The 136925-nt window shown below is 53.2% G+C and overlaps 10 protein-coding genes and 2 long non-coding RNA genes across 27 annotated transcripts in view; 1 reads left to right on the forward strand and 11 right to left on the reverse strand.

Annotated features, from left to right (window-relative positions):
* The window catches only part of SPEN (spen family transcriptional repressor), a 66558-nt gene extending 54945 nt beyond the window's left edge, over window positions 1–11613 (reverse strand). For 4 of the 6 annotated variants that reach the window (XM_039385601.1, XM_039385604.1, XM_027711454.2 and 1 more), the window contains exon 1: window positions 11478–11612. In XM_039385601.1, the coding sequence (XP_039241535.1) occupies window positions 11478–11560 (83 nt within the window). In that variant the 5' untranslated portion in view covers window positions 11561–11612. Of the gene's footprint in view, window positions 1–10221; window positions 10828–11477 lie in introns of those variants that run through there. The other 2 variants (XM_039385605.1, XM_039385603.1) reach the window with 2 other exon arrangements.
* Window positions 11614–20992: 9379 nt separating this feature from the next.
* Window positions 20993–23018, forward strand: LOC120324096. 2 transcript variants are annotated; one of them, XR_005565107.1, is made up of 2 exons: window positions 20993–21105; window positions 22714–23018. It is a non-coding gene; the product is annotated as an uncharacterized LOC120324096 (long non-coding RNA). The 2 variants fall into 2 exon arrangements; XR_005565106.1 differs by lacking the exon at window positions 20993–21105 and adding an exon at window positions 22124–22588.
* Window positions 23019–26418: 3400 nt separating this feature from the next.
* FBLIM1 (filamin binding LIM protein 1) lies at window positions 26419–29817 on the reverse strand. Of its 2 annotated transcripts, none has more exons than XM_039385588.1 (8): window positions 29537–29817; window positions 28562–28767; window positions 28046–28179; window positions 27854–27917; window positions 27596–27765; window positions 27338–27516; window positions 27124–27241; window positions 26419–26821 (listed from the first exon to the last, which is right to left on the reverse strand). In XM_039385588.1, exons 1-8 carry the CDS (start codon window positions 29590–29592, stop codon window positions 26708–26710), a joined length of 1041 nt encoding a protein of 346 aa, XP_039241522.1. In that variant the 5' UTR covers window positions 29593–29817; the 3' UTR covers window positions 26419–26707. The 2 variants fall into 2 exon arrangements, with proteins under 2 accessions (XP_039241522.1, XP_027567235.1); XM_027711434.2 differs by having other exon boundaries at window positions 27854–27935.
* A 2080-nt stretch (window positions 29818–31897) lies between these two features.
* TMEM82 (transmembrane protein 82) lies at window positions 31898–35469 on the reverse strand. The gene is made up of 6 exons (XM_027711435.2): window positions 35146–35469; window positions 34991–35063; window positions 34625–34799; window positions 33443–33851; window positions 32404–32591; window positions 31898–32296 (listed from the first exon to the last, which is right to left on the reverse strand). Exons 1-6 carry the CDS (start codon window positions 35222–35224, stop codon window positions 32231–32233), a joined length of 990 nt encoding a protein of 329 aa, XP_027567236.2. The 5' UTR covers window positions 35225–35469; the 3' UTR covers window positions 31898–32230.
* A 95-nt stretch (window positions 35470–35564) lies between these two features.
* SLC25A34 (solute carrier family 25 member 34) lies at window positions 35565–38071 on the reverse strand. The gene is made up of 5 exons (XM_027711436.2): window positions 37209–38071; window positions 36616–36681; window positions 36094–36246; window positions 35886–36020; window positions 35565–35794 (listed from the first exon to the last, which is right to left on the reverse strand). The coding sequence occupies exons 1-5, from the start codon at window positions 37662–37664 to the stop codon at window positions 35630–35632; spliced, it is 975 nt and encodes a 324-aa protein (XP_027567237.1). The 5' UTR covers window positions 37665–38071; the 3' UTR covers window positions 35565–35629.
* Window positions 38072–38736: 665 nt separating this feature from the next.
* Window positions 38737–65245, reverse strand: PLEKHM2 (pleckstrin homology and RUN domain containing M2). 2 transcript variants are annotated; one of them, XM_027711428.2, is made up of 20 exons: window positions 64847–64906; window positions 53750–53856; window positions 53489–53598; window positions 52255–52354; window positions 51702–51789; window positions 50864–51050; window positions 48567–48626; window positions 45910–46144; window positions 44074–44823; window positions 43741–43810; window positions 43569–43659; window positions 43238–43302; window positions 42846–42934; window positions 41999–42131; window positions 41728–41918; window positions 41397–41462; window positions 40779–40938; window positions 40390–40569; window positions 40190–40306; window positions 38737–39867 (listed from the first exon to the last, which is right to left on the reverse strand). In XM_027711428.2, exons 1-20 carry the CDS (start codon window positions 64904–64906, stop codon window positions 39730–39732), a joined length of 2997 nt encoding a protein of 998 aa, XP_027567229.1. In that variant the 3' UTR covers window positions 38737–39729. The 2 variants fall into 2 exon arrangements, with proteins under 2 accessions (XP_027567229.1, XP_027567231.1); XM_027711430.2 differs by lacking the exon at window positions 48567–48626 and having other exon boundaries at window positions 64847–65245.
* An 8579-nt stretch (window positions 65246–73824) lies between these two features.
* DDI2 (DNA damage inducible 1 homolog 2) lies at window positions 73825–92172 on the reverse strand. 4 transcript variants are annotated; one of them, XM_027711427.2, is made up of 10 exons: window positions 91999–92172; window positions 87296–87425; window positions 86101–86331; window positions 84094–84220; window positions 82170–82297; window positions 81514–81642; window positions 80677–80780; window positions 80078–80267; window positions 76229–76291; window positions 76049–76135 (listed from the first exon to the last, which is right to left on the reverse strand). In XM_027711427.2, exons 1-9 carry the CDS (start codon window positions 92134–92136, stop codon window positions 76275–76277), a joined length of 1194 nt encoding a protein of 397 aa, XP_027567228.1. In that variant the 5' UTR covers window positions 92137–92172; the 3' UTR covers window positions 76049–76135; window positions 76229–76274. The 4 variants fall into 4 exon arrangements, with proteins under 4 accessions (XP_039241508.1, XP_027567228.1, XP_027567227.1 ...); XM_027711426.2 differs by lacking the exons at window positions 76049–76135; window positions 76229–76291 and adding an exon at window positions 78054–78258; XM_027711425.2 differs by lacking the exons at window positions 76049–76135; window positions 76229–76291 and adding an exon at window positions 78054–78268.
* A 919-nt stretch (window positions 92173–93091) lies between these two features.
* On the reverse strand, window positions 93092–98947 carry DDOST (dolichyl-diphosphooligosaccharide--protein glycosyltransferase non-catalytic subunit). The gene is made up of 11 exons (XM_027711450.2): window positions 98797–98947; window positions 97299–97409; window positions 96958–97044; window positions 96551–96654; window positions 95661–95755; window positions 95229–95322; window positions 94658–94806; window positions 94227–94374; window positions 93979–94099; window positions 93661–93767; window positions 93092–93578 (listed from the first exon to the last, which is right to left on the reverse strand). Exons 1-11 carry the CDS (start codon window positions 98933–98935, stop codon window positions 93429–93431), a joined length of 1305 nt encoding a protein of 434 aa, XP_027567251.1. The 5' UTR covers window positions 98936–98947; the 3' UTR covers window positions 93092–93428.
* Window positions 98948–108688: 9741 nt separating this feature from the next.
* LOC120324094 lies at window positions 108689–109853 on the reverse strand. Its single transcript, XR_005565103.1, has 2 exons — window positions 109667–109853; window positions 108689–108872 (listed from the first exon to the last, which is right to left on the reverse strand). It is a non-coding gene; the product is annotated as an uncharacterized LOC120324094 (long non-coding RNA).
* A 4-nt stretch (window positions 109854–109857) lies between these two features.
* On the reverse strand, window positions 109858–114812 carry KIF17 (kinesin family member 17). The gene is given in 6 exon segments (XM_039385576.1): window positions 109858–111235; window positions 111238–111289; window positions 111657–111688; window positions 111691–111793; window positions 113886–114019; window positions 114797–114812. Coding segments are annotated over 6 exon segments (438 nt in total). The 3' UTR covers window positions 109858–111134.
* Window positions 114813–115974: 1162 nt separating this feature from the next.
* SH2D5 (SH2 domain containing 5) lies at window positions 115975–123799 on the reverse strand. Of its 3 annotated transcripts, none has more exons than XM_027711456.2 (10): window positions 123151–123799; window positions 121688–121913; window positions 121441–121521; window positions 121251–121325; window positions 120548–120691; window positions 120249–120458; window positions 118197–118365; window positions 118000–118102; window positions 117646–117805; window positions 115975–116302 (listed from the first exon to the last, which is right to left on the reverse strand). In XM_027711456.2, exons 2-10 carry the CDS (start codon window positions 121769–121771, stop codon window positions 116099–116101), a joined length of 1230 nt encoding a protein of 409 aa, XP_027567257.2. In that variant the 5' UTR covers window positions 121772–121913; window positions 123151–123799; the 3' UTR covers window positions 115975–116098. The 3 variants fall into 3 exon arrangements, with proteins under 3 accessions (XP_027567257.2, XP_027567256.2, XP_039241511.1); XM_027711455.2 differs by having other exon boundaries at window positions 121688–122101; XM_039385577.1 differs by having other exon boundaries at window positions 121688–123799.
* A 1507-nt stretch (window positions 123800–125306) lies between these two features.
* HP1BP3 (heterochromatin protein 1 binding protein 3) overlaps window positions 125307–136925 on the reverse strand; it is a 20642-nt gene continuing 9023 nt past the window's right edge. For all 3 annotated transcript variants that reach the window (XM_027711422.2, XM_039385587.1, XM_039385586.1), the window contains 10 exons: window positions 136268–136418; window positions 135751–135910; window positions 134946–135089; window positions 134047–134127; window positions 132159–132313; window positions 131345–131435; window positions 130529–130688; window positions 128407–128518; window positions 127329–127466; window positions 125307–126486 (listed from right to left, as the gene is read on the reverse strand). In XM_027711422.2, coding sequence (XP_027567223.1) covers window positions 126201–126486; window positions 127329–127466; window positions 128407–128518; window positions 130529–130688; window positions 131345–131435; window positions 132159–132313; window positions 134047–134127; window positions 134946–135089; window positions 135751–135910; window positions 136268–136418 — 1478 coding nt within the window. In that variant the 3' untranslated portion in view covers window positions 125307–126200. The remainder of the gene's footprint in view (window positions 126487–127328; window positions 127467–128406; window positions 128519–130528; window positions 130689–131344; window positions 131436–132158; window positions 132314–134046; window positions 134128–134945; window positions 135090–135750; window positions 135911–136267; window positions 136419–136925) is intronic.

Here is a 136925-nt window from a genome sequence, read left to right on the forward strand (position 1 = left end):
ACTCTGTACTCCTACCATCTCTCCTTCCTTGCCAATTCCTTGTCAAGAGGTTACAGCACTCCAGTTGTGTCAGTCATCCCACCACGTTTCCATGATGGCAACTATATCATCATCTCCTGCTGTGCAATGGTTTCCAGCTCGTCCTGCTTGTCACCCGTGCTGGGGGCACTATTGTAGATAAATTGCTGTGTCTGTAAAGGTAACCCCTGGTGAGCAGCTGGGACAGACCTCTGGGCGACCACAGGTAGGAAAGCTCGCCAGTAAATGATAAATCCACGTGATGTGCAGCTTTGAAATCCTTTACCTTCCCCAGTCAGGCAGAATAAAAGCTCCTCATATCACAAGGAGCGCTGGCCAGCCGCCGCACCGAGAGCAGACCTTGTGACAACAATGAATCAGAAACATGCCCTAATTACCCAGCTCCCATCATTTTCTAGATTGCAATCTGAGATGCTTTAAAACCTGTTTAGAGTGATCTTTATTGGCTCTGCGACCTTTGGGGGGAGAAAAACGATGTTCTTCAGGGCATTCTCTGCAGCTCTTCTCCAAGTAATAAAGATCTTCAGGGAAACGTCAAAATTCAGGGGCAGAAACAACCAACCAGGTTACAGAGCTCAGCCCGACAACCCTGGGGTGAATCCTGAGCACGATGCTCATATTTCTACCCTCCTGCCCCAGCACCCAAACCACTCAATCCCAGATCCCTCTGGACTTTGCAGCTCCCTTTACCCCCAGCAGCACTGAACGGGAAATCTCCCAACTCCCGACTACAAACGGGGGTTTTGTTAATGAGATACAGCACGTGTTCCTGCCACGCACGGAAAACAGCCAGGGCTTTGTCTGCACTCGTAATCCCTCCCCGAGAGATGACAAAGTAGGAAATTAAAAAGCGAGCAGAGGCACATTCACCGATACTCCTGATCCCTCTGGTATTCAGGAGCAGATAGTCCGGAGATAACTCCATGTGGAACGAGCCCTCGCCTCTTGCTTTACAGCTCAGCTCCATTTTAAGACCCCAAGTAAGACTGATTCCTAATTAAGACATTTTGTTTATGTCTCTGTTGCAAAGTGACCTTTTGGATGCTGCTGAGGTATTAATATACAAATGGAATTATTATGTGCCACCAGAGAGGGAAGAAACAGTGTTTGGAACTGTTTACTCATAGTTCCCACTATCAGTAGCAACAATTTCATCCAACAGTCAACACACTGGGAAATTTTTCTGCAACCCCCAGGACAACCAGTTCTGCCACAGATCAGCTGTTCCAGCACACACACACCAGGTGATATGTGAATATAGGTGCATCCGTTCCTGAAATATCAGTTCCACTGGGACACCCCCACAACATGGAACAGCACTCAGGAGGAGTCCTAGTTCAAACCAGGATGAAGATGAGGGAGGGGGAGCTGAATCCATGCTTTGGACATGGGGATTACATGAAGCTGGATGAATAAGAAACCCTCTTGGCACTCCATGCAATATCTCGCTGGGCTACATTTAATATCATCCTCACCCAAGTCAGCAGTTCCGCTGCCGGCAGCGTCAGGAGAAGCCAGCATTGCATCAGCCCAGCCACAGCCAGACCTCGACCTGGAACGAAGGGCTCAGCCCAGCATTACCCACTGACAGCTGCCAGTGTCACTGCACGAGGCATGGCCACCTCAGCCACCCAGAAAAGAGGCGGTTCTGTTACTAAGGAACTCTTCCTAGTTGTCTCTTCGGAACAGTGAAGGAGAAGCATCCACAGCTCATTGGTATATATATTATTTGGGGGGGGGGGAAGAATCAAAGTGGCTTTGTGAGCAGAACTAATGAAGACTCATTTCTTACGGATGCGTGTCTTGAGGTCGAATTCTCCGGTGTCCAATAACTGCCAGTTCCCACTGCAGCTTTTCCCACGGTCAGGAACACCTCTCTCCCATGTGGATTCTTTAATGTCTAATAAGAGCTGCACTCTCGCTGCAGCTTTTCTCTCCATGGGGCCACTAATCAGGTCTCTCTCCTCTATTAAAACCGCTTGTTTTCACAAAACTCAAAGGAACGTCGTGTCTCTGAGACTGAAGATCCCATTCGCCCTCAGGTTTAGCTGGAACTGGCAAACAGGTTCAAAATTGATTAGGGAAGAAATGTATCCATGGCAGGAACACCTCAATCTTGCTCTCCAAGCAGATCAGAATAACTATCACTATTAGCAGAAGCATGAAAAGGTTACAGAAACATGTAGGAACTCTGCATGTTCAGCTGTGTTGTATCAAGCACGACGAGCTGTGATTCTTTATCCCCAACCCACACAGATGCGCTGTCACGTTCCTACACGCCAGACACGGAGCTGCCAAATTCCATCTCCAGGGCATTTTTTTTTTCCTTCCAGCTTAAAGCATAATCTGCAGATTTGCTTCAGAAGCACCGGTGGTGATAGGCTGCGTTCAACGCTTTCTGCAGGGGAATTGCTCAAGCCTGTTCTTTTGCGTGACTGATTTCAGGATTTGGTTGGATTTGATGTTACGAACACGCTGCATCGCAACCGTGTAGGGGAATCTCTTGATTAATCGAGTTTTTTCATTCTTACATGAAAGGGTAATTCCCCATCTCGATTTTGCTTCTCCAAGCTCTGCTCTGCATGTATTCAGCAGCAGATGGAGGAAAATGCAGAGTCACAACATTATGGTGTCCCTGCCATGCTGCAGAGCACTTGGAATGTGGATCATCTTAAAGCTTCCCAAGTCTTGGTGCTCGCTGGTTCAGACTCCTCCAGTAAAGGACAGATGTTACAATCTCTTCACCAAGGTTTTGTGCATTTTACAGAAAACGGTATTTCAGAAGAAAATAAAATTTATCTTGTCCGCAGTCTCTGAGACCACCCCAAGTGATGGAATTACTCTTCCCCCTTGAACCACAACTTGGTCTGAACAAGCGACCAGCTTCAGTAAGTTTGACAATTTGAAATTAACTTCTGACAGAAATCAGCCATTGCTCCAAGGAATCACAGCCCCAAACCCCAAAGTTCACCTACTGCTAAGAGGTGAAACTGGGGAGGACAAACAGCCAGTTCCCAGCCACTCCCGCTCTGCTGCACCAGCCAGTCACCAAACACAGAGGTGTAAATGTTATTTCGTTGCTCTGTGACTCACCGTCACCATCACCCTGGAGAAAGTGCTCGTCCCTGTGACTAAACCAGCTCCCACAGTCCTCGGCAGAAGCCAGGTGTCAGCCCGTGGAAACTAATATTCCCCACTGATGGCCAGAGCCCGGCACACACTCGGGTGTGTTCTGTCTGCAGTGACTACCTGCGCTCCAGGCGCTTTCTCCACAGGCAAGAGCTTGGGACTTTCCACAGCTGAGCTCCTGAACCAGCCAGACTTTAGTGGCTTTTCATTTGCTGCAACTCAAAGTCAAGGTTTTGCAAAGCCGAGCTGGAAATTTGAGTTTCATCACAACAATGGGCAAGGTTTCACACCTCGGCTTTATGAGCCAGCCTAAAGGAGGCCTCACCACACCAAAGCCTTGAGCAGAGCAGTATCTGGAGGTGTGCAGGGACTACCACACTGAGAGGGCTCTTCCTGTGGTTCAGGGATACATCCAGGTACACCAAACCACCTACCACACAACCAGGTACACCAACACAACCACGGGGAAAGCTGCTCCCTTGTTTCATGCCAGTTCAGGGATCAACTTCACCTTCGAGTGCTCATTTTGAAAGATCAGCCTGACATGAGCTAGGCAAGAGCATGAACTGCAGCACAACCCAGGGGCTGTAACCTCAGAAAGGATGTAGAGGAAGAGATGCTTCCTGAGCTCAACTGCTGCCAAAAAACGGTGAATCTCGCTGTGCCCACAATCAGATTATCATCTACAACATCGGTACTGAAGCCACTTTTATTTTTTAAACGTGGCAAAGCTTCTCTGCAACTAATTCTCCCAATGAGTTGTTTCAGAGTTAAGAAAAACACCAAAGGTTTATTGAGACTATTACAAGGCGGTGACTGTGCAGACCGTTGGCTGTCTGGGTGCGTATCCAGCTGCCTTCCCAAGAGCAGCATCTCACAGACCCCCTGAAATTAAATCAGATGTTGATTATGTATACAAGGGAGATACTCATCCACCCTGAGCTTTTATTCCCCTCACACTTAGGATGCTAATGAGGCCGGAAGACTTTTTTTCCCTCCAAAGACGACTTCTTTAAATGTACAACTTGGCAATTTATTTTTCTTATTTTGCCCTATTAACTATTACAGGTGCCCCATAGCTGCCACAAAGAGCCTAAAGAGGGAACTTTGAAACAAGCCTCTGTGTCCTTTGGCAGCCATCACTGTCAGTGAGGATGGGAGGTATTCACCCGGCTGTGACAGGGACACCAAGTTACTCTCAATGAACCCCACGGACAACAAACACAACCAGCTCAGCTTTGTACTTGGAGGAAAACTGGAAGTGATTCACCATTGCTAAAATAAAGTCATTTACAGTCTGGCAGTTTTTACTGAGCTAAAACATCATTTCGAACCCAGCTTTGAGTGGGTACCTGACCACCTTTGTGACAGGAACTTGGTTTGAACCCAGCTCTCATTTCCTACTGCACCTGAGGATAACAAAACACACGGAAGCTCTTCTGTTTGGATAAAGGGACATCCAGGAGGAACCCACACGCAGGTCAGCACTGTCTCCATGCACAGAGAGAGCGGGTGGTATCCAACAGACAGCCCTGCAAATCATCCATTCACACTCCCAGAGATGCTGGACTTCCCTGGCTTTTCAGTGGAGAGGTGAGAGCACGTTCAGGGCGCTCTGGTCAGATGCGGAAGCTCACACTTCAGATCTAAGTGTGCTTAAACCAAAAAATTGCTTTCGGTTTTACGTTGCTGAGCCTAATTAAAAAGGGGAAGAGAAAGAAAGCAAAAAAAGCTTCCTTTTATTCTTAAAAATACCCGAGCCTTTAAGCAGGACATTGTGACAGTGCTGCTCTCCTCCCACGATCAGTTTCTCTGAGTGGAAAATTGGTGTTCCTTTCACATCCAAATTCTGCTGCCTTCTCACCCAAGTCACCACGAATGTCTGGACCTCAGACGAGGCACGGACATCCCAACTCTAATCCAGAGCCAAACACATGCAACAGGACACGCTTCTGAAAAATCCATCCCATGAAGGATGTTGCTTCAACCAAATTCAGTTCAATCCATCCTGCTGCCAGACCAGACTGCAGCAGGCCCTGGAATATGGCCTGGTGTATTTATGAAAAGCCTGGAACCATGTTTATTCTTTTACTGAAGGTTGTTATCTTCACACTGCAGGATTTCCAGATTGCAGGGGACGATTACAGAGCGTCAGCAGGTTAAACAATAACTATGGAAATGCATGAAACCAAAGTAGTTGCCGTGTTTTATTCCTCATGCAGGAGTCTTCATCACGTCGGAATGCACTGCTGCAGAGCAGCTGTGGGGATGGGTTTCAGGAGATCTGAGCTGCCATCACTCCCCAGGCAGAAAGGTGAAACCTCCAAACGAGTGTGTGTAGAATCACCAGGTGGGAAACACTGACTTGTATCCTGGGCAACGACAGAAACAGCTTTTGTCTGATTTTCATTAACTGTCCAAGCAGCCTGCAGAACACCACAAAGACTCCAGCAAAGGTAAGCAGCAGGGCTGGTTGTACACTGTGAAATTCCATCTTCAGGGTCCTAACTCCTCCCACGAGATTCCTCGCAATGCCGAAGATGCAGCAACTCAGGATCTTATTATGGAGAGTCATCAATTCTTCTAGTTTATTCCTCAGTTCATTGTTTAGCAATGTTTGTGCAGTCTTCAGTTTCAGGGTGTTCTCAGACCTCAGCAAGTTCACTGAACTTAACGAAAAACACAAGTGAAATATCTCACTGGTGCTTATTTTTGGTATCTACCAAACCCAGAACAGATCCACCCCACTGGCAGCTCCACGACTCACACCCAGCAACTCTCCCGAAACCTTCGGCAGCCTAAAAGCAGCCAGGAGCAGAGACCCTCAGTTCCACCCCTTCCCAAACATCCTCAGCAGACTGTGTTGAGGTTTATTTCTCATGTGCAGAAGGCATCTCCTCCTCTTCCTCACAAGCCGACAACAGTGTGAAACCACCACGACGCTGAGAAGACCAAGGCTGTAGTTGTGACACAGCAGCTTACGAAAACAAAACTCCTGAGGAGCCCCAGGTCCATCCTGACTCACCTCCCCATCCAAGATCTGCAACCTGCCCTCTACTCATCTGGATATTTACTTCCTTTTTTATGGAAAGCCAGCGAGTGCCTCTTTGCCCTCAGCGAAGACAAGGACCTAATTGTGGACACACCTTAAGATGGCAACAAGGTCACTTGCTCAAAGAACTTGGTGTGACTTTCTGGCCTATAAAAAGCAAGAAGGAATAAAAAAACCAGTCAATGAGGCTTTTCTCATCCCCTGTTCTGACTTCCTGAACGGACTCAGTACCTCCGTACGTCTCGCAAGCACTGGTAGGTGATAGGAATCAAGACAGGAATATGTTTTGTTGTGCTCTGCAAGGATTATTTTATCCCTGTACCAAAGGAATTTACAGTAAGGGCAAGAAATACCAAAAGCCAACATCGTTCGGAGGGGCTCAGTGACAACAGAGGCTGTTACATCAAATCACAAATAATCACAACTAAACACAGCCCAGATCTTTGAAGAAACTTCAGAGGAGAAACAATGCCAGCCAGGCTCAGCAGTGACAGAATTTTGTGACCAAGTGACATCAACTTATCTTTCTACCACAGCTCAGCATGTAAAACCACTTAATAGAAGCTTAGTCCAAATCTACTCTCTTGGCAGCTTTTCATTAAGTTTCTTTGAAATAATTACCCAGGCATTTCCTCGGCCAGTGTGGCGTCAACCTGCACCTCAAGTGCAGGCAAAGAGCAGCATCCAGAGCAGCCAGAGGATTCCTGAATCTCCTGCTGTTGAGGAGCCATCCTTGGTGTGACTTGGCCTCGGGGGAAGGAGGAGGCGGCTGCAGACAAACAGTGCTGGGTGACACCCTGGGTACACCAGGAGGTGATGCCTGGGCTGCTCTGGGGCGTTTGTGGATTGATATTAGGAATAGAATTATTAAAGATCTAATGGAAAACCACCACTGGAACCAGCAGCACCATCACCTCAATCACCTGCCTGACTGACGACCCTACACCCAGAGCAAGGCTGCCTTCCCAAAGGAGCCGAGCAAGGCTCACGGGGGCAAAACTCACCTCGTGCCTTCCACACCCTCCCTCCCCTTCTCATTCTGGGCAATTAATTTAATCCCCCTGCCCCAGTCTCCCAACCAAACATCCTCCCACGGTGTCTGTATTCCACAAAACTACAATTACCTTACGGGAGGTGTTTGTAAAACCAGCACAGACAAGTCCTGATGCTGCCCAATATTCCAGCAAAGCACACTGTACCCTCTCCCTCCTCCAAAGCTCTGAGCTGGAAAGGGCAATACCTCATCTGTGAAAATACTGTCACCTAAAGTGACACAAAACAAGAGACAACACGGGAACAGTTCCTTCTGCAGCCTTACTTCTGTATTTTCCTACAGTAAAATCACACCTGGGCAGGGATCTCTACAGGCAGAGCTGAGTTTGGATAACCATCCCTGTGTTTGCATCCCAGGATCATTATTAATCAATGATCAACAATAAAAACCTAGGAACCAATTTAAGAGTTTTACTGGAAAACCAGGAGTGCTGTTCCTTCTGCCTCCAGCCTGTTCCCATGGAAAGCCACTGCCAGACCTCCCGGTGTCAGATGTGGGAATTAGGTTTTTCCTGAGTGCTCTACACTAGCAGTGACCAATGCTCTCCCCTCCCACAGCCTGTATCAGAGCTACCAAAATCCCTCTGCGCCCCCTCAGCCCACTGCATTTACACCCCCAGCCATCAAGACAGAACATGTTGTCTCAAACTGACCAAATATTCTCTAGAAATCACCAAAATCAAACAGGCACTTGCTGTCAGGGCAGCTTTTTTGCAGTTGTGTTTCATATGCCGAGCACTTCTCCAGGAGGTATCCAAAGCATCTCCTCAGAAACAGACACTGGCAAAACCAGACAAAGTCCATTTCCCCCCCCCAAAAAAAAACCCCTTAAAAGTTATTTGTCTTCTCCAAGATTGCTCCAATCCACAATTTATTTCTGTCAATTTTAAAGCAGAAACTTGTTTCCTGAAATCCAAGGTTTCTCCTGGGCTTGGTTACCACTGTGAATGTCCTAATTCTTCCCCCAGAAGAGGAGACAGCCCAGCACAATCACATGGTCCATAATTAAGAGGCTTTTACTCCTCTTTGCCCTCTAAAACACCGATAAAAGGGACAAAGTCACATTCTTTTGGATAACTGGAAGAAAACACAGGGAGGAAAAAAAAATATGGAAGGGCAGCACTTGTGCTGGGGACAACTGTTACTATATTTAGTTGCCTTGTTCTCCAAGCTGCCGAGCATCTGTTTCAGTTATGGTGAACGACGGGTTTTTTTCCAGCATTAATTAGGAGAACCCAAACCATGGCTCCCACTGCTTCCCTGAGCTCACATATCCCAGATCCCAACTCGGATTCACTGTTTATTCCACCTTAACAGTGGATCTCCAATCCTGGCACTGCCTGCTTTTCTATTTCAGGGTGCCTTAATAGCTCAGTTGAAAGAAAATATAGAGCATTAGTTTTTTAAAAGGGAGTATTTAGGTAAGAAACTGAAAAGCCAAAACAACTTCAACTCTTTAAAATGCAGAGAAAAATCTCTCCTTTGCAATCCCCTTTAATATCAAGGAAATAGATTTAAGAAAGGATGATTAAGGAAAAAAATAACACTGCTTTTAAGGAAAAAATAACACTGCTCACATAAGCCAGAGCTTCTTGAGACCAGCTTCAATATTCTCTAATTTGAGAAGAGGATTCATAAGCACAGTGTTATTTCCATTTGCACTAAACTAAACCAATCAGGAGTATTTGGGGGGAAAAAACCCCACATATAATTTCTTCAAAATGCCTCTTTTATCTTAATTCATCCCTTAAAAGAATTCCTTGTGAGGCTGCAAAGTCAATCAAGGTTCCCACAGCCAGCGATTTAGTGAAGGGGGAAGGAGAAGCAACAAACCCCTCACACTGAACACTCCTGCTGGGTTTGAAGTTCCAGGAGTTTTCCCTGAATTTTTACTTCTTCAGAAACAAGATGGTTGTTTCTCCAACTTGCCCCTGGCAGGGACTGAGCAACAGCCAGGGCTCCCATCCGGGCAGGGCAGTATTTCCCAAGCTCAGTGGAAAAACAAACACTCCGGGGGGTTGCACAGAGGCTCCGGGGTAACGCCGGGCCCAGCCCAGCGCACATTTCAGGCGGTATTTCCCCAAAATCTTCCCCGCACCGCTCCCATGGCTCAGCCTCTCCGCCCCATTCCCAGGCTGGGGGATGGGTGGGAACTGGGCTCTGCCAAGCCCCGCTCCATCCGAAAAGGCTTTCTCTCCAAACGAAAGGAGAGGGAAGCCTTCCCCATCCCACCTCCACGGCCTTCCTTCCCTGTGGATGAACCCACGAGCCGTGCGATCCCTGAGCAGCGCGTGTCCCTTCCCCCAGGCGAGCACGGGCATACAAAGGAAGCCTCGCTCCATTGTCCACCTCCAGCACCTACACAGCGAGAGCCTCGAACCCGGCCCCGCGCTCACCCCTCATCCCTTTGCCAGCCGCAAACACTCCCGTGGTTACACCCCAAAAAGGTCTGGAGGCAGCGTGTCATCCCCCTCCCCCCTTCAGTACCCGCAGCCAAAGGGCCGAAGTGTGTTTTAACTGTGTTTACTGGCCTGGGATCAGCCTCACCCAAACACACAAATCCCGGGTAAAAATCAGTTTGGAAAACCAGGGAGAAACTGGGAGAAACGCCTGGCTGCAAATCTCCTTCCCAAACCTCGGATCGCAACTCAACGAGGTAAAAACAACCAAAAAAAGGTAATTAATTCAGCGCCTGCCATTTTTCCCATCCATCTCCAAGCAACAGTACCATAGCAACTTTTTTCCTGCCTTAATACATCTTACAAAAGGAGGACTGGACAAAATAAAACCCAGGAATGTCAAATTTCCACTGTGGAGCGCCTATTCCCTCCGCTAGTTATGGCTGGAATTAACCCAACAATCCCGGAGCAGGGGTTTTTCCCCCAAAAAACCCTGCCTTTGTAAAGCACTTGGTCACGTAACCCGGACTGAGGGACACGACAAACCACCTTGGATACAGATCCACCATCCGGCACGGACCGAGCGGACAATCTGGGCTCGGGGGGGGAGGGGGGGGCGGATAATAAAGGTGGAAAAAGGTGAAGCTCGATTAAAACAGGGCAATCTCGGAGCGATGAGGGTGTGCAGATGGGGTTTGGCTGCTGCAGCAGCTCAGGCCAGGAGGATGGAGGGGGATGTGAGACCCTCGGTCCCTTCACAGCGCAGTCGATCGGGAGCCAGGCAAGAGGCGCTGGGACCTTCCTTTTCGCCCCTCGGTGTCACCGCATCTATTTTTCCCATGGTGACTCATTATTAAGGACGCTCCGTCATTTTTCCAGCGCAGGAAGATTAAAGGAAGCTTCAAAATCCATTTTTTTCCTGACGGTGGTTAAACCAACCCGTCTGGAGGGGCCGTGAGCTGAGCAGGGCTTCTTATTTCCTTTTTCCCCCAAAATAAAACCAGCTTCCAGCGGGGGGTGCATCAACTTGAGAGCATTTCCCGAGGAAAAAGGTGTTGCTGAGGCGGCGGGGGAGAAGCCTCTTCCTCCTCCTTCTCCTCGCAGGGAAAGACGGAGGGAGGAGGAAAAAAAAACACAACCATGCAAACAGCCACTACTACTTCCTTATGAGCGGGATTAACCTATGCAACAACAACAACAACAACAAAAAAAAAACCAACAAGGAAAAAAACAACCCAGCACGATATGAGTCCAAGGCGCTTCCCGCGTGGAGGATCCCGTGTTTTCTCCGTGGGTTTGTGTGATTTATTTATTTTAATTATTTTTGAGAGTCACGTTCTCGCAGCTGCAGGCGCTTTGGTTCCCACCGCCCGCTGCACCTCGGGGGGAAACGCAGCATCATCCAGGGGCTCCAGACGGGAGGGAAACGCAGTGAAATGAGCGAAAATAAACAGAGAAAACTCCAAGCGTTGAAGAATTAAAAAAAAAAAAAAAAAAAAGGACTGGCGAACAAGCTGGCTCGGCGCTGCCTCCGGGCACTGGGATCCTCTCCGAGCCGGCGGCCGAGCTCCCCTCTCTGCCGCTCCGCCGTTTCGGGTCCATTTTTGGCCGTTTTTGTATTTCCCCGCTGCGGCCGCGCCGCCGGTCCCGCCATGGCGCGGGTTATTTACAGCGCTGTTTTCCTCCTCCTCTCCACGGGAACCGCCGGCCCCGCGCACTCCTCCCCCCCTTTCCCACGTTCTTCCCCCCTCGTTCTCCCCACACCCCGCGGGCCGGCCGGACCCCCCGTCCCGGTGCCCACTCACCGCTTGAAGTGCTCGATGATCTTCTCCTCGCGCACGTTCTCCGGCAGGTTGCCCACCCAGAGGTGCCTGGTTTCCCGGACCATGCTGCGCGGCGCGGGCCGAGCCCTCCGCCCGTGCCCCGGCTCCCGGCCGCCGCTCGCCGCCCGCCGCCGCCTCCGCCGCGCCCTCCGCCCCTTCCGCCGCGGGGCCCGGCCGCCCTCAGCGCCGCCGGCCGCCGGACCGCACCATCCCCGCCGGGGGGGCCCCCTGCCCGCCGGGCCGGCTGCCGGGCGCCGGGCTCGCTCTCCGCCGCGGCCGCGCTCCCTCGCCGGCTCCCCCCGCCGCGCCGCCCGCCCGCTCGCTCCCGCTGCCTCCTCCTGCTCCTCCTCCGGCAGCGGCAGCGCGGCGCCCCCGCCGCCTCCTCCTCCTGCTGCTGCCCGCGCCCCCCCGCGCTCCCGCTGCTCCGCCGGCCCGGCCGCGCTCGCTCTCCCTCTCTCTCTCTCTCTCGCTCGCGCTCCCCCCCCCCCGCTCCTTCCCTTTTCCCTTCCCTTGCCCGCGCCTCGCGCAGCGCCACACGGGGGCCCCCGCGCAGGCGCACTGCGCCCCGGGGCGCGCGCCGCGGGGCCGCCGGAGGGGGCGGGGCGAGGGCGCGCGACGCCCCACGCGGGGGGGCGGGGACGGGAGTGCGCGTGCGCGGGGGGGAGCGGGGGGGTGAGAACTGTAATGGGGAGAAATGTGAGAAATAAATACAAGGGGGGAATGTAATGGGGGAATGTGAGAAACATAATGGGGGAGAAATAAATCTAATGGGGAAGATATAATGGAATGTGAGAAATAAATATAAAGGGGGGAAAGGTAATGGAGGGATGTGATAAATATAATGGGAGAGAAATATATAATGGGGACACGAAATAAAATGGGAGAATGTAGGAAATATGATGGGGGAATGTGAAAAATAAATATAATGGGGGAATGTGGGAAATATAATGATGGGTGAGCCACAAGGGGGGATATCAGAATCGGGGGGCTGTGAGAAGCATAACGGGGTCTGCAAGAATTATGAAGAGGGGCTCTGAGAACTGGGATGGGGGCTCTGAGAAGCATAACTGGGGCCTTTGGGACATGTAATGGGGGACTAGGAAATGTCACGAGGGGCTGTGAGATACAGAATGTGGGGCTGTGGTAGCTGGGGGTGTGAGAGTCATAATGGGGATTCTGATAAATGAAACTGGGGGCTGTGAGACTTGTGATGGGGGGGCTGTGAGAATAGGGATTGAGGGCTGTGAGACTCTTAATGAGGGGCTGTGAGGAACATAATGGGGCTGCCCTGCCAGCACCATCTGCAGCCTCAGGGCACAGTCCGAGGAGCTGCACCCAGCCACGGGGCCCTGCTGACCCCACACTGACAGCCCTAAATCCCATCAAGATCCCCAGATCTTGAGGCACAAACACCTTCACCCACAGGTGAGCACACAGCCAGCTCGTGGCCACTGGGAGAGCAAGTAAGGAATTAATTGAGGTGAGGGCCGTGAGGGCCCCCTGTGGCTCTGGGATCTGTGATGGCTCCAAAGGCCACAGCAACAGGAACCCCGAGTGGGGCTGGAGGGGGCTCACCGAGCCCCCCACGGCTGCCCCAAACACTCCCCTCCACCAAACTGGGGCAACCCTGTCACCTCGAGACACTTCCCACGGCCAAATTCCAGCTCAGAACATTGGTACTCTGTCAGTGCCCCTTATTAAATGAGGGAGACCACATTGCCCTGAGAACTGCACGGAAGAAACTCCCACCGTGGGGAGGATTCACCCCCTGCTCTCCCACAGGGGTTTGCAGAGCTCGTTAATTAAGATGGGGTGAAGAAATCACCCGCTGCCAGTATCACCCTGCCTGGTGTCACACCATCCCTGCTCAAAAGGCAGCTCTGCGACATAGAACTAGATGGTTTTTAACCCACAGGGTCCTGTTTTCCACCAAAACGTGCCTCCACAGGGATAAAAACACCTATTTCTAGCCCCAAAAGGAAAATGCCCAACAGATTCTCACTGTGAGACTCTGAGCAGTTTGAGGCAGGATAAAACACGCACCCACAAGTTTTTCAAGCCAGTTCACTGCTTTCACCACAGAGCAGACCCTACTTCAGTGTTTTCCATGGCCAAAGTCTCCTGACTGAGTTTTAATATTGATCAAACCCACATTTTATTTGTCAGAGCTGCCTTTTGCCACCTTGGACACTGCAACTTCCCAGCAACAAGTCCACCTCGCCAAGTGGTCAAAGTCACCGGGCTGCAGCAGCTTAACAAACATGCAAATCTCTTGATTTAATCACAGCTCTGACGCAGGGCCACTCCAGCCCAGCAGCCCCGAGCCTTATCCCGGCTCCGAGCCCACCCCTGGCTGGCCCCATGCCTCAGTTTCCCCAGCAATGACAGGCTCTGCCCAACTGGAATCTACTGATTAAGTAAAAACCCCAACAACTCCTTACACCCAAACCATCTATTATTTAAACATGTGATGGAGCCAACGTGCTCCACCGGTGCTTCCAGTGTGGGATTGGGCTCAGCTTTCCATTTTAACTGGTGGAAGCACGAGGAACAGTCCCTAGGTGTCTCTGCCTTTAACAGGCTACCCATTCGAGAGAGGAAAAACCCAAACCATGCACCAAACGGCTTTTCCATGAGAAATTCTCCCTCTCCAATGGAGGGTTCTTGCTGCGACACCATTTCCAGCTGTTCCCCCTCCCTGCTGGGGCAGCATCTCCTAGGGACACGAGGGAACCACGCCGGCTCCCAGGTCCTTCCAGGGAAGCTCCAGCAGGGTCACTGCTGTCACCCAGTGATCTCACAGGACATTGGGGCTGGAAGTTGTCACAAAGCCATTGACTCTGTTGACAGAAGAGAGGGTTGAGAGGAGCGCCAGGAGGGCTCCGTTTACACGACAACCAGCTGGAAGAGGAGCACAAAACCCGGCTGGTGACGCAAAACAAAGCGCTGGACCATCCCAGTGCTTTTCAAACGCTTTGTGGGGAAACTGTTCCCTGTTGCAACACACGAGCGGTGCCGCTGTAACCGGATCCCTCCAGCTCGCTCGAAGATTTCAAAGAACACAGACCCAGGCTGGAGACCAGAGTGAGCAAAACCTCTCTCTCAGCAAAGGGGCCGTGATGAAGGGCTGGTCTCCTGCAGTAGCAACCAACACCACCCTTGTGACACACATTTGTGCCACTATCCTGCCACGAGGGACAGCATGATGAGCATCCAGGGGGGAGACGTGGATGCACATCCTGGTGTGCTGCCCTTCCCAGGGGCCAAACAGCCAAGGACAAGGGGACTTGAGCTGCTCTGCGTCACCTGATGACCTTCAGCCTTTGGGACAATTTAAATGACTCCTGGCTGGGTGTAGCCGACGGCAATCTCGGGCCATCTCGGCCAACCCTGTAGTTAACACATTTGGATGTTTCTTATCAGCACTTGCAAAGGATTAAAGTTCCAGGCCATATATTAGTGAAGGAGCAGGTTATAAACCCATCTCAGCTTGAACACCGTGTTCACATGAGGAAAAGCAAAGCAAGAACAGAACAGATCAAAAGAGAGCCATTAAAGGCGTGAGAAAATGGGGCTGCCATATAAGGAGCTAATAAAGTTAGCAGTTCTCCAGTTTGGAGGAAAAAAAAAGCGGCAGGAGAAACAGAAAGCATCCTTGGGGTGTACACAGCAGCCTCACTTTGAGGAGAAAACACTAATAAACAGGAGTGAGCAGGAAAAACCCTTGAAAAGGCGGGTTTGCCCGTTTTTAACATGGTGTCTTCCCCGGGTGGCGGAGCTGCCACGTGTCGCCGGCACTGCTTGCCAAACACTTCCAAAAGCAAAGATTAGATACTGAGCAAGGACAGCAACCAGGGCTCTGTTTGCTCAGGCTTCCTCCCCTCGGGTCTGGCTCAGCAACAGCTCTGTGTGTTGTGCTCCCAGCGGACGTGAGGAAGGGATACCACGGCACCCCAGCGGGCACACGACGATCGTCCCCACCAGGGTCCAGGGCACAGCCAGTATCTCTGCTTTTTATAGGAAAACAGGAGCTTTCCCAGCCAAGAGCCCCCAGAAACACTCGGAATGTTTCTTTGTTGGAGCCAGCCAGCTCCAGCCACCCTCTTGTCAGGATAAAATGTATTTACGTGCCTTCCCTGCTCATTGACTGTATTTATTAAAAGAACACTATGGCAGCTGAATATCAAATTCCCAGCTAGGCTTTTATCTCCTTTTTAAGCCAGCCTAAATTATTGGCCTAATTTTATTGCTTACCCATTCTGTTCTATGCTCATTTTCTCCAAGAAGGCACTGGTGTGTTTGATATTTGGGCTCATTTGTTGCCAAGACAGAGGCTCTCGCTTGGAACACAGAGCTGGGTTCTGGAGACTTAAGCAACACAAAGCACAGGATTTAGATTAATAAAGCTCTTGATTTCGGTTCTTTTTAGGGTCAGTGATCCAAATCTTCACGACGAGATGACTTTGTGCAGAAAACTCCCTCCCTTTTTGAAACCTAGCATTTAGTAATTTATTTTCTTAAATTCTTCCCCGTGGTGTTCTTATCCACACAGTGCTAGGGATGGAAAATGCCACAAAATGCCACCAGTCACCTTCTGCAGCCTAGTAAACACAGCTCAGGAGCCCCTGGAATTCTGTTGACACTGAACCCATTTGGATCTCTGTATAAAAGCACATTTCTGTTTTCAAAATCTTTGCTACAGAAAACCAGAGGTTTCTTCAGCAACAGAGCTCAGTGAGCTGAGCCATGCAACCAAACCCCAAGTGCCATCACAGGACTGCAAAAAAGCTTCCTCTCACTTTCAGCACAGCAAATATATGGAATAAATACCTTTTTTCTTGCCTGTTGTTGGGAAAAATTAGAGATATCCCTGTGCCAGCTTCTGCTCTGCTTCCCCTTGCCCCCCAACTTCTGTACAACCATGTGCCAGAGAGCAGTGTCCACTCATCTGACAAGGATTCTTCCCAAATCCAGGGCTTTCATCAGCTAGACAGGACTATGGTCTTCCAGGCAGCAAAATATTACATTTCAGGGGAAAAACAAAGAAAACAAATGTAAAAAATAAGCCATGACATTTGATACCCAAACAGGAAAACTGCAAAGGATATAATCCGGTTAGATCACTGAACCCTGTACTTTCCCATTTATAACACCGAATTGTTGTATTAATTCACATCAAAATGTAATTTTTTCCTGTGTGCAACGCCCGGGGGGGGGGGAAATCACAGAAATTAGGCTGGAAATGTTGCAGGACAAGGCTTTAACACAAACCTCCAGTCCAAACCTGTGAGCCTTAGGCTGCTCTTCCCACATTCCCCATTGGACTGATCAGCACACCCAGCACAAAATAAACACTGAGCCACCACCATCAGAGCTTTTGTTTCATCAAACACCATTTTGATACCGCAGCAACACGAGGGTGTTTAAAGGAAGCAGAGTGAACCCGCGTCCTTGCAGTTATCGCTCCTTCACTCCAGAGAAAGCACAAAGGGAAATATTTGTGCATCAAGACCTCTCAGAAGCCTCTCCAGCAACACAGCACAGGAGAAGTTTCTCATCTGCCTTTGGAGTTCATTTCACCTCTGCAGATCTCACAGTGCAGCATTTTAACTCTCTGGGATAACAGGAAAGCTTGCAAGACCATGGTTTCCCCCAGTACAGAGGAGGAGAGGAGGTTTGTATCACTTTTTGGCACCAGAAATCCAGGTTTTGTTTAGTTTGGAAGTGCCATGGATGTGGCTCAGGTAAGTCTTCAGGGTGGTAAAAGTTCAGTACTCATAAGGTAATTCTCACTCGTTTATCCTTAACTGCCAAAGGAAAGTAATTCCAAGTCCCACAGGGTGTGCCAGGCTGAAAAATGTGGAATCATCCCAACAGCCAACTTCTTGCTTCTCTGAACCTCCCTGTGATGAGCACGAGGCGTATTTCCAAACCAACACAGCCCTAAATGAGGGAATAACAATAATATCCTTGTCCATGCTGACTTATTCCAAGTACAAATGAGTCTTTAGGCACAGGAGCTACTGATGGTGTTCACACACCAGCTCCACCACGGGGAGCAGGGGATGAAATCTGGCCTGGCCACCTCATCCTCCCCCTCTGCTTAATTTTGGCCAAAAAAGCATAAAGCCATGGCTGTGCTACAAAACACTACAGCAACCAGGCAGTGAAATAATTTCTCATAAGGGGCTGCTCCAGCATGGCAGGGCCTGGTCTGCCAGAGGCATCCATGCAATGCTGATGCCGATATCCTCATTAAGGGCTAACGACCCCCAGCACTCCCTGTGCACTAATGACCACGGGAGCTGCGCCTTGAAGTCATGTGTGACCTGGGAGAGACCAGCACCAGGTGCCTTTTATTACCTTTGCAACACAACAAAAGGAATTACACCCAGTAAGGAAGCGTTTTCCTTCTTCCCAGGGAGTGAGGAATGGAGTAATAAACCAGCAGCATATTGTGGGAGCGAGTTCACAGAGAAAAAAAATATAGTTCAAGGGGACCCTGATCTTCACCAACACAATTTAGGACATTCGACACTCCCTCCGACCTCCACTGCCTTCGCTTGAGCAAAATTAGGAGGAATAGACTATGGCACGTAGGTCTGTTGGCTTGGAGGGAAAGGGGCCCCACAGTTTTGCTCCCTGGAGGCACCCGCTCTCCCCACCCCTTTTGTGTGTATTTTTTTTAATGTGCCACACATCAGCACAATGCTGACAAGGGCTTTGTATGTTTTCTGCCTATGCAGCAGTTCAAGACACACAACTCTGGATTTTTTGAAAGGGGAAAGGGGGAGGGAGCTGCCCTTTGCTGTGCTGGTTAATTGCGCGGTTCGCTCTTCTACGTGACCACAGGGAAGGGAAAAAGCACCGACGTTTAAACACAGAACCATTTTTAGCAGCCAAAAGGGTCAAACTCAGTCTTCTCACAAGATGCAGCAGAGCTCAGAGTAAAATCTACCACAGTCAAGAAAAGAATTATAAATCACCAGAGTTTCTTCTCTGGAGTTGGATGGGACCCCAGAAAACAGCTCATCCATCCTCGCTCACTGCAGTTACAGCCTTCACGTTTCCACACCTGCCAACGCAGGGATTCCAGCCCTGAAAAAATGGAGGGAAAGGGTCTGGAAAGCTGGACTGTCAGTTTTTCCACCTGCCAGGAGCAGCTCAATGGAGCCTGGGTGGCTCAGCTCCAAGGAGCAGCGAGCAGAGCACGTTACCAGCCTTCTGGAGTTCCCATCTCACACGCACATGCGTGATATGGACAGCGCTGGCAAACAGCTTCCTTCAAAAATAAGGATGACTAATCCCCAGCAGTGCCACTTCATTTATTTATTTTTTTTAAAAGGCCACAAGGCAGAGCTTTTTCCAGAAGCATCAGCCTTTGTGAACCAGCAAGTGGTGGGAAGGGGAAGCCCTGGGACCCACTCATGGTCTCCAGACAGAACTAACCACAGGAATACTGTGGGGTTTTGCGGCCTGTGTACGACACACACAGACACGGATGGAGCCCCACACTCATGGAAAGGCTGGATCCCACTGCCCAGGAGACTTGCAGACCCCTTCATGGTTAGTAGGGATCTGATGGGGAGAGGGGTTACACAAACAACCCACTATTTCCCTAGAAAATTAAAAAAAAAAAAAAAAGAGAGAAAAAATAAGGCATGAAACAGCTTTACCCACTGTAACACTGTAACATCCCCCCGGTGAGGGAAGGGATGCATGGAGAAAAAGGGGTGCAGGGATCTGGGATGAAGAGGAGCATCTGCATTGCCTGGTGGGCCCAGCCCCCCCAGCAAGGTCACTCTGGCTCCCAGGGAGACACATCAGAGCTTCAATGCAAAGCTGTGGTCGAACTGCAGCGGAGGCAGCGCTGCAGGAGGTCACTCGGGGACTGCAAAGAGGGAATGGATTAAAAAAAGGGAATAAAAAAAATCCATAAGCAGATGTTTACTGATGTGCAGCAAATCCACAGCTTGGCTCTGGAGAGCTGCGTGGTGGGAGGGAGAACTGCCCAGTTCCCAGGACGCAGCAAACAATCTGCATCTACAGATTTAGGTTACAGCTTTTAACCAGCCTCCCTCACCACCCCCCTTAAAAAAACCCAAATTCGTCATCTTTTTAAGCTCTTAGAAATGTAGATTTGCCACGGAGGTGATTTTGGGTGGTGGCACCATTAAAATACTTACCCACCTCACAGCCAAGGGCTGCGCAATCTGAAATTTGTGAGTGTTTGCAAATGGTTTGGAAAGCTTTCCAAGGAAGGTGCTGTAGGATTGTAAATCCTTCCCGTTATTAATAAAAGGGAGCTATTGTTCCAGCTCTAATCAAGCCTTGTCTCCAGCTGGGCAATTTTAAAACGCAATTCAAAACACACACAGGGAAAAAAAGATTGTGAGGAAGCTTCAAAAAAAAAACCCAAAAAAACCCCACCAAAAAATCAGTGAGGGAGCAAGGGGAGGGGGGAAGGAAAATAAAAAATAATACTCCTGCTATTTAAAATGAATTCCAAGCAGAAGCATGCTGGGGTGGGAGGGGAATCCTCCCTCCCACCGCCTGGGAAAGGTCACTTGTGCCATCGGTGCCCTGGCCATGCTGCCAGCCCTGCCCTCATCCATCTCCATCAGCAATAGCTCTGCTTTCCATTTGTTTAGGAAAAAAAAATAATAAAAAAAAATCAAGTTGCAAACACCTCCCAGTGCTCTGTTTTCAAGGCTGGGGGAACGGAGTGAGAGGGAGAGGCTTGGAATGAGGCTCCCAGCCAGGGAGAGGTGGTGCATCCTCCGCATCCTCCTCCTCCTCCTCCTGCCCGGCGCTGCGGCAAAGGCGCCGCAGTGGGGGCTCCCCGCCCCCGTGGAAGCTTCTGGAATAAGCAGCCAAGCTGGAGACAGGAGAGAAACCTTTATACCCGCAGAGGGGAAAAAAACACGTAATAAAAGGGAGAGGATTGCACAAGGCCGGGGAAAAAAATAGAGATCTCTGTAAAAGTGAAGCCCCTGAGCAGCTCTGGCAGCCCCGGCTCGGGGGTGGTGCAGCCCCGCTCGGCTGGAAACAAAACGCCCCAACAACCCACATTAAACAAAAAAAAAAAAAAAAAAAAGAGAGAGAGAGAGAAAAATGGTGGTGTTTGGAGCGCGAGATGGTGGGATAAAGGCGCTGATCCCTCCTCCCGGATCTACAGCAAAGCCGGCCATTGCAGTTCCATTTATCCTCTTTTTCTTGTGCAATGAATTGTCTGATCCGGACTATTCGGTTGCATTTGCAGCTTCACTTACAAGTTTGGTTTTGTGGTTTTGTTGTGCTTTTTTTTTTCCTTTTTGTTTCTTTTTTTATTGGGTTGTTTTGGGTTTGTTTTTTCTTTCCTTTTTTTTTTGGTGTATTTTTTCCTTTTTTTTTCATTAAAAAGTAATCCTCCCCAAATCTCCCAAGGAAAATCTACCTCTTTGTGGAACAAATAAAATATTCAGGCACAAACTTCCGCCATGGACTGTAAAAAAAAAAGAGATGGGTTGTTTTTTGTTCTTTTTCTTTTTTAATTTTTACTTTTTTATGGCATTTTTTTCTCCTGCTTTTAGGATACATTGTAGTAGAAAGCCAATGGAGGAAAACAAAGGTAATATATATATATAAAATCAAAAATATATACGGGCCAAATGATAGTGATTATATATAATTAAATCATAGTTTTTAGGTGTGGGGGTTTATCTTATATTTTAAGCAGTCCCCGTAAAAAGGAGACATACATATAAATATGTAGTCAATATACAGAATATTTATATATGTATGTAGTAAATATATAGAAATATTTCTATATCTGTAGAAATAATAGAGCATCTACATGGGCCTAAATCTGAAATTCCATGGGGAAAAAAGCAGTATTTTAGGCATGTAGCTTTTAACAAGGAAGGGGCAACATTGTAGCCTGTGACAACACTGTGATGCAGACAAAAAGGTAAGGCAACATTAAAAAAATATTAAAAAAAAAAAAAAAAGAAAAAAAAAGCGTATGTGGTACCTTGGCTGCAGCCTCCAACAACGAGCGTGTGGATGTTACGGGATTTTGGTTTTTTATGGTATTACCACGTCTGATCACACCAATATATGATTTTAATTAAGCGAATGGCGGGCGAGCTGTCGTGGGGAGCAGGCAAGCGGCGATGGCTTCTTCCCACACCACTCCGGCTCCGAAGATAAATCAGTCCTCGGGTGTTAGGGGATTTCTCCTTGGTTTGTTTTTTTTCCCCCAAGCACGTTTGGGTATTTTCCATGCCGTGAGGAAAGCGGGAGATGGCGGCTCCGACCCCTGCGAAGGAGAAAAGCGGTGCAAGAGAACAGAATTAGGCATTAAACTACCCACCTTGGGGTGCTTGTGGTGGTGATGATGGGGGACGGGGGTGGGGAGGGGGCGCGTGTGAAAAGCGGAATTCTGGGCCAAAAATGAGGCAAAAGATACAATATTTTAGGGGTAACGGCAGAGCGGGCGGGGAGGGGGGGGAAGCAGCGATGGCGCCTGAGGCGGGGGGAACTGGAGGGGGGAGCTGAAGCGTGAGGGGGAGACGGAGGGCTCCGCCATGGACGAGTGAAAATGCGCATTTCTGGGCATTTTCACATCCTTTTGCAAAGGCGGTGAGGAGAAAAGGGGAGGAGGGAGGGGGGGAAAAAAGGTCAGGTTTCACCCGCAGCGCTTTCGCTGCCTGCCCGGAGGGAATTCGCGCAAGATCAGAGCCCCTCCGCCGTGCTCCTGGCACGGCCTCAGCCCGCGCCCACCACCCCGGCCCCGCAGCCGCCCCTCGCCCATCCTTCCCCTCGCTGCCCGCTCGCCGCCATTTTGTCGCCTCACACCGCGGGCCCGCCGGGCGGCCATTTTGTGAAGTGAGGCGGGGGGGGGGGCAGCGCCTGAGGCGGCCGTGAGGGGCAGCCCCGACCGCCGCTTCTTTTTGTCAGCCAAAAGCCTCCTTTTAGCATTTATTTCTCTTTTTCTTCACAAAACGTGTCGCCCTTAATACGCCATCAGGAGCCTGATCACTTCAGCAAGATCCGTCCTCGGACGAAGCAATCCAATAAATGAGATTAAAGCATATTCCCCAGGCTGGGCTGTAAGGGAAAGTTTAGCTGCCCAGAGAATTAGGAGATACATTATTATTATGTATTTATATATGATATATTGATTATATATTTTATGCGTAACTCTTTGCTTTTCCACCGCTTTTCTCCTTTGCAGGGTTGAAGCTGCCATTATTTATATACTCATCATCCTTCTCCTCCACCTTTTTTTCCCCAGTGATGAGTCCCCAAGGTCAATAAGCCGCCTTGACAAACAGGATAACCTCTGCGAGAAATATCTGGGATTTTTAATAAAACACCTCACAGGCTCTACTGGACAGTCCAGCAAAATAAAGATGTAACTTAAACTGCTCAAAGCCAAATCTGGGTGAAAATTGTTAATTTTCAGGAAATAAAGCTGCGGGATGCTGTAAATTGCTGATATGATGAAGGAAATCTGGGATACAAAATGACAAAACCCCATTTGCAGGCATGTGCTGTGTGTCTATTTTCAGAAATAGGGTGGGTTGGGCTTTTTATCTGTTGGTTTGTTGGTTTTGGTGGTTTTCTTTTATAAATAAGCAGCACTTGCTTATTTATAAATAGCGCTTGCAGCCTGGTAACGCGCTTGCGCATCAGTCTGCATCCCTTTCCCCTTGTGTTATCAAAACTGATGTGCTTTAAAACTACATCAGTGGGTGGTTCACTTTTGCAAGGAAAATGGGGGGGGGGGAAGGAGAATATTAGAATATTGCATTTTTCTTCTTTTTAATATATATCCCACCTGTGCTGTGTAATGAAGCCGGAGAAATCTAGGGCTTGGCTGCTCCCAACATAATCCCTGCTGGTTTTCCCTTGTCTCTCTTACCCAGCAGGATCAGACTGCTTTTCATTTAAGAAATGTTGGATTTTTAGGTTGTGTTGGTGACAGGAAAGTGCAGGAAATGGATCTGAACACTGTGGGGAAGAATGTTACTGCAGCGAGCCAGCTGGGATGTGGCTGCCATTAACCTGGGACATCCAAAGGAAAACCCCTGTTTTCCTGTAGCTCTTTCCATCCTATTTGAGAAAACCAGCACCCAACGCTGCTCCCAGCACCTTTTCCAGCCAGCAAAGCCCTGGGCACTGTTTCAGCTGCAGTTTCCCTTCCTGCAGTGTTTCCCTCTGCTCCAGCTCCTTCCCAGCACCCTGGAAGTCATGATGGCACAGCAAAGGCACACAAGGAATACAACTCATGCCTCCCTCTCCAGCTCATCCCTCCCTCTGCTTTTCCCATTTCTCCTAGCTGACCAAGGGGATGCTGGGGGGAAAGGCACTTTCCAGCCTTTTCCCTTTATCATCTCACATTCCTCGTGCCACACCAAAAATCTCCAATTTGCCAACAAAACCTGCAAAAAGGTCTTTTTTGCTACGAAGCCACACTTTAACCACTGATTTAAAACCACTACACCCATGCCTGGCAGCTCCTTATTTAATTTAAATCCTCTTTTTAAAAGTCCAAGTTGCAAGAAGGATAATCTTTGGAGGTTTCTTATGGGATGCACCGTTGTATTCCCGGGAGCAACTTGGCCTCGCAGCAGAGTAGGATATCGGATACCTTCGCTGGGAAAGCCCGAGGAAATTTTATCCGCAGCCGCACCCAGCCTGGAGTGAAGAAATATTTGCATTTGCTGCTCCTTGGAGGGCAGCCAGGTCCTTCCCGCTCTCCTCAGCCTGCCAAGAGGGATTGCAAGGACTGCCGGGCTTATTCCAGCAGCCGAGGGAAGGGCAGGGCCCAGCCAGTGGCGTTCAGAGGGGTGGGATCCTCTCTGCCCTTGTCCACTGCCACTGGGATGAGAGACCTCAAATGGTTTTTAAATCTGGGTGGTCTTGGGGGGCTCCACAAGGTTTTGGGGAATCCCAGCCCCCCAAAATCCTATTGCTCCACGTGGGATGTGTTCAGTTTCCTTTTGCCAGCAAACCTGGGCACTGGCAGAAGTGCTCGTGACAGGGTGAGCAGCTCAAGGGTGGGCTGAGCCATCGCAGCCGGCGAGGGTTTGCTTGGCAGCAGGACGGGATCCAGCTCCCGCAGCCTCACCCCTGCAGGATCTCTCTCCTGCACGCAGCTTGAAATTCCTCGAGATCCTCCCGAGGGAAAACACGAGGTTGTGCTTTCCATAGTGACGCTCCCTGTGCCTCGGCTAGTAACACTTCTCCTCTTATCTGGGAAGAAAAAGGCTTAAATCAGCCTTTTATCCTCTTACCTCCATGTCCATCCATCCCTGTCCTTTGTCATCCTCCGCTCTGGGAAAAACATGCCAAATCTGACCATTTCTGCATCCATTTGTTGCACTGCCAAACTCTCCAGTTGTGCCTTTCCTTTCTCCTCTCTTTCCAGGACCTTCTCCAAGGCTTCATGTCAATAAAAGCATTTCCCTGCCTCCCTCCAGCCAAAACTCACCGCAGTCCCACTGCCAACAGTGCATTCTGGGTTGCTTTGTGGGGGAAATATCCAACCTCTTCCCACCATTCCTCTGTGGAGGGATAGCACAGCTTGGAATAACACATCCAAAACACCTCTCAGCGTCAGCACTTCCATCCTCCCCAAAAACCTTGCTTGGAAAAATACCCTTATTGCACAAAACCAAGCAACTCCTAGGTCTTCCCTTTCCTGCTCCCTTTGGCCACCACCACATCTTTTTACTTTTTTTTAGCATCATTGTGATGCCTGGTTTTCTCCACAGAATGACAAACTTTGGAAAGAGAGAGAGCTGACTTTGAGCACGGGAATTCCCTGGCATGGGACACGAGGTTCCTGCCCAACGAGACCCAAAGCCACCAAAGCCACCAACTTACGTGACCGGGACAAACCGCAACTTTAACATCTTATTTATAAATTTGTTTATAGCGAGTTACGAGCTGATTGATGGGCTGGAGACGCTCGTTAATGAACGCTGAGTAATCAGCTTTGTAGACTGGGAAGAGTCGTCAGGAAATAGTTGTTGATGTGATTAATTAACCATCATTAACCCCTTCATTCATAAATACAGCACGCGCCAGAGAGATGTTGGAGGTTACCAGGAGCCCAGAGCTGCTGCTCTGGTGGTGGTTTTCTTTGTTTACAGCTCCCTCTTTCCATCAGGAAAGCATTAAACATCATCTCCCATGCTCTTGCTATTTTCTGTTCTCTATTTGTGGCTTTTTAAGCACTTTCGGTTAAAAAGAAAGTTGAGATGTTTCTCCGCCTGGTTTGCAACGCCCTCACGAACAAAACCACCGAGCACCGGCAACATCGGTTGTGCAGATGTTGGATGTGCAGAGAAATGGTCTAATTTCTGCTGGTTTGGGGCTTGGACTAAGAGAAGATCAAAAAGTTTCCAATGACAGAGTGGTATTATCTCGAAAAACGTGCAGAAACGGGGCTGTTGGATGCATTTAGCTGGAGTTTTGCTGCCTGATGGAGGAATTTGCGCTCCAGCTGCCCTCTGCCGGCTCCAGGACAGACAGCCAGCAAAAAAACCCCAAATCACCACCTAAAACCCTTTTATCAACAGCATGAAATCACCAAATCCCAAATACACTCCCAAAAAACAACCTTGGCTCTCCCCCGGGTGACAGTGGCATCTGCCAAATAGCCGTACCCCAAAATCAACTGTTACGGACCTGAATGACCTGACTTGCCACGCCTATAAAATCCAAAAAGTGACTTTTTTCCCTTATTTTTAAACTCAGATTTGATAGGTTTGGAATGCAGGGCGGATGAAAGGAATGAGAGTTTTTAGACTTGGGGTTTTATTTAACTGCGAGTAACTAAATCAGTGCCCACTCTCTACAGAGAGAAATATTTCAGTGAAACCCCAAAGAAGCTCAAGAAGGAAGAAAAAACACCCCAAGAAAACCAAACTGGCCTTGAAGAAGGAGTTTTAAAAAAGAAATAAAGAATAAAACTTCTGCTCTGCCATTGCTGCTCTGTGAGGGCATTTCATGTTCATGGTGAGCGCAGAGCTGTGTCGGGACACATCCACACTGCTCCCCTGGCCAGCCCTGGGTGTCGGGGTCCCAGGTACATTTTGGAGATGAAAACACCAGTTCTGCAGGAATTTTGAGGTGCAGCAGGCACCCAGGGTCACCCTCAAAACACCCCCTTTCTGGTGCCTGGCACTGGAAGACAGAGATGGATGAGGCGTGGGGTCTCAGCAGGACGACTCGTTCCGCCAGCGGACGTGGCAGGACTTGCAGAGGAGGTGGCTGTCCAGGGGGTAGCACCCGTCCTCCGTCAGCTCTGGAGACAGTGGCGTCCCACAGCTCTGGGGGTGAGAGGGGAAAGGGATAACATGTTTTAGGGGGTCCTCATGTTGCATCACATCCCGTTTTCCTGCAAAACCCACCAGCGCTTGGAAAAAGCACAAACTACATCAAAATCCTGCGAAGCCGAAGGTCTCCTCCAGATACATCATCACCACCACCACCTGATTGATTGATTTATTTCCCCCTCCCCATCGCTTACTGTGGGATAACAAATAACCCCGGGGGCTGTGCACCCTGTGCCAGCCAAGGCTCAGTGCCCTCCCCTCGGCTTTGGGGGCCCCCAGCCCCGCCGGGGCTGTACCTCGCAGCGGTAGCAGCTCTCGTGGAAGCTGCGTCCCAGGCACTCGATCTTGTAGGTGTCCTTGTCCTCAGAGGGGACGATGGGGCGCTGGCAGGCACTGCAAACCGCGGCATATTTCCTGGCAGGGGCAAACAGCAGTGGTGTGACAGGGACAGCCAGACCCCAGCTCCCAAACCCCAGCTCCCAAGCTGGGGGACGCTCCCCCGTTGCCAACCTGTAGAAGTCGGGCACGCAGTACACGTCACCCTGCTCGTCCACGGCAAAGCTCTCGGCGCCGATGGCGCGGCCGCAGCCGGCACAGGAGAAGCAGCCAGGGTGGAAACCCTTGCCCAGGGCACGGACGATGCGCTCCGTGATCAGCCCCTGGCACTTGGCACATTTCTCCAGCGTGGCCTGGGATTTAGGGAACACACGGCGTGAGATGCCAGCTCCCACCCCGAGGGTGCTGGCTGTCCCCAAGAGAGGATGGTACCTGGTAGCAGGTGTCACACATGGGCTGCCCATCCCTCTGGAAGTAGCGCTGCCCGGCCAGGAGCCGCTGGCACGTGCGGCAGGTGAAGCAGCCGGGGTGGTACTGCTTCCGCATCGCCTCCACCGTCGGCTCCCGCGGCCCCAGTGCTTTGTGGCAGAAGGCACAGATGTCTGTGGGAAGCAGGGACAGGGGTTCGGAGCTGCCTGACTCAGTCTCCCTAACTCGGGATGAGCCCATGCACGGCTTTGTCCCCCTTACCTCTGGAGCCGTCCCGCTCCGGGTACCCGTTCGCATCCTGCCGCTGCGGCTTGTCCACTTGCTCCTGGCAAAGTTTGGGCGGCTTTAATTCAGAAGGGGCCGGGAGAGCAGGGGAGGGTGAAGCCACATTATTTATGCTCCTGCAGGTGGGGAAACTGAGGCACTTGGGGGTCTGCACCTCATTATCCTCACCTGGAGGGTGGCGGGTGCCGCAAGGTCCAGTTGCTGCAGTGCCGGACACAGCGACTCCGCGGACAAGGGCTGGGGGGCTTCAGAGAGGATGAGGACCGGCGGGAATGAAGACACAGGCACAGTTGGGTGGGTTTCTGCAGCGAAAGACAGATGTGGGGGGTTTAGGGGAGCGATAATGTCCCACCATGGTAACGCCCTGTCACGGTAATGCCCTGTCACAGTAACGCCCCAACAGCTTTGCAGCAGCGCTCGCTGACCTGCCCCAAAAGCAAACGCCATCCCGGACGGAGGGGACAAACAGCACCGATAAGTGCCCGGCAATGGAGAGCAAACACAGCCCTTCCCTGCCAGCTGGATCCATCGCGGGATGGGTGCAGGGCTTTTGGGAATAACTCCCAAAAAACCCCCCACACCCCCTCCTGCCTGCGTGTCCTTTAGCAAAGCATCTCCACAGCATCCTCAGCACCATCATCATCCTCTCGGCACCGCTCGCAGCCCCCCGTGGACACCCCTCACCTCCGTTGGGCAGCGCGGGGGGTGACGGCAGGATCCGGGGGCAATGGGTGCTGGGGACCTCGGCGCACTCTGGCTGTGGCTCCTGGTGGGTTTTCTCCTTGGTGGCCACGTCCCTCCGTGGTGGCACCAGAGTGATGAAGATGGATGAAGCCATCCTCTTCTCTGCCTTCCCCGGCAGCATCCCTGGAGCCGCGGAAGGGCCAGACCTGGGGTTGATTTTAGGGAAAATAAGATAAAGCTCCCAGGCGCACCAGCAGCTCCTGCAGCCGTGCTGCCCTTCGGCATCAACCCGCCTCCCTCCTGCCGGAAAGGGAGAAGGAGCGACCGTCCCAGTCCCACGTCACGGCAGTAAAAGGTCTCGTGCCTGGGAGGACACAGGGCAAAGGGTCCTGGGGAAGCAGCAGCTGGAATCTCCCATTTTCACGCCTCTGTGGCCAAATCCCTCCCTTTTATAAGTGTTTTAACCCCCTTTATTTCCTCTTATTGCTCCCACCTGGGATTACACTCCCTGTGGGCAGCAGGAAAAACCCCACCTTTCCTCTTAAAAATGGGGTTACCATAGGACTTTGCCTTTGCAACCCCTTTTTTGGAGTGTCTCTACATCCTCGTTCCCTCCCTCCTTATCCCTAATTCCCAACTAATCACTTCCAGCTCAGTGGAACCGCTTTATTTTTCCAGAAAATTTTTCCCCTTTATTTTTGGGAAACTGAGGCACAGTGCCATGAATGACCACATCCCTGTCGCCGACACAGCCCCCGAGCACAGCCCCAGCAGGATGCGCCTGACCCCGATAAACCCCGCTCAGGAAGGAACAGGGCTGTTTCTTCAACTTCCCAAGGGGAAAAACAGCCGGGGCGAAGCTTCCCCTTCCCAAATGGAATGGTTTGGAGGGGGGGAACCCCGAGGCTTTAGCCAGGGCACTGCATTGGTGAAGCAGGATTTGCCCCTGAGGTGAATCAGCAGCTTGATAAATACCTGTGTGATGAGTTGCCTGCTCTCATGCGGCTCCGCTCCCCCAGAATCCCGCTCATGGGGGTCAGCACATCCTCTCAGGGGGCAGCCAGTTCCCCTCGAGGTGGGGGAACAGCTTCGGGATGTTCCCGCCGGTGACTTCAGCCTCTGACTCAAGCAGGGAAGGGATTAAAGAGGAAAAAGAACCCCGAGCGCTTCTCTTTCTCCTCCCCTCCCTCCCCACCGGCGAAACCCCGGCCGGGTGCCGGCGCTGCCGGCCCTCGCCCAAATCCTCACCCTCCAGAGCTGCCGCTTTTCCTCCTCCCCAGCCGAGCTGCGGAAAATTAGGGGGAAAAAAGAATAATCTTAAAAAAAAAAAAAACAAAACCCAAAAAAACCCCACCACACTAAAAAAGAAAGAAAGAAAAAAAAAAGATTTCTCCGGGGTTAATGGGAACCATGTGCTCGTCGCATTCCTCTTTGTGCCGGGGCTGACGGGATCCTGGCAGCCCCACGGCGGCACCCCCCGGGTCCCCCCAGACAGGGGCCGTCGGGCTGGTGGAGGCTCCAGGGGTGCAGTAATGGGGGTCCTGCCTCCGTTTTTATGGGGTTCCCACCCCTCCCCACGTAGCTCCATCCTGGTTTGGGGTGGCTGAGGCCACATTAGGAAAGGCCCCCCTGGCTTCCCCAAAATCTCCTGGGGTGGGGACTGAGGTGGGATCGATGAGGGGCCACTTTTGGAGCATCCTCACGCCCCCAAAATTGGGATGGGGCACAACTCTTTACAGCTGTCCCCCAACTCTGTTTCCTGTCCCAGGGACCTCTGGGAGGGTGCTGCGAGGATGCCCAAGGAAAAAGCGATGGGGTGGGGGGACAGAGTGCTTGGTCCCTTTGTCTCCCCTGTCCAGTGGTCCCACTGTCCCCTTGTCCCTGACCTGGGGGTGGCCTTGCAGTCCCCCTCACTTATCCCCGGTCTCCCGCCGTGCAGCCCCACAGCCCCCTTCCCCTACCTGGGCGTGCCCTGTCCCCTATGGGGCGGTGGCCCTCCGTGACCCCCTGCCAGGGAGCCCCCCGTCCCCTCCCTGGGAGCGTCCCCAGTCCCCTCCTTGGGGGTGGGTCTTGGTCCACTTGTCCCATCCCAGGATGGCTCTGTGGTCCTTATCCCATCACCTGGCGGGTCCCGTGTCCCATTTGGGGTGTTCCCTCTCCCCTCTTTGGTGGGTCCCCAATCCCGCACCTGGGGTGGTCCCTACCTGGGGGTGGCCCCAGTTCCCTACCTGGGAAGGTCGTACCTTGCGGGGGGAGGTTCCCTGCCCAGGGGGGTGTCGCTTGCCCGGAGGTGGCCCTGCAGCCCCTCAGGGGGTGGCCCTGTCCCCGTCCCTGTCCCGTACCTGGGGAGCCGGTGCGGGTCCCTCCGTGCGCTCCGCGGGCGCGGCGGGGGCAGCGGGGAGGCAGAGCCGCCCGGCATCACCGCCCCTTCCTCCCTCCTCCTCCTCCCTTCCTCCTCCCCCCGCCTGCCCCACAGCCCCGGGCGGGGGAGGCACACGTCCTTAGGGTGCCCGGTGCACCCCGGGGTGCCTCACAGGTCCTTAGGGTGCCACATGTACCCCCTGACTGCTGCATGCACCCCAAAGTGCTCCATGGGACCTCAGGGTGCCTCGTGGACCCAGGGGTGTCCCATATGTCCCCACGGTGCCATCCCGCTGCCCCGTGCCCCCTCGGGTGCCCCTCTGTGCTCTGGGATGACCCACCCCCCCAGTTTGTCCCACGGACTGCCCCTGATCGCCCCAGGCACCCTCAGGGTGCCCCATTACCCCCCATCCCCGGGGTGCCTGTGTGCCCCAATACAGCCCCATGTGCCCCCGGTGTCCCCACAGACCCCCAAGGTAACCCCTACATCCCTTTACATCCCCAGGCACCCCCAGTGGCCCCCATGCAACTCCATACACCCCCAAAATGCCCCATACTGCTTCTCTGTACCCCTGGGACACCAATGTGCCCCCATAGAGCCCCAGGGTGCCCCATAAACCCCTATACACCCCCGTGTGCCCCCTGTGCCCCCAGCCAGCCCCAGGATGCTCCCAACACCCCCACACCCCCTTCTGCTCCCCCCATCCTTTGGGATTCATGCCCAGGCAGCCAGAACTCCCCTCCTCAAACTGCACCCCACCTTCCCAGAGCCCATGGCCCCCTGGCATGGCACATCCATGGTGAGGAAACTAAGACACGAGGGCACCTCCCAGTCAGAGGGTGACCCCCCACTCTGTGCCTCAGTTTCCCTTTCCAGGAGGAACTGCACCACCCACCTCCTCCAAAAAGCTGCACCGTGGCCATCCCTGAGCCCCTCTCTGGCACAACAGGACCCCACCTCGCTCTGCCCACGGATTTTGCTGGAAAAAACTTTATTTTCCAAGATTTGGAGCCCCCCTGGAGCCCCTCCGCTGTGACAGTGTGGCCCCACAGCCAGTGAGGATGGGACATCCATCAGCATCCCACGATCCCAGTGGGACCAGGGAACAAACTCCAGCAGTGCTGCAACCTCACGGGGTCCCCAAAAACCAGGGGCCACATGAGTCTTCCCCCCCGACCTCCTCTATCCCATAGGACGGGGTCGGGCACCTTCTGGAAGCCCTTTTTCCTTAGTCCCCACGGGGAGGATTTTGGGGGTGCCAGGCAAAGCCACCCCGGAGTCTCTGCTGTCTGGTCACATCCCGCAGCTCATCCAGATGTTTCCTTGGATCCGGATCCCAACTGTCTCTCCCAGTGAGGCTGCGGGATGGAATCCTGAGGGAGAAGGAAGAAGAGAAGCAGGAATGCCCCTCCCGTGGCCCCGGGGCTGCCGCCCGCCCCTCACACCGCTGTGGTGGCCCCGGGAGGTGCCCCCGGCTCACCTGCCCCCGGCAGGCCCGCAGCAGCACCCCGGCGTGGAGCAGGCACCACAGCTCCCCCAGCAGCGACACCAGCACGTGCAGGATGTCGCTCCACCGGCCCACGGTGAGGAGGAGGATGAAGAGGCCGCCCATCCGCACCAGGACCGTCTGGAACACCGGCCCCCCATCTGCGCTCTGCCGGGCCTCCTCTGTGGGGACACGGCGCTGGAGACACACGGGGGGACACTGTGCCCTCCCCAGACCCATCCAAGGGGACACTGTGCCCTCCCTGATCTCACAGCGGGGACACCATGCCCTCCCTGGCCCCACAAGTGGGACATGGGGCGTTCCATGGGGGAATATGGGGTGCTTCACATATACCACCCCCTACACCCCCAGGATGCCCCATACAGCGCTGCAGACCCCAAAAATACCCCATATACTGCCCCATATAGAGGATCCCCCACTTTCTGACACCCTCCATTCACCCCAAACCCAATATATGGGATACCCCATATATCCCCCATACGACCCCAAAATACCCAAACAGCCCCATACACCCACAAAATGCCCCCCATTCACAGGATCCCCCATTCTGTGACACTCCCCCTTCACTCCAAACCCAATACATGGGAGGCCCCATATATCAACTATACACCTCTGGGACACACCATACAGTTCCATACACCCCCAAAATACCCCATATACTGTGCCATACACAGGATCCTCCATCCTCTGACACTCCACCCCAAACCCCCCTCCCAAACCCAATACATGGGAAACCTCATATCCACCATACACCCCTGGGATACCCCACATATTCCCCCTACAACCCCGGGGGATGCCCCATACACCCCCATCCTGCATATGGCAGACCCCATATGCAGGATTCCCCACTCTCTGACAACCCCCTTCACCCCAAACCCAATACATGGGATGCCCCATACACCCCCCATACAATCCCAGGATGGCCCATACAGCCCCAAAACACCCCCCACTGCCCCATTCCCAGGGCCCCCCACCCTCTGACGCCCCCCTTCACCCCCGGCCCCTCTCCCACCCTGCATGTAGACCACCAGCAGGGCGTAGCAGATGGTCAGCGGGGTCCAGAACCGCACGGCCTCGGCGGTCGACAGGAAATCCCTGTTGATGAGCTCCACGGCCGCCAGGTCGGCCACGGCGAAGGCCACGGCGAGGGCGCGGCGCAGCAGCGCGGGGACGCGGTGGCCGTGGGAGAGCAGCAGGATGCAGAGCCCGCAGTAGCGCTCCCGGCTGTGCAGCCCGTACAGGGCACACACGTGCCGCACCAGGCGCCGGCACTGCAGCGCCAGCAGCCCCGCCAGCCCCGCCGCCAGCAGCAGGTTCCAGCTCCGGTGGGGAGCCCCTTCCAGCAGGAAGCTGAGGCTGCAGGACACCCCGCAGCCCAGGGAGTACTGGCACAGCAGGTAGAGCTGGCTACTGTGGGCACCCTGCAGGAGGGGACGGCTCCGTCAGTTGTGAGGAGTTCGTGGGATCGTGGAATCGGGAGGTGGGGAAAGACTCCAAGACCATCGAGTCCAACCATCCCACCGGCACTGTCACACCCACCACTAAAAATGTCCCCAAGTGCCACATGCACACACCTACTGAACACTTCCAGGGATGGGGACTCCACCACTGCCCTGGGCAGCTGTGCCAATGCCTGAGTGCCCTTTCCATTAAGGAATTTTCCCCAATATCCAATCTAAACCTCCCCTGGCACAGCTGGAGGCCGTTCCCTCTCCTCCTGGCCCTTGTTCCCTGAGAGCAGAGCCCAACTCCCCCCGGCTCCCCCCTCCTGTCAGGGAGTTGCAGAGCCAGAAGGTCCCCCCTGAGCCTCCTTTTCTCCAGGCTGAGCCCCCCCAGCTCCCTCAGCTGCTCCTGCTGCTCCAGCCCCTTCCCAGCTCCGTTCCCTTCCCTGCACAAGCTCCAGCCCCTCCGGGTCCTCCTTGTCCGGAGGGTCCCAGCGGTGCCCCCGGGGCTGGAGGTGCCCCGGCCGTGCCCAGCACAGGGACGGGCCCTGCCCTGTTCCTGTGCCCCCCTGGGCCGGGCCCAGCCCGGGGCCATCGGCCTCTTGCCCCCCCGGGTTCATGTGCAAAATGACACATGGACCCTCCACACCACAGCCTTTCCATCCCCCATGGGAGTTGAACAAATCCACCAGGGATCCACAATTTCCCAGTTCCCTCCACACCGTGCCTCAGTTTCCCCCATCCCATCTCACCTTGCCGTGGGACAGGACGGTGGACACGGCGCGCAGGGAGAACTCCAGCACCACCAGCGCGGCCACGCGGGAGCCCACCAGGGCCAGGACCCCCGTCAGCACCAGCACGTGCAGCGGCTCCAGCACCGCCCGCTGCTCCCGGATCGCCTCCTTCTCCACCTGCCTCTCTGGGTTGCTGGGGACAGCGAGGGGGGAATGCTGAGCCAGGTGGCATGTCACCCAAAATGGGATGACAGCCCTAGAGACACCCACCCTGTGCTTCCCAGGCCCTGCCCTGCACCCCTGGGTGCCAAGAGCCACCCCCCAACAGCAGATCCCAATATCAGATGCCCAAAACCAACCTCCCCTGCCCCGGGCGTTGCTTACTGCAGGCACTGGACGTAGAGATAAACCTTCAGGAGGCTGCAGAGCACTGAGACAGCGCAGGCACCCACCAGCCCTGTGGGGAAAGGCAGCAGCAGGTCACCGGTGTCCCCTGGCCTGTCCCTGAGCTGCCCCCGTGCCACCCCCAGGGCTCTCACCTTGCAGGAATGCATCCAGCAGTGCCCAGCCCCAGGCCAGCCCAGGGAATGCTGGCAGCCAGGACCCCAGGGAGAACATTTTCGATGGAGAGGAGCCACGGCACGGCCAGGCCAGGCCCCGGCTCCAAGGTCCGTGGGGCGGAGGCTGGGAGAGGCCACCCCAGCTAGTAAATCATTGCTGGGGCAAACGAGAGCAGCTGGAGCTCAGCTGCTCCGGCCACAGCTCCAGCTGCTCCATGGAGGTGAAAATAAGGGCGAGGAGAGGAAGGCAGTGATGGGATGCACATGGAGGGGCTCGGGGCCACCAGCACCTTCAACCGCCTCCACCCCGGCACTGCCGTTCACCCCGAGGCATTGCAGCGTTTCAGGTGCCATCCCCCCCCCGCACCACCCCAAAAACCCCAAAACGACGCCGAAAATAGAAAAACCCCTTTATTAATGTCTTTGGTGGTGGTGGGAGCCCATCCTTTGGCCCCGGGGGCTGCTAGTCCCGCACCAGGTCCCTGAGCTTGTCCCAAAAGAAGAGGCTGAGGACGGTGTGGGGGCCGAGGCGGAAGTAGACGGCACCGATGCCCTTGTACAAGCCCAGCAACCCCTCTTTGTGGGAGATTTGCAGGATACAATCCAAAAAGCCCCGGTAGAGCTTGCCCTGGGGAGAGAGGAGCCGGCTGTGCACTCCTGCCAGATGCAATCCCGGCAAAAGCCGTGTGTTCCCTCTGCCGTACCCGGAACGGCCTTACCGTGCCGTCGGCGTCCACTGGCTGGTTGTAGAGGCGGGTGCTGATCGTGTCGAAGGGCGTCATCGCCACGGCCACAGCCACGCTGCTCACCATCCCCCCCGCCAGCACTGCCGACCAGCTGCCCTTCCTGAACCACTGCAGGGAGCACCGGCGTCAGCTCTGCCCGAACACCAGCGGAGCGGCGGCCGGAGCGGCGCGTCCCCCTCACCTGGCGCTCGCAGACCCAGTCCTTGGCGGAGGCGAAGGTGGCGAGTTGCACGGCCGAGCCCACGGTCACGCGGGGGATGGCGCCCGTCACCCCCCGCCACAGCCCCACCACCCCGTGCTGCCGGTAGATGCTCCTGAAAGCGGTGGCGATGTTCTGGGGAAGAGAGGAAATCGGGGAAAAATGGGAATGGTGCGTCCCACACACGGCTAAACTTTCCCACCCTGGCAAAACTTCCCACCCCAGCGTCCAAAAGCCACGTTAGTTGTTGGTGACACGAAGCCACCAGGGCTTTGAAGGCACCGCAGGGGTTCTGGATTCGGTGTCCCAGCCTCACGTGCCCGTCACACCCCCTCTGTCCTCACACCGTTATTTATAGCATCGTTACGGGGCCAAGCGGCCAAACAACAGCTTTAAATTCCTGCTGACCAAAATAGCATCGTGCCTGCTGGGGCCCGGAGTGTGCACAGATAAGGTGCCACCAAATCCTGGGTGCCCCCTCAGCCCGACCCCCTCCCCACTCACCTCATGGTGGTGCTGGTAGCCCACAGCCATGGCCGCCACTGTCTGGGATTGGAGGTGGGTCTTGACCTTGGGGGGGACAATACCAGGTGACAAAACCCTGTTCAGCCTCAGCTGGGACCAGCTGCGGTCCCCCAACTCTTCTCAGCACATTTTGGGGGGTTCAGCCCCTCTGACAGATGTGGGGGGCACAGATGTGTTGCCAAGTGGCACCTCCAGGCCTTGAACTCCTCCCACCCCAGAGCAAAGGGACCCTGCAAACATCCACTGCTGGGACTCTGCAACCCCAAAAACTGGGGAGACCCCCTAGAAAGGGAGGAGGGAAAACACCCTAAATTTCTTTTGGGAAATTTTCCTTATGGGAGAGTTCTCTGGGTTTCAGGGGGGAGGATTTGGGGGAGACAGAGAGGGGAGAACATGCACAGAGCAGCCCCACATTTTGGGGGGGTGAAGCAAAGCATGGGGAGAAGGGATGCACCGGACCCGGTGTTTATAGGATGCAGCGAGCTCCAGGATGCCAAACCTTTGGCGGGGGGTGTGTGTTTCCCCAAAACACCCCCCCCCACGAGGGTCCGTGGGGGCAGAGCAGCACTCACCAGGTACGCGGGGCTGCCCACGAAGGCTCCCACCGCCCCCGCCACGGCCCCGGCGGCCACGGTGCCGCCGGGATACCGCGTCCAGCCGGCGTCCTCGGCGTGGGAATAGCAGTAGAAGCGGAAGCCGTTCATGAGCGCCTGGTAGAGCAGCCCGGCCGCCAGCCCCTTCTGCAGCCCCCCCAGCCCGTCCGCCCGGCACACGGCGCCCACCGCCCGCAGCACCCCCCGGTAGGGCCGCGGGTACGTGCCCGGGGCCTGCAGCTCGCCCTGCAGCTGCAGCCGCGTCTTGACCACCTCCAGCGGGTTGGTGAGGAAGCAGGCCAGGCACCCGGCGGTGGCCCCCAGCACCAGGTCGGTGGCCGGGGGCACCCCCTTGGCCGAGGAGCTCCTCTTGGGGGGAGGGGGCGCGGGTTCCTGCGGGGAGGGGGATCCGGGGCCGGGGGCTCCCATCGCCATCCGGCACCTGCCCCAGGGGCAGCCCCGGCTCCACCTCCCGGGGGGACCGCAGGGAAAAACGCCCCGAGCCGGGGGGAGCGAGCGAGCGCCGCCTCCCGCAAACCAACACCGCCCCCCCCCCCCCAAATCCAGCCCCCCGTTTGGGGAAGGGATGCGGGGCAAAGGTCGGGGCCGGGGGTGCGTGTCCGGCCCCCTCCCCCGGTACCGGAGCGCCCCGGCAGCCGCGTCCAGCCCGGCCCGGCCTCACGTGATGGGGCCGCCCCGGCGCAAATAGGGAAAAACAGGCACGAAAAAAAAGGCGGGATAAAACTGGAACTGAAGCTGGGGGAGAGCGGCTTCGGGGGGCACAGGCAGCCGCCCCCGGCCCGCGGGCAGCCCGGGCAGGGACGGGGACTGGCGGGTTCGTTGCGCTCGCGGCCGCCGTTCGGGGGCTCGCGGGGGTCTCACCCGCCTCTCCCGGCGCTGATCCCTCTCGGGGTCGCCGAAATGCTTTGAAACTGGAGCTTTCCAGGGCAAAGAGCTCCGGGGGGTGTGTGGGGCGTGTCTGTGTCCCTCCCCCCCGCCAGGGAGTCCTATTTTTAGGGCTGCACAGTGACCCCCTGGGACCTGTTTTACCCCAAGGCCGAGGCACTCCGGTGGTTACTGAGGGGGTGGGGAGGTGTGAGTCCTCCCCACCCCAGTGGCTCCCCCATCCCTGATATACCCCCAACACCCCTGTTTTGATCCCAAAAGCAGAGGCAGGGTTTACAGGCAAGGTGGGTGATGCTGGGGGCTGGCCCCATAGCTGTTTATTTCTTGTCTAGACTAGGAATATCTCCTGGATCTGGGGATAAACGGGGACAGAGCATCCAGACTCTGTGACCTGATGGATAATTCTCAGCTGAAAAAGAGAACGTGCCCCAGCACAGGGTTAACACCACTGGGGTTCAGTGTCCTGCCCCAGAGCAATTCCACAGGCTCCGAAGTGACAACAGGACGAAGAACAGCAGCCTCGGCTCCTGCTCCAGAGCGATTCCACAGGCTCCAAAGTGACAACAGGATGAGGAACAGCAGCCCCAGGTGCCAGAATGTGTGGCAGGGCCAAAGCTGAGTTACCAGTGACTATTTATTTGGGGAGGGGGGAAAGGAAGCAGATGTATGTACATATACATTCAGTCACGTACGTTTCCTCCCAGAAAAAGGCCCCATGAACGTATATTACATGAGAAGGTCTCCGGATTATTATTATTATTAATATTATTATAATTCTTCTTCTTCCTATTATTATTTAAAAGCAGGGGTTGTGCCCCAAAGTGCTCGCTGTGGAGCACAAGCGGCGACAGCTCTGCGCCGGCCTCGGGTGCAGGAACCGAGGAGGAGGGGATGTGTTTGGTGGCAGCCACGTGACAACGTCCCTCAGGATGCCTGAAGAACATGGGACTCCATCTCTTCACCCCCTCCCCGGCACACGGGACCAGTGTCCAAACCTCAAACTGGCTTCTGAGCTCTCCTAAAACCACGTTGGGATGTTTAAGGCCAAATTTTTGGCCCTGTTCCTTCTTCCTTAGCCTCAAACCTCATGGACAGGCTGATGTCCGGAGGCCCCGGGTGGGTTCTCCAGGAGGAGGAGGAGGCGGCGCAGCGGTGCCGTACTCAGTGATTGTATGAGCAACAAAACATGCACGGTAGCGATTGAGTGTTCCTGTCTCGCCCCCTCCACGCCCTGACCCTGTTCTAAAATGAACAAGTCCTCAGTCCTGTTCCCCGCCACAACGGGGGGATGCTCATCCCAGCCCACCCCACTCCCACCCTCTCCCTCACTACTAGTGGGACATTGTTCCATGAAGGGCAAATCCTTTGCCCTGTGGCAGCTGGACGAGGAGGAAGGCGCAGGAGGAGAAGCGTCCGGCTGCTCCCAAAACGCGCTGGACGTCCTTGGCTCGGTGGTGGGCACGGGGTCCACGCTGCAGGCACGTCCCTGGTGGGGACTGAGCGATGGCAGGAGGTTTGGGCTGCCAGTTGGCCAGACACAGGCCCTGCTTCCCCCAAAAATGGGTCCCCATGAGCTGTCCTCCCCCGGGCAGGGTCAGCACCAGGGGTCCCGCTCGGCCCGGCCGCGGCACAGGCTGTCGCTGCGCTGCCACGCGCTGTCGATGAGGCTCTGGGCGTCCTCGCACTTCTTCTTGACAGCCGCGTCCAGGATGGCCTTGTGCAGGAGCTCGACCTGGAACAAACGTGTGGGGCGTCAGGAGGGGAACAGACAACTGTCAGTTCTCCCTCTTGCTGTAAAACCACCTCAAATCCACACAAACTGGATCGTCTGTGTCATAAATATGGGCTGCCCCAGGTCCCTCCCACTCCCTTTGCCAGCGCGGGATGCTCGTGGCTTGTCTTGCCAGGCTCCAGATCCCACATCCTGGGCTTATATGGACAACAGAGAAACTCTCTGCCCTTTGTGGGAAAGCTGGGTTCACCCTGCAGGGACGAATTTACCCCTCTGCCCTCCTTCACTGGATGAAGGGTGTGAGGCAGCCCCACGTGCTCACCTGGTAGATGTTCCTCCATGCGGCGTTCAGCGCCGACAGGAACCTCTCCAGCTCTGTAGTGCAACTAAAATAGAGGACCCAGGGGGGCAGGAACTCCTTGCTGTCCTGAGCAAACTCCTAAACACCAAGAGAGAGGACGGATGTCACCGCTGGACCCTTGCCCAGCCCTGGGCCAGCCGGTCCCAAAGCCCCAAGCTCACCAGGATACAGTACTCCTTGCCAGCCTCCGTGGAGACGGCGGCGATGTCCGTGAGCTCGGCGGTGCCCAGCGAGCGGAAGAAGCTGGTCTGGCAGTCCTCGTGGCATGTGAAAGCCTTCTCATCCGTCAGCACGAGGCAGCAGGGAACACAAGGCGTGGGGGCAACACCCTGGGGGATCACCTGCACGGGGTGGGGAAACGGGGGGTTAACGTCTGGCATGGTGGAGCCCCATCTCCATGGGGTGCCCCGTGGGGAAGCTCTCCTGGCTCGGGATAAAGCTGCCTGTTCCATCCCTGCCAGGCATCCATGCTCCCTTCAGCAGCTCCAAAGGGGCTCCAGGCAAAGGAGAGGGTCGAAGCACCCACGCTTGGGGCCCGTCCCCAGCTCACCCCTTTGGAGACAGCCTGGCAGAAGTACTGCATCCAGTCCGCCATGTCCTCCTCGTTGTCGGCGCTCAGCTCCAGGGAGGGCCGGTCCGTCAGGATCACCTGGAAGGAGTGGGGCCGGTCGGTGGCGTTGGAGCGTCGGCATCCCCCGCACTGCTCGCCGCTGGGAGAGAGGGGAGGATGGAGATCAGTGGGATGGACATGCCAGCACCAGCCCGAAAACAGCCTCTGCCTGCCCTCCCTGCGCAGCACCTCAGCCCTCTTCCCACAAACACTCGTTTCCCCTCTGTGACATCCCCTGGGATTGCTCCAAGGATGGCCTGTCTCTGCGTATTGTGGGAGAGCTGGAGTTGAGCACAGTGGGTCTCCCAGAATGGCTCTTAGAGGAGTATTTCACCCTTCAGAGGCCAATTCCCCATCCAAGGGTGGACTCTGTTCAAAAACTAGGAGGAAATGAGGCCATCTCCCACTAAACCTGGCACCAGCCAGGAGCAAGCAGGGAGTCCTGCAGCATTGGTGTAGGTCATGATCTGCCCCAGAACACCTCCCTGGACATCCCAAGGAGCTCCTGCTCCCCAGATCCCCACTGAGTCTGGGTGCCCCATCCCAGCAGCCACTTACCCCATGTTGATGGAGAGCAGGGGGGTGACGTCGGTGCGATCCGGGTACTGGTACAGGATCCCGTTGCTGCCGTTTGGGAAGATGAGAGATGGAGTCACCGGAATCAGCTCAGCTCTGGTATCCCCTGCCTTCAGTCCCATGGCCAGCCCTGCCCTGTCCTCCACCCACACAGCCCCGTGGGGTCACGTTCCTGCTGCTGGGCACCCACAGCTGGTGGCTTTAGCCCTCCTGGTGACAAGATGGGTCCTCACCACCTCCCATGCAGCACAGCGCTCCCAGCACCTTCTCCAACGGGCCCTGGCTGCCCCTGACCTGCAGCCCCAGCGCCCACCTGAGCACCACGAAGCAGGTCTTCCACTGCTCCTTGCCCAGGTAGGAGGTCCCTGCCTTGTAGTGCAGGATGCCGTCCTTGGTGACAGCATTTTCACTGGAGGAGTAGCTGTTGCTGGCGGGTCCCAGCGCCTCATCCATGGGGTCTTCCCAGTGAACGAGGCCGTAGAAGCGCACCACCACATCGCAGGCCTGTGAGGAGCAGCAGAAGTCAAGGGAGCCTCCCGTGAGCCTTCATCACCCGCGGTGATTGCGGCGATATCCAAACTCACCTCACACTTGGACTCCTGCGCCACGAACTTTGCGAGCGCCAGTTTCTCCATGGTGGCATCCGTGAGGATACTGGGGTACGGGGGCTCCCGGCACCCTTTGATCATGGCTGACTTCAAGGAGACCAGGAAGAACCTGAGAGGGAGGCAGAGATCTCTGACAAGGTCAGGGCAAACAGCCCCTCATCTCCCTCACACGCTCTGGTGCCCAAGGGGCTCCCCTTCACTGTGGGCCTCTGGGTCCCAAAATCAACCTACAGACCAGAGGTGATGGGGGGTTGCAGAGCCTGAACTCCAGAAAGGAGCTCACAGAACCACAGAATATTCTGAGCTGGAAGGAACCCAAAGGAACAAGTCCAACTCTTAAGCAAATAGCCCATACTGGCATAGACCCTGCAGCCTTGGCATTATTAGCACCATGCTCTAACCAACTGAGCTAATCCCAGGGCTGTGGGTAGGACTGGGAGGTGGACACATCCAAAAGAGATCCCAGTATGACCATCAGCTGTCATACATCCCTGAGCTGACCACACAGGCCTGGGGATGTGCCTTGGAACTCAGAGCTCATCCCTGCTCATCCCAAGTGACACAAGGGACATGGGGATCTGCATCACCCAGATCCCTGAGGCTCAGCCTGAGGGACAGGGTGACTGCTGTGTTTATCCAGGGAAGATAGTTTCAGTGTATGCATGCCTGAGGCAATTCCAGCTGCTTGCAGGGTTCAGCCAGTGGCATCAAACCAACCCAAACCCCAACTGGTGGCAGGACTTTGTTGTGAAGGGCTGTCAGTGCCGTGTCCTGCACTCCCCACGTCCCAGGTGCCGCTCAGGGGTTCTGTCCCTGCGCTTACTCGGTGAGAGCCATGTCAGCGGTGTCCAGCAGGAACTGCTTCCTCCGGTTGGTGCACACCAGGGTCACTGTCTGCTGATCCAGCCCCACCTGTGCCACACAGGGAGGGTTAGGGAAGCCAGGCATGGCATGAGGGGCAATGGAGCAGGGCTGGACCTGGCTCCTGGCCCTGGGGAGAGGGTCAGTGGTCACTCCGCTGCCCACAAGCAAGGTGGGCACCCACAGAGGTGGCATTTGAGGGGGGATCACTTCCAACTCTCTCAGTCTCAAAGACTCACTGGCCAAAACACTCCCCACAGACACAAGCACACCCCACCGTGATGCTCCTGGCACCCTCATCCCTCAGGCAGGAGAGGACTGTCCCAGCTGCCCTCCTGCTCCCCAGCTGCTCACCGAGATGTAATCCAGCTCGTTGTAGGACACGGCCTCCTCCACCATGTACGGCTTCTCCGCTGCCCCTGGCACAGACACAGAGAGCCACGTGAAGGGGGGCAAAGGACCCCCTTGGCAGCAGCAGCAGCGATGGACCTGCAAACCGAGCCGTGTCCCAGGCAGCACAGAGCCACGGGACACGTGTCCCAGGGCTTCCCGGGGGACAGGCCAACCTGAGCTCCCTACTGGGACACGAGGGAACTGGCAGTGAAGGCAGGGAGCTGTGGTGCCCTAATTCATGGACAAGCCTCCCTCCCTGCTGCTGAGCCCAGGGGCTGTTGGGATAGGGTACCTTTCCGGATCAGGTACACGTAACAATCCGTCAGCAGGACGTAGATCAGCTGCAGGTTCCCCTCCATGTGCCCGGTGCTCATTCGGATCATCTGCATGGAGACAAAAGAGCTCTCAGCCCTGGGCTGATGCAGGCACAGAGCTGGCCCTTCAATCCATGGTGACCCCCTTACCCTGAATAACTGTTCCTCGTTCTCCCGAAAGACATGGATCATCAGCAGGAGGAGATGGTTGTTATCCACCCTGTGGAGACAGACAGCAGAGGATGGACACGGACATGGGGCTGGGTGAGTCCGGGAAGGGCAATCCCCTTCCTAATTGAACATGTCCATGATTTGGGCACTTGTTATTCCCCCAAGACTTTCTCCTCCTGACCCCTTGTGCCTCCTTTTCACCCTGGAAAAGGATGGGCTTTGCCCCCCAAACCAAGGACAAAGGGGAAAGCACCAGCTTGAGCTCAAGATTGTTTGGAAGACGTTCTCCCTGCTGAACAAAGCCATCCTCACCTGAACTCGGAAGGATGGGTCAGCTCTGAGGGGCTGCCCTGCCCCTCCTCCACCCCAGAGTCCTCGGCACTGCTCAGGGAAGGGCTGGGCTGCTCCTTCTTGGGCTCACAGGGAGCCTGGGGGTTGGTGGTTTCTGTCTGGCCAGTTTGGGGTTCATCACTCGCCCTTCCAGACTCCTCTACTGCCCCAACTGCTTCTCCCTCTCTGCTTTCTTCTTCAGGAGCCTCAGGGCTACCAGAAACATGTGGCGGTTGGCCAGGCCCTGGAGGGTCATGGTGGCCACCACCTGGTGCAGCAGCGTTTGGACTCTCGACGGTAAATCGGTAGAAGTCCATGGGGGCTGAAATCCCCTCGCTAAAGTCGCCAGAGGACGATCCATCCGGGGTCTCCCCTGGCGTGCCGGTCCGAAAGGGCTGCCCGGGGGGCTCCAGGGGAGCGTTCCAGCCCCCGGGGTCCAGTTGCCCGTTGAGCCTGTCCATGACCTTGCTGAGGGGCTGCCCCAGGCTCTCCATGGACGTGTCCTTCATCTCGGGGATGCGCAGGGCCAGCTGCCCGAGGGCCGGGCGCTCGCCCCCCTCCTCCGGCCGGCGCAGGGCAGCGGGACCCTCGTCCCTGGGCGGCTCCTCCCTGTCACTGAGCCCGTTGACGCCGCTGTCCCCGCTGGCCTCGGGCGCTGTGGGGGCCGGGCTGTTCACCACCTCCTCGGCCTTCACCTTCTTCTTCTTGCCCGTTTTCTTCTTCTTGGCCAACCTGTGAGAGACAGGAACGTCACTCACCTGTGCCTGCTTAGACTCTGCGATCCCACCTTTTCCCAACAACTTTCCTTTGCACTTTTCCCTATTGCAGGGAAACCCTATCAAGAACATCACTCGATGTGCAGTCACATAGAGCTCTCATCTCCATGCCAGTTGTCACGAGACACAAGGTATGGACACTTTTTCCTACTTATCCCCAACAGAAGAGGCATCACCGCTGGATGCAGCACCTTGGGCTTCCTTTGGCTGCGAAGGGATCACAAATGGATGCAGAGCTAAGGTGACATGGGAGAAATCCCTGGCTGAGAGCAGGCAGCTGGGAAGGGAGGAGCTTCCTAGAGGTGGGACTGCCGTGTCCCCACCTGCCAGAAGAGGGAGATGCAGGCTGGAGCCTGCTCCAGCCAGTGGCACACCGGGATGTGCTGCGGAAGTGTTCTGGACACCCTTGACACCCAAACTGCTGTCAGGTCACCCTTGTTTGGGAAGTGAGTGTGCTGCTCCCCTTCCCTGTGTCTGATGTGCAGGATGCCACGTAACCCAGCTCCTCTGCTCCTCCCAGGAAAAACTGGGCACAAGAACAAAGCCCAGGCCTGCTGGGTGGGTTTTGGGGTGTCCCCATGGCTGGGAGTGAGCAGACAGAGCCTTGAGCTCTTTGTCTGGGTTCAGGGCTCCAAGGAACCCCTGGGGATCTCCTCTGCAGGAGTCAAACGCCAGCTAGGAACTCTGTGGAGACATCTCCCACAACAGGTTTAGCCACAGCTTGCTGACAAACAGGAGGAGGGACAGGACAGGAGGGAAGATCCAAGACCCAGAACTGCTGCAAACCTGCCACCAGCTGGAGAGAGCTCCAATTAAAAGCTCACAGGTTACTCTGACACACACTGAAAGGTGTTGATATGGAGTCAGCCCAGGGGACCCCAGACCTACGAGACGAGCTGTGACACCTACAGAGCATCTGCTGGGGTCTGGACTATAAACCTGCTTTCTTATGACAGCTACACAAAGGCTCCAGCACAGACATCATCTGCACTGGGCTACAAGGGGTGGCACATCCTCAACATCAGGCCAGCTCTGTCCCTACCTGATGACCTCCAGCTCCGTGCAGCTCTCAGACTGGTCCGTCCCCTCGGGAGTGGCCTCTGCCTTCTCCCGGGCCGCCGTGTGCACCGGCGTGGTGTCGCTGGAGGACGGCACGTCGGCCTTCTCCTCGTTGAAGGGGTTGTGGCGCTGGGTCGGGCTCTTCACCGGGCCCTTGCTGCCGTTGGCCTCCGAGGCGGTGGAGCGCGGGCAGCTCAGCGTGTCCGTCAGGTCTCCGTCTGCAAAGACAAGGTGGGGAGGGCGGATCAGTGCCCGCTCGGGCACCTGGACGGAGGCAGGTGAAGCCAAGCTGCGTGCTGGGGGCCAGGGCTCTGCGTGGGCACTGCACTGCTCGCAGTGCCAGCGAGGAGGGACAGACTGGCCAGAGGTTTAGAGAGTGCCTGGAAACAACAGCTCGGCCACCCCAGAGCCGGCAGCCGGATTAGGGAGTAGAGGGGAGGGGTTTGAGGGGTTTTGGGGCCATGGTGTTTCTCAGCAAGACAACAGCGAGCAACGAGGCTGCTGCTTCTCCCCCTGCCACGGGAAGGTGCTTGCCCAGCTGGAAGGGCAGACACGAAGCCAGCCATGGAGCAGCATTCCTTATGGAGCTGACTACTCTCCTCTGCTCACACGGGACACACATGGGGAGCTGAAGTGTGGTGGAGGGGGACACAGCATTCCCAGGGGTCTGAGGACAGCAGGCAGCAGAGACATGTGGGAGCACAAACAGCTTGGCCCGTGTTAGTCTTCAGAGGGAAAAGGAGCAGCAGGGAAGTGCTGCAGGAGTCATGCTCAGAGTTATCCATCCAAAATCACGGTTAAAGGAAGGTTATCCATGCCCTCCTCTTCTCCAGCACCCTTCCTGGTCTAGTGGAAGGTGTCCCTACTCATGACAAGGGATAGGAATGAGATGATCTTTAAGGTCCCTTCCAACCCAAACCATTCCATGATTCTATGATTCAGCCACCAAGAAAGACCCCTTGGGGAGGGAACCACAAGGGAACTACACTTCAGAGGTGTAGGATTTGAGGAGGAAAATTAAACCTCTTCTAAAACTCTGATCCAGGCAGTTGGTGAGGGATGATGTAAAACACCACTTTGGTCCCACTGAAACTCCTGCCCCAGAGCGTGAGGGGTGTGGGCTCTTACCAGGGAAGTCAATGGGGTCATTAATGTTTGCATTAAAGGGAAATTCATGGAATCACTTAAATTGGGAAAGACCTCTAAGATCATGAAGTCCAACCATTAATAAAATAAAACATTTAAAAGCTATTTCAGCCTGCACCACCAATCCAGTGTTACTGCTTTGGCCTAAATCTTGCTGTTTCTGTGGAGACAAATCAATCTTTGCCCAAAATACAGAATTTTACCCCAAAATGCATTTGCTGAAAACAGGGAATGGCCCAAACTTTCTTAACCTCTGCTCTGTGTTCCCACAGCAAGGAATCCATTAGTGAGGTGACCTGGTGGGGGTGACAATTTCCCTGTGGCTGAGGAAGCTCAGCTCAGAGCAGTGGTGGATCCCACTACGCAACCAGGACCTGCAGATGGGAGCTGTGCATGCCTGAAATCCAGAGGGATCTGCCCCAGCACCCCTTGGCTTCTCCCGGCCTCCACCCAACACCCACAGTGAAGCTGGGTTTGGAAATGTGGTTTGCACCTTCAGGGACAGGTTGAACCATGTCTGGGACATCCCTGTGCTTGGGGTAAAAAAGAAGATGAGAGGGAGCCCAAGAACAATCCACATGGAATTCAGGCAGATTTCCCCACGTATTCAGGTGGTATCAAGTCAATTCAGATCCAAAGCTCCATCAGGCTTTGAGCTGCAAAGGATGGAGTGTGGGTGCGTCTCCTCCAGGGGTAAAGCAAGGAGGGTCCTGCTCCCATGGCACGGAGAGGATTCACACAGGGGCTGCATGTGGAGGAAGGAGAACCAGTTCCTCTAAACTGGGCACGTGCTCTTGGCCATAAAGGCCAAATGTAGCTGACAAGTTGGTTTAAAAAGTGGTAAAATAAATAAGAAGTGTAGTGATCCAAACTGAGCATGGCCACGTGCTGGATGTTGTGGCTTCACAGGAGATGTTTTGACACGGAACAGCAGGGCCCAGGGAAAACAAAACCTCCCAAATTAATCCCTGCAAAAGGCCCAAAATTAAAGGCAGCAGAATTAATTCATCTGTTTTCCAGGGCTTTCAGGAAATCAGTGATGGTGGATCAGTGTTTTTGATCAGCACCCTGCATGCTTTACCCCAAAGAGGAAATCCATGGTGTGCGGGCAGCTGGCACATCCCACATTTTGGAAGGACGCTGGTCCCTGCTGCCAGCTCCACAGCAGGGGCAATTTTCCAGCTTTTCTTTTGTAATCTGGACATGGAGGCATCATTAGATGCAGGAAAACATCCCTCAGCTGTGGGATATGTGGCCAGGTGAGCGTCTTTGTGTACAGCAGGAGCTGGGGAAAGCTTTGCCCACGGCCTCACAGGTGAGACACACAACCTCCCACCTCGGGGGATCTTTTCCACTCCTTTCTGCCTGTACAGAATTCCATCAAGATGGAGCAGTTGGTTATTAAAGAAATGAATGGGGGAACATGCAGCAAAGCTCAGGTGGCAGCAATGCAGAGAGAAAACCAAAATGCTGTAAGAGATGAGTGTGTCCCACCTTCCCAGTCTCTGCTGGGCATGGTCTGCATTGCTGGAAAGACATCTCCAAAATCATAATCTACAAAAACGAGGGATAAAACTCAGGATTAGAAATACAAGTAGTGGGGAGGGAAGGGGGGAGAGGGGAGACTGTGAAGGGGGTTTGGGGAGGGAGATGGGAATGGGGAGAAACAAAACAATCATTTACTGGTATCTGAAATGCATGAGAAAGCTGTCAGGGAATGTGGATGGGAATGGAAACCTGCTGCACTAATGGCAGTTCTGCTGGATGGTTGTGTTATGGGAGCTACAACAGGACCAGGGAAGGATGAAAGCCCCATTATTCATGCTGCTGGGAAGCTAAACCAGAAAAACCATGTTGTCCAGGGCTTGATCTTCTCTGGGAAGCAATTTAACCACTCTGTGCCTCAGTTTCCCCACTTCACACTTACCTCCCGTAGATACTGTGATGTTTGACTCATGAATGTTTGCAAAGCCAGAGCTCTGATTAAAGGGAGAATCTTGGCCTCTGACCCTAAAATCCCCAGCTCCACCTACACTCTCAGGGTAGAGAGATGCTCTTGTTGAAATGACGAGCTGGGAAATAGTTACTGGAGTTAAATTCCTCCACACCTGAGGAACAGCAGCAATTGCTGCCCTCCTGGGTCCTGGCCCAGCATTCCTACACCAGTGTATGGGGAAACTGAGACAGAGATCACAGCCACTGCCTGGACACATGGAACAGCCTGAGACGATGCCAAACCCAAAATGTAGCTCCAAAATCTCCTGGATCTCTACTCCAAACCCCTCTTCCCTGGAGCATGAAGCTGCTATCCCCCAGAAGCACAGCCAAACCCAAGGGACACCCAGTGAATAGGGACAGGCAGGAGATGTTTGGCACCAATCCATGCTCTGCTGAGGGAGGAGCAGGAATACAAGCCCTGAAACAGCTGCTTGTGCCAAACCTCTGGTGCTGGACAACCTTCTTCCTGTGATTTTTATTTCCAGGCTCCTTGTGCCAAATCTCCAGCTTACCTGGGATGCTGGAGATTTGGCATAAACAAGTCCCCAAAATCAAGCCCTTTCACGAGTGCAGATGTGGGTGAGCCCAAATAAGTGCTGTGCTCCCGAGTCCTTTGCTAAAATGACTCTAATGCCCATCCCAGGCTGCTCCTTATCATCTTTAATATCTGTAGGTTCCTGCATGTAAAAGGTGACCCTTGTCTCAAGGGAACCCATCTGTGTGTGGGCCCAGTCCTGAATTCACTGCATCCAACTAACAGTTCATTCCATTCCAATTCTATTCCAGAATCCCCTTGCTCAAACTGACATAAAGAATGGGACAGGGCCAACGTATTTTGGACTAGGAAGAGCAGCAGCAGAGCTGCTCCTTCATGTGAACATGGTGGGTGTGGGATGTGAGCTCCCTGCTTGGGCCTGCAGCAGGTTAAGGGGGCAGACACAAGGTACGTGTCTTCATGTTCATCAGGAACAACACCCAGCCTCTCTGACAGGGATAAGGGGACGAGGAAGACAATTTATGAGGCTGCTCAAGATGCATAAAGAGGAAAACTCAACACCTGTGAGACCACTGGCTGCCTTTCTCCCAGACTACAGATATGGAGAAGACTCTGGAAGCTATTGCCCCACCAGCTCCAGCATGTGTGGGTCTCTGGACTGTGAAATAATCAGTTAAAAAAGTTCCCCTGCAGCCCAGGGCCCCTGCCCTGCCCTGTCAGCCACATTCAGACATAGGCACAGCCTTCACTCCATGAGGAGATTCCTCCAGTTCTTGCTAAAACAAATCCCCAGGATGGGAACGTGGCCTGGGGTGACTGGCAGGGAAGGTCCTTCTCTCCCAGTCTGAGCCAAAGGGGCTGTTACCACCAAATCATCCCAGAATGGTTTGGGTTGAAAGGGATCTTAAAGTTCACCTAAATCCCCCTGCCATGGGCAGGGACACCTTCCACTAGCCCAGGTTGCTCCAAGCCCTGTCCAACCTGGCCTTGGACACTTCCAGGGATGGGGCGGCCACAGCTTCTCTGGGCAACCTGTGCCAGGGCCTGCCCACCCTTGCAGGGAAGAATTCCTTCCCAATATCCAATCTAAATTTCCCCTCTTTTAGTTTAAAACTCTTTTAATTTAAAACCATTTCCCCTTTTCCTATTTCCGAAGGATTTAAGGCCGAAGAAACTCACAGCGTGGCTCCTGGGGTTCTCACTTTGGTCTCTGCCAGCCCATGATTTGCTCATACCTCATCCCAAGGGGATGTGGAGCACTCAGCCCTGACTGCACCAGCCCCAAACAGCCACTGACCTTCGCTGGAGGGAGCGATGGCACTGTCGTCCCACTCCAGGTTGGTGGAGGTGACGGAGTTGAAGGAGTTGAGGGACAGGCTGTCGGAGCCGTGCACGGAGCTGGGCAGACGCTCCTCGAAGTCCAGCAGGTGCTGGGGCTTGTAGTAATCCGGCATGTACGGGGCCAGATCCAGGTATGGAGCATCCTGCAGGGAAGGGCGTGGGGTGAGTCAGGCTCCCAGTCACTGCTACTGGCACAACTGGGGGGAGAGTGCCACCCCATCCGGTTGAATGTCCCCTCTGAGTGCCCATTTCAGAGGAAACCCAGCGGCTCTGCTGCGACACCGAGGGTTATCCAGTGGTTTTGTGTTTCCTGGAGGGACAGCAGTGTTCCATACCACACCTGCAGAGTTCAGTCCTTCATCCCCACCAATCTGCCCCACAGCTGTCATGTTCCTCTTTTGAACAGTGCAGAGGAATAACTGAGTAATCGGAGTAAATTCCATTGCTGGATCCCCAAAAGACCTGAAAGTCTTCCCTACAAGCATCAGCATCACGTTTTCAGCTGAAGGCCAACAAGAAGGTCCACCCTGGAGCAAGTGGTGGGACCTGTCCCACTATGAACTCCTCCTACTCCACATTCCCACTCTACCTGAGCCGAGAGAACAGATCAAACACTCACCACGTCCACCCTGGACTCTCCCTGATCCACATTCCCACTCTCCCAGAGCAGAGAGAACTAATCAAACACTCACCAGATCTACCCTGGAACAAATGGTGGGACCTGTCCCACCCTGGACTCCCCCTGCTCCACATTCCCCCCCTCCCAGAGCCAAGAGGACAGATCAGACACTCACCAGGTCCAAGTCAAAGCGGATGAACTCCAGCCCAGACACCAGCGTTAAGAACAGGGTCAGATGATCGTGGCTGCAGACCAGGGCGTTCCTGCAGTGGGGGTAAAACAAAAGAGCTTTACAGATGTGGGAAGGAGGAGAAGCAGCTACAAGGGCCCTTCTGTTTCCTCAGTGGTGTCTCTGAGCTGCTCCAAACGGCCCCGGAGCTTGGGCAGCCACTACGTGCTGTCCCCAAACAGAGCTACAGCCTCATTTCCAAGTGTCCACCAGAGCTGGGTCCTTGGATAAGAGCTCAGCAGCTTCTTGGAAACCATGACAAATATGAAGGGGATTGCAGAGTAAAAGTAGGAACTAGGAGAGAGGCTTGCAGGTCTTCTTATCTATATAAGAGGACAGTGTGTCCACATCTGGGACCTTTAAATTCATCACGTAAATCCCACAAGGACAAAAATCAGACCCTGATCAACTTCTTGTTCCCCGCTGGCAAATTTGGGCTGGTTTCTGACAAGAAGGAATGCCAACCAGTGACCAAAGGAGAAAGAGCTGGGATACTCACTTGACATAGTACTTGTGCAGCAGGCTCAGGTTCTCCTGGAACAGCCTCAAGTAACTCTCCAAGGAATTTTCATTGAGGGCAAGGTACAGCCAGGCCCGACCTGAGAACAGAGCAGCAGAGATTTATTTGTGGGGAAACACCTGACAAGTGAAACAAGCCTAGAAATAATCACAAATCAGTTAAAACATGCCAGATTGTTCATTTGTATCATTTGAGGGCAGCAACTGACAGTGGGGGAATTCTGGTGGGGGAAATGCCAGTGAGAGATTCGTGATTTGGAGTGGAAAGAGGAGTAAGAGTCTGGTTGAGGATCAGCCACACAACCGTGTCTGTGCAGCGAGATGGGAGCCCCGCTGGAAATGCCAGGAGACAGAGGTGGAGGGAGAATCGCTCTGAATCAGCCCGGGTGCGATTTGACACCAATTCTGGTGCAGAGAGAGGTGATGGTGGAGTCTGTGCTCAGCTCCATTCTCACCAGTAGGGGCTTGGGACATGGTGGGTGTTGGGATAATCTGGCAGAGAGGATCTGGGCACTGTCCTGCACCACAAGCGGCCTCGATGGTCCCAAACATCCCCTATGGACAACCCACAGCAAGGAAAATGCAGGATCACGCAGACAACAGCTACAGAGAGACACTGCGGGGCGAGAGGGGATGCTCCCATCTGCCAGGAACCTTTCCCAAGGGCACGGCCCACAGAGCTCCCATTTCCCAGGAACCTTTCCCAAGGGCACGGCCCCACAGAGCTCCCATTTCCCAGGAACCTTTCCCAAGGGCACGGCCCACAGAGCTCCCATTTCCCAGGAACCTTTCCCGAGGGCACGGCCCCTTGGGTTTCAGGGCAGCAGAAGCCTCAGCACCTGATCCTGAGGCATGGTGACATTATTTCTAGACACCTCATGTGGTTATGGCAGGACTCCCACCTCCTTGGAACAAGCTGCCCATGGAAGCAGTGGGATCACCATCCCTGGGAATGTTTAGGAAATGTGTGGATGTGGCACTTGGGGACAGGGTTTAGTGGTGGATCTGGCAGTGCTGGACTCAGTGTTGGACAACTGGACTCAGTGATCAGAGAGGTCCTTTCCAGCTTTAATGATTCCACGACTCCTTGGCCTGAGCCAAGTGACCTGGGCTGTGCTGGCTCCCTGAATCCGTTGGCAGCCCTTCAGCACAACCTGCCTGGGCCTCCCCAAGCCCAGGTTTGCCCTCAGAGCAGGGACACTGCGAGCACTCACTGCGTCCCAGGTTGGTGGCCACGTGCTGAAGCACCTCGATCTGTTTGATGGCTTCTCGGCGTGTGAAGTGAACGACCAGCACCCAGTACCCCGAGGAAAGGTCTTGCAGGCTGGAAGAAGAGAAAGTCCAGAGGAAAATTAAGCAAAAGCTTCGTTATCTCCATCCCAACTCCTGCCTAGGTGGTTTCCCCGTGCTGAGGCTCCACACTAGGCTTTTTCCACGGGGAAAAGCAGCATTCCAGAGGCAGGCTCCAGGCTCACCCGTAGAGCAGAGCGTGGTCCAGGTGTTCACAGAGCCGCTGCAGGACCTTGTCATGGTTTCTGATGGCTGGTGTCTCGTCCTCACAGGCAGCAAAGTAGCTCTGCAGCTGCAAAAAGGAGATGGGATGGCTGGAACACCCTTCTACAGCCCTCGAGAAGGTGGAGATGCCAAAATGCTCATAACCAGCCTTAAATAGCTTTTTGTAATCTCTCAGCTTGCTAAACCTTGATGCAGGTTACTCACAGGGTGTAGCTGTTGGTTTTAAGAGTCCCCTAAAGGCTGTAACTCCAGGGAGAACCTCTCCCAGTCTCACCCACATCTCAGACACTCCAGCAGTGTGGTGGTGGCTGCACAGCCAACTTCCCCGTCTCCTCTTCCCTTTTCCCTCCCAGCCAACACCACAGTGGAGTCTGGTGGTTCCTCTACAGCCATTGCAAAGCGGTTCAGAACAGAAATAAACCCCAGCTTTGCTCTGTTTCTGGCTCTGCCACGGACGAGGGCTCTCCTCAGTTGAGGGTCCTGCCATGGGAAACCCTGGCTGGGGAGAGATGTTGCTTCCAGGTATAAAAGATGCTCCGAGTCCAGGAGCCTCACTCCTGCTGCACGATTGCTCTGTGCCAAATCTGTGAGAAGTCTCAGCAGAATTTTGGTGTCCTGGGCACAGACAGAGGTCTGATTGTCACAGGCAGCTCCAGTGGCCACAGCAGTGCTGGGTGTCAATGCCAGGCTGCCCCAGGCTTTCAAACACGGGTACAGATCTCCTGGCCACAGCAGCAGGACCCAGATGGAGGCACGTGCACATGGAAGGCAGTTCCATAAATCCCAAGTCATTTCCCTCTGCTGGAATGAGGCTACATCAGGGAATCCCAGAATGGTTTGGGTTGGGAGGGATCTTAAAGCCCATCTCATTACACCCCCTGCCATGGCAGGGACACCTTCCACTAGCCCACGTTGCTCCAAGCCCCATCCAACCTGGCCTTGGACACTTCCAGGGATGGGGCAGTCACATCCCTACAATGTATGGTGCCACTTTCTCAAAACCCAGGCCCATCTGCCTCACTCTGGTTAACCCTGAACTCAGGCCTGGCCCTCGGAGGCTCAGCACAGCATAAATTGCTTTTCTGCTTCTGCAAAACCTGCTCGAAATCCTAGAAATCCCCTTGCACCCAAATCCTATTTCCCTTCCCAGCTGACCCACCGGCCTCCTGCTGCCCCTGGAGCTTACAGATCTATTTAGGCCCCGTCTCACACATACTTGGCATCCAGGCAGGGAGATTACTCGCCCAGGATGTAATCCCAGTGGGATATGCCATGGTTGTTTGCTGGCAACAAGCAAGAACAGCTCAGCTGAGCCACGACAATATTCTAGAGAGTACATATAATAGTTTAGTGACCTGATAGGTCTTTGCCAAACCTCACCAGTTACATGATAGATTTAAAAAAATCCAAAACTTGACATTATTGTGCTCATCAAGTCCAACCTGTCCCCAGAAACTGGTTTCTCCTCCTGAATTATTACTAGAGAAGCTCCTTGAGAAAAATCATCCAGTCTCAATGTGAAGTTATCAAAGGGTCAGAGAACATCTCACAGCCCCTGGGAACTGACCCCGACAACACTCTTCAAAATATGAACACACAGAGCTCCAACACCCTCCTGCCTTGAAGACCTTGAATCCCTCTGGAGCTCTTAGGTAAGATGGGAGAGCCAGGCATGTTCCTGCATGGAGCTGGTCCCAGCCCTTACATGGGAAAAAACTGCTGAGCCTGAGAAATCCCAGCCAAGTTCCCTGGTCCGATGGCACAGCACCTGTCCCTGCCCTGCCTATTCCAGCAGGTAAATCCCCTGGGGAAGGAAATATGCAACAGGGTGGTGTTTGCAGAGGCACCTGTGGGTGCTCCGGAGATCCACAGGGTTTTTCACAACACCCAAGTGAGACCTGAAGCATTTCAGCACAGCAGCTCCTATCCATTTTTGGGAAGAAGCCGTCCCAGAAGATTCTCACTATTAGTAGGCAGCCCAGATGCAAGCAGAGAGGAAAATTCCCTAAAATCCCACTATTCAAGAACAATTCCAGGAGCTACCTGCAGCCAGGATTTGAAGCTGCACAATGACACAAGAGGAAGAAATAAAAACATCATTTAGAGCCATATCCCTCAGGACAGATAGAAGGAGCCATGGGGATGGTTCTCCAGAAGCTGGAGCTCACTAAAATATCCCATATTGGGGGGAAACTGAGGCAGGAAGCAAAGACTTCCCATGCCATGAGCCAGGATTTGAAGGTTGAAATTCCCAGCTTGTCCCAGCCAGGCTGTGGGCTCTGCAGAGAGCTGGGGCACCCTCGGAGGAGGTGCTGGGTGTTTCTGAGCTGGATTGGGGAAATGCAGCTGTGGGGGAGAGCTGGGGAAAACAAAAATAAACCAGGCACTCTGTTAGCTCACCACTAAAAAAAAGGAGACACGGCCTGGGGAGGTAAACTTGGAGAGGACTTGGAGCCCGTCTGACTGGAGGAATTCCCCGTGATAGAGACACTCCAAGCCTGGGCAGCAAAAGAGATGAAGAAATAGAAGCATTTCCTCTTTTTTCTTTCCTTCCTTCCCTCAAAATAACTCAGAACTTTGTCACACTCCTTGCTCCAGCCAGTTCACAGCTCCCAGCCCTCTCCGTGGCTACAGGGACTGACCTGCTCCCATCATCTGAGGGTGCAAACCGTTAGCAAACAGTGGTTGTCTCCATCTAAAAAATGGATTTATCTTCCCTAGAAAAGTCCAGTCTTCCCTCAGGAAGGGGTTTAGGTTTTGAAGGGCCCATTCTGTGTTACACCAAGGCTTGGTGTCCTTTTTAGCTGCTCTGCAAGGAGCACTGAGCCTCCTGCTCCACACAAACCAGCTCCCCCGGCATCGCATCCCCTTCCTGGGGAGGCTGCTGGAAAACCCATGGCCATATCCACAGCAAACCCTTCCCAAAAGGCTCAGCCCTGTCCCTTTGGCACAGAGCAGAGCCAGAGGATGAGCTGGTGTGACTGTGGTTTGCTCAGAATCACGGGGTCACACCAGCCCTGAGCACGTGGGACCCGGCCAGCGGGAAACACATACTCAGCAGTTTGGGATTGGGCACTCTGAGTCATGGCCTTTTAGGAGCTGTGGGTCACAGGGAAGCACACAAGGGCTTGCTCCTACCAAGACGTGCCACAACATTCTCCAGATGATGTTGCATCCAGGGATGGTGCTGTTTCCAGCATCCCTCCAAAATAAACACAGACGACTTCCAGCTGCGAGCCAAGGACGTGCACGGCTCACTGGAGCACAATTCCCAAAAGAGATCAGCCAGGTGAATCCCTGCTGAGCTCCCACGTGTCCAGGGAGGAAACAAGACAGAACAAGCCTTGGGATCTCCTGGGTGGAGTCATCCCTCCAGCCAGGGTGGGGAAAGACTTGCAAAAGCTGATGGGGAGGTGTTTTCGGCTTGAGAAGAAGAGTGAAGACACACGGGGGAAAGTTAGGATGAAACGGCTTTCCCAGCTGGGGAACAAAATCCAGTTGCATCGTTTCCCAAAGATCCAGTGCTCCAAGATCCATGTAGCTGAAAATTTGTAGGAACTATGACCAGGAGCATTGTGGGGCAGAGGATGATCTCAGCACCTGACCCTGATTGTGGTGATGGCAGGAGTGATGTGGCACTGCCCTGAAAAATGGCATTTTATGAAGTGTTTACACAGAGTCTCCTGTAAATCGTTATAAAACACACACGGATAATTGAACTGGCCTCTCCCTCATGGCAGCTGTTGGACCTGTCTGGGAGGTGGTGACCAAACTTCACGAGGCATCCACAAAGCAGCTCCCTGACATTCCTGGGCAGTGAGCCGGGCTGGAGCCAGGGAAATCAGGAAGGAGGCAAGTAATTGGGTTAAAAAGCATTAACTGAGCGTGACATTGGTCATCTCTGGGTTTTCTGGAGAGATGCTCTTCCCCTTGTCTCCTCTGTGCTGCAAATCCAAGAGGAAGGGCTGGCTTGGATGGAGGACTCGTGAGGGGCACGGCGAATGCCTGGAGCCCTGACCCAGGGCTATTTATAGACATTCCTGTGGCCAAAATAAGCACTGTTGGCATGTGGAGGGCATTCCCACCATCCACCAGGACCACTCCGGGCTCTGAGCACCAGCATGGGACAGAACCTGCTCCAGGGAATGGGACAGAACCCGCTCCAGGGAATGGGACAGAACCCAGTCCAGGGAAGGGTCACAACAGCCCAAGCAGTCGAGTTAAACACACTCGAGAGAACGTGGAGCAGACGGATGTTTGTCCAAAGGGAACAGACTGGGCTGGCACAGGGGGAAATAATAACACCTTGTCCCACTGAGGAGAAGGAGGATTTAATTGCTGTTTATCAATCACGAGTTGATTTTTGGCAGTGACACCCCACCCTGCGCTGGCACACACGAGGCCATTCCTTGGTCTATTTTATAACCTATTAATTGCAGTGGTTCTCAACGAGTGTGAAGCTTTCCAGGCCCAACTGCAGAGCTCATGTGTTGCAAGGGATGCTAACAAACCATCAGGGAGGTGTGCTGGGAAGCCCATTCCCAAATCTAATCATTCTTGTGGTGCACCTTTGAAATCTCTCCAAGAATTCTAAAAACTTATTAAAATATTGAAATAGTCTCCTGATCTGTTCAAGACTGGCCACAACCCAACTGAGTCTCTATCTCCCCTTTATAAATCTGCCCCACAGATGTTTCACCAGCAGCTTTCCAACACCAAGTTCATTTCCCTTGTTCTGCTTGGTATTTCCCTGGCAGGACAAACAGGGAGACAGAACAACAAACACTCCTTGCATTCCTCAGCTCCTTACCCAGGAGGGGAAAGGGGAGAGGCTCTTCAAAACCCATTCCCACCCATAGCACATGGACTGACGAGGGGTTTTCCCCATCTGGAAGAGCTGAGCACCCTCAGAAGCAAGTCTGGAGCTCCAGGGAATAGCCTTGGTGGCAGGTGACTGACTTTGTCCCAAGCATTGGCAGCTCAGCACCAAGGGAAGAGGCAGTGGGAAAAGACAGGACAGACACCTCAGAACTGGTACCTGCTCATACCTGCTCAGGGGTCCAGACATTCAATGGCAAATGGATAAAAAGGAGTCTGAACTCCTGTGCCTGGAAAACTCCTAGTTTTCCACACCACTCATAAAAGCAGGCTCAATTTCAAGGCAGGGGTGTTATTCTCTCTCATATACTTGTAGGACACAAAGCCCTGAAACTCCAGCTCTAGCAGGGCCTTTTGGGGGCCACATATGTGATCTGACTCAACATTCCTTACAAGCAGCTTCCAAACCAGCACCAGCTTCCCATCCTGGACTGGGGCTTTTCCCTAATGAAACACACCAGCATCAGCACCTGGAAGGCACCATGAGTGACTCTGGTGCCTTCTCTCCAGGAGCAGCCTGGAGAGAAATGGTGATGGGCAGAGACAGGAGGCTGACACAGGTGAAGCTGAAACCCACAGCAAAGCTGCTCCATGCTGGAAACACTGAGCTTTGAAGCCTTCCCAGTCCAGTGCCAGGTTGTCACCTCGAGGGACACGCATGCTCCTCAGCTCCACACCCCCAGGGCTTTTCCAGGGCTTCCCTTCATTACTTCTAAGCAGCAAAGCTTGCAGCAGGCTGGACCCGTGTGCGGCTCACAGCCAAGGACAGGGTTTTTTCCAGTGAGGATACTTCCATGTTGCAGGGAGAATCCTGTTCCTCTGTCACAAGAAGCAGAGCAGGGGATGGGCTGCTGCAGAACAGGATCTCTGCACGAGCCAAAGACACGTGGGAAGGTCACATGCTCAGCATAACAGAAAAAACAGATTTGATGGGAAGCAAAATCAAAGTTTGGTGGCAAACACAGCAAAGGCAAGCGAGGTGCTGCTCTCTCTCACACACCAGGTATCCGCTGACCTGAGTCCCTCCCAATCACCCCGTTCCTCCAGCCCACGGTTATTTCAGTTCTTGGATTTCTCTTGGACCAGGTCACCAGATGTGGGGGAAGCTGAAATCACTCGGCCACTGAAATTGCACAATCGGAGGTGGAGAGGCTCGGAGGCTTTGCTTCAGCTCCTCAGGAAAAGCCACAGCCAAAATTCACACTCCTAAACCGACCGCTCTTCCCAGTGAAACAGTTTGTCTTAGAGGGAGGAGAACAAGTGGGATTTTTTTCCTCCCCATAAGGTTATCACAGCCTTGTCCACCTGCAGCTCCAGAGCCGATCTGGGGGCTTACAGAAAGGCAAACATCAATTTAGGTACATGCAGAATCCAATCCCCTTGAAATTGCGGATGATGAACCTCGTGTCATCACCAGACCTGTGGTGGTTTGAGTGTGAGTACCAGAGGGGCTCCTGGATGGTCAGACTGGGAACTTTCCTGAGCACTGGGATAAGGCAAGAGGAATTTCTAACGAGACAACCCTTGAAATACTCAAGCAAACCAAGCAAAATCAGCTGTGCTGAGAGCAGAACCACAGCACAACAGAGACAGAACCCTTCAAGGGCCACCAAAACACAGCTTTGGAGTTGCACGTGTTCATCAACTTCTTAAAAGCACCAGAGTAACCTTTGTGCCTTCGTGGACAACTCATGAGCTCCATGAGGTCACTGCTACCTTCACCCACAGGCTTCTGGCAGCTGGCAAAGTTCACACAGGTGGCAAAGGGACAGGCAGGAATACCCTGCCATGTGGGCCCTGCAGCAGCAACGGATGTAGCCTGGAGAGACCCGAGCGAGAGGAAAGATCCTGGCAGAGATAAAACCCCTGTGGTCTTTGAGCCAGCAAGGTGCTCCTCAGCAGGGAGCAGAAGGGAAGAGACTATCTGGCTGTTTTCACATCTCCAGAATTGCTGCCTTTGTATCATGGGCTAAATAAATTCAGCCTGGCAGAGATGAGCACATTCCCTACAGGATTTGAGGAGGAATGCTTCACTCCAGCACTCCCTGCTTCTCTCCAGGACAGTGGGCACTAAGACATCCCCAAATCCACCCTCTTTCACCAGGCAGAAGCAGAGATGTCACAAGGCAGAAGTCAGCAGCATGGGAGACTGCAAAGGCATTTCAAAGGTACAGGGCTAAAAATCCGAGCCGGAGACAGGCAGCAAAGGCTCAGCATTAACTCACTGTGAGAGCAGTGGAAACCTTCCCAAAGTCATGCAGAGCCAAAGCTTTTGGCAAGAACTCCTGCAGAGTCAGCAAAAACCACTGCTCCACCTGATTGACATGCACCAAGGATCAGCTGCTCCAGAGTTCATGGGAATGTGTGTCCTTCAAAGCCAGCAGAACAGACTGAAAACCAGAGAGGAGCCCCAAAATCTTGGATTCCGATCTCTTTTCTGATTTTACATTCAGCTCCTGGAGTTGCCAACAATAACACTGTTTAAGGACTTTGCATTTTCAACACCAAATCCCAGGTGGGACAGCAATAAACCTCTGCTGAACCCACTGCAATGTCCAGGGAATCCCAACAAGAGAACACAATCCACCTACGCCACCAGCTCCACAGACCAGGTCACCTGTGACGGCTCCTGGCTACCAGGAGATGGTTGGACAAGGATAGCTGTGAAGCTGCTGGCATGTCTGGTGTGCCAAGAATCCAACCAGGAGGCAGGTCTCATCCCACTGCTGTCACACGCAGCAGCATCTCCCAGAAGGAAACAAGCACTTGAGTGAACAAGGGCCTGCACACTCAGCCATAACATGCCCATCTCCAGCCTTCTGCCTCAACAAAGCCCTAAATCTTTTAAACAAATATGGGTTAGGCATCAATTTGTGCAGTAATTTGAGCTGGAGCACAGCCCTCTCAGCAGAAAGTGAGATGAGGGGGAACTGAGTGGGAAAAGGGAAAAGAGACAGTCATGAGACAGCAGTAACACTGTCCATGTGTGCAGAAAGCATCACCCTGGGAGTTAATGTAGAGCTTCCAGGGAGGATACAGGGGACAAGCTGTAGATGGGAAAATCAACACAATGTTCCCAATTCTCTTGGATCTGTGTTGGAATCAAAGCAGGGACCCAGCTCCTCAGTGCTGAGCTTTCCTAAACTCTCCTGAAGCCACCAAGAGTAGAAAGCTCTTCACATCTTCCCAGCTGGAAGGCCAATTTTGTCTAAATTGGGTGTTTTGCCTCTCTTTGCAGTGGAGGCCTGACCTCACACCTCTGAAGTCCATGGCAGAGCTATCACTGATCTCACACTGGCGCCTGGGAACCACACAGAGAAACCCACAGGCTGGAATGACCCCCCCCGGCAGGTTTGCCACCTTGCATTTTCCATCCATGCTCCATCCCTCACACATTCCCAGGAAAATACGACAAAGAGTCCTGTTCACCAAGGTTTGAGGGATTCACTTGGAATCAAAGCACTTTTTTTTTTTGCTGTGGATTTGTATAGAACTCACCCACTGCTTGTGCTCTGACCCCTGAAGTTCAGCATCCCCTGGTAAAAACTGAAATCATGGCCAAGTACAGTCACAGCCCAGGTGTCAAACCCTGCCCAGGGCTGTGCTGCTGCTCCTTGCCTTCCCCATCCCGGGCACAGGGAAGCTGCCAAGCATGGGGTGGTTTTCCCTGGGTAACTCCATGAAAGTAAGACACATCCAAACCCTCTGTTCCACAACTCACACCTGCACAGGTGGTGAAAGCAAGGAGTGAGAACCTACACAGCGAGGAAGCTTTCGAAATCAGGGGAGAGATGCTTGGAAAACTCCTCCAAGCCCCATGACGCAATTCCAGAGCCAAGGAGTTACTCAAGAGGAGACGGAGGGAGAGCAGGATTTCCCAGCACAAAGCCAGCTGCTCCCCTAACCTACTACTTTACTCTTTCCCACTAATAGGGAAAAAGAATTATCAGAGATTTGAGGCTGAAGTTGGAGACATAAGTGCCAGAAAAAATTAGCAGCTCCATAGCAATTTCCCTGAGGAAGGAGAACTGCATCCCAGGGATATAAAGGAAGTTGGAATTTCACCATGGGCTGAATTTGGTTTCACTGGGATGGTGCAAATTAGTCCATCAGCCTGAATTTTCACACGGGTTCTTACACTTCCCTGAGCTTTGCTCTGAACAAGAACCAAGAGGCAGGATTGAAAAATCCCAAAATTTTCACTGCTGGACCAAGGTAGGAGTTGGCAGGGGTCAGGTAGGCCAAGGTTTGTTGGCAGATCTGAAGCTGAAGAGTCCTGTTCAATCACAATAATTAAAATAAAAAACACGTTGATTTTTTAGCATTTCCAACAGGGATCCTCCAAGGATTTTCTGAATGCAAACAAATTATGTCCAACAAATCCTGGGTAGGAAGTTGTATTCCTTATACATCCAGGGAAACTGAGGCAGGAGTGTTGTGACAGAGCTTGGAGCAGGCTGAACATCCACTGATTTCCACATACATACAATATTATCCTCAATTTTAGAGGATAGAAAGGTGAGAGACCAGAGGTCAGGGTCATCCATGGAAGAAAAAGGCTGGGAGAGGTTTGCACATCCATCCTACATCCCAGAGGTGATCCCTTTTTAAAAGTACTATGAATTCACTCATGCTGGTTTTCCTAAGACAAGTTTTCATGGATAAATCCGTGTCAGGACACACTGCAGAGCACAGGAAATCTCCTATTCCATAAGGCAGAGGAAACCAAACGACTGGAGAAACAACAGTGAGTCCAGAATGCCTCCTTTCCCCCAAAACTTGGGATGAACACAAACATGACTCCCTTTGCCTCCTCAAATGGAGCAGGGGTTCTTTCTAAAGCGTGGCTGGAGCTCACATGTGGGCCAACGCAAAACTTCCAGCGCGTCCTTACAACTCACTCCCGTGGCCTTCCCAAAGATTCCAGCATCCAACATCCATCCCTCCGTGCCTGTCCTGGTCCCCTCTGTGCTGGCACAGACGTTCCCCAGCACCAGGATGGGTGTTAAGGAACACTCTCATGGTCAGACGAGTGAGGAGAAATGAGGGGCAGGGAGGAGGAGAAGGTGAGAGAGGGTATGAGGGCACACGTGTTCAGAGCCCTCATTTTGAGGGCACAAAGGTATGAACCACACATTCCTTGTGTCTGTGGGGAGAAGGTTCCAGGTCCTGCCTCTCTGACCTGGCTGGAGGGAGGACCTCTAGAAAGATGGTTTTAGGCTGGACTGATTCACATCACCACTGAGAACAGTCCCAGGAAAAGGGATCCCCCCCATCCTGTCCACAGGAGACAGAAACCCTTTGAAAAGGGGGAACTCCAGGTGGGAGGATCCCGGTATATCCCACCCAGCTGAGACAGAGGGTCCTGGGTGTGATGCTTTGGCAGGGTGACCCCACAACCCCAGATGTGCCACCCCCACCAGCAGAAGGGCTGCCTCCAACCCCGCACTGCCAACACAGGGGTCTCCAGGGACAACCCAAATTCACCCAGAAGAAGCCCTAAAGGTGTCTCTGCCTCTGACAGAGGGGATGCCAGGTGTCCTTGACCCCACAGTCCCTCAGTGTCCCTGTAGTGTTCCCAGCCCCCTACCTCGGGTGTGGGGGGTCCCTAAGGACAGTCCCCCAGCCCCACACCTCGGGCAGGGGGGTCCAAAGGGACTGTCCTTTAGCTGCACATCCACAGCAGTGATGTGCGCCTGGAGAGTCTCCAGGAGTGTTCCCCAGCCCCGAACCTCTGGCAGATGCAGTCCCCAGGGGCACCTCAGGGCAGAGGGGTGTCCCCAGGGCTGTCCCGGGCCCTATTCCCCGGCAGACAGGGGTCCCCAGGGCTGTCCTAGGGCTGTCCCCAGGCCCACAGCACAGGCAGAGGGGGGTCCCCAGGCCCACAGGGAGTCCCCAGGGCTGTCCTACGGCTGTCGCCACCCCCGCATCCCCAGCACAGCGCTGTCCCCAGCGCTGTCCCCAACACCAGCATAGGGGGGGTCCGTCCCCAGGGCCGTCCCCAACCTCGGCACAGGAGGGTTCCCACCCCCACATCCCCAGCACAGGGATGTCCCCCGGGCTGTCCTACGGCTGTCCCCAACGCCGCAGCCCCAGCCCTGGTGCTCCCCAGGCCTAGTCCCCTCAGCGCCAGGGGTCGGTGTCCGCAGCCCCCGCCGCTCCCCCCCGCCCGCTCCCACCTTCTTGACGGAGAGGGAGATGTTCTCCAGGATGCGGTCCTTCACCTCCGCCGGCTCCATGGCGCCTCCGCCCGCCGCCGCCGCCCGCCGCGCCCGCCCGGCGCAGGCCGAGCGCCGTCCCGCCCGCCGGGCCCGCTCCGTCCTGCCGGCTCCGTCGTGCCGGCTGCCCCGGCCGGCCCCGGGCTGGCGGCTCCGCGGCGCTCAGCGCGCCATGGCCGGGCGCGGGCACGAGCGGGCCCCGCGGCAGCGGAGCGGAGCCGAGCGCGGAGCCGCCGCCGCTCCGCCGGGAACTGAGGTCACGGGGAGGGAGGGACGGACGGAGCGAGCGGCGCTGCCGCTCCCGGGCCGGCGGCGGGACCGCCCCGCCGGCGACACGGGACCAGCCCAGCCGAGCCCAGCCCGGCCGAGCGGAGCCGAGCCCAGCCTAGCCCGGCCTAGCTTAGAGAAGCTGAGCCGAGTCGAGCCCGGCCCAGCCCTTGCCCGACCCAAATGGCGCCCGCAGGCCCCCTCAGGGGCGAGGGGGTGGAGGGGCAATGGCGGTGGGACCCTCGTGACCCCGTGAGGGAGACGGCGCTGAGCCCCTCATGAGCCACAGAGGGGATTGAGGGGGACGAGGGGAGATGGCGTTGGAGACGGTCATGGGATGTGAGGGGGAATGTGACGGGAATGGCACTGAGTCCCTCTTGAGCCAGCAACAGGGACATGAGAGGAGATGACATTGGAGAGGTGAGAGGAGATGAGTGGGGGCATGTTGAGGGAGATGGCACTGGGGACAGTGAGGGACGTGAGGAGAGATGGCGTTGGCGCTCTCATGAGCTACTGATGGAACGCGAGGGGAGATGGCATTGGGGACAGTGAAGGGACACGAGGGGAGATGGTGTTGGGGACAGTGAGGGGGGATGTGAGGGGAGATGGCACCGGGTCCCTCATGGCTCTGGGCTCTTTGAGGGGACACGGGAGGAGGTGGTGTTGGAGACAGTGAGGGCATGGAGGGAGATGGCACAAAGTCCCACACAGCCCCAGGCTCAGTGAGGAGACATTAAGGGAGATGGCATTGGGGACAGTGAGGGGACATGAGGGGGGATGGCTTTGAGTTCATTATGTCCTTGACCTTGGTGAGGGGAGATGGCATTTGGGACCCTCATGACCCAGTGAGAGGACACGATAGAAGATGGCATTGGGTCCCTCACAGCAAGGAGGGATGTGAGGGGGGTGAGGGGAGATGGTGTTGGGTCCCTCACAGTCACCTGAGGGGACAGGAGGGGACAGTGGTGTTGGGTGCCTGCTGAGTGGACACACAGTGGGTTTGGGGACACCAGGTGAGGTGGCCACCAACCGCCCAGCCTCTGGCTTTGGGGTCCTGGCCTCAAAGGAAAGGGAGATATTCCGTGGTGAGGGAAAAATGGGGAGTCCACATGGCACCCCACCATTGTGGGCTTCAGCAGTGCTTCCTTCAGTCCCCCTCCAGCAACTTGAAATAGGGGATCTAGCTCTTTGTTGGGGTCCATGTGCTGGGTGGCACCATGGATCCAAAAATGGGCCACATTAAGTGTTGCTTCAGCCTAAACCTCCATCGCTGGGAAAAGCTCCTAAAAAACTCAGATAGAAGTCCTACTTGCCATCACAGGACAGAACCAGGAGCTGGCACAAAGGCTCGATGGAGGGGGGTTAAATAAATAAAAAATAATAATAAACTCTCCTCCTGAGACTGAGGTGAAGAATTGTGACTCGAGGCTGGCTTAGTGCCTGCACCCGACCCTGGAACTGAAAATGGAACTGAAAGTCAAAGCAATTAAAAAAGGAAAAGCCAGCAGCTCCCCAGGAGCACATTCCCTGCCATTCCCACCCCTTCCTCTGTAAATAACCTGCTGGCAGGGAAGGAAAGGGCTGAGCAAGGACTTGGATAAAGAAACCACACCAGGCCAAACCTGCTCTTTCCCTGCAGGAACAGCCCAGCCAGTTAAACAGCTTTGGAAACCATGGGAGAAACTCCCAGGGAAGGGAAGAGAGTGCAGCTCTTTAGTGCTTGGGTTAGAAGTGAGCCAAAGCAGAAAAGTCTTATTTTCCAGCTCCCCACCAGCCTCTAGAGAAGAAGAAACATTTTAAGTGAGATCCGAAGGATAAGAGCTTGTCTCAGCAGCTGGGGAGGAAGGTGACTCTCTCCTACTGAACCGGGGGGGACTTGAGGGAAAGGACCCCCCTAAAACCCACACACAACTACTCCACAGCAGTCCTGAGCATGAAGCATCCAAGCCTGATCCCCAACAAGTCACTGGAGAGACTAAAGTCAGCTCCTTTTAAAGCAGCCCAACAGATCCCACGCACTGTTTTATTCTTTGCTGGTGAATTTTAGGATTTAAAGCATGAAGTCTAAGGAAAATGAGCAACACCAGCAGGCATGCGCATCCATTTGCATTCCTCATTGCTCCAGAGGCACCAGGTGCAGCATCCACACCTGTATAATCCCATGGGGGTTGGAAGGAGATGATCTTTAAGGTCCCTTCCAACCCAAACCATTCTAGGATTCTATGGTAGGGCAGACTTCCTGGTCTCCTGCAGCTTTCCTGGATGCTTTGAGTGCCCCAAGCATTTTACTCCCAGTAAAAGGAGTTGGTTGTAATCCCTTAAAGCACCCACCACGCAATTAGGGATTTACATGGAAAATTCCTCACTCCCAGCATTTAGACAGCTGCCATTCTCCTTAGACAAGCTTGGGAGGCTCCATCCCACTCCCTCCACATGTTGGGCTGCTTCCCACTCTCTTCCCAAGAGGTTTTTAACTCTTTGCTTATTATTTGCAGCCTGAAGTTGGCATGAATAACGTGATCCACAAGGAGAGGAGCCGCTGGGCACTTGTGACAGACAGAGAGTGAGGAAGGACAGAAGGCTATCACCTCCTGAGCAAGGTGTGTTACATGCGAGATGCTCCTAAGGTACTACCTAATGCAGTGCAGTCATAGGGCACTTCAATAATGCTGCCAGTGATCCAGGCAGGAAAAAAATGAGTATTAGGAAAAAAACACAGAAGAAACCGTTGGCTTATAAGTGAACACACCTCCATTTCCACAGCCAGGCAAAAGTGGTTTGATTTTAAACCTCGTCCCGTTTCCATTTCTTAACAAAGGGACTGGGAAACAGCCACTCCTTTGGCAGTGGCTATCGTGAGGGATTTCAATCACCAGCACTCACATCCTTGTGACTCAGTGCTTTACTGGCAATCATGACAGCACCCTGTAATTAGTACACGTGGTTGTCAGAGGCAATTATGTCATAGTGGAGTGGTTACACTTCCAAGGGGTCCCTGCACCCCCAGCATGCCCCCAGGGAATGAGGCAGAGCAGATAATCCATGTAAGACCACAGTGAATCAAAAGCCGGGCTGGCCAGCAGGATTTCCCAAATCCCATTCTGGTGACAAACATGCCCAAAAAGTGGTTCCCTTGGCAAAGGCACACCAGGCATACGCTCAGACCATGGGACTGCAGAGAGGCCAGGCAGGGCTGTTGGGAGGCACTGCAGAATTCCTGAGCAATGGCTTGGTCACGTTCCTTCTGCTGAGCATTCCCTGAGTGTTCCGGTGCAGGAAGTCGCATGTTGCAACCCTCACCTCACCTCTCTGCACTCTGCTCTTAGCGCAGCCTCAGCGCCCACGTGACTGCTCAGAAAACCCTCAGCTGTTATTTTTAAACTCCAGACCTCTGTGGGGAGTTTTTAGGGGAGACCTCTACTCCTAAAGGCCCACAAAAAATAACCAAGGAAAACACACCGACCTGGAGCACCTTTACATTTATTGCACAGGGTGTGATCGTCTCTTGGCTGTATAAAGGCTGCAGATTTCAGTGCCAATACCCAAATTCACAGAATCCCGGACTGGTTTGTGTTGGAAGGGACCTTAAAGATCTCGTTCCACCCCCTGCCATGGGCAGGGACACCTTCCATTAGCCCAGGTGGCTCCAAGCCCCGTCCAACCTGGCCTTGGACACTTCCAGGGAGGGGGAGGCCAACCTACCCTCCTTCAGCTTTCATTCCCAATTCAGACTGGGACAATCCCAAATGTGAACACAACCATAACTGTGGTTAATTTTCACTTTTATATGTTACCAAAATAAAACCATCTTCCTCAAGCAGAAAAAACAAGGCCCAAGTGCTCAAAACAGTTTTGAACCAGGGCACTTAGTCCTTAAATCATCTCCCAGCAGAAAAAATCACAGTGAACGCTTTGGTCAATGTATGATGAGGCTGTAGCAACCCTCACATTAAACCCTTTCCCACCCTGAGAACAGGATTCAAAATGTAGTTTTGCCTCCTAATTAATGACCTCATGACACTAATGACCTCACTTGGCTCTAACACTGCCAACAGCAGCACATGCAGAGCTCTGAACATGTTAGGAAACTACTGCCAAATTTGTCACAGCAACTGATTCATAACCCATCGTGTCTGTGTCTCTCATCTGGTACCAACACTGACAACTTTTGATAGCGAGGACTTAAGACAGTCAAAACCTCAGTGTTGTCCCAAGGAAAAGTGCAAGTTTTTCCAGATCTGAAGAAGGAATTGCTGCTCCATGAGATGCTATCTTGGGGTTTGTCACTGTGCCCCAAGTTTCAGAGGAGGAATATCCTCTACTCCTCCCTTCCAAAACCTGTTCTCTCACACTAAGAGAATGGGACTTCAAAAAAGTTATTTCTAACTACAACTGTCATGAGCTTTGCGGGGATAGAAATGCCAATGTTTTTAATGACCCAAGAAATTAAATTCCAGCTCCAGGAAAAGAAAACCATCTCCTAATCAGGCTGGAAAGGAGGTATTTAGGTAGGAGACAAGGAGTGCCTTATTCATTTTTTCATCAGACAGAGCTGTGTCCAAGTGCTGCATTTTGTGTTTATTCTCAATGCTCTTCCACTTCCAAGTCCTGCCTGAAGGACCCATCAGCCCATCCCCAAAGAAGGGGAATACAGGAATTTCTCGTGCCTGTTCTCGGGCCCTGCCAACTGGAATAATTTTACCCACAGATTTCTACTTGTTACGTTTAAAATGACATTTATGTTAAGGAAAATCCACTGGCTTTGGCAAAAAAGGCAGAGAAGGATCTGAGTGCAGAGCTGCTGGCCTCAGAAATACAGACAGACCAACCAAGCAACATTATGATAAAGTTTTTATTCATTTTTTTAAATATCAAATTTTCTTTACACATCAATTTTGTTGATAAACAGTCCCCCGATATTAAAAAAAAAAAAAAATCAAAAAAAGAATCAAGTGTGTATTACTCTGGGCAGAACCACATCCCACTGGTGACACACCCACTCTCCTCCCTTCAGCCGCCTGCGAGGCCGCAGCGTGTTCAGCCCACGAGAGTCAACAACACAAACGCAACCAGCTTTAGGATTCCTGAGTATTGATTCCCTCAAGTTCCCTAAGTGAGTCTGTAAAACTCTGAAGCTAAAAAGCATCAAAGTGTGACCCAAAGGTACATTTGGATCACAGACCAAGCCTCATCTACACAGTGCAGGAAGAAATCTCTTGAACACTTCAGAGGGGAATGATGTACACGAAACCGACCCCGTTTCCCAAGCTGACTTCCGAGAGAGGCAGGCAAAAATACCTCTGGATTTCTCCTCTTTGAATTCCTGTTAAAGTTCTGGGGAGCTGTTTGGCAAGAAATCCAAGTCTGGTGAAGAAACCTCTAGGATCTGCTTCTCCTTTTGTCAATGGCATAGCATCTTAGAGAAAACTGAAGTTAGCATTCAGCAAGTACACTTAAATATTGCTACTTTTGAGGAGAGGACGGCAAGAGGGAGAGACAAAGACAGGAAGAGAGGAACACAGAGAAGGTACAAGATTAACAGTCCTGGAGACCAAGTGCCTATGTAGAAAGTCAAACAGATGCAGCAACGAGGCAGATTGTCAGGGTAACAGCACAGCTCAGCTCTGTCCAGCAGCAGGAAAACATGCCAGGGACCATCCCCAGGAATAATCCCTCCTCTTGTCAGTCACTTGTGCCCAGAAACTTCCAGATTTTGAGATTTCACTAAACATCCCTCTGTGCTCACCTACGGCCTTGTGTAGAGAAACACATGCTCAGCAAGAGGCCAAGGCCATTGCTTCCATATCTTTAAGGAAAATAATACATCCAAAACCAACAGTGGCTCCAGGGAACACCCAGAAACAATCTCTACAGACCCACCCGGTCCCACAGGCACTGGCAGCTTCACGAAGCAGCTTCTGAGCGTTGCTTTACTCTCTAGAGCAGGACTTTCATGGTGAAATCCCTTTGCTGATGTGACATTAGGACACTGGGGCACCGATTAATGATGAGGGAGAAGAGAAGAGAGCAAAGGTCTGATTTTAGGCCAGGATACACAGCTCTTTGGAAACCTGAAAAGCTTTTGGTGGTACCTTTATCCCCTGCTGTAGCCAACAAGCTGTAGCGCTCTGCCGTCCCTCCTTCCATAGAAATATTCCCACTCTGTGAGCCAGGTCAGCACAGGGACCAGCGAAGGGATTGCTGGAAGCTGAGCAGAGGACGTGTGTGTGCACACAGCAGAGAGGACACATTGAAACAAAGACAACTTTTAGACAGCGTTCGCTAAACACACATTCTATTACATTTTATTTTAACCTTAAATACTCACCACTGCCCCAATTTTCTCCTAAATCTCGCTCCTAAAAAAATTATTCACTAATTCAGCAGCACATAGCCATTCACTCAAAGCAAGGCTCGGAAATGAAGAGATTTAAATCACCAGGCTTGGACCTACTTGATAAAAGTTTTACAAGTATTTATCAGTTGGGGGTCAGGGTTTGTTTCTAGCAGTTGAGAGAGTTACCCAGGGAATTCTAGCACTATGGATAAATGCTTCCATACAGCTTTGGCAGGAGGGCGGGTTTCAAAACTTGTATTTGACAAGGAGTAAAACTGAGCATTGAAGCAGACTGGCTGATGCTCTAAAGCTTTTATAGCGTAAATTCCGTATGCGCAGCCTAAGTCGCTGTGGCCGTGAAACCAGAGCCTGTCCCCAGCCCGGTGCAGAGCAGCAGCTCCTAAAACAGAAAGGGTGAGCACAAGGGGCTAACACTGAGGAGCTAACATGAGGAGCTAACATTGAGCAGCCAACATATGATGCTCCAAGCAGCTGGCAGTAGATCCACATGCAGACTAAGGGTGCAGGTTCAGCTCTCCTGCATCCAAGAGGGCCAACCTGTACCTGCTACCTGCGTTACTTTGCTCCCAGGACCACCTCACCCAGCCCCAGGGCACAAACTGGGAGCAGATTCAGCTGTCTGAAGTCACTCTGGATCTGAGAGCTGGAGCCTCGTTGCTGCTGCTTCTGATAGTGAACCAGATGCAGATGGGAACAGGTCTAATATATTCTATTTCCTAAGGCTTCTAGAGACCTGATGACACTACTCCTGTACCAGCCCAGGTGCTGCCCTTCACAGAGGGGCTTTTGCTGATTTGAGGTGCTCACTGCAAGAATATTAAACCAAACCTTCAGCAGGGGGAACTCCACCACTCACACGGTGAAGACGAGAAAGCTGCAGTCTGGCCTCAGGAACTCATTTTGAGCAGACTCCAAGTGAATTGCTGGATGCTGCTCAGGTGGGGGGTTCCCAGACAGCCAAGCACTGCTTCCCACATGGAGCAACACCCGCTGCCGGCATCACAAGCAGAGGGACATAAGCCAAACCTGTCTGGGAGCTCCAGGCCTGGCTGGGACTGCCCCAGCTCATGGAAAAGCTCCCTTTGACAGTGGAATGCCTTAAGGCTCTTCATTACTGTAAAGGATCTCCTGGCTGCCCACGTGTCTGAGACGAATCTGACACCAGCGCTCACTGACAGCAGAAACTCTTGCAAGGTGACAGATGAAACCAAATCTGGGTTGGTTTTAAATGCCACCTGCATGAAAACAGCCCAGCACACATGTAGGAAACCTGCTAAAGCAACAGGGAACACGAAACATCAGGACACAGGCCTGAGACAATGACAACACCACATGGAAGCCACAAACAAAAACACGTGTCTGGTGCTGCTGAGCCATCACTCCACGTTCAGCTCAGCACAGCAAGTTCAAGATGAACACCTGACACAAAGCCACTTCTGAGATTTGCAAGTGGGACTAAATCAAAGTTCCTACTTAAATTTTGGTTTCAGCCACACTTTCCTTCTCCTTCCCCAGCCCCAACAGAGTTTTGGGGCTTTGCAGAGCATCATCCCCCAAGAAAAGCATCTGGAAAGGGCTTCCTACAGCACAGCCTCAGTGAGGCCTCACCACGCAGGGACTCCCCAGGGGTGTCCCAGAAGGCCACGACGGTTGTAGCACAGAAGCCACGTCAGTGCATTTGTTTCATGAACCCTACTGGGGAGCCCTCGCTCTTGAAGAGGTGTGAGATCAGCACCCCCCAGCTCAGAGGCTGATCGTCCCCAAACATCCAGACAAACCAGTGCAAAGCAGATCCTTCTTCCAATCACAGCCCCTCTCAGAGCACAGGGAATGCAGCCACTGAGATGAAGTTCATTCCTCCCCGGGCAGAGGAGGATTTGGAGCCATAACACATGGTTGGTTGGTTTGTTAAACAAATTTGTTGTTAAGGTTTTGCCTTTAAGTGGTTGAGCTTGTTCTTTCTGCATGGGGGAAATGAGATGTGGGCAAGGCTAGAAAAAAATGTCAAATACTCCTTTTCCCTCCCCCTGTCCCCTGCAATTAATACCAATGCATCTCCAAATAAGTTAAAATGTCTCTTTAAAGTTTTGGTAGCACCAAATTCTATCCCTTCCCTTCTTCTATCCCCATGTTGTAAACTGGAACACACTGGCCCAAGAGCATCACAGAATATTCTGGGTTGGAAGGGATCCACAAGGATCATCGAGTCCAACTCTAAATCTAACCAGCTTAAAAGAGTTTGGCAAAATAAGCATCAGCCTTCCCCGTGCACACACAAAAACACACTCCCCAAAAAACCCACACCCCTCGCTCCTCTAACAAAGCCTTTTATGTCTGTGGGCATCTACACATCTTTAGTTGCTGCCAGGATGGTTTCAACAGCTGGATTTTGGGTTACAAAGAGCTACAACAAATCCAGAGTCCGTGTGGACTCCATGTGCACCTCCCATCCCATGGCCAATTCCTGTCACAACCCACTTTGCTCCAGGCAGGGCAGTGAGCGCAACGGCTTCTGCTTTTTATTCGTAGCACTGGAGCTTATTCTAAAATTGTACATTTAAATAACCCAGTCATTTTAATCCAGTATGAAGAATTAAAAGCTATTCTGTCCACACAATGCTAGGATGTTTTCTTTCTTCTCAGAGGCCAAATCTATTAAGTAAAACAGAAGAGACAAGTTACTTTGGCTGCAAATAATTAAAAAATCTGGCTCAACATTCTGCTCATCCATTGTGGTGTGTAATTGAGATACATCCTGTAGAAGACCCCCCAGCCAGCTCCCTGTTACGTGGGAACGACGATACTCTTGGCCAGCAAAATGAGAAGAGCAAGATCTGCATTTCCATCCGCTTGTTCCAAGGCCTCGAGAGCCTCCCGCGGGGTGAAACCAGCATTGAGGATCCGGTCGACATCAGCCGCAGGGAAAGCAGGGGCTGGAGTGGCACCCGCGGCCAGTCTGGTGCAGGCAGCTGGTGGGTTCAGTGGTGGCTCCTCACACCCACCCTCAGGAGCAGCACTGCTGCTCCTCCCAGGCGCTCCCGTGAACAGGCCCTTCGTATCCTGAGGTGCGCCTTCACCCAAAGCAGGTGTGGAGGAAACGGGTGTGTTTTGCTCCAAAGTCGGACTAGCTGGACTCTGAGAAGCTTCTGCCAAAGCCTCCCCCTGCTCCAGGCTCTGCTGCTGCCCAGGTGTGGCTGCAGAACTCTCCAGGACCAAATGGCTCTTACCTGGACCCTTCTGCCTCCCTAGAGCCCCCTCCCCGAGTGCAGGCTGACCATGACCGACGGGCCCGGTGCTGACGTGCTCTCTGCTGGAATCACAAGGCTGGCTCCCCTCAGACCTCACCTCGGGGCAGGAGCAGCTCTGTTCCTGGCTCGCTGGATCTGAGCCTTTCTGCTCACCTTCAGGAAGCCCCTTCTCCACTGTTGCTGGCTCTCTGCGAACCATTTCCAGCTGGGAGACTTCTTCCGAGGTGAGAATCTTACATTCCCCTTTCCGACTGATAACCAAGAGTTTGTGAAGCTCTTTCAAGGCTGATGCCAGAGGGAAACATGGCTCTTCTGAAGGTCCTCCTGGAGCCGTGTTCAGCTCGTGGATGCTGGAGGGGGAAGAGCTGACTTCAGCCACCAAATTAGACAACTCTGCAGGAATTTCCCCAGAGCTTTTAGACTGCAGGACATCACCAGTGGGAAGCAGAGCCCTCGAGGAGGACGGAGACTTCAGCAACTCCACCTCCATGGAAAAGGCATCCGAGCTCAGGTCAGATACACATCTGTCGTCGGTCTGCTGCTTCTGCTCCCTTGCTGAGCTCCGCACTTCAGCTGCATCCTGCTCAACTACATCGACTTCCATGGAGGCTTCCATGTGCACACAGGAGGCTGACAGCTGGATAATCCCTTTCGCACAGGAAAGACCTGCTCTCTCTAGTCCATCTCTTGTTTCCAGGGGAGGATCTTCTGGCTGGTTGGCTTCTGCCACAACAGGTTTCTCAACCCCACCAACATGGCAAGGAAGTTCTGGGTCAGTTGTCTCATTTTGCTCCTCCAGATGTTCCTTTTCTGGCTCTTTGCACGTCCGATGGCCTATGGGAAGCTCATGCTCTTGCTCCTGCTCCGAAGGCAGACAGACATCTTCATCCTGCCCATGCTTGGCAGCAGTGTCAGTCAAATTGTCTTTTGTCACTTCCAGAGGATGTTCCTGACTGTGATCTTGTCCTTTAGCATTACATTCCTTTAAAATGTCAGCAATAAATGTTTCTTCGAGTGTCTTCTGTGAAAGGCAAGCTGGATTGGAGCAGGTTGCCTCCCCGGTGTGGGGAGACGGGTTATTTGCCAAGGAAGAGCTATTGGAAAGATGCTCTAACACCAGAGGATGCTCTTTTTCCGGGATTATCTGGCGTTCAGGTGAAGAGTCAAAAGTCTTGACGGCTCTGGGATCAATGGGCTCTGCAAGGCTGGATTCGGATGAGCAAATTGAAGCAGGGGCAGAGACAGAACGATCAAGTAATTGATTTGTGGGATTACAGATCTTGGAATTTAGTCCTGAAGACTGGACTGGATTTTGAAACCCATCAGAAGCTGGTAATGAGGGCATTTCCAGTGAGGTAGTTTCTTTGTCACTATTCTCTGGAGAAGACAGAAGGACAGGAGCAGTCAGGACATGGCAGAACCACCGTTTGCACCGCGGCAGCGCAAACCGGAACGGGTGGCTGTAAATACCTGGTCTGTGGCCCACTCCAGCTGCAGTAAACACACACTACATGCATCAAGGCTTCCGACGTTCTGTTTGGATTAGGAAACAAACACACCAAACTCGTGTTAGCATTCAGAGCACACACCATGCACGGTCACAGCCCTGCTCAGCTCCACTCCCGACTGTCCAGCGTGACAGCGTGGAGGCTGCAGGAGCTCCTGCCTCCCAGAAGGATTCTGCCTGGGAAATTCAGTACATCGAGTCATGATAACTCTGCCAAAGAACAATTTAAAGGTTGCTCTGTACTCTCTGTGCTGCAGAGCGGTCCGTGGGTGATGCTACACACTTGCTAAACCACACACGGCACAGGGCATGCATCTACTGCTCTGTTTTCCCTCTGGCTGGAGATACTCAGGAGACATGTTTCAGGCATATGAGAATTGAGATGGCTACACCATTCTTGGGTTGTGCTCCCAGCAGTGCCTTCACAGGTAAGAGAAGGCGAACCAACACCAGCCTGCTGCAAAAGAGTACAGATCCAAAGGGGAAAGAAACCCCCCAAAGGAGCTGCTGACGAGGCTGGGAAGAGCAAAGCAAACGAGAAACAGGCAGAAGCCAAGCCCAGCTCGCTGCTTCCTTTTCCCCATGAGACTGGATGAATAGCAGATGTCTACCAGTAGCACCACACACTGCTCTGGTTATCAGGAGAGGTTAAAGAAGTGACCTTATCTTGCTGACAGTCTAATCTAGCTGAGGTATCAGCACTCTTGTTAAATCACTCACCCGACCTTTGCGGTCAGATCAGTCCTGCCATCACAGCCCTGCTCCTCCCAGGTCACACATCCATATTTTGTGCTGCATAAGCTCCCTTTCCCCTCCCAAATTCAGTGGTCTTAAACACTAGTTTTCCTGAAGTCTTTCCCTTTCTACAGGAGTACTGGGGCACAGCTCACCACGCCCACACCTACAGCCGGGATTCCCTTTAAATTCCACAACATGGAATCTGCCTTTCTCTCCTCAGCCTCTTGTTCTTTTATTCTCTGTTAACTAAAACTGGTGCAGTATGTGCCATGATACCACCCCTTGGATTGATGCACTGCTCATCTTTCCTAAGGGAAAAGCCTTGTGACACAGGATATGGATACAGATGAAAACCAGAGGGATCCTTTCTGTTTCTATGTGGAAGGATTACGTTCTCACTCTGTTCCCAAACCAACCCTTTAGGGAGGAAGCAGAACTGTCCTTTGACCCGTTGGATCATTAATGAGGGTCTGATCAAACCCGCCGGGGAGCTGCATTTAGGCAGCAGCAGGAGCTGTTTTTCTGCCAAGCACTGCTCTGTGTCATCCTCCTCCTGGGGCATCTACAGGAGCTGAATCCCAGCCCCATCAGGGATATTGATCCAGCTAATACCAGGAACAAACTCTTCCCCACAAAGTGCACCATCAGGGATAAATTCCTCTCAGGAATTTAAATCAGGAACAGCCCGAGTTGTGTGTGGTGGCAGCAACTTGGACTGAGGCTGCCTGGATGAAAAGCTGTGTATGGGGTGACCTGCCTGGCTACACTTCCTTTCTTCCTTCTCAAACAGCTCCAGTTTTGCTGCCAGGTTTGTGAACCCCCCATGATCACTGAGTTTTCCAGTGATGGGAAATTGGCACAAAAGAGCATAAAGCCCTCAGAGATAAATGAGGACGTGGAGGATCTGGATACCAGTGAACCACACCAGGGCTCCACCACCACCTCAGCTGCCTTCTGTAGGTCTGAACCACCAGCAGGTCAGCTGACAGAAGTCATGAGGCTCCCTTAAGTGGGCTTCAGGGATTAAATAAAGCTCAGGGATAATCCAGGTGCATTCAAAACGAGCACTTTAATAGCCTCCAGGTGCAAGCAGCCATTTGTGTTGTACCATCTCCTGGAAGGCAGCAAAAATTCCAGCTCTTAGGAAAGAACACACATCTTGTGGCGAGCTGAGCTTCTGTGGTGCTTCATCTTGTTCTCTTTCTCTCCTTCTTCCGTTTCCTGTTCTTTCCTTTCTTGGTTTTCCTGGTACCACCTAGCAGCAACTCAAGTTTTGGAAGAGAGAGAGAGGGAATTTGCTGACATTTTAGGATACAGCCAACAAATGCCTGTGGGCCAGAGGCTGGTCCTGTGTCAGGACTGTCACAGTCAATCTGAACACGACCCCCCCTTAGTCCTGTGCTTTGGTGTTCTGTGAGCATGAAGTGAACACACAACATGCATTTCCTATTCCCATAAATCTTTTACATTCCTCTAGGGCTCAGCATCAACGGAAAGTGGTCGAGTGCTGATTAGGCTGAACAAAGCCATGTGGTCCTTAGAACTCTATGAGGTACATAAGCAGCTTGGATTTAAGTCATTTCAGGCACTTCTTTTTCAAACACTCGACTAAAATGTTTTTACTGTAAAGACTCATAGTTTGAGCTGAGGGTTGCTTGTTATTCGACCCTTTCAGCAGAGAACTAACCCAACCAACTATAATGTCTCATCCAAAGTAGAGATATATTCCAAAAACCAACTCAGGCTCCATCAGGCTCCAGGTTTTAACAGGAAAAGAACTAATATTTACACCTGCCAGGTTATGGGAAAGAGACACAAGCCCAAGGTACTGAGCCCGAGTTTTAGAGACATCAAAACCTGACTGGAAGGTCAAATACGGTTAAATATTAATATTTAAATATAGTTAAATATATATAAATATTAATATCTAATAAACAAAAATAAATTTAATATATTGTTAAAGTTTGTTATCTCACTTCAATCTTAAATATGAGCATGCTAGAGTCTTAAAAAATTAGCAATAAAAAATGTTGAATCAACTTTATCAGCTTAAACCTGACCCAGCAAAGAGTTCTGCATGAGTGTAGAAAGTAGAATTTACTCTGTGCTTCCAGAGGGAAAATGAGCAGGAAGAGTCAAAGGTCTCCATAAAACACTTGGATATAAAATGTTATCTTTAAAAGTTTTGGAAAAGCCTAAGAAATACACTCTGAGGTATTCACAGCTTCCCTGTAACAGCAGGGAAAAAATAATGAATTCTTCCTTTAGCCAAAAGCTGAATTAAGGGAGGAGTTGAACAGAAAATGTGAGTTTCAAACCGTTTGGCTCATAGCTCAGCTTTCAGCTCTTTTGGCTGAAAATAAAATTACTTCACTAAAGTTTGCAGCCACTGAAATCTTCCCTAGCCCAGGCACTGCATCTGTGCAGCATTTGGATTCCAGGGGCACCAGGAACAAAACTACAGGAGAGTTCTCTTTGCAGATCACATTTAAGGCTGAGGATGCACATAGGGATGTGAATTCAGCTTTTGAAATTTAGAGCAACTACAAGAAGCAATTCCCCCTCCGAGGGCACGAGCACCATTCCAGGGAAAACTGCTGCAATAGTGCTGTTTCTAAAAATTGCCATGAACTTTTGTCACTGCCACAGCTGCTCTATTTTTCCACAGTGCAGCCATTAAGAGCAGGATTTGGGAAACTTCCCCAAAGCTGTGCTTACACGAGGCTGCTGAAAAACCACAGCTGAGCCACGGCCCTGCCAGGCACTACAACGTGACACCACTGACCGGGTGTCACAGACAACCATTCATGTCCACACCTCAAGGACCAGGAAACCAGGGCAGGTGGGAAGCTGCAGGGAAAGCACCAATTAAACAGCAAACCCCCTCAAGTGCCTTCATGCAGGTTTTGCTGTCCAGAAAGGAAGAGAGAAGTGCACTTGGAGCAAGAATACAGCCCCTTCTCTGCACCCTTTGATGCTGCTCCCCAGAGCTGGAAGGGGAACTGCTCACAGACATCCCGACACTCAGCAAAACAACATGCAGGCTCCCACTTCAGCTGGGCTCCTCCTGGTACCTGCTTCCTCCACGGATTTCTGTATTGCTTCTGCCAGCTCCTGGTCCGCGATCTCCTCGGGCCGCACGTCCTCGCGCCCGGCGCTGTAGGCCAGCCGGGCACACTCCGGGAGCTCCCCCTCCGGCAGGAACGTGGTCTGCGAGCCCGTCGTGCCGATCACCAGAACATTCTTCTTGAGATCGATGGAGCACTGTGGAAGAGAGCCACACGTCAGGGGCCTGAGGGAGAGCCAGTCAGGTCCCGGAGACAGGGGAGAAACAAGGTGAGACAACCCGACTCCGATGGGAACAGCTCCCAGCAGGTAATGCTGGGCCAGGAGCATCAGCTCGAAGCAAAGGGTCCTGTCTGACTCGATTTGTAATAAATCATTCAGTTATAAAGCTTTGAGCATCTCTGATCAGAGCAAAAAGCTTCAGGCAGCAGCCAGGCACCCTGGAGCTGTCCACGATGGATGTAGTGTACGTGCTTCCAGGATAGAAGATATTCCAGCATCAACCCTCTCCAGGAAAACACTACTGAATTGACAGGCGAGGCACTTATGTTGCACTTTGCGCTTAACTTGGAAGAGCCAGTAACTGTTTCAGAAGAGATTTTGATACCTGATGCCTCTTTAGCATATCCAGTCCTAGGAGCATGTCCATGGGCTGCTCTTCCAGGATCGAGAAGGAGCACGCCAGGAAATCCCCTTCAATCTGCACCTGAGCTGAAACACAAGGGAGAGAAGTTACCACTACAGCACAACAAATCTGCTGGGGAAGGTCCGGGCACATCTGAAACCAGAGCTCTGACATACTGCTCTGGTCACAGAAAGTCCAGCCCTGTGCAAGCCCCAGGGACTGCCAGGCCTGTCACAGTCCCAAGTTAATTATTTTAAAAGCTGACATGCTCAGGAGCCTCAAGTCCTGCTTCTCTGACCCTCCAAACTCAAGGGGCTGTGAGTAGCTCATTAGAACACAAGTCTAAGCAGCAACAACAGTGAACAGAATTGGTTTTTCAGTAATAAGGACAGTCGTCTCCATCCAGAAAAGCTGCACAAGAGCACAGAGAGGCTCCTCTTCCCAAAGGAACAGCACACACTGCACTGTGCTGGAGCCCTTCCTGAGCAGCTCTCCCTGCCCAACACTCCCACCCCAAACAAGAAAGGTCTTGGTGTTCCACATTCACCTCAGGTTTTGCCCCCAGAGAACGTGTTCTCTACACCTGCAGGAGCTGGGGACTCCCTCACCTCCAGGTGTTATGGTAATTCCACTAAAATAAAGCATTAAATGAGACAGAAAACAGAGTTCTGTGCCCGAGACAAACAAACACATTTGCAGATGCACTTTGGTTTTACTCTGTGGGAGTTACAGCACCCAACCAGACACTCCTCAGTGCCAAGACTGTGGGAAATGCAGTCAAACCCCTGCTAAAGCTGCCCCAGAAATGCCAGCACTTACCTAAGTGCACTCTGCCAATGATTTTCTGTGTCCCTACGCCCTTGGCGATGCCGGCCCACCGCCGATCCACCAGCCTCATGATGTTGCACCTCTCAGCACAGGCTTGGCTCATGATGGTCATCTGGGCACCTGCCAGCAACAGAATTCCTGCTAAATCCCCATCACAAATTAAAATTCTCTCCTGGAAGAGCTCAAGATCTGGCACTCAGCAGCAGCCCCAGGGCATAAAGGCTTCCTGGGAATCCCACTGTGCTGACCTGGCTGCCCACACACGGATCAGCACTGACTGTTACTGCACAGATGGAACAACCCCAAGAACTTCCCCTTTAGGGCTGTGGATGGGAACCACTACATTAAAGGCGTGTGAAATCCCCCTGTCTGCAAAATGAGATAAGACACACACACATATGGCAGTGACCTTCCAGGAATGGGAGCCCCAGAAACTCTCCCAGGAGCCCTGATCCGGGGTGTTCACACGCTGCTTCTCTCAACACTTTGCTCTGCTGCCCTTAAACAATGCCCAGGCTGTGCTCAGGTGCTTCAACATCTTGTCGTGTAGTGCTTTATTACGGGATTTCTGGGGAAAACTACTGGGACGTTTACTGTCACCCTCAGTGAGGGAGAGTGTGGAGAAAGATGAAAATAGGGTAATTCACCTGAGTCCACAAAGGCTTTCACAGGGTGCCCGTTGACTTTGCAGTTGATGTAGAGCATCACCACCTGCCCGAAGCTCTCGGGCGCCTCTTCCATCGCTATCGTCATGTTCTCTTCAATGTTTTGTTGCCTGAATTTCATGGAGAGAGAAAAATCAGAATTTCTACCAGCCAGGCCTTGTAACATCCCTCTGACCCACAGACAGACCTGGAAATCCCACCTGCTGCCATCCACCTTACAAACACACATTTAAACCACGGCTTCGTTAGTAAACACAGACCCTGGAGCTGAGGGATTGCTAGGAATGATCTTGGTGTATTCCAGAGACACCAAGCTGCTCCCCAGCAGCCACTGTGCCTTCCAGCCTCTGCCTAACTCACACTGCAGCTCCTGATGACCTTGTGTTGGCCACGGGAACCTGCCACCACAGCGTTAACCCGGAGGAGTCTCGAGCAAAAAACCCGCGTATTCGTTAGTCACACCGAGGGCACAGGGAGATGTTGCCAGGAGCTACATCCCTGGAATCCCACACAGCAGCTGAACATTAAAATCTTCCTGTTTCCCTGGTATCCTTCCTTTTCCAGGCATAGGAAGGGAGGGAGGTGAGCAAAACCACAGCGAAAATGTCACCACGAGCACAAGCCCTTGGTGTAAATTCAGGCCGACAGAAGAAATGCTCTTCCAGAAGCCCCTCATGGCCCCCAGGACAATCTTGGAAGTGATGGCTATTCACACTGACTGCATCTCCCAAAAAAGGGAAAAGGGCTCCTATTTTGATGCCATTTCATTTTTCACTAGGCAGGCTGTGAAATCTGGGGACTGCTCAGCCCAAAGTGTTCCCAAACAGCTGCACAGCCTTGGGCACATCCCCTTTATCTGTCCCTCATCTGCAGAGAGAAGGGAGGCATTCCTGTGCCTCCAAGCAATGTTTCACTATCTACAAATGTCTGGTTTCTGCATTGCTGAGCATTTATCCAACACCAACAACTGTTATCACCACTGAATTTTGTTCTTACCAAGGATGAGTCTGTACCAGACAGATACTTGGTTATCGGGGCAGGGGGGAAACCACCAGCCATGTCCTGACTCAAGGATTTATCACTCAGTTGAAGAAATCAAGCCTCAGCCCAAAGCAATTACATTTGGCAGGCAGCAAGAGGGAGGGAGCTGACGAGCAGAATGTGTTTCTGCAGAACATCGCTCCGACAGCGGTGATGTTGGAGACTGGAATTAGCCAGAGACACAGAAGAATTAGCAGGATGTGAAACCAAACCTCCAGGGCAGCTGGGAGAAGTGACGCCGCGTTGCTGTGCTGAGCTCAGCCCAGAGACCAACGCTGGCCCAGCCCTCTGCTCAGAACACAGCTGAGGCGCCCCAGGTTCCACCTCTCAAGAGCAGATGTGCCTTCCACAAGCGCTCCAGTTTCAGACTGGACCAGCACAGGCAGCTCCAGGACATCACACACATGGACAGAAGTGCTGCCACCTCATATCATGGAGCCATGGAATGGTTTGGGTGGGAAGAGACCTTAGAGACCATTCCACCCCCTGCCATGGGCAGGGACACCTCCCACTGTCCCAGGTTGCTCCAAGCCCCGTCCAACCTGGCCTTGGACACTTCCAGGGATGGAGCAGCCACAGCTTCTCTGGGCAACCTGTGCCAGGGCCTCCCCACCCTCACAGGGAAGAACATTCTGTGCTCAGCTGGACACACTTCAGGGATGGGGTGCACCTACACATCCCGAATCCCAACCTTCCCACGTGCTAAGGTGGCCCAGAGCATTGCCCTGCAAGCGAACGTGTCTTCATACAAGGAGTGTGTTTAGATTCTACCTCCTCCAAGGAAAAGCCACCATGGAAGGCAGCACAGAGCAGTGTTTTCCCCAGGGAAGATCCCCGAAGCCTGCAAAGCACTTTGGTTTGTTACCTTATGTCTTCTTCTATCTTGGCCTGTGCCTCGAGATCAAAGGGGTCAGCGGAATAGAGTCGGATCCTCTCCTGCTCCCGCCGGGCTCGGTCCTGCTGTTGCTCCAGCAACACCCTCGTGAATTTTTCTGTGGGAACAAAGAGATACAGAAATGCTTTTTACTGGAAATTACTCTTGCAAATCAAATTCTGGCACAGCAAATGCTTCCTTTGATGCCAGCTGAGGGGCAGACTCGGCAGCACACAGAAAAAAGCTTCCTCTGAGGGCAGCACGGATGGACCTCAAAGGATCGGGGGCAAATTTGGGAACCCGCTGAGATGAAAAGCAACTGGACAGAGCTCGTTCTCCTCGTGTCCCTTCCCAAACCCTGCCCAATCAAACTCAATTTCCTGGCACATACATTTTTATAAGGGAAAAAAGTGAAAAACTCACAGACTAACAGCAAAACTTTCTTTAAACCCGGGGAAACCAAAGCCAGAGATTATAATCCATAAAGATGAATGCCTACCACTGGAACCTAGGCTGGACACTAAGTCTAGATGCACATTTTAAAACCACAGCTTTTAGATCCCCACTTTTTGGATGGTTTCTGACTATTTTTCACTACCTGGATGGGATCAAAAAGGACGTGGCAGTCCATGGAGGTCTGTACACGAGGAGGGTTGTGGGTTTGCTTCCAGGGATGCAGTTCCCAGGAAGCAGTTCTGCCTCAAGGGCTGTTACATGCTCAGGGAGGTCGTTTGGTACGTTTTGCCATTTGGATTTTTGAAATTAGGCTTCTGGACAGCAGGTGCCTTCGTCCAGCACAGCCACAGGGCACAGATCCATGTGGATATTTGGGAATCAGAGCCGAGCTGAACTGGATCTGTGCCCAGACACCGAGAGGAGCACCTGTGCAGCAGGACAAGGGCATAACCAGACCAAACCGCTTCCTCCTGAGAGCCCAGTGCAGCCGTTTGGGACTGAAAATGGACATCTGGCTCCAAGTTTGACGTGCACAGACCAGGCAGAGCAGCAGAGGAGCCACTTTTGAGTGTCTTGGGCTTAACCTCTGGTTTCCCGTGCCAAGAATAGCAGCTCTGCTCAAGGTGATGGGAAAGACTCCCAGCAAGAAGCGTGAAGAAGCCCAAGAATGCAAAGAACACGGTTTTAACTCTGGATATGAACTAAAGCCAGAATTAAAAATTAAGTAGGCTGACAATATCCATGGAAGTTTCTTTCTGGCTCCCCTTAACAGAGGGAGATCACTCAGCTGTAACACTGAAAGTGGGAGAAGTCTCCTGCTAAAATCTCCTTCTCTTCACTCATTTCTCCAAACTCAACAGGATTTATTTCCCAACTAACATCCTGCAGAGGTTTAGAAGCACATCTGCATGCCCAAAATTCTGCTCTTTCCGTACCAAAAGGACACCAGAGTTCAAAGCTTTCATTACAGGAAGAACGAGGGACCCACATCACCTACTCACCTGCAGAGAAAGTGAAGGGCATGGTACAAGGCTTCAACTGTGCCCAAAACACACGGACACTTCCAAGATTAACAGAAACTTAAACATTTATGATTATTGTTATTGAAAAAGCTCCTGAGAGACACTATTTGTGTGTTCCTTTTCCTCTCCCTTTCTGAGGCTCACTTCCACAGCAGCCAATAACTACGGACAGAGCTGGTTTTGGAGCGTGCTGCTCCCTGCTGAGTCCCAGCAGGCTCTGGCATGCAGCAAACACACCACCTTTATTGGAAAATGTGCATTTGGGAGTGTCTTAGTGAAAAAAATCAGGAGCTGAGTCACCCATGTTCACAGACACCTGACTTATCTGCGCATCTGGTATTTCTGAGTAGGGGACAGAGGATATTAAAGAAGCCGAGCAGGAGAAATACACCCAGAAAGAGGAGCTCTGCCTGGAGTGCTCCCAAAGGCACCTTTCATCCACAGCCTCCATGAGCCTGCAGCAACCCCAGCTCGTTAAACACCCCTGATCAGCCCTCCAACAGCTCCGAGCCCGACTCACCGAGGTCCCCGCTCAGCAAGGCCTCAGCCAGGGGCGGGTTGCGCTCCTTGAGCAGGGACAGCTCGTGGGGGTTGGCCAGCAGCATCTCCCGCAGCAGCGCCGGGTTGTCCAGGCCCTGCGGGAACGCCGGCGCATCCGGGGGCGACGGGCGAGGCCGCTGTGCCGGGGGCTGGTGCTGCTGCGAGGACGTCCCGGGCACGGCGATGCTGCTGAAGTCTATCCTGGGCAGACCTGGAGGGAGGAACACCACAGGTGTCGTGGGTACAACCCGCTGGAAAACCACGGGGAGGATGAGCTGCCCTTAATGCTGCATTAGGGCGGATCCCGTGAGCAGCAGCTGAGTCGGAAGCGCAGCCACGGCCCCGGGTTACTGGGTTAGGAACGACGGCGCGTTTATGTAACTGGGCTCGTCTGTCTGCCCCGTTTTTAATCCCCTGAAATGCACTTGCTGACTGGTTATTCCCAGCTTCACAGATGTGAATCCCTCATGGAGGGACCGCAGGGCTAAACCCAGTGGCTCCAAGGAACTTCGGAGTCTCTCGGGTTAAAAAAAAGCAGGGGGAAAAAAAATGTAGTACCATTCCTGCAGACCTGCATTGCAGGTACCCATCCTCCAGCTGAGGCAGGACCAGGACCTCAGCAATGCTCCCACGCCCTTCTCAGCCAGTGGCACCTTTTTCAGGGATATTTTATGAGTGGGATTTGCTAGGAATGGCTGTGGAAGGCAGGAGAGAGGCACAGGGCTCCACTCAGACATTCCCGGAGGAGCCTTTCACGTGTACACACAATTGTGCCACTGGGTTTGGTAAGATGGGGCTTCTCACGGAATTTGCCACAGGACGGTTTAGGACACATCCACAGGCACTGTTTCTGGGTCTGACACGGCTGTGCCATCATGCCCAGCGGGAAGGGAACCAGCGCTCATAGGAAAACTCATACACCTTCACCAAAACTGTTCTGGACCCTCCTGGCTGCCTCCATATTTCCCCAAAACAACAGTAAAATGGCACTGGCTTCCTCAGGACAAAACAAACATTAAATTGGAAGCCCTTTAGCTAATTTAAAAGCCCCTGTGCCTCATCCCAGTCACCTTCCCTCCCTCACCCAGTGGGGTGTCAGACACTGACAGGAGTTGGATAAAGCCCAAGGAACCTCTGCAGGCTCAGAGCAGCAGCTGGCACGGAGCCCTCCTCACCTGGGAAGCGGATGGAAGGCCGAGGCTCCACCGTCTCCTTCTGGCGCAGGATCACCACGTCCCCGTCCTTCAAGCCATAGGAGGCCAAGGACCTGTTGTTGTCGGTCAGCGGCCGCTCCGCATAAACGATCTGCGCGAGGGGGGAGCGCCAGGAGAGCCACCAGCACCACAGAGCGGACGAAAACCAAAAACATGGCAAGATGTTACTTTTCTGTAGGGAAAAAAGCGCTCCAGCAAATCCTCCAGACCCGTGTCAAGCTTCAGAAGGGAAGATGTGATGTTCTCACAGGCCTGGCCAACACCCCTCGGGCACGGCAGGGCCTCAACATGTCCGTGGTTGGACAGCGCAGGGTTGGACTTGCCGAGATCCAGCACACCAAAGAAGGGCTGGTCTGCCCTGATTAGAGGCCAAGATCATTAAGGGAAGCAAGCCTTGAGCAGGACTGTCTGCCCACGTTTCCAAACTCCAACCTCTGCGATTACACAAGTCAGGGATGTTTTCTGCAGCGTGACCTGCCCCCAAGACAGCACCCACTGACCCTGGGCGTGCCAGCAGCACTGATCCAGGCATACCCATGGATGAGCCAGCCCAACATCTATGATCTCTGCCTTTTCCCACAACACAGCTCCCCAGAATAACCAGTTCTACAGGGACCTCAATCATTAGCTCAGTGCTTTCCAGTTCACTCCAGTGACATAACTCTATTCACACTCAGAGCACCCAAAGGCTCCGCTCAGACTGCCATCAGTCCATGGTGGGAAACTTCTTGTGACTATCAAACACAAAGTCACATCCATTTCTATTTTTGATAACCTGACTTAATGAAGAGTCTGCACATTAAACACAAAAACACTGAGATAAAGGTGAATAATCCCCATTGGACCATTTCCATTAACACTGGACCTGTAATACCTACAGAGGCCCTGAATCACAGGGAAGTAGGAAAAGTAAAATAAGGCTGGGCTTTATGGGAACAAATATTCCCAGAAATGGTACCAGCCAAGGCAGAGGTTTCTGTGCATTCTCTGGAGCACAGCGAGATCAGGTGGATCGGTCCGACCGATCCTACCCCTGGCAGGAGTCCAGAGCAAGGAGCACCAGAGAACTCGGCCTAAACCCCTCGGGACCATGATCAAATTTCACGTTTACCATCTTGTGTAGCCAAACTGTGTCTCTTTGGGGCTGGAAAAGGCCAGTTCAGCAAGAATACGTTCACCACAGGTCGGGACTGGCCGAGCCGCATGGGAGAAGCTTTCTCAGCCCCGGCGTGGCCACAGCCCTGATGCTATCGCAGGGAGCAGATCCAACACGCTCCCAAAAACCCAACTGCTACGTGTCCTAAGGTCTAGACTACAGCCTCTACAGCCTTCCATTGCTTCACTCCAGCGACTCCAAAATCTTACACAGACTCTCACTGTGACATTCAAACAGCAGAGACCCACCGCCAGCAGCGGTGCCAAAGCAGGGTAAGGCAGGAGGAGCACCAATGACCAGAACCCTGTAGGACAGCAGCCAGAGGCAGCAGAACTGGGGCAACACACGCGGTGGAAATGAGCATAAGCTTCCCCTACCTTCTCACTGATACCACCCTGCAGGTACTGCCCAGCCTGGGTCCCTCCCAGAGCCCCTCGGGCCGGGGGCAGCGATATTGAGGTGCACAGTCCCTGCCCCACACGGCAGCACCGGATAACCAAGGTCAGCCCGCGCTGGCAGAGCCCCGGCACAGCTCTCACATTACCGGCCGGGGTCGGCGCTGCCGCAGCCACAGCGAGCGTGTCATAAATCCCAGCTGCACACCCAAATCTGGAATGGCAGATTCCCTGCGCAGACACTCTGGGAGAGACGAGTTAATCAGTTTAAGTGAGGCTTTACCTCTGTCGTCTTGCTGGGATTGGATTTATGAGCATTCGGCCTCACATCCCAGACAATGAATTAAGCACCCAGCACTCGTGGTACATCCATTACAGCTCGGATTAATCCACTCCTGACCCCTTCTGCTCCACTCCTAAAACAGATTGGATTGTGCTGCCTCTTGATGATCTGGTTTGTGGCTGTTTTGCAGGCTCCGGACCTGGGCTCTTCTGGAGGAGACTTGGGCAGGGATGCAGGCACTGATGGATTCATTGTGCATGATGAATCCATAGGGTAGAACCTCCTCATGGAGCAGGGAACCCCACGCAGGAGTGCTGGATACCACCAGCAGGCAGCAATCAAGCCAAACCCAGAACCCATCAAACGTTCCTGAGCATGGCAGAGGACAGGACATGGAGGGCACAAAGAGAAAGAGAAACGAAGGGAATGAGGTGCTGCCAGAAGAACATGGCTCTGCCAAGAGCCTCCCTGTCCCTCCCCCTGAAAAGCCACGGCCTTGGTGCGTGGAGGAGACCATAGGAAGCCCAATTATTTCCCCTCTCCTCACCCAGCTCCTCTTATCACCACAGCCACAGGCGCCGCCTCCTTTATCTCACACTGACCTCAGACCCCTCACAGCTCCCTGCTCCACCCCAACCGGCAGCACCCGGAATTAACCTCCCAAACCAGCAGGGAGCAAGGCTGGGATTAACCCTCTTCCACACACAGTAATGGTTTACTCCACCCTGCACGACCCTTACAATGAAATTCATCCTCTCTTGTGCCAACACAACACCTTCAACGCAATGTCCGTCTTGGCTGTGGGAAAAGGGCAGGAAACAGCTGAGTTTGGTAGATGTAAAACTGCCTGTTTGTGGTTTGAGAATGCAAAATCCTTCCATACAATGAGCTGCATCACCGATAACTTGCATTTTTATAACTTTCACAGAAACACAGAATCATTTGCGTTGGAAAAGCCCTGCCAGCCCATGGAGTCCCCCCTGTGCCCGATGCCTACCTTGTCCCCCAGCCCAGAGCACTGAATGCCATGGCCAGGCCTTCCTTGGACACTTCCAGGAGTGGGGACTCCAAACCTCCCTGGGCAGCCCCTGCCAATGTTTAACAACCATGAAGAAATTTCTCCTGATGTCCAACCTGTTCTCCCCACTAAAGATCCTCAGAACACCTCACAAACACCGGAGCAATAAATAACTGCCTGGAAAGCCCAGCACGACGCGGCGCAGGATGATGCACGAGAGGCAGATGGAGGAGCAGAAGGAAGGCAGAGGTGGCTACAAAAGCGCAGCACTGCTCCCGTCCCGTCAGCTGGGGGGGAACAACTCAAACCAGGGAACTCCGGGCAAAAAACAAGCAGAAGCGACCCCTCGTTCTCCTAAACCAGACCTGGAGCTGCAGGTCCCTGTGACACAGGGGACAAAGCTGACAGGCAGGAGTTTGTGCTCCAGTTCATGCCTGGAGATGTCAAAGCCACTGAGGAGTCCCACATGTAGGGGTTGTCCCCAGATCTAGGACGTGGACACAGGATTTGCTGGAGCGCAGAACCTTTATGTGAGGGGGGGTTCTCTCTTTCTGCCTGCCCAAAACCAAGATTTCTTCCTCTAAAGGAAAATCCACCTCACCTGGATTTTCTACCATTGCTCTGAGACTTTCCCCTCAACACCAACCTCCCATTCTAAAATTCCCCCTGCTCTGAGACCACTTCTCCCTCAACACCAACCTCCCATCCCAAAAAACAAGGCTTGCCCAAGGCAGAGGGAAAGCCAAGCACCATTGGGAACCTGCTGGATGAGGACAACTCCAACTCCAGGGCTGCTCCTACAGCAGCTCTTCCAGCACTGACTAATCTTGGCTTGGCTGGAAAAACACTTTGTTAATGGGGACTGGGAAAAGGTTCGGGAAGCAAAAGCCACCACCAGTAAACTCCACAAACTCTGCCAGGCAGGGCCAGTGTGAAGAAAAGGAGCCAGCCCCACCCTGCCCAGGAAAAACCGAGAGGAACGGCCACAAAAGTGGGACTGAACCCAAACCATGAGCAAACCCCAGAGGGACGGACAGATGGCCCAGGGCCGCCCCCACTCGCAGCCTCCCGCGTGTTTTGGCAGCGAGTGAGCCCCGAATCTGGGCTGAGAGGGGGAATATTTGCTGGGAAAACCACACGGATGCGCCCGTCTGGTCCCCGTCTGGTCCCCACACCTGTGTGGAAAAAAGGGAGGAAAAGCCTCAATGTGCCCTTTCGGCCCCAGACCAGACAGGGCTTTGATGGGATAAACAAACCCCTTCCAAACATTTCAGATCCGTTCCCGAACATTTCAGGGGGTTGCGGATTCCACGGGCCACTACCTTCCTCACCCTCCGACTCCCTTTTCTCTCGTCCAAATCCTGCCCCGTTTAAACACCAAATTCCTACTAAACCTCAATAAAAACAACAAACCCACGTTATTCTCCCCCCTTTCAGCCGCTCAGCGGGAGCAGAGCGAGCCTTTTCCGGAGGCACCAAGTCACCGAGCACTCGGAGCCCTCTCCCGAGGGGCAAAACGAGGATTTTGAGGGAAAAGCGACGGAGGCGAAGGAGGGCGGCGGGGGAGGGACCCCGACCCTGCCCAACGATCCCCAAACAAGCCCCAAACTCCGGATCCGCGGGGTGGAGGCTCCGGGGACCGCGACCCCGGGAAAGGGGGGCCACGGAGCCGCTCCCAGCCGGGGGGACCCCGCCCCTGCGCAGGGCAAGGGGCGCAGCCGCTCCCACCCGGACCCGACCCCGGGGGCACCGCCCGGGGCCCTCCCGGGGGCGCCGCCGCTCCGAGCGGCGCGGGGGGGGGCAGGCCCTGACCTGGCTCTCGGCCGCCGGGATGCCGGACTCCAGCTCGCAGAGGGCGCGGAAGTTCTGGAGCTCGAAGTCGGCGTCCACCTGGAGGCTGAAGGTGATCTCGGAGCGGTCGCGGCGCAGGCAGAACACGGTGAGCAGCATGGCCGTCCCCGCCGCCGCCGCCGCCGCCGACAAGCGCCGCCGTCGCAAAGCGCCCGCCCCGCCGGGCCCGGCGCCGCACGTCAATCAGCGCCGCCCGGCCAATCGGGGAGCGCCGGCGGGGGGAGGCACCGCCCCCTCCTCAAACCGGCACGTGGGAGGGGCCGGAGAGCCCCCGGGTCCCTGTGCCCGCCCCGGGTCCCTGTGCCCGCCCCGGGTCCCTGTGCCCGCCCCGGGGCCCTGTGCCCGCCCGGGTGTGCCCTGTGTCCCCAACGGTCCCCGTGTCCCCAAGGGGTCCCTGTGCCCGCCCCGGGGCCCTGTGCCCGCCCGGGTCCCTGTGTCCCCAACGGTCCCCGTGTCCCCAAGGGGTCCCTGTGCCCGCCTTGGGTCCCTGTGTCCCCAGGGGATCTCTGTGTCTCGAAGGGATTCCTGTGGCCCCAAGGGGTCCCTGTGCCCTGGGTGTTCCTGTGTCCCCAGGTGGCCCTGAGTCCCTGGTGGTCACTGCTGTCCCCAGGTGTCCTCTGAAGTCCCTGCACCCCTGAGCGTTACTGTGTCCCCGAGGCGGTGGGTGCCTGTGTCCCCAGGGATCCCTGTGTCCCCAAGCGGCTATGCTGCTGGTGTCAGCAGGGGGTTCCTGTATCCCCCAGGGGTGTTCCTGTGTCCCCAGAGTTCCCTCTGCCCCCCCTGCTGTGGCCCTGTGTCCCCTGAGGTCCCTGTGCCCAGAAGGGCTCCTGTCCTCGGAGCCTCTGTTGTGCTTTCTGGGGTGCCCAAGCTCCCCTGTGCACCCCAGACTCTCCCTTCTGCCTTTCAGCATTCACCAGCCTTGGCACCATCTAAATGTTCCCTCTCAGCCCACCCTGGGGAACACCTGGAGCGGGTGAGGGTTATGTGGGGACACATCCCTCCAGGCTGGGGACACGTCCAAACACCCCATGCCATGAATTCACTCCCATCCAGGGTGAGAGGAATGAGACTTTATTTTGAACAGCGAGTTAATCTCCAATCCCAATCATTCCAACCAACTCCAATCCCAACCCTTCCCATGACAGAGCGAGACAAACATCACGATTCCTCAGTGAACACCAGAGGCATCCTGGTCCTGGGTTTGCAAACACTTCAGCAGTGGATCCCCCCCCCAATTTAATTTTCATTCCTATTAATCCCCCCAGGTGTCAAAATAAAAAGACCAGACGCAGCCCTGCAGCACATCCAGCACCCACCAGTCCTCACACGGACACACAGGGGGTCCGAGCACTGCCCGGCACCAGGAAAAGGCTCCTCCTCCCACAGGGAGCTCAGTCGGATTTCTCCTTCTCCTTCATGTGCAGGAAGACGATGCTGAACATGAAGAGCCCGACCATCATGGAGAAGGCACCGGCGTAGTAGGGATACGCCGAGGGGATGAACCGCTCGTACTGCGTGTGCTGCAGGGGCCGCACGGACACCTGGGGGGACAGAGGGGCAGCCTTGGAGTGGGGGAAGCCTTTCCTCCCGGGAAATGGTGGGATTGGCTCCCGCCACACTCACCTGTGTGGAGGAGTAGAGGTGGGTGTAGCCCAGGCGGTTGTAATCCACCTTGAACTGGAACACGCCGTAGACGTCCGGCAGCTTGAACTGCACACTGTACTTGCCACCTGAGGGCGAGACAGGGGTGACACCGGGGTGACACCACAGGCTGGGGATGGTGAGGACACCCCCCAGTGTAGGGCTAGGGCAGCGATGGGGACCTACCGCTCCTCTGGAGGGGGACCCACCACTCCCCTTGTGGGAGACCTACTGCTCCTCTTGGAGGGGACCTGCAGCTCCTCCTGAGGGGGCCTCACTGCTCCTGTGAGGGGCACCTACCGTTCCTCTTGAGGAAGGTCCTCACGAAGGGGTCGATGCGCACAAACTCCAGCTGGATGTCGTCCCCGTCGAAGGGCACCCACCTGCCGTCAGCAAGCTTCTCGATCACGATGCTGTACTCCTGGGACACACCAACGAGCAGCGCCTGAGAACGGACCTCGACCCACTCCGGGCTCAAGCGTTCCCAGATTCCTCTCCCAAGGCACCTCCCGTGTGCCCTCCTGCCCGGGCCAGCCCGGCCCCCTCACCACGAGGTCGGTGACGGTGTAGGCGTTGGGCGGCGCGAGCTCCCCGACGCGGTGGTGGGACACGGCCCCCACGCGCAGAACCCCCTCCTCCTTGAACACCCAGCGGGACAAGGCCACGGCCAGCTCATAGTTACCCGTCTGCGAGTACCTGCAGAGCAAGGGAGGCTGAGACAGCTGGGAAAACACACCCCCTGCCGAAACCAAACCAGGAATAAATGGGAAATGAACAAAAACTGAGCCAGGGTTAAAGGAGGGAATTGCTTCCCAAAGCACATTGCTCCATAAGGCCAAAGGAATGCGTCGCCCCAATTTACTTCAAGCTTTCTGCTCTTTCCCAAAACACAAACATTTGTTGCCTGTTTCCCAGGACTTTTGCCATCGAACCGCTCCCCAGCCATTCCCCAGCCAGGGACGCCAGGAAGCCAAGGCACCTCTTGGAGCCGGGAGTGGCCTTCTGCACGGCGGAGTTGAAGAAGGCGTCGCTGAAGAAGTCCAGGGAGCCGCTGAACACGACGCGGGCGTTGTTCCGGGCCTGCAGCCCCGCGATCAGCAGCGTGTTCTTCCCCACGGCGTGAGGGTACTGCAGGGCAACGAGGGTGCAAGAGGGTTTAGGCACTTTGGGGATGAACACAGAAGAGTTTCCTGTGCGGTGGGACAGTCTGGCTGTATCAGCACAGGCAGCAATTAAGGAGAAACCAAGCAGATCAGAATAAGCAGGAATGGGACTCAGATTCCCTCTGTGGCTGGGATGGGACCAGGAGAGACACTTTATCTAGGCTGGCCTCTCCTCTAAAGCATGGAGGACGTGTGTCCCTCACACTGAACACTTCCCACCAGCAGGAAGCAGAGAGGAAGATTCCCAGGGCGACACTGGGAAGCAGCCGACAGCCTGTCCCTCCCAAAATCAATTAGGAGATCCAGCATTTTCCCAAGGTGCAGAAATTTGAGGGACTTAATTGTGGAAGTACAGCTCAAAAGAGGAGAGAAAGTGAAGGAGCTTACCTGAGTGATGGGCTTATCTGGGAAGAAGGAGTAAGAGGTGGAAGAGCCAGTCAGGATATCCAGCACCAGTGGGTTGTCAGGATCAGCCACCATCCTTGCAGGGAAAGCCACAGTGAGCAGCACAAAGATCCCCAGGACCCCCACATCCAGAGGAATGCTCAACCCCACAGACCTCCTCGCCCTTTGGCTGGGCCAAGAAACTAAGTATTTCCTCAAGATCTGTGGTCAAACTCCACTAATTTGTTAGGAGCCGTTCCTAGGTAAACAACTAAACTCCTTTGGAGAGTTTCCTTCCATTTTGTTTGAAATCAAGAGAAATTTCTTATGCTCACATGAGGAGTGCCAGCGCTGACCTTACGCTCAGCTCGCAGCAACACCACTGGTCTAATTCCACTTCCCCAACGACCCCCATCTCGCCCTGTTCCTGCTCACCCAACTCCTCGGAACAGGATGGGGTTCAGAGCTGCCTTCCCCACGATGGTGGGGGCCTTCAGGAGATTCTCCGTGTCCGCCACGATCAGAGTGTGCTGGGAAAACAAGAGAGATCGGCGTGAGCTGTGTCAGGGTCTAATGACAGGCAACAGCCTCTCAGTTAAAAGTTAAATTTATTCTTACAATCACAGCTGTTGGATGAATGTTGCAGTTAATTAAAAAGCAAAAACCCAGCATTTTTAATTATGATCAAATTAAATTAATACTGATCTATGAGGAAATATAAACTGCCTTTTGATAAAGACAGCAATACCCACAGTGTTTTACTTCCCTGTATTCAGCAACTTTCATCCTTAAACCAGGATGATAAAATTCTTAAATCTTAAATCAGGATTCTTAAATCCACATACTGCTTCAACAGTTTAATTTAAATAAAAATTAGCAAAATATATTTAGCTCAGACTTTAATACAGGCTTTGATTTTAAAGTGCTGGCTGACACAAAAAAAACAGTAGAAATGTGTATGTTTCTATACTGATCTGAAAATCCTTCTATTGATCTGAAAATCTTGATGTGAAAATTTGGGGCTGAAGATCTCCCTTTCCACATCCAAAGTGTCCCACTCAGGGTCTGGCACACCTCACCCAGAGGTGAAATGCCCCCCCACACACTTCAGAGAGGTCCAGAACCAGTGTTAATCACAGTGTCACTCAAACTACAATCTGAAGGATCTGAATGCTGCAACACGGAGTATTTACCACTTTCCTGGGAGGAAGGTGGGAGAGCAGAAAAGGGATGGAGGAAAAAAGGGAGAACAAGGACAGAGGATTTATCTCTAAACCTTTATGCTTCAGTTAAAGCTGCCCCAAAGGTGCAGGCAAACCATTTACCTGTCCAGGGTCGGATATATCATAGTTGTGGTGGTCAATCACTGCCGTCCTCTCCTCGTCAAACTCGATCCCACACTCGCTGCCCAGCTCCCTCAGTGGGTCACCTGCAGGGACACAACAGATTCTCCATCAACATGACACATAAACATCAAAGAAAAAGCCAATTTAGCTTTAAATCCATGTGTTCAGTGCTCTACAAGCCAAACCCCCAGGAGCAAAATGACCTCCCCAGCTAAACTCCCCCTGAACGTGTCACTCAAGGCATTTATCACCCACTTCCTTCCAGAACAAACCTTGAGGTGCACAACGAGGAATGAGAAACTGTGTTTGCTCACAGTTTTTGTTGCAGGAACTCAGTTTTTGTTGCTGCCACAAACTCATTCTCCCCGAGGAACGCCTGCACTTACCGATGTCTGAGCTGGCGGCCACGAGGACGCTGCCGCCGCCATCGATGAACGCCGTGATGGTCTCCACGTTGATGTTCCCACCAAAATCTGAGGGCACACGGCAAGAATTCATGACTAGCGCTCAGAAATAACCCCCTGGCAGAGTCAAACCACGGCAAATCACCGAATCACCCCTCCCACGGCTGGAAGAACCACCAATAAAGGCCTGGAGACAGCTGCAGTTTGCTACTGGCTACATTTAAAGTGTCAAATTTAATTAAAACTCACAAAACAGCTGGAAATCCCCTTCTAAAAATGCCACCAAGCTCCAGAGCAGTGGAGTTTTCCCCTCCTGCACTTACCTTCTATGGATGGGGAGAAGATGATGAGGTTGTCGTACAGGAACTCCCCGTATTTGATCAGGGACAGGCCGGCGTCGTCCGCGGTGCGGAAGGTGAGGTCGAAGCCCCTGTCTGCAGCCACGACACAAAGGGGACAACTTGCCCATGGCAGAAAATCCACAAAAGGGGCAGCAAAGCACCAGCAGGATCCCGAGGTTTATTCCCCCAATAAACAGCAGTGTTTTGGAAAAACTGGCTTAGGGGCTTTCTGGGAGCAGCACTTGGGGTTCCCCTATAAACCCTGAAGAGCCCTGATGTTGAAGGATGTTGTGGCCTATCAAATGGGGACCAACATTCCAAAGGATCCAAAACACAGGGAAAACTGGGGAAACAACACCCATCTCCTTCCTCAGTTGGGCCAGGGGACAACAAACACCCCCATCTCCCCTAGGAACCCCAATCTCTTCCCTCATTCTGGCCAGGGGACCCCAAACACTCCCCCAGGGAACTCCCATCTCCTCCCTCAGTCCAACAGAGGGTTTCCAACCTGCTCCCTCTGCCTGACCAGGGGACTCCAACCATCCCCTCTCACCCCCATTGAACCCATATCTCCTACCCCTGGTCTCTGTTGGGTCCCCATCACCTCCCTCATCCTGACCAGGGGATCCCAATCTTCTCCTTCATTCTAAGCAGCGGAACCCAAACAACCCTCTCTCCCTCAGGGAACCCCAATCTCCTTCCTCAGCCAGGCCAGGGGACCCCAAACAGCCCCCTCCCCCCCCAGGGAACTTCAATATCCTCCCTCAGCCTGGCACAGAGTCCTCAACCTCCCCCTATAGCATGGCACAGGGGACCCCAATCTCCTTCCCCGTTCTGACCAGGGCACCCAAATAACCCCTCTCCAACCAGGGAACCCCACTCTCCTCCTTTGCCTAACCAGAGGACCCCAATCTCCTCCCCAGCTCTGTCCAGGAGATCCCAAACACCCCCCTCTCCAACCAGGGAACCCCAATCTCCTGTGTCTGACATAGGTGACCCCAGTCTGCCCCTCAGCCCAACACAGGATCCCCAGTCACCTCCCTCAGCACAGTCAGTGGACCCTAAACACACAACCCTCTCCCACAGGACCCCCATCTCTTCCCCAGTTCTGATCAGGGCACACCAAACACCCCTCCTTTTCCCTTGGGACCCCCAATCTCCTCCCTCAGCCTGACCTGGGGACCCCAACCACCACCCTCTCCCCACGGGATCCCCCTTTCCTCCTCCATTCCGGTCAGGGGAGCCCAAACACGCACCTTTCCACCAAAGGACACCCCTCTCCTCCCTCAGCCTGGCCAAGGAATCCCAATCTCCTCCCCCATTCTGACCCAAATACCCCTTTTCCCTCAGGTAACCCCAATCTCACTCCTCACAGTGACCAGGGGACCCCAAACATCCCCTTTTCCCTCAGGTAACCCCACCCTCCTCCCCCATCCTGACCCCCGACCCCCTCCCGCGCCCAGCCACTCCCTCCCCGTACCCGCGAGGCTGCGGAAGAACATGGAGTGCGTGTCGCGGAGGTTCCCGTTCTCCAGGAGCACCAGCGTGCGGGGCCCCCCCTCAGCGGCCGCCGCCAGCCCCGCCAAGAGCCCCCACAGGCACAGCGCGGCCGCCGCCATCTTGGACCCTGGCACGGGGCAGCGCCCTCAGAGGCGGGCAGCCCAGCAGCCAATCAACGACGGCGTCGCGCGGCCTCCAGCCAATCAGCGCCCGACAGCTCCGCGCTATCGCGACAGCGCTGTCGCGACTCGGCGCAGCCGCCTCCGCGGCAACGGCGGCCACGGTGGCGTGGGCCGCTCACCCCCCATGTGCTCGGAGTTGTCTGTACCCACAGACACCTCATCTCACCTGTGGTACCCTCCTCTTACCTGTGGCACCGTTCCCGTACCCACAGCACCATTCTCTCACCTGAGACACCATCTCCTTACCTGTGGCACCCTCCTCTTACCTGCGCTACCATCTGCGTACCCACAGCACCATCCCCTTACCCACAGCACCATCTTCTCACCTCTGGTACCATCCTCTCACTCACAGCACCATCCTCTCACCTGCAGCACCATCATCTCACCTGTGGTAACCTCCCCTTACCTACAGCACCATCCCCTTACCCGCAGCACCATCCTCTCACCTGCAGCCCTGTCCTGTCACTCATAGCCCTGTCCTTTCACCTGAGGCACCATTCTCTCACCTGTGAGACCATTCCCTTACCCACAGCACCATCCTGTCACTCACAGCACCACCCTCTCACCTATGGCACCATTCCCATACCCACAGCAACGTCCTCTCACCTGTGGTACCCTCCCCTTACCTGCAGCACCTCCCCTTACTCACAGCACCCTCCTCACACTCACAGCACCCTCCCCATGCTCACAGGACCATCCTGTCACTCACAGCACCATCCTCTCACCTATGGCACCCTTCCCTTACCTGTGGTACCCTCCGCTTACCCACAGCACCCTCCCCTTACCTTTCCCACCAGGCAGGTGGGTTCTTTGAATGACAGGCTCTGGAATTTTCCAACAGCCGGTTTCCTCATCCCAGACGGATTTGTGCCTGATCTCCAGGTCACTGCAGTTGCAGTCACACCAGACGAGGGACTGCCCCTGACCCAGGAGCTGCTGGTAGAATGTCAGGTCTCGCTCCTGGGAGCTCCTGGTGCTCAGGGAATCCATCTTCTCCAGCTCAAACTCCCACTGCAGGTCTCAGATCTCGGTCTCAGCAGCCCAGAGCTGGGACACAAAACAAGTTGTCGGGATTACAGGGGAGAGACCAAAAGTTACTGAGAGCATGGGAATCTGTGAGCAGAGGGATAAAAAGATACACAGAAAAGCTTCAATATTTGGCAAGATTTCTAGTTGAGTTAAAAATTAGATGAGATTTGTGTGGAGAGATTATTCCATATCTTAATGATTATTCCATGTCTTAATGAAAGGTTTCCTGTGTTTCTCCACAGTGCCAGGTTTTGAACAGACTTGAAGTCAACCTTTACTAATGTGGTTTGTGTCCAGTGATAACAAACTCTTGGGAGTTCCTTATTTCAGTTAAAAAGGTGAAATATTTCTTTGATAACCTGAATACTCAAATACAAGTCCTTCATGTGCAGATTTGGGACTGTACACACAAATGTCAATTTTTCTGAAGCTCCTCTGGTTCTGCCTCAAAAAATAAGAGCAAAACTGATTTTCAAGTGTTTCAAAATTGAAGATTTTAAATGTAAAATTCAAGAGCATTACTTTTATATATTTTATTATTTCCCCCAGAAAATACCTGGGGTGCTCAGAACTGGCAGGAGCTGCAACAGATCCGTAGGTCAGTAGAGGGAGTTCCATCCCCTCCCATCCCAACACATCCTCCTCCAGCCACGTGCTGCTCCAAGCTCGGCCTTTAAAACAGGTGGAGTTGGGGTTTCAATAGCTTAATTTCCCACCCTGAGCGTTGCTGCATCTGGGATTTAAAAAAAAAAGCAACTCGCACAAAGAGTGTGGTGTATGAAATATGTGACAGAGTCATTCTCTGAACCTACTGCCCTAAACACGTCTGCCACTGGATGGAGGAGGCTCTGGGGGTGCTGGTGGAAGCAGCTGAACATGAGCCCAGGTGGGCAAAAGGCCAAGGGCACCTGGCTGGGACCAGCACTGGTCTGGCCAGTGGGCCCAGGGCAGGGCCCGTCTCTGTGCTGGGCACGGCCGGGGCACCTCCAGCCCCGGGGGCACCGCTGGGACCCTCCGGACAAGGAGGACCCGGAGGGGCTGGAGCGTGTGCAGGGAAGGGAAGGGAGCTGGGAAGGGGCTGGAGCAGCAGGAGCAGCTGAGGGAGCTGGGGGGGCTCAGCCTGGAGAAAAGGAGGCTCAGGGGGGACCTTCTGGCTCTGCAACCTCCCTGACAGGAGGGGGGAGCCGGAGGGGGTCGGGCTCTGCTCTCAGGGAACAAGGGACAGGAGGAGAGGGAACGGCCTCAGGCTGTGCCAGGGGAGGGTCAGGTTGGACATCAGGAGGAATTTCTCCCTGGAAAGGGTGGTCAGGCACTGAAAGGGGCTGCCCAGGGAGGTTTGGAGTCCCCAGCCCTGGAGGTGCCCAAGGAAGGCCTGGCTGTGGCACTGAGTGCTCTGGGCTGGGGACAAGGTGGGCATTGGGCACAGGGGGCACTCCAGGGGACTTCCAACCTCAGCGATCCTGGGATTCTGTAACATAAAAAAATGGGGACACGGAGGTGGAAGGAGCCGCCCCCTCACCTTCTCCTGCAAATTCTCCAGCATCTTGCTCTGGGCTCAAACCTCCTCCTGGATGGAGTCGTGGACATTCAGGAGAACCTGCTCACTGCTGTCCTCGTTGGATCTCTGCGGTGCAGCCACAACCTGCACCCACGTCTCTTTTCTGGTGTTCATGCTTTTCCTTCGGGTCCTTGTTTTTATCCTTCTCCCCCTCAGCCACCTCTAGTGTCTGCAGCCTGGGAAAGGGAAACACTTCTCTGAGCTGGGTGGTACCAAGAACCAGCTGTGTAAGCCAGGAGGACACACATCCTTTCCTGGACAACGTTTGGGGAGACACAGAAAACAGTGAAGATTTTCTACCATGAGCAAACATGGCAAATTCCGCTCTTATTAACAGTTTCTATCATAAACAGAATCCCAGAATGGTTTGGGTTGGAAGGGACCTTAAAGTTCATCTCATCCCACCCCTGCCATGGGCAGGGACACCTTCCACTAGCCCAGCTTGCTCCAAGCCCCGTCCAACCTGGCCTTGGACACTTCCAGGGGTGGGACAGCCACAGCTTCTCTGGGCAAAATAGTGCACAAAGACAAAGTACAGGATATTCCGAGCACCTCAGTCAACAAGTATGTCTGAAAATACATTTCTACACTCACAAAATTCTCTTTAAAACCTCTGTTTTGTGGCATTTATATTTAAATTCTTATTGAAATAAATATTGAATATATTGCTATATTTCAGTTCTTATTTCTAGTTTGGAAAGACACACAAATGGTTCCAAAATTACACAGAGAATAATTTAAAATGGTGGCTGTGGGAGTGGTAGGGCTGGAAGCCACAGTCTGGTTTCCATTTTGGGGCAGTATCAGCCAGGGTTGATGATTTGTGACCTCAGTGTTGCTAATGGAGCACTGGCACAGACCTGTATTTGAAATCATGCTCTGATATGGGAATAAAGCCGTGCTCCAGAGCCATTCCCTTTGTCTGCACAGGATCTGGAGCAGAGCAGATTTCCCAGGTTAGCCAGCACTGGCTCAAACTGGCTGATAACCCCTTTGCTGATAACAGCCTCTTAATTATCTCCAAACCCTCCAAAATTGCTCATTCTCCCCCAGAACTGCCCTGCTATTCTGCTGCACTGCTCCTGCCAGGTAACCTTCCCTTTTCTTTGCTTAATCGGTGGTTGAATCCCAGGATTCAGCCTTGCTCTGCTGAGCTGCCCCGGTGTGAAAGCTTCAGCAGGAGGCTTTGAAATCCCCACGCCTGCAGAACCAAACCCTCCTGCCCAATCTGCACAGAACTGGGATTTAACAATGTAATTAGAAGAGCATTTCCCCTTGTTTGCCACAAAAGGAGTAGGATTATGCCCTGCTATAGGACCAGTCCTCCAATAGGACTGTTAACAATTGATATGTAATAAAAAGAAGGGTTTCTTTGGAGATCTCTGCGTTAATAGAATTGCCCACAGATTACAAGCACTGCTGTTCTCCATTTCACAGCAGCTCCTTTTTGAGCCAGGAGAGGCCCAACAGAGCGAGCACACACCACAGGAAAGCTGGAACAGTAGTTAAAAGCCTACAGAACTTTGCACAATCCAACTCTGGTTGAGCATTTCTCATTTTAACATATTTCCCCACAAAGGGGTAAGTGAGAAATCAGCAGAATTTGCTTAAATTGCATATTTCTGGAACAGCCTGAGCCCCTGTACTGTTTCAATATGAGGTGTTAAACTCTGATTAAGGGATTTCTCTCGGGTCAGCTCTTGCCCAGAAGAAAACCCTCAAGCCAGGTCTCCTCCAAGATGGGCTGAGCACGAGCCTCAAACCTGCACTTCCCACATCCCAGCCCTGAGTCTAACACACCCCTAAAATGGGATTATTGGGAAATTTTGCTGTCAGTTCTGGCTGATGTGTTGCAAACACTGTCAGATGCACGAGTTGGAGGCAAAAGTGGCCTCAGTGATGGGGGGGGTCATGGAGCACTTGCTCTCCTTCATCCACCCACAGCAGGACACCCGCTGCCTTACCTGGAGGGACATGAGAGAGCTCCATGTGCCCTAAAAGGACCTTTTTCAAGAGGAAAAGGAACTGTCCTGGCTTTATCCTCTTCCTGAGGCAATGAAACACCTCATTTTTGAAGAAAGCCCAGAGTTTTGCCCAGGTGGCTGGGAGTTTTCCCTGGCTGAGGGCAGAGGTCTCTGGAGGTGAGGGTGTCTCTGGAGGTCTCCAGGGTGTCTCTGGAGCAGAGGGCTGAGCTCCAGAGGTCACTGCTCTGTCCTGGTCCCACTGCACTCCCACGCCCCAGCTGAGGGTGGCTGTGGCAGCCACTTCACTGCAAGCAAATGTGCTGCAGCACTTGTTCTCCACACCATCTCCTTGCTGGATGTGGATCCTCTCACATCCCTGTAAATTGTTGCCCCCAGGAAAGAAAGCCCACAGCCTCAGTGTCTCAGGTGCAGATGATGGGCCTCCCAGGGCACTCCATGGGCAGCAAGACCTTTGTCCTGGCCCTTTTTGTCCAGCAGTGATCTTTGGCTGTTGTAAGACCCCAGTCCCGAAGCCTCAAGCTTTACTGGGAGTATTACTTATATTTAAGATTCAAAAATTTTTGTTTCTTCATCCCTCTACTGTTCCTAACATCTTTGACTACTGCTTTCCTCCTCTCTATTTCTCCCTCCTCTGACAGTTTCACATGTAGTTACCTCAAAATTCTTCTTGGGAATCTATTCCAATCCACCTCCAGAGAGGTGGGAACTCTACTGAGGCAAAGTGATGTTGTAATAAGGCCTCCATCAACACAGGGTCTGTCCATAGGAGAAGTCCAGGGTTCAGAAAATAGCAAGAGAAGTGTTCTGGAAAGGCCGAACCATATTTGTAATGATTGTTATAAAAAAATACAAGCTTTAGTGAAAGCCACTCTGGGATATCCCCTCCCAACTTCCTTTGATCAGCCGGGGTTTGAGGAGGGGAGCTGGATTTGCTCCCAGGGGAGCAGCCTCAGCAGGCAGAAACCCCACAGAGCAAGGCAGAAATAAAGATCACTGGCAGTCACTGGGTGGGATTGCCTGTAGAATTCCTGGAAAGAGAGCAAAGAACCTGTCTGCCAGGAAAGCACATGGCAATCCCTGTGCTCCTGCAATCCGTGCTCCCGTGCCAGGAGCTCCACTGCCAAAACACCCACTGGCCCAGGGCTCTGTGGGTGTGGGGAGAGGGGGAGAGGTTCAAGATTCAGGGGTATGAAAGTGAATATAATTATATGACATTTATAATTATAAATATATCTTTCACAGAGTAACAGGAGAATTGTTTCCAGGGCTATGCTACAGATTTGGGAGACAAAAGACGCTGGGAAGATGAAAGGTGCAAGGAAATTCCCTTCTTTCTTCACAGCTGTTTCTGAAAGGTGGCAGAAAGGGGGAAAAAAGTCATCCTACAGCCTTATTCCTGTGCTGAAAGTTACCCTTTTTCAGGGGATAATTCTCCAGAGTTGACCAGCTCCCTGAAAACTGCTCTTCCCCATTTGTTCCCACATTTGCTATTCCTGCTCCAGAGGAAAGAGCAAGTGCACTGATGCTGGGCTGAGTCCTCAAGCACTGCCAGCAGGGCAAAACCTCTCTTGTTGTGTTGAAAGCTGAATGTAGGAAAAGAGGGGCAGAATGCTCACCTTGAAAATATACATATACATATATTTAATAAAGAATTTTACAGTATTATTTCTTTTGCAGCTCATTTTTGCTCTGCCAGCTGAAACCTCTGTTCTGGGACTGACCAAATTCTAGCCAGAGTGATGAAGAATAACCAAGGATTTGGATCGTGTCAGTGTTTTCTAAGAGGATTTGTCATTATTGAAAAGACTGGATGATTGAGATGGTCTTTGCCAGTGGAATAAGATCAATTTGGCCACAGCAAAGGAAGAGTCTGTCACCAGAATGCAGAACTCTTCCTCCAACAGGCAAGGGAAAGGTTGAGGTGAAACCTCATGAACGTTTTGTGTGTAAAAAACTCTTTTTTCTGATATGTCTCCTACCAGACAAATCACTTGTGCCCATCTGTTCAGGCAAAATGAGTTTTGTGGCCCTAAGGTGGTCCTGCTCCTGCTCATCTGCAAGGAAATAATTCCAGGTCAGGCTCTTCCCAGGAGGAAGCATCTCAACAGTTAAGAACCAGGAGTCTCTTGGCATCATGTCCTGTTCAAGCCCTGTTCTTTGTCTGCATTGGGGCCCTGGCTCCCTTAAGTAAATAAATATCTACTTAATCTTAACACTACACATTTCAGTGCTTTCCTGAACAGAATCCACAGTAAAAATTCATGCCTGTTCTTACTCTCCCAGTGAGCTCTGAACACCCCCCCACACACACATGTATTTCGGGCTCGATGGTTCCTGGGGGTCCCTCCCAGCTCAGAATATTTGGTGATTCTGTGATTTCCCCAGAATTTAGAATTTCAACCAAAGTCACACAATCAGACCGTGAGTTTATACAATGTTTTTCCTTTTCAGATTGCTTCATGAGGGGAAACGTAGGTGAGAGATACAGAAGGAATCCTCCCCTGTGAGGGTGGTGAGGCCCTGGCACAGGTTGCCCAGAGAACCTGTGGCTGCCCCATCCCTGGAAGTGTCCAAGGCCAGGTTGGACGGGGTTTGAAGCAACCTGGGCTGGTGGAAGGTGTCCCTGCCCATGGCAGGGGTGGGATGGGATGAGCTTTAAGGTCCCTCCAACCCAAACCATTCTGGGATTCTGTGATTGCAGGAACTTGAACAGTGTCTGACAAGTGGAGAGAGAGAAAGAAGGAGTGTGAAATGAGGAGCCAGTGGGCAGCAGCTGGAGCAGGGTTCTATGGAGGGCACAGGCAAGGAGCAGGCTCCTGGCCTGCCTGTGTGACAGGGTGACAGGCAGGAAGGTTCCTCTACAGGCTAATGTAGAAAGGCCAGAGTAGACATCACATTGGTGAACAGTTTCTCCATGAATGCTCAAACTGGGGCTTTTCTCAGGACTGGAATCCACCCTGTCCTGGTCAGTGGATGTATTCCAGAGGTTTCTTGCTGTGCTTCAAGAGAGAAAGCACATCCTATCGAGGTCCCAGGAGCCAGGCCAGCTGTGAAATCACTCTGTGACACAGCTCCTACCCTGCTGCTTCAGGTGTTCGACTCATGGCATTCCCAGTGAGGGAGTAAAATGAAGGAACACAGGCAAGAAACAGGGAAACTGCAGGAAATCAGGACTGCTCCCAGCCCGAAGCACCCGGCTGAGGAGATGGATCCCAGGGAGGAGTCAGGCCCGGGGAGCTGCTGCCTTCCCACTTCAGGGCAGGAGCAGATGAGAGCTGAAGCTCCCAGCTGGCTGGACACACCTCACACATGTTATACCTGCTTCCTGGCCTGCCTTTGAGGGTGGATTAACGTGACTAATTAATAACACACATTCCCTCTGATAAAGACAGGGAGCATCTGGTTCCTTTGGGAACCCCCCATTTCACTGGGTACTTAACTTTCCCAACCTCATGCAGAGCAAAGAGTTGGACACACAGTCCTGGAACTACTGTCCTAAGCACTGGGCCACAGTTTTGGGTGTCCACATCCCAGTCTTTCCTGAAGATTGCAACCCAAATTCAAGGGAAGAGCTCCTTCAGCATTCTAAGCCCAGAAAGCATCAAGATTTTAACCAAATCCATCCTTTTCCAGTCAGACTTCTGCAAAACCTGGATTGAATGGAGTCAGAGTTCTGTTTTATGGCTCTGGGCAATGCCTAAACATGAGCAATGAATCAGATGACTCATGGGGGAAAGATAAAGGTTCATACGTAAACACCAAAAAACTCTCAAATCTGTTGCCCTGGGATATTTCCTGTTACAACAATAGCTTGGTAACTGTGGAATTTAACGTTTGCCCCCGAGCAAACTTGTTTCACTTCGGATCTTTTTGGCATGTCAAGACATGGGAGAATTGGGAAAAAACACAACAAACGGATTAAAAATTAAACCACCCTGTCACTGCCTTTTCTGGGTGCTGGGGTGAGCAGATAGTCACAAAAAATAGGTTTCTAACTCCTTCCCTCCTTCCCCAAGTTCATGTAAACACTGCCAGGCAATTAAAAAGTTGTTTTGGTTCCTGTTGTTTTGGTTCCAGTCCTCTTACCCAGGGAGGCAGTTTGTTTCCAGCTTGGAGCTCAGTGGTTTAGTCCCCATGGTGTAACAGGGTCCTCAGACTCTTGCTAAAATACCTCCAGCAGCATGAAACCTTCCCCAATTCCCCTGCAGCCAGGGCTGGTGGCACAAGCCCAGGCCAAATCTGCAACGTTTCTCTTTAACAATGCAATCCTTAATCTCTTTTTATTTAAAGGAATGAAACACCTGTAATATGGTAAAAATACTGATGGTCACTTGGCCATTGCAGCCAAGAGCCCGGTATTTGCCATAACTCCTGAATTTGTTACTTAAAAGTGTAATTTAGTCCATATATTGCAGAGATCCAAAATATCCACTCACTTTTAAATTAGAATTTACTACAGGCTCACCCAGCAAAGAAGCTCGAACTTCTCCCAGCATCTCTTCACAAAAACTACTTCACAACAGAAATACCAACTTCATCAACTATTTCAATTAATGATCACCCAGTAGAACCATCTGGTTATGAGGATTGTGCCAGAGCCCTCAATTTTCTCCTCAAATATCCCAGCTGTCTTTAACTGCCAATCCTGCAGGTTTCCCCACCTGCCATCCCATTCCATGTAACATTTTAAAAGCTTTAAATCAGAGAAATTCAGGTCAGATGAAGAGGCCTGCATCAGTCTGGAGCACAAAAGAGGAGTGTAAATACTCCCTTTTCCCTGTTGAGATTAAAATTGGGATTTTAGAGACCCACATAATGCATCCACTGTCTGTGAGAAATTCCCCAAATCCCACACATACGTTTTGGATAGTGGAAAATGAGGTACTGTCATCAACATCTGGAACCACAATTTAGGAAGACGTTGTGTAACTTTCCCCATGACTGAAACAGCTGAAGAAAACGAAGCCAAGCTGTTCCCAGCCAGGGTCAAAGACAAGGCAGAGATTAATCCTTTTCTGCTCCCAGAAAAGCCCTCCCGAGGTCTGTGTTCAGCTCTATCAGCTAAAGAACTGCCAGTGGAAATAAGACACTCAAGAAAGGAAAATTAGTCACTAAAACGTCATTAAAGGGTTCTTTTATTCCATCTGTAAAAAAGATACACAGAGCTCAATGAAGGGATCGTTGGGTGAAATTATCTGACTTGCACTTGGCAGGGACACCTTCCACTATCCCAGGTTGCTCCAAACCCCATCCAACCTGGCCTTGGGCACTTCCACCTGGCTGCCACCAAAAAGACTTGTTTCTGAAGGAGGAATAAAACCACACAAAAAGAGGGAAACACTGTCATGGCTCAAAAGAATTCAGGTTAAAAGTTGCTGGTTGATTCAGACATCCCCCAGGCCATGAGGAACCAGGCTCCTCCCCACCCTCCACCTCCTCTGTTATTAAGCTGCATATTTTAAACAAAAACTTGAATACTTTTCACCTATTATGGCAAAGGCTCTAAGATCTCCTCAGTCTTAGGGAGCTTTTTTTACTATCAAAGCACAGATTCAATATTCCCAGATATTGTACCCTGTGCTTTGCTGAACCCTCTGCTCCGAGCTGGAGGCTTGAGCTCACTGACAACATTCCCAAAATCACAACCAAGTGAACTGTCAAGTTTTTCTCCAGATAAGTTCATTTTTAAAATCCTATTCAGGCACCTGGGTTGAAACAGTGTTGAATACCCAACAGCACTTTCTCACTAATTATCAACCACACAGATTAAAAATTTCATACAGAACATTAATAAACAATGGAAGCATCCAAAATCCTGAATTACCCATCAAACCTACATAAAAATACAGAATAATCCAGAGATCCCTGCACTCCTACACCAGCCCCCTCCACACTGGGAATTTTAAATTAGCTGAATTAATTTTCCACAGCTTTGTTACGCCCCACGTTTGCTGAATTCATCACCAAAACTATCTTTATCGTGTCAGCTGGGATATAGAGATAGGGTTGTCATGGCTGGGTGTCCCAGAGTGACAGAGACCACGTTTGGCACTGAATTCCAAAGAGGAGCCTCAAATACTTCAGTGGTGCTCACACCTCTCATCCAGCACCAGAGGACGTAGTCTCAAGCTGCTCCAGGGGAGGTTCAGGGTGGACATCAGGAGGAATTTCTTCATGGAAAGGGGGATTAAACGCTGGAAGAGGCTGCCAGGGGCAGTGGTGGAGTCCCCATCCCTGGAGGTGCCCAAGGAAGGCCGTGGCACTCAGAGCTCTGGGCTGGGGACAAGGCGGGGATGGGTCGAAGGTTGGACTTGATGATCCTGAGGGTCTTTTCCAGCCTCAGTGATTCTGTGATTCTATAAAATTGTGTTGTTAAAAAGTCTGCACACAACAGAGCAGAAGTGGCTGAAAACTAAACTGGGTGGGATTTAGCCTCATTCCAAAGGCGTGGCTGCCCAGGATGGATCCAGGTACAGCCACAGAGTGACTGTTCATCCACTGTGACTGGTCTGTGCTGCAGGAGAACCCGGGACTGGCCTGGCTGTGTCTGGGGGTGTCCCCGAGGAACACCCAGCCAAGGACAGGACAGTCACTGGGAGTGAGAGGCAAAGGAATGAACAAAAACGGGATTTTGAGGGAGAATTGGGGAACACAGACGCAGGACACGACTCCCTCAGTTCCTCGGTGGAGGCAGCAACAGGCAGTGTGACAGTGTTACCCTGGAAACTGCTCTGCCCAGCTCCTGCCCTCCCAGTGCCAACTGCGTTGCCATGGAAACCCGTGTCACCGCCGATGTGGAACAAAGGATGGGAAACTGCAGCCAGAAGTCCCCTTCTCCCACCCTCCCTCCGCACACGACAGGCGAGGTACGCCTGGAACGTGAGGCAGAGAGGGGTTTGCCTCCCTCGGAGCCAGAAACTTCTTAAAAATACCTGCCCCATAAGTCAGTTTGGGTCTGTTGCCATCCCAGTGCATCTCATGGTGCTCCTGCCCTGGTTTTATTCACCAGGGAAGTAAATCAGGACAGGAGATGTGCAGCTCCCTCCAGCAATACGTGCAAAAGGATCTGCAAAGCCACCAAGAGGTAAACTTAATAAAGATCAACCCCTTGATTAGGATTTTGGGAGAGTTTACCCTCCTGTGGTCCTGGAAACTTCCCCACACGTTCCCATGGGGAGTAATATCTGCTGTGTCCCCTCAGAAAGGATGAGCTCTTTTGGTTTAGGCAGATAATGAGATCATCCACGGCTCCACTGGATCAGATTAAACATGGATAATGCTCTGAATCCTCCTGCTTTAGAGACGACTGTGAGATGAAGAGGATGAGGAAGAAATTGCCCCATGAGCACTTTATTCCACCCTTGCCCAGTAAAGGATTTTCACAGAGCTGCTGCTGAGCTCCTGGCCACTGTCCCATCCCACTGTCATGTGGGATACGCTGGGCACGAATGGATCCTGCTTCTGAACTTCCACCAAAGTCCCCCAAAATCTCCTCTTGGCTTCCATATTCCTCACTTGACTCTCGTGTTCTGGTGCTCAGCTTCCAACAGAGCACTTCTGTCAGTCATGGGAACACTTCTCTGAGCTCATTAAAGCACTTAATTAAGACGCATTGATTCTGCCTCACCTCCAGCTTCTGCTTGGTGTCAGCTCCCAGAAGGTCTCATTGCAGATCTCCAGGTAGGAGGCTCTCCTCGGGAACTCGGCACTTCCAGCACACTGCAAACACAGGGAGGATTTCGGGGTGAGGTCCTCCCAGCACAGGCACCCACGGAGCTGCTCCTGCAGCCGGGTGCCCACTGCCCTGCGGAGATCCCTGCCGGCATTTCATTCCCGGGTGGAGCCACTCGACACATCCACTGCAAGGGACCTTTGTGCCTTGAACACCTCGGGTCCACCAGTCAGCAGGGAGGAGGATGCAGCTGCTCTGCCTGTGTACAGGCCTCAGCTTCAGGGCAAGAGGCAGCACACCCCAAACCCTGTCCCCGTTTGTGCCCCGGTGTGCCCTGCACTCACTCCTTGGGATGTGACACCAAACAAAGCCTTTCTGGTAAAACCCTCTCAACGGGATCTCTCTCCCAGCCACCTGTATGCTCTCGAGGATGTGTTCAATCACTCTGGAATGATCCCCTTCTGTGAGGAAGGATCCACGACCCCTGTGTGGTGAATGACTTCCCGCTGGCCGTAGGCAAAGATGGTGCCATTGTAGCCCTTGGTGGCACCCTGGAAATGGGGGAAAACCAAATAAGATAGCCATCCATCCTTTGCCTAACTGGGAATGCATCATCCAGACTCCATCCCACCTCCCGAAAGGTATTTTAAAAGAAGAGCTGGAAGTAAACATCAAACAACTGCCTGATCTTCGCTTGCCACCAGAGTATAATTATTAAGAAATTAGCATATAAATCAATGTTTTTCTCTCAAAACTGGAAATCTTGAAGCAATGCAGGTGTTGCAAAGCAGTTGACAACACTTAGAAAACCAGAATGTTTTTATGATAGGGCATAAAAATCTTATGAAACCCAGAGTGACAATAAGAACTGTGGTTGGTTGTGGAGGTCCAAAGGGATGATCTTTAGCTTTGAATGATTTTCTCTCAGCAAGCTGCTCACTGTCACTTCTTCCTATTTCAGAGAAGCATGGTAGGAACAGAAAATACTTGCATTTCTTAAGGTTTAAATAAAAAAAATGAACCTATTAATCTAATAATCTGCTGTGTCAGACTCTGCTTGTTCTCACAATCAGGAACTTCTATCTTAAAGCCTTCATGAGCCATCTAGTCCATGTTTCTTCTTCTAACAAAATTGGGTTTTTGAGGGAGGTTGGGCGTTTTTTGCTCAACTGGTTCTTTCTCATTCCAGCTGCTTTCCATGCTGAGGTGTTAACAAGGAAATAAAAAGATCCCCTCTCATTTTGTCAATCTAAGCCAGGCTGAGGTTCCCCATCTTCTCTAAGGTTTCTCTCACTTGACAGTAAAAATGTCCATAAAATCATCAGGAGTCTTGTTTGTCCCCTTTCTTCTCTAGGGCCTGTTCATGAGAACCTCTGCTCTGGAGCCAGGCTGGGAGAGCTGGGGGGGTTCACCTGGAGAAGAGAAGCTCCAGGGAGACCTGAGAGCCCCTTCCAGTGCCTAAAGGGGCTCCAGGAGAGCTGGAGAGGGACTGGAGACAAGGGGTGGAGGGACAGGACAAGGGAATGGCTTCCCACTGCCAGAGGGCAGGGTCAGATGGGATACTGGGAAGGAATTCCTGGCTGGGAGGGTGGGGAGGCCCTGGCACAGGTTGCCCAGAGAAGCTGTGGCTGCCCCAGCCCTGGGAGTGTCCAAGGCAAGGCTGGACAAGGCTTGGAGCAACCTGGGACGGTGAAAGGTGTCCCTAACCATGGGAGGGAATGAGATGATCTTTAGGGTCCCTTCCAACCCAAACCATTTTGGGATTCTACGATATAAACATCCACCTAAACCAATTCAATGTAATTCTCTTCTTGGTGTTCCTGCTGGATGCTAAAAATGTTTTTTTTCTTCCCAGAGGAGGACACTGCTTGCCCTCCTCTGCACCTCAGGGTTGCAGCTAAACCTCTTGAAGTAGCAGACAGGGCTGTTTCTGTCCATAAGTCACAGAATCCCAGAATGGTTTGGGTTGGGAGGGACCTTAAAGCTCATCTCATTCCATGCCCTGCCATGGCCAGGGACACCTTCTGGTGTGGGGAAGGTCCAGGGGATCCTGTTCCACTTAGGGATCAGCTGTCCACATACAGCTCCCCAGCCCACGTCCCCAGCCACGTGTCCACAGAATCACAGAATATCCTGAGCTGGAAGGGACCCACAAGGAGCATCCAGTCCAGCCTCTGGCCCTGCACAGACACCCCAACAATCCCACCCTGTCCCTGAGAGCTTTGTCCAAACCCTCCTGGAGCTCTGGCAGCCTTGGTGCTGTGCCCACTGCCCTGGGGAGCCTGTTCAGTGCCAACCACCCTCTGGGGAGAGGAGCAATCACTCCTTTTCCTGATATCCAACCTAAACCTCCCTGACACAGCTCCAGCCGTTCCTTGGATCCTGTCACTGGGCACAGAGAGCAGAGATTGGTGCTGCCCATTGTGAGGAAGCTGCAGACCCTGATGAGCTCTGCCCTCAGTCTCCTTTTCTCCAGGCTGAACAAACCCAGTGCCCTCAGCCACTCCTTGCATGGCTTCCCCTCAAGGCCCTTCACCATCTCTGTAGCCTCCTTTGGACACTCTCTAATGGCTTAATATCTTTGTGGTGCCCAAAACTGCCCCCAGTGCTGGGTGCATGGTGTTTGCCTGGGTGCCCACTCACCTGCAGGAGCGGGTCGGTGATGTCGCTGTAGCTGTGCCCGGTGCTGTGGTTGGTGCTGTGCTCAGCTCTGTGCTCAATTCTGTGCCCAGTTCTGTGCCTGGTGCTGTGCCCAGTGCTGTGCTCAGCTCTGTGCTCTGCCCGGTGTTGTGCTCAGTTCTGTGCTTGGTGCTGTACCTGGTGCTGGGGGTGGTGTTGTGGTTGGTGCTGTGCTCAGTGCTGTTCTTGCTCTGTGCTGTGCCCAGTTCTGTGCTTGGTGCTGTGCCCAGTTCTGTGCTTGGTGCTGTGCTCCTGGCTGAACGCCCCGTCGAAGGTGAGCTCTCTGGGGGCTCTCCGGGGCCGTGGGGTTCGGAGGAGGCACCAGCCCCGTGCTGCCCACGCTGACGATCGTCCAGCACCCCCAGGGCTGCCTCGTGCTCGCTCAGGGCCCAGCAGTGAACAGTCACCTTCACCACCCCCCGGCTGCTCAGCCCATACACCCCACTCACCCCACACACCCGGGTCACCCCACACACCCAGGTCACCCCACACACCTGGGTCACCCCACACACCTGGGTCACCCCACCACACCACAGTCAGCCACACACACACCTGGGTCACACCATATCCCTGGCTCACCTTACACACACACCAGGGTCACCCCCCACACGCTGGTCAGACCCACACACCCAGGTCAGAACTCACACAACCTGATCAACCCCTCACACCCAGGTTGGCCCCACACACTTGGATCATCCCACACATACCAGGGTCAGCCCCACACAACCCGATCAGCCTCTCACACCCAGGTCAGCCCCACACACCTGGCTCACCTTACATACACCCAGATCAGCCACACATAACCCAGGTCACCCCCCCACTGGGTCAGCCCCACATACCTGGGTCAGCCCAACACCCTCCTCATCCCCACACACCCGGGACACCCCACATACCCCGATTAGCCCCCCCCCCCCCGGATCGATCAGTCCCACACACCCGGACCAGCCCCTCACGGTGGGGTCAGTCCCACACGCCCGGTTCCCTCCACACTCCCGGCTTGGCCCCACAAGCGCTTGCTCGGCCGGGCTGGGGAGCACCGGTGGGCGGGGGAAGGTTGGGGCAACCCAAAGGCGGGGTCTGCTCCCCTCGGTGGGTGGGAGCGCTCGCCCCTCGCTGAGGACATGCAGGGGAAGAAGGTCCCCCGAGCCGGGGGGCTGGGGGAGAAGGGGAGAGCATGGAGGGAAAGAGCTGGGGAGGGATGGAGGGAAAGGGGGAAACTGGCAACAAACGTGAGAGGGGACTAGGGCAGGTCAGGAAGGAAAACCTGAGGGGGTCTGTGAGGGGAAATCCTGAGGGCAGGAAACCCTGGGGCAACTTTTGGGAGCCGGGACAAGCCGAAGGGGGGCTGAGCGAGGGAAAATGAGATGCTGGTGCCGGGCAGGTCCGAGAGAGCGCAGGGGACTCCGAGGGGGTGTGGTGGGCTGAGGGTCCCGAGGGGTGAGGGAAGTGCAAGGGCACACGTGCACGTGTGCAAGGGGGACATGAGGGTGCGTGCCCGCGTGTGACAGGGGTGGGCACGAGGGCAGGCGTGCAAGAGGGGGTGCACGGGGGCATATGTAAGGGGGGCACAAGGGCACTCGTGCGAGGGGAGGTGCACGAGGACACCTGTGCACGACACAGCGCACAAGGGCACCCCTGTGTGGGATCCCTGTGTGGGATCCGGGTGCGCGGGGCCGGGAGCGTGTGGCGGCGCCGGTCCCCGGCTGTGCCAGTGCACGGGTGTGGCCCCCGCGAGGGCGAGAACCCCGTGAGGGCGAGAACCCGCGTGTGCCACCACAAGTGCGTGTGAGTGCACGACTGCAGCAGTGCGTGAGGCTGCAAGGGCGCGAGGGGCTGAGCCCGCACGTCTGTGGGAGTGCAAGTGCGCGGGCACACGGGTGTGACAGCACGAGCACAAACACCCGCTGCAGCCGTGCAAGCGTGTGGGTGCATCACGCGAGTGTGCGGGGGCTGCGAGTGCACGGGTGTGAGCTCCGAGGGGGCACACGTGTGGGCACACGGGCGTGCGACACCGCGCAGCGCGGGCCGAGTGTGAGCAGCCGGCAGAGCCCCGTCCGGATGCACAAGAGCCGTTTATTGCCGGACAGCGCGGGAGGGAGGGATGGATAAGGCAGATGGCAGCCAGTTAAAGCTCGGGGGGCCGGGGGGCAGCCGTGCACGGGGAGAGGGGGCCGGGCCTACCCTCGCTCATGCTGCACCCCGATGGGGGCAGAGGGGGCCCAGGCGGACTCCCCCCCACAGGCGCCGGCCCCGCCGCCGGGGTCCCGCTCCTCGTAGCCGGGGTTGCGGTGGCCGGGGGCCAGGCGGCAGAAGCAGCCCCCCGGCGCCCCCGAGTAGTGAGCCAAGAGGGCGGCCACGCTGGCGAACTCGGCGTTGGAGTGCTGCCGTCGGCACCGGAGCGGGAGAGAGGGCAGAGGGGAGAGGTGAGCCCCCCGTGAGGGCCGTGCAGGGATGCCCACGAGCCCGTGTGCCCACGCGGCTCTGCACCCCTAGACTGAATGTACCCCACACCAAATACCTCTGTACTCGTGCACGAGCACACTCACACCCCAAACACAGACCTGTGCCTGTGTAGCAGGTACCCACAGACCTGGGACATCCCCCTGTGATTGTGCAGCAGGTACCCACAGACCCAAGGCACCCATGTCCTGGGCACATGAGTCGAACAGAGCCGTGCACCCCCTGCCCCTGTGCACGTGTATATTGGTGTACCTGTGCCCCGTGTGTGCACACAGCTGCCCCCGTGCACTGATACACCCACAGACCAAAGGCCTGTGAGTCAGACACACCCATACACCTATGCACCACATACCATGCAGAGATGTACTCGGGCACCCACGAATTGGATGTATTTACACACCAAAGTGTGGATACACAGGTGCACCCACACCTGTGGGTACCTGTGTGCCTTGCACAGATGCACCCGTGCCCCAATGCACCCACAAAACAACGTGCCCATGCCCTGACACCCCTGTGCACCCCACACAGGTGCCCCTGAGCACTGATGCCCTTACACCCATGTGCATCCCTGCACCAGGGCACCAGTTCATCATGGACAGATGGACCAAATGCACTTGCATGGGGCATCAAATGCATGGACACACCAGTGCATCCATGTCCCGACTGTATCCATGTCCCAATGTGCCAGTGCATCCATGCACAGATGCACCGACACACCAGGGCATCCATGCACTAGTGCATCCAGTGCTTGTTCACACCAGTGTATCCATGCACAGATAGTGCATGGATAGACAGCATAGAGTGCACCCAATGCACTCACACACCGGTGCATCCATGTCCTGATGCACCAACACACCAGTGCATCAGTGCACAAATGCACCAAAGGCACTTATAGCCCCAGGGCATCCCTGCACGGGTGGTCTCAATGCACCTACACGGTGTGTCAAATGCCAGCGCATCCAAATGCCAACACACCAATGAATCCATGCACAGGCACACCAGATGCTTGTACACATTGGTGCATCCATGCACAGGGGCACCCAGTGCCCTCATACACTCCTTCCGTGCATCCATGCTCCACTGCAGCCGTGCACAGATGCACCAATACCCCAGGGCACCAATGCACAGATGCAGAAAATGCCCTTTTACCCCAGTGCACTCCCACAAGACACATCACGTGCACTTACCCAGGTGCGACCCCGCACTGCTGCAGCCCCGCAGCAAACACACTCGTGCACCCAACCCACCCTCACCCCCGGCTCACCTCCACGCAGAACCTGCCCTGGTGTGTCCTGAGGAGGCCGTAGGACACGACGCCGCAGGGCGCCCGCACCCACAGGCACCAGCGCTTGGGCAGCCCGGGCTCGGGGCGCAGCAGGAAAGCTCCGGGCACGTCCCGCCGGAGCAGCGCGACCCCCGCGTCCCTGGGGACGAGGCGGCGGGTGGGCACAGGGGTGGGCACAGGGGGTGGGGGGCGGTGGGGTGGGCACAGGGGGTGGGTACAGGGGTGGGCACAGGGGGCGAGGGGCGGCACAGGGGGTGGGGGGCGGTGGGGTGGGCACAGGGGGTGGGTACAGGGGTGGGCACAGGGGGCGAGGGGCGGCCCCCGCGCACTCACCTGGCGATGCCGGCGAAGGCCCACACGCTCTCGGCCAGGACGCTCTCGTTCTCGGGCAGGAGGGCCAAGCTCCGCGCGCCTTTGCTCTCCCATCCCGCCGCCGCTGCGGGAGCCCGTTAGTCCCCTCTTTGCCCCCAGAGCCCCCCGACACCGGGGCCGCGGGTGCCCCCCTGCCTCGGTTTCCCTGTGCCACTCACCGGCGTCGCGGGGCGGCTGGTGGAGCTGCCCCTCGGCCCCGCAGTCCCGGTAGGCCCCCGAGCGCAGCACTTTGCTGCGAATGGCTTTCTTGCGCACCAGCACCGGGGAGCAGTAGGGGTTCCCCGGGCGCCAGGAGCCGGCTCTGCCCTCTGCCTCCGGCCGCCGGTCCTGGGGAGGGGATGGAGGGGCTGTGAGAGGGGCTGTGGGCTCTGGCTGTGGGGAACGGCGTGTGAAACACCGTGCGGGAAAATAGGCCGTGGAAGAAACGCCAACACCGAAAAGGCGACGCCGAAGGCGCGACATCAAAGACGTGACACCAAAAAAGCAACACAAAAAAAAAGCAACAAAGATGCTGCGCCGAAAAAGCTACGCCAAAAATATGACGCCAAAAAATGCAACACCGAAAACGCGACGCCGAAAATGAGGCAAAGATGCTACAGCAAAGAAGCGGCACCAAAAATGTGACACCAAAAAAAAAGGGACACCAAAAATGCGACAAAGATGCGGCACCGAAAATGAGATACCAAAGGTGCAACACAAAAAATGCGACGCCAAAAATGCTACACCAAAAAATGTGACACCAAAAATGTGACACCAAAAATGCTACACCAAAACACCATGAAGAAAAAAATGCTATGGGGAAAAATGCTGTGGACAAACTGCAACGCCAAAGAGGCTGTGAAAAACACCATACAGAAGAAAATGTTGTGGAAAACACCATACAGAAAAAACGCTGTGCAAAACACTGTGCCTCAAAAATGCTGTGGAAAAAACTCAATAAAAAGGTGTGCAAAGCACCATGCAGAAAAATGCTGTGCAAAAAAAATGCAACATGAAAAAGCTGTGGAAAACACCATGCAGAGAAATGCTGTGCAAAAACTGCAACAAAATGCAACACCGAAGATGAGACATCAAAAATGCTGTGTAAAACACCATGAAAAAACAGAGTGTGCAAAAAAAAAGCCATGTGAAAGACATTGGAAAAAATGCAGTGCAAAAAATGCTATAAAAAAAAAATGCGGTCAGAAATGCCACGCAAAAAACACCCTGCAAAAATCATCCAGCAAAAAATGCCGTGCAACAAAATGAGGTGCTAAAAAAAAAGTGCAAGAAAGTGATGTGCAAACCATGATGTGCAGAAAAAATGCTGTGCAAAACACCACGGAAAAATACCATGCAAAAACCACCATGGAAAAGATGCCACGCAAAAAAAGGTCACGCAAAACATGCCATGCAAACAAACCACCATGCAAAGGATGCTGTGCAAAAAAACCCCAACAATGCAAAAAGGACTGTGAAAAACCCCCACTGTGCAAAAATGCTCTGCAAGAAATGTCACACCAAGACAGCCACGCAAATCACCATGAAAGAATGCCATGTAAAAAAGTTATATGAAATAATTCTGTGTAAAAAAAATTATACGGAAACACTCAGTGAAAAAAAAAAGTGCAGTGTGAAAATACCAGGGGAAAAAAGCCGTGCAAAAGTGATGTGAAAAAAAAAATTGCTATGCAAAAAAAAAAATTGCCGTGCAAACACGCCCGATGCCAAATTCCAGGCAGGAAAAGGCTGTCAAGGAAAAAAAAAACATCTAAAACAGAAGGTGAGGACGGGCTGTGCAGGGCGGACCCTGGAAAATGCACCGGGCAAAAATGTGCCCTTCAAAACGCGTGAAGCGCTGCACTCGCACCACCGTGCAAAGGGGACACGCGAGAAAATGCCGTGTTAAATCGTGCTGTTGGATGACGTGCTGAAAAGGCCAGGCAAGAGCTGTCCGGGAAATCGTGGGGCAAAATAAAAAAGCTCTGCCAAAAGCCCCGTGCTGCTGTGAAAGACACGAGGTGATTCTCTGCTGGGCCATCTCTGTGATGGTCCCGGTGGGTCCCTGCCAGCCCAGAACATCCTGTGAAACGCCGGGCAAAGGAAAGGCCATGCGAGACACCGTGCAAACGTCGGGCTGTGCAAAAGCACGTGTAAGAAAACACTGCAAAAATCCCACTCGTGAGAGCCCCCGTGGAGCAGCCCCCGGGGAAGGGGCCGTGGGCACCCACCCCTGTGCCCAGCGAGCCGAGGCCGGCGGGCGCGGGCAGGCGCCGGAACGACACCAGGGCGTTGACGTTGCGAGACACCTCGTCGGGGTTGAGGGGCTCCCGCAGCACCCCCGGCCCCGGGGGCTCCCCCTCGCCCGCCTGCTCCTCGGGGTGCGCCAGGAGGTAGCAGAGCTGGAAGCAGCGGCAGAGCAGGAGGTGCAGGGTCTGGACCTGGGGGAGGCGAAAGACACTGCGTGCAAATCTTAAAAATAATGATAATTGTGGGGGGGGTTCGGGGGATGGGGGGGTTGGGCCGCCACCTCTCCCGGGAGCCCCACGAAGAGGTGGCAGAAGAGGGTGCTGGGGGGGCTGTGGGGGTTGCGGGCCACGAGGGCGAACTGGCGGTCGGCGAGGCAGCACGTGCTGTACAGGATCCGGCGGAGAGCGTGGGCCATCAGCAGGGTCTGGGGGACCAGAGGGGAGTCAGGGGGACCCAGCACCCCCGGGGGAGTCCTCCCAGTGTCACCTCTATTTGCCCAGAAGTTTGCAACCCAACTTAGAAAAGCAAAGCAGGTTTGCAAGCGAAAAGCTCAGAGAGGTGCAGCCCCCCTGGGGCACCTTTCCGGCAGCACCCAGAACCCAAGAACCTCCCCAGCACCCTTGACCATCTCCAGCACCTCTGACCCCCCCTTCCAGCATCCCTGAGCCCCCCAGTACACCTGACCCACCCCACAGCACCCCACAGTGGCCCCTCCCCAATACACTTGACCCCCTTCCCCCCAAACACCTCTAACCTCCCTTCCCAGCACCTCAGCACCCCTGACCCCCTATCCAGCACCTCTAACCCCCATTCCCAGCAACTCTGACCCCCATCCCCAGTACCCATGACACCCCCCAGCACCCCTGACCCTCCCCAGCACCCCTGAACCCCCTCCCCAGCACCCACGACCCCCTCATCACCCCTGACCCTCCCTCCCATCACTGACCCCCCCCGCACCCCTGACCCCCCCCCCAGCCCCCTACCTCTCCGTCAGCGCCGTAGACCTTCAAACCCTGCAAACTGAACCTCAGCACCACCAACCTCCTCCTGGGACAGTCCTGTCCGGGGGACATGTGGCACTGGGGGGGCCGGGCTGTGGCACCCGGGGGGTCCCCCCCATGATTCGGGGTCCCCCCATTTCCCAGCGAGGGGGAGCAGTGGTAGATGCCCCACCTTCAGTGCCCGCAGCTGCTCCTCCAGCCGCCCCCCCTGCTGCTGCAGGTCCAGCTCCTCCACCACGAAGGAACCCACGTACTGGGGGGGCAAAACCCACCCGTGTCAGCAACAACCCCCTGATGCTGCAATTGCTGCCCCCCAAGGTAACCAGCCCACCCTGAGACGATGTTTTGGGGGATCACGGGGATGTAGCTGCACCCAAACCCCATCTTGGGGTTTGTTCCCCCCCCCATGGGTAAGTCACCTCTGCTGGCTTGGTGACACCCCGGGCTCGCTGTTGGGGGGCCGCAGGGTCCGGCCCCCTCCCATTGGACGGCTTCTTCTTCATGGTAGTGGGGTTTTGGGGGTGAAGGCTGGATCAGGATGGGGTTAAGCAGCTCCGGTGCCACATGTGAATTATCCGGAGCCCCCCGGGGCGGTGGTGCTGGAGCACTCGGTGGGAGCCTGGATGTGGTCCCTGGTCTCCGTCCCTGCGAGGAGGGAGGGGACAGACACAACCTGCCCCCACTGTCCCCTGTTTCCAGTCCCTGCACGGAGTTCCCCAAGTCCTGACGCCAATGCAGATGTCCCCAGGTCCTGTCCCCATCACAAGGGTTCTTCCATACTGGCCCAAACAAAAGGGTCCCGAAGTCCTGACCACAATCCCAACGTGAGGATCCTGCATCCCAGACCCAACACAAGGGTCTCGGTGTCCCAGCCCCTTGTGGTCTGTCCCTCTGTGACCCCAGGTGCCATGCAGGGCTCCCCACAGCCTGACCCCGACCCCAAGACAAAGGTCCCCGTGTTCCAACCCTGACACCACAGTCCCAGTGTCCTGATCCCAAGTGCAATGTGAATGTCCCCCTGTCCTACCCCTGAGTTCCACGCGAGGGTCCCATAGCAGGATGCAGGCAGTCCCTGCGTCCTGACCCCGAGGGCAATGTGAGGAGCCCCAGATCCCAACCCCAAATGTGATGGATGCAGTCCCCACATCCTTCCCCCAAAAGAACCCCAAGAGATCCCTGCATCCCGAGCACACAGTCCGGACCAAGGGAGTTGCACTTGCAGCCCCACATCCCAAACTGCAGCAAGATTTTTTTAAGGTTCCCCCCCCATCCTGCCCCTCTCCCAGCGCTCCATCCCCTGTCCCCGCTGTCCCTGCATTCCGAGACCCCCGTGGCTGTCCTTCAGGGGTGATCCCCAAAACACCAGCGATGGGGGCAGCAGGTTTGGGGGTGCTTTTTCGGCCAGAGCACCCACCAAGGGATGCGCCCGGCCCCTCTCCAGACACCCCAAGGGGGTTTGTGCTTCGCAGCCCTCGGCCGGGCTGAGACCGGCACAACTCGTGTCACGGAGACGCGGCCGCCTGGGTGCAAACACATGGGAAAGGGGAGTCCGGCTGCACCAGGCGCACCTAATGAGGTGTGGGGGGGTTCCTCCGGTGCCGCCACCCGCGTTACAAGCTCAGGTTTGCCCCTCTCATTCCAGCGCAATTTGGGGGGTCTCCCCCCTCCCCCAGCCAATCCGCGGACAGGCAGCCCCCAAGCCCCGCCCCGCTTTTCCCACGCTTCATTCCTCAATGGAGCCCCCGGCCCACCGGCCACCCTGGGGGGCCCCAAGGGAGGGATGCTGACCCCAAAATTTGGGGTGCGCGTGAGCGTGTGCGTGACAGCGGACACCGAGCATCCCCCGGGACCCCCATCCCGCCGGGCCCCCATCCCGGCTCACGGGCAGCTCTCGTTTGGATGGCTCCGGAGAAACGCAGGTGAAAAATTCCCGGTGCTGCGGGTCCCGGCCTCCGCTGGTTGTTTTCCCTTTGCCGGTGGCTCCTCCGGCAGCTCCCGCCGTGGCGCAGGGATGCTCGACCCGTTGGCGTCAGGCCCTCGCCGCCAGCCAGGCCCCGGCGAGCCCGAGCCCACGGAGCCCACGCCGGGCACGGGGCAGGCAGCGAACTCCCATTTCCTGCCTCCGATCTGCCCGCGATGAATCACCGCAATTTTCCTCCCCGGTTCTCTCCGTTTCTTGGAAGCGACGGCGAGCAGGAGCGCTCGCTCCGGCTTTTTGGAAAACGCGGCTGCGGCTGATTTTCTCTCTCCCTTTCCCCCCTCTCCTCCAGCGCGCCCGGCGGAGCAGCGATTTCTAACCCAGACACGCACACACGTGGTCGCTCGCTCGCTCGCCACCCCTGCTCAGACCCTTTTCACCCCAATTTCTACATTCATTGGGGAGTTTTGCCCACTGCCGCCTGCTTTTGCCAGAAAAAAATAAAGAGGGATGGCTCCGACCTCACTGCAAAGCACCCACGTAACCCAGAGCCTCCCCAACACTCTCTGGTCGGCTGAGGCGAAGCTGCTTCCAGCCCCAGGGATGCACTTGGCTCCTGGACTGGGAAAGCAGCAGTCTGGGGAGGTGATGGGGTCTAACGCCCTGGGATGCATCCAAAAATCCCTGTCTCGTGCCCCAGTGATCCCAAGGGTGCAAGGAAAAGCGTCCAACCAGTGGCATTCAAACCTTGGGTCACAGCCAGCACCAGCTGCTTCAAGACACCGTGAGATGTGCTGGCAGAGCCACCGGAACAATCGATAGCGTAGAAACGGGGGAAAAATGGAAAAAACAGGACAGATGGGGCTGAAGAAATAACATAACGGAGCCCAGTCTGGCCAGGAAGCAGAGACTGGAGAAGAGCGAGCGGCGGAGGCAGCACGAACCTCCCTGGATGTGCTTGCTGTGTTGGTAATGAAGGTTTTCCAGCTCAATCCCAGTCAATCCCCATCCCTCCTGGGAAGCAGGGATCAATCCTTTGGATTAAATACAACCAGCTCTGTGGCTTTCGGCTTTGGCTCAGTGTGCAGAAATCACCTAATTCAAACCACAGCCAAAGAATCTGGTGATGATCAAGGGAGCCAATGGCTGGTTTTGGCTCCACTCAAAGTTTGAGGTGCACCTGCTCAGGTGTGAGAAATAGGTGTCATCCAGGGCAGTGGTTTTTAAAAAAAAAAACATCTGTGGCATTGTTGGTGTTGGAATGTTACTGGGAAGAGGGAGGTGGCAAAATGCCCAGTGGTTGAGTGAGGACTCTTCGTCCCCATAAATATCCTACCACTGAGAGAAGTTTCTCAGATTTGACTCACTGCAACGCCAACAAACCCCTGCTTTCAGCACAAGTAGCCCCAGGAACAAGCCATTAACTAATGTCCTCTAATTGCTTTACATCCCTGTGGATTATTCTTTGATTGGAGCTTTCACTCTCTCTTTCCCATCAGCTGTGACTTTTAGCCTGCTGTTTGCACTCTCCTTACAGGGCTGGGAACAATTTGGGCTATTTCTATACGAATTTTTTTAACTCTCCGTTGTTAGAGGCAGTACACTGGGACGGCAACTGAAAAGGATAAATTCAATAAGGCTATTTTCTCCCTTTCTGTGTGTGCAATTCCCCTCCTCACAGCATGGTACGTGCACAGCTCTTTGCAAAAGCACGTTGGAGACTGTCAGATCCCATTGGAATTGCTGCCCTGGGCACGGCAGAGCCGGGGACGTGGAAAGATGTGCTTTGAAGGTGCTGCTGTGTTGAGCTGGGCAGGGGGAGGAGGCTTCAGCTGGGCTTTTTTTGTTCCCACTGATCCCACAGGGGGAAGAGGAGCAGCAAGAGGTTCCAACAGAGCTTCCTTCTTGCTCACCTTTGTCTCCAGAAAAACCAGGGAAGAGAAAGGTCAGGAGCTGGTCCAGCTACAGAGCTTGGCAGGGGCTCAGGCTAAATCACGCTGGCACTGTGCTTTTAACAAAGATCTGCATCTGCAGCAATCCGTGGTGACTGTATTCCCTCCTCTCTGCCTTTCCAGGAGGAGAAGCTGTGGCGAGGAGAGAAAGGACACAGGAAGCAGGCCTGGAATCTAGTTTCATTTTATTTTAGCAAACCGCATGTTTGTCACTTATCAACATCTCTACATTAGCAATTGTATAGCTCTCCAACTTCTCTTTAAAAAAGGGTAAACAAGAGGGGACAAACTCAGGCTTTTTCATCTCTTAAAAACATCTGAAAGTTGGATTCAAGAAGACTTTGATATATTTTGGTTTCAAGGTAACAGATGTGGTGTGGAAACACTAATTCAAATCACCCGCCTGATCGAGAACTGCCCCTTTTGGAGCCCCTCTGGCACCAGACCCTCAGGAGAGGCTGAAGATGTGACTCACCCTCGTCACACAGCCCTGGCTGGTCGGGAGGAGCTGGATGTGCCACCCCCTCAGCCCGTGGCTCTGAGGGAAGCAGCACCTCGGGGCTCAGTGCAAGTGCTGTATGTACACGGCTCCCCCACGGAAGCGCCAAGGCCCTCGGCACGCAGGGATCTAGGGAGGACTCTTCTGCCGCGGCACCTTCTCATTAAAGAATCACATTCCCCCAGTCATCCTGTTCCTGCTGTCTAAAGATATAAAGATCTTCTTTGAAGAATTGTTTTAAAAGCCAACCCTCCCCCCGGAACCCACGCGGAACACCGTAAATGTACAGATTAGAGACGTCCTAGAAAAGTCCTAAAATTATTGCAGAAACTAAAGATGACTCGTTCCAGGGGAGGGGCAGGCACGAGGCACAGCATCGAGATCTACCGAACCCTCGGGGCGGTTTGATTTAGTTTTCAGCTTTTCCCCCATCATTCAAGAAAACAAAAATAAAAAAAAAATTAAAGAAGTGTTTAAGCATCAGAACTAAAATACAAATGCACGTTGACTTATAAAACAAGATTGTGGATTTGACCATGGGGTTCCCTGACACTGGAAACATTTTACTTTTTTGCCCGGAGAGATTTCCTCATGGTGGATTTGCCCTTAGCAGAGGGTTTCACTTCCTTCCTCCCGCTGGCTGCTGGTTTCTTGGAAGAGCTGCCACCAGAGGGTTTCTTGATGGCTGGGGCTGCTGGTTTGGCTTTCTTAGCAGGGGTTTTAACCTTGGGAGGGGGCTTCGCTTTCCCCCGGCGGGCTGCGGGGGTTTTCCTTGGCTTGGGTTTGGACTCTCTTCGCTTCATTGGAGGGGCCCTGCTCCGGGATTTGGGAGGTGGCCTCTTCTGCATCCTGTCAGGAAGAGAGACAGCACAGGAGCTCAGTGGAGGTGTGAGGGTACCAGGAGCAGAGCTGCTGTCAGCAATTTGCATTAACGAGGCAGATCTTGGCACCCCTGTTCTTTGCCACGGCTGCTCCTCCCGCAGCAGCACGTTCCATGAGTTACATCCCAAACAACAAGAGCTCCTCCCGCAGCAGCACGTTCCATGAGCTACATCCCAAACAACAAGAGCTCCTCCCGCAGCAGCACGTTCCATGAGCTACATCCCAAACAACAAGAGCTCCTCCGGTAGCTCTCACCACGCTGAGCTCTTCCCATCCCCACAGAGCTCTGCCAGCAAGGCTTCCAGCCCCTTCCTTAGGCAAATAAACAAATAAATAATGACAGTGAATCAGTGAGCTGTCAGAACAATTAAGAGCCTTAAGCACTCCCTCTCCTCTCTAAATGGAATTTCATTACTTAATGAACAACACTCATCTTAAATCCACATTCTGAGTGAGGGCAGGTCTCATCTGGCTACAGAGCTGCAAATAATACTGTAGGGAAGAGTTTTCCTAAGGAAACACTTAGTAAATAGAAAAAGTCCCATGTAAAACATCACACTTTATAAAGCAGGGGACTAAAGGCAATATGAAGAATAAACACAAGAGGAAGAAAGAGGAAAGCTTCAAATTATGGAATGGGGGAGATCAGTATCTCTGGAGCAAGGAATAATTAGAAACTTCTTCCAACACCTGTGAGTAACAGCCCTGTGGATAAATGACCACACCAAGAGTCCCCTGAGCACTCTAGAGCTCTGACAGACACTTCTATTTCATCCAAAGGAGCCCACTCATCCCTCATGCTGCCATACCTCTTCTTTGGTGGGGGCTCTTCCTCCTCAGACTCTTCCTCTTCAGATTCTTCTTCCTCCTCAGATTCCTCCTCTTCTTCCTCATCAGATTCCTCGGAGTCCTCATCCTGCTGCTTCTCTGGGTAGAGCACATCTGGGCTACAAGAGGGGTCTGGTCAGAGTGTGATTTGTTTCTAAGGATACGACTCCAGGGTTGGCAGGCCTGGCTCTCATCTGACACAGCAGACTCCCCCTAAGGTTACAGCTTTGAGCCTAACCCAGAAATGCCCCCAGAATTCTGTGATTGCTGCTATCCCAAACCAACATTCCTCAGTCTCTGCAATGGCAGAAGCACAACAGCTCAGGAATGCCCCAGGCTTACACTGCCTCTGCTCTGGCTCTCTCCCTCATTTCTCCTTTGCTGCAAACCCAGGGGGACAGACAACAAAGGGGCAGGATCAGACTTCAGGGACTGAACGTGGGCTGAAGCTGTGAGGTCTCTGTGTGTGTGCAATAAAGGAAGGTGGGGAGTAGAGACTTTATTGACTATGCTGCCATTTGGCTCTTCCTGGGACACCAATGCCCATCCTGGTGCTCCACAGGGCCCAGCACAACATCAGCTCCCAGCAGGAGCAGAAGGGCTGGTTTAGGCTCACAGCAGCTAATCTAGGTCATGCTCCCTCCTCCCATTCCTCTCCCTTCAGGAAGGCTAACAGCTGGGTCCTGCTCCTTAGGAGCAGCCTTGCACTGAGAACCCACCCCACTCCCTGCTCAGGTGAGTCTGTTTTAGCACCAGAACACTTCAAGAGCCCCAGCCTGCAACAAAAGCATCAGGGCAGGCTACCTGAGAATACTGAGCCCAGCATTTTTACTGCCCTTAAAAGCTTCCCTTGCTAATGAAATCAGCTTTATGCTCACCCACAGTCAGACACCCAAGCAATGTCATTATCCAGAGTAAGGGTGACAATTTGGCAGTTCATCAGTTACTAAACCCCCCACAGCTTCCCTGTAAATAGAAGGTTGGCTCAGGAACCTCAGCTCTGCCACCTGATCTGTGCAACACTTCTCTTGAACATCATTTTACAGCCAAGCTCTTTACCTGGGATAATAAGGGAAGCAAAGCTGAAAGGTTCCACTGAAGCCCTTGCCAGAAATTTGCTCCATCCAGCCATTCTTCTCACATTTCTGCAGGGTTCTCTTCAGTAGATGCACTGTGAAAGAGAAAAGAAATCAGAGAAAGACTGTTACTATCTTTGTCCTCTTGTCTGACTTCACTGCTCTCTGCAGTGCCCTCTGAAAGCAGAGCTGGAGTCAGGATGGGAAATCCTCTCACAGTCGATTTTCAAGTAAGATACAAGTGTTTGTTCTTGAGCACGTGGCAAGTGTAGCTCTACATTCTCGAGGGAAGAAGTCAAGAATGGTGCATGTTTCTGATGTCATGATCAAGAGATGCTCCTTCAAATGCATTCAGCAGCACCATGTAACTACTTCTGTCCAAATTTAACCCAGGTCTCAGCTTTCTTCACCCTGTCCTCCAAAGAGTTTTTTTGAAACAAGCCTTTTTCCCTGTTTTTCCCTCCTCATGTTCTGAATGTCATGTGTGCTGCATCCTTCCCTGTTCTGTGGTTTGCTTTTTGTTTTGTTTTTTAAGGGGTAAAATATTTGGTCTAGAAATACAACAAATGCACTTTTTATTCCAGTCTGTCATTCCAGACTTTTGTTTCAGCCATTCCATTGTGCACTGTGTAAAAATTGTAACTCAAACAGTAAGTACAGGGGATCTTTGTCTGTGGCAAAGGGCTGAGGTTGTTTAGTCAGTTCAGAACCATTTCCAGCTTGAATTAGAGGGGCCATTTATATATTGAGCTCCCTCCAAACCCAGGGAAAAGCGAGGTCTGCCCTCAAGCACGTTCCAAAGAGGTTTATGGTTATAACCACAAGGCTGGTTTTACTCTGGGTACCAAAGATCAACAGCAGCATGTAAAGGATTTGACTCCAGTCAAGTCCAGTTATAAGATGAGGTATAAACTGGGGAGGAGAGCTGAGCTCTGGCTCTGCTTTCTCATCTCATCAGATCTTCCTCCAGTTGCTCTCAGAACAAAGCAGAGATCATCAAAATTCCTTTTACGTAACGGAAGGAGAAAGAAAACAACAGATTGCAGCTGAGATTTCTTTATCTGCCTTGCAGGAGTGACAAGCAGTGGAGGCTGGCTCAGCGCAGCCCTCTAAGGACCAGGGACATTTCCATTCCAGGAAGGTTTATTTCACTTAGGAAGCCTGCAAGCTCTTTTCCCTGCCCCAAGATTAAGAAGTCACAGTAGACATCAGTCTCTAATTGGCAGAAGGCCTCAGGCAACTTCTTTAGCCCTGGAAGGTGTGCTGTGTATCAGTAAGCCCTGCACCAAACAGCTGTGCTGATGCTGTGCTTCAGCTCCAAGTGCAGAGGGCAGGATCAGCAATCTCCTCTCCAGCCCCTTGTCCTGAGTACTGGCACCAGCTCTGTGACACCACAGGAACAAACTGATCTACCTTCAGGTTTGACTCGAGGAGAGACTGCTGGGACCTCAGCCTGCTTCAGCTGACCTCCAACTGCATCAGGGCTCAGCCCAAATTACCCAAATAAGCCATTCCAAGATCTGCTTTAAAGGCTCTGATAGCACTGCTTCTGCTAAAGCAAAAGTCAAACCAGACATTAGTGTTGCTCCTGGGAACAAAGACATGCCAAACCTCCTCCCAAATACAACAGGATTAATTTCTCTCCTCATCTGCTTGACCTTTAAAAATCAAAGCCAAACAAGGAACCTCAAACAAATCAGTAAGAGGAGTGCTTAGGAATTTTTTTAGAAGTCAGACTATGCAACTTCTCTAAATAAAAAGCAATTAGGAACTGCATTGATACCAAGCTGTTGCCTTTCAAAACAGAGAGAGACAGATGAAATCCACTTGGTGATTTAAGAACAATAAAGTACTTGAATACTATTCCCCCTTCCTGGCTACAGACAAGAGAATCATGCATTCTGTCTCAGAAACTGGCCTTTGTCCGGCTTGAAAGGGACTGATGGGAATTAAAACCACTGAGCATCTCTGCAGCACAAAGAGCTGAGCAGCTGCAGCTCCCTGCAAGCTTGATGGAATAGTTTAAAGGTGCTGCACAGGCACATCTGCAGCTGCAGGACTCTCCCTCTCAGCACATCCAAGTGTTACATGGATGGGTACTTTACCCTGGAAGTTGGAGTTGGTCCCTGGGTAATTTTCCAGGATATACTTCTTCAGCGCTGTGGTGGAGCAGGTCTTCGGTTCGTTCATGGCCACAATAGCAGACAGGATGGCGTCTTCCATCAGAGTCCCACCCAGCAGGGGCTTCTCCCCTGATTTCTTCAGCTATTTTCCAAGGAGGAAGAGAAAAGCATCAAGACAAAATTCTCCCAAACCAGGTCAGGACAACTCCTCTGCACCAGGTGGGTCGGCGCTCCTGCATTAGCACAGATACGTTTAATATTAAAACACTGCACAGGGAACGCTGCTCTCCCAGCTTTAAGTGGGAGGCCAGGCCTAGTCAGTCAGCTGGCCTGGGGGGCTTATCAGCAACACCTCATCCCAGTCCCCAAACACACTGCAAGTCTAAGGGCCTATCGCTCAGGGGAGGGAATAAAGCAAAACAAATCACATCATCCTCCATCCCACGGACCAAATGTACCCAAGGACTTCTGTGGCACAGACGTAAAAGACACAGCAGGCATCTGGGGTACCTGCTGCACTTCCAGTGAGGGATGGAAAGGAAGGCTTACCCCCCCAGCTCCCTACTGTGCTGGTGAGTCAGAGCTGAGGCAGCGTGTACAGCACGCTCAGCAAGGAAACGGGGGGTCTGCTCCTGAAATGGAGACCAAGAGGAGACCAAGAGTCCTACTGCTTCAGAGTTGGACAAGTCCTGAACGTGCCAGGCTGCTGGAGAAAGGGGTACCCAGTGATGGGGGGACAGGGCGCAGTCACTGACATCCAAGGCTTGTGGTCAACAGAAGAGGAACTCAGTCTCTGACCTGGAATGTCCCAGACGCTCCTTTCCCTGTGATCTGCTCTAACTGGCCCTTCTCTACAGCTCTCTGCAGGGCATTCTTCAACAGCTGGGGCCTGAAACGCAGGAGGAGAAAGCTTTACTGACACACACTGACAGCTTCAAAAACAAACAGAGAGACAACAGTTTGCAGAGTGTGAGCAGAGCAGCGCTTACCGTGCTGTCTGCCCACATCCAGACACGTTAAATGGAGACCTGTCAGCGGGCTCACGACATGGAACACGGCAGTGCTCGGGAGCTGAGCTGCGGCGCCTGCTCGGTGCCACAGCCAGGAACAGGCACCTGCCCTGGGCAGGATTCCCTCCCTTGGAACAGCACACCTGGATGTGGTGGGCAGTCAGTCTGCTCACGGGTAACCAAGGGGCTGACACAAGCCCCTGCTAGAGGGGACACAAGGGGTTCTCTTAGTTTTGCTTCCCAAGCCTCAACTCGCTCCCTAGAGGCAAACTGCGAGATTACTGGACACGTGTGCCAGCTGAAGCATCCAGAACCAAGTGGGATGAGATCCTGAGCAGAGGCCTTCACATCCCTACAGCTAAGGGGATGTGGTTTTGGCCAAGGTGTGCAGAGCAGCACTGCTGTCAGTGCCAGGAACAAAGACTGGGCGTGGAGGGATGCAGGAAAAGGCACCGCTTTTCCTCAAGCTTTCCACAGGCTCTGCAACTCAGAGCAGCACCTGGCTGCCTAAATACAGGACTGAATCACCACGAAGGGAGGCAGAGCCAGAGGAAGGCTGAGTTTCCCTGCTCCTCTGCTTGCTAAAGGACTCCAGCACCTACCTTACATCTACTTTGAGTTTGGGGTAATACTGAGACACGTATTTCTTGATCAGGCTGTAAGAAGCTTCCTTGGGCTCGCACAGGCGGGTGAAGGCCAGGGGCAGGACGTCCTCCAGCTTCACCTGCTGCTCTGCAGTCGGGGCGGAGGTGCTTTTCTGAAACACACACACTTTAACACATCAGTGAGGCCCAAAACTCTGCATTTCTGCACCAGCAATGCGCAGGTGGGGAGAAGTGCTCCTGACCATGGCCACAGAGCTGGAAAACCAGGTGCTGTAAGGCAGCTCTCTAAATTAACAACTTTAAAACTTTAAGTAAAATGGAGCAAATTTGGCTGAATTTTCATAGGAGTCTTAGGAAAACTTTACAAATACAAATTGCTGAGTATTTCACATATTTTTAACTATTTCCTTCCTCTTTCTATAGAAATTTTTCCTCTGCTACCCTTCAATGAGACAGGAGAAAAATCATAGAATCACAGAATCATTAAGCTTGGAAAGGACCTTTAAAATCATTGAGTCCAACTGTTCCCCCCACACTGCCAGGGCCACCAACTAAACATGTCCCAAGGGCCACATCCACACATTCCTCGAACACTTCCAGGGATGGTGATTCCACCACTGCCCTGGGCAGCCTGTTCCAGTGCTTTACAACCCTTTCTGACATGAAAATTAAAACCCATCAAAGGCAGGACCCATTTACACAGATCAAATCTTCCCCAAAATGAGCAGCTAAACACGAGTCCATTTTTTTTGAGATAACACAATAAGAGCTTGATTGAAGCCAACGCTCCCTTCTAAGTTTTCCTCCATCCCTTTTGTTACAATGAGAGAGGATGATCAGGAAAAAAAGGTCTACTCTTTATAGAGAAAATGTGCTGAAGTTCGGTGATTTGATGCTGAACAGCAGCTCTGCAAACAGTTCAGTGAGTGAGGGAGTTGCTCCCCAGCCAGCTGAATTCACCAAAAACATTTGTTTTGCTGCCACACAGAGAAAGGAACTACAAAGACACCAATAAGCTGCACAGAGAAGTGATGTGTCAGCAGGTATCAGGTGCCTTGCTCACACTTCTCACGGGGCCAGTGGCCTCTTTTTAAAGAGCTACAATGCAATTACCTTCCTTCAGTGCCCTACACCAAGTGTGTGACCATTTCCCTCAGTTTTAGGGCTCCTGGTCTCCCTGGGAGGTAAGAGAGGAGCACCAAGGCGTTACCTGTCTAAGTTCACCTGTCTAAGGCCCCTGGGGATTGGCAATTCCAGCTAAGGATTTTGTAACTGCAGCGTTAGGAATGTGTCTCACACACCCAGCACAGCACAGAGTGGAGAACAGCAGTGCTGGAACCGTGACTAACTCAAAAAACCAGCCCCATCACATTTGACTGCCTCAGAACAACACCCAACATCAGCAAGTTTCTTCCAGCAGCTTTAGGATTTTTTCTTCTTCCTCCCTCTGCCCTCACAGCTCACGGAAAAACGTTCACCTGGCAGTCCTGAAGACTGGAGTGCTCCCTTTATCCACACAACAGATAGAACAGACACAGCAGTAGCATAAAGCTCTCTTACAATACCTGAGAGGCATCTCTCTCTACCAGGTAAAGACAGAGGAGGAGCTTCATGGTTATTCAGTTTTCTGCCTCTGAACCAAAGCCTAGGGGTTTAATGTAAACATTTTAAAACTAAGAATTTGATTATTCAACTTGGTTTTCAGTTCTCATAGTAGCTTTCTGATTCTGAGTGAGTGGGAAGGGTGTTTTAATTACTGTGCTTGGGGAGGAAAAGCACAGCAAGGAGAAGAACGCTCTTTGTGTAGGGGTTAGGTACATTTCATAAGGTACATGTGTTTCAGTGCAAGATTTTTCAGAGTATGGTTTAAAATGGTCCATCTTACCTTTCTGTCTCTGGCTTTTGGAACAGTTTTTCCTGCATTAGACACCACCACAAAGCTCCCAGAAGCTCCCTTTCCTTTCACCTGGTTCAAAAGAAAGTCCATTTCAGGGTAACTCAGAACAATAACAACTTGAGAGGGACTCACTGATATCATGACACAGATTTTGAATGTACTGTCACCCTGGCGATGGCAGAGGCCTGATTTGAACCCACTGAAACTTCAGTAAGATCAGAAGCTGCAGCCAGACATTAATACAGACTCTGCTGTCCTGAGCAGGAGATCCTGGCAGATAACACAGGCATAAATTACAGTGTTAGAAACCCACGCTGCTGCAGAAGTGCCACTGCTGGACTCACGTGCTGCTGCAATGCTGTGACACAACCCCCAGAAACGGTCAGGAATTGCACAAAAACCAACTGTGCAAAGTAGCTGAGTGACAAAACAGTGCTGAAGTTCTGTCAGGGTCTAATAAAGTGGAGACAGAGGCTCATTAACCTCCACGAGGGAGAACACAGTCAACCCAGAGACCTGCTAATGGAGTTAAGAAACTCCTGTGTAAGTCACGGGATCATGGACTGGTTTGGGTTGGAAGGGACCTTAAAGCTCATCCCATCCTACCCCCTGCCACAGGCAGGGACACCTTCTACTAGTGAAAGTTGCTCCAAGCCCCATCCAACCTGCCTTGGACACTTCCAGGGCTGGGGCAGCCACAGCTTCTCTGGGCAAACTGTGCCAGGGCCTCCCCACCCTCACAGGGAAGGATTGTTCACTCATATCCGACCTGAACCTACTCTCTGTCAGTTTGAAGTCATTCCCCTTGTCCTGTCACCAGAGGCCCTTGTAAGAAGTCTCCCTTCAGTGTTGCTACCTCCAGTGCTGCTCCACAAAGCAGCTCTTACCTGCCTAATGATCCCCCTCTCCAGCTCCCTTTTCAGTGCTTGCTTCAGGAGGTACCCTCTCCTCTCCAGCTCCAGGGAAGGGTATTTGTGGATGATGTATTTCCTTATTGCAACGACCGAGGCACCACTCTTCTGAAAGCAGGCCTGAAACAGAAAAAAAACATGGGTAGAAACCACCTGCACTGGAACAGTCCTGAGTGGGGCTGGAAGAACAGAGTCTGGACTGAGGCACAGGGTGCCAGGGCTGGCCTCTTCCCCACAATGACTCAAGAGCTTAAAAGGACTAATAAAATACTTAACTTTTGCCTTCAAAAGGAGAGCTGCAGCACAACTACAACAGCACAGGAGGGATACAGTAAAGCAACAAACACCACTTTGGAATGCAGGTTTACAGTATCTCCTTCTGTCCTGAATCAGACTAAGGTAATGATAAAGAAAGAACACGTATCAAATAGATGTCTTAATCAAGATAAAGGAAGTCAAATGCATCTAGAAGGCACAGCAAGCCACTGATGACAGCAATCCACCAGGTTATGCCATCCTGACTGTTTCTCATAATGTAATTAGGGAGGGAAATGAATTCTAAACCAAGAAATCAGCTACAGGGCCCTTCATCATCCTCAAGGACTCACATTTCAGCTCCATGGGCTGCCAGGCAGAAGCACACACACCTTACACACCAGCTTTGCTGCTGACAGACGGCACTACCACCTGTACCTCAGCAAGCTGAAATGGTGCATTTTAGGCACACACATTGTTCTGCTTTGCAACAGACGAACCAAAGACACACTTGTCTCCTGCTCACCCTGATGGCCTCGGTTAAAATGGCATCCATTTTGGGCCGGGAGGTGGCTGCCATCTGGGTCTGCTTCTGTGCCCGGGCGAGCTGGCTGGCAGAGAGCGTGGCCCACGCAGGGATGGTCTTCTTCACCTTCTTCTCCTTCTCCTTGGACTGATCCTTCTCGCTTGGGAATTGTACAGAGCAACGGTAAGACAAGAGGCACTAAAACAAAGCCAACGAGCAGAAGAACAAAACAGAAAAACCCCACAGCCCAGAACATCTGACATTGTTTAAATTAAAATAACTTATAGAATATTTTGAGGTTTCTGTGAGTAAAAGAGAGCCTGTCTCGATATTCAGCCTCACGTGTGTTCTGGAACAGCAGCTACATATGATCAGTAGCTTCTTCCTGACAAATATGAGCTCCTTAAGGGACTCTTCCCATTTCCCCCATCTCTCCCACCACCCTTTCTCTCTCTAAACCCTGACTCCCTTCAGAATCCCACCCAATTCCCTGAATTCAGCATCAAGCAAGCCTTACTCCTTTTTGGTTTCTTCTGAGGACTTTGTTTCCCCCTTCCCTTCATTCTCAGGTTCCTTTGGCTGTTCTGCTTCATTGGATGCAGCAGGCAGGGTTTCAGTCTCTTGTTCCTCTCCAACAGAGGCAGATTCCTCAGAGGTGACTTCTGCATCTAAAAGATGTGAAAAAGCATCAAGTTACTGCCCAAAACTAGCTTCTATTCTTCAGGAATGTAAAGGGGGAAAAAAAAAGGCTTAAAACACAACCCCAAAATTATTTCCCACTGATTTCTTTTCTCTAATTTAAATAGATGATTTCAATGTAACTTAAAAAGTGAAGAAAACTACTGAAAAAAGCTTCAATAAAGTGCAATCAACCCCCACATGCCAGAAAAACTGCAAACAACATCATGTAGCATTTTCACAATGAACCAATTCCCCCAGTGTTCTCTTCTTAACTCCAGGAGTTGCTGTTGCAGTTGTCCCTCAGCAGAGAGGCCTGGGAGGGGAAGGGGGGAGGAAACCACTGCCATGAAACACTGAGATTCTACCACTAGTTTGAGCACTAAGTGTTTTTAACTCAGGAAGGTGAAAAATATACATCTCTACAGGAAATGTAGACAGACACACACAGGTACTGGCACAGGTCCAGAGAAGCTGTGGCTGCCCCATCCCTGGAA

This window comes from Pipra filicauda, unplaced genomic scaffold (assembly GCF_003945595.2).
Source record: "Pipra filicauda isolate LSUMZ 115617 unplaced genomic scaffold, ASM394559v2 scaffold421_size600610_pilon, whole genome shotgun sequence".
Taxonomy (NCBI): Eukaryota; Metazoa; Chordata; class Aves; order Passeriformes; family Pipridae; genus Pipra; species Pipra filicauda.

Bases quoted from the DNA above. Each gene is read 5' to 3' on its own strand.
- SLC25A34 (XM_027711436.2), bottom strand. From the start codon at position 37,664: ATGGCGATGGGAGCCCCCGGCCCCGGATCCCCCTCCCCGCAGGAACCC. The intron at 36,021-36,093 runs GTGAGGGGGACG...TGCTCCCTGCAG, and splicing joins ACTGGGTCTGCGAGCGCCAG to TGGTTCAGGAAGGGCAGCTG. The intron at 35,795-35,885 runs GTAAGGCCGTTC...CTCTCTCCCCAG, and splicing joins CAGTGGACGCCGACGGCACG to GGCAAGCTCTACCGGGGCTT.
- SH2D5 (XM_027711456.2), bottom strand. From the start codon at position 121,771: ATGAAGAAGAAGCCGTCCAATGGGAGGGGGCCGGACCCTGCGGCCCCC. The intron at 117,806-117,999 runs GTGAGTGCGCGG...CCTCGTCCCCAG, and splicing joins GCCTTCGCCGGCATCGCCAG to GGACGCGGGGGTCGCGCTGC. The intron at 116,303-117,645 runs GTGAGCCGGGGG...TGCCGACGGCAG, and splicing joins AGGGCAGGTTCTGCGTGGAG to CACTCCAACGCCGAGTTCGC.
- PLEKHM2 (XM_027711428.2), bottom strand. From the start codon at position 64,906: ATGGAGCCGGCGGAGGTGAAGGACCGCATCCTGGAGAACATCTCCCTC. The intron at 51,051-51,701 runs GTGAGTGTCTGA...CCTTCCCTGCAG, and splicing joins TCCGCTTTGACTTGGACCTG to GATGCTCCATACCTGGATCT. The intron at 42,935-43,237 runs GTGAGCAGCTGG...TGTGTGGCACAG, and splicing joins ACGAGCTGGATTACATCTCG to GTGGGGCTGGATCAGCAGAC.
- DDOST (XM_027711450.2), bottom strand. From the start codon at position 98,935: ATGGCGGCGGCCGCGCTGTGCCTGTGGGGGCTCTTGGCGGGGCTGGCG. The intron at 95,756-96,550 runs GTAAATGGTTTG...TTGTTTTCCCAG, and splicing joins ATATATCCGACCCTGGACAG to CACACTCTGATCGTGGCGGA. The intron at 94,100-94,226 runs GTGAGGGGGCCG...GGTGTGTCCCAG, and splicing joins ACACCGTCACCGACCTCGTG to GAGTACAGCATCGTGATCGA.
- FBLIM1 (XM_027711434.2), bottom strand. From the start codon at position 29,592: ATGAGCGGGATTCTGGGGGAGCGGAGCCGCATGAGAGCAGGCAACTCA. The intron at 28,768-29,536 runs GTATTTATCAAG...AATCAACCCCAG, and splicing joins GCAGGCAACTCATCACACAG to GTCTGGCCCTTCCGCGGCTC. The intron at 27,517-27,595 runs GTACCATCCTCT...CCTAAATCCCAG, and splicing joins TGTGTGACACCTGCTACCAG to GCCACGCTGGAGAAATGTGC.
- DDI2 (XM_039385574.1), bottom strand. From the start codon at position 76,103: ATGCCCTCATTACCAGCTTCTGATGGGTTTCAAAATCCAGTCCAGTCT.
- TMEM82 (XM_027711435.2), bottom strand. From the start codon at position 35,224: ATGTTCTCCCTGGGGTCCTGGCTGCCAGCATTCCCTGGGCTGGCCTGG. The intron at 34,800-34,990 runs GTAAGCAACGCC...CGCTGTCCCCAG, and splicing joins CTCTACGTCCAGTGCCTGCA to CAACCCAGAGAGGCAGGTGG. The intron at 32,592-33,442 runs GTGGGAGAGGGG...GTGTCCCCACAG, and splicing joins GCTGGTGGTCTACATGCAGG to AGGAGGCCCGGCAGAGCGCA.